The sequence below is a fragment of the Corvus moneduloides genome, chromosome 2 (assembly GCF_009650955.1).
Source record: "Corvus moneduloides isolate bCorMon1 chromosome 2, bCorMon1.pri, whole genome shotgun sequence".
In the NCBI taxonomy this organism is placed as follows: domain Eukaryota; kingdom Metazoa; phylum Chordata; class Aves; order Passeriformes; family Corvidae; genus Corvus; species Corvus moneduloides.
This window is the reverse complement of record NC_045477.1, coordinates 35,443,267-35,586,923: the sequence shown is the minus strand read 5'-3', so window position 1 is coordinate 35,586,923 and position 143,657 is coordinate 35,443,267. Positions and strand designations below refer to the sequence as shown.

General features: G+C 43.2%; 4 protein-coding genes across 10 annotated transcripts in view; 2 read left to right on the top strand and 2 right to left on the bottom strand.

Moving 5' to 3' along the window:
- RAB30 (RAB30, member RAS oncogene family) overlaps positions 1-36,098 on the bottom strand; it is a 48,702-nt gene extending 12,604 nt beyond the window's left edge. Inside the window, exons 1-3 of the mRNA XM_032099108.1 lie at positions 36,014-36,098; positions 4,353-4,453; positions 2,883-2,966 (exon numbers count right to left, since the gene is read on the bottom strand). Of these exons, the coding sequence (XP_031954999.1) occupies positions 2,883-2,966; positions 4,353-4,445 (177 nt within the window). The 5' untranslated portion in view covers positions 4,446-4,453; positions 36,014-36,098. The remainder of the gene's footprint in view (positions 1-2,882; positions 2,967-4,352; positions 4,454-36,013) is intronic.
- Positions 36,099-64,937: 28,839 nt separating this feature from the next.
- PCF11 (PCF11 cleavage and polyadenylation factor subunit) lies at positions 64,938-86,648 on the top strand. The gene is made up of 16 exons (XM_032099107.1): positions 64,938-65,403; positions 70,137-70,262; positions 72,536-72,724; positions 73,109-73,300; positions 74,099-75,207; positions 75,468-75,657; positions 75,750-76,383; positions 76,465-77,942; positions 79,267-79,354; positions 80,083-80,202; positions 80,729-80,837; positions 81,987-82,170; positions 82,572-82,727; positions 84,259-84,351; positions 84,901-84,936; positions 85,534-86,648. Exons 1-16 carry the CDS (start codon positions 65,215-65,217, stop codon positions 85,741-85,743), a joined length of 5,103 nt encoding a protein of 1,700 aa, XP_031954998.1. The 5' UTR covers positions 64,938-65,214; the 3' UTR covers positions 85,744-86,648.
- A 1,283-nt stretch (positions 86,649-87,931) lies between these two features.
- Positions 87,932-109,316, top strand: ANKRD42 (ankyrin repeat domain 42). Of its 6 annotated transcripts, XM_032099099.1 has the most exons (15): positions 87,932-88,067; positions 88,501-88,609; positions 89,415-89,568; positions 89,969-90,132; positions 91,672-91,779; positions 92,088-92,207; positions 93,225-93,360; positions 96,603-96,803; positions 97,135-97,260; positions 98,956-99,061; positions 99,665-99,840; positions 100,249-100,375; positions 102,977-103,121; positions 104,291-104,423; positions 106,694-109,316. In XM_032099099.1, exons 3-14 carry the CDS (start codon positions 89,550-89,552, stop codon positions 104,384-104,386), a joined length of 1,524 nt encoding a protein of 507 aa, XP_031954990.1. In that variant the 5' UTR covers positions 87,932-88,067; positions 88,501-88,609; positions 89,415-89,549; the 3' UTR covers positions 104,387-104,423; positions 106,694-109,316. The 6 variants fall into 6 exon arrangements, with proteins under 6 accessions (XP_031954990.1, XP_031954991.1, XP_031954993.1 ...); XM_032099100.1 differs by lacking the exons at positions 88,501-88,609; positions 106,694-109,316 and having other exon boundaries at positions 104,291-106,617; XM_032099101.1 differs by lacking the exons at positions 92,088-92,207; positions 106,694-109,316 and having other exon boundaries at positions 87,933-88,067; positions 104,291-106,617.
- On the bottom strand, positions 105,955-116,023 carry CCDC90B (coiled-coil domain containing 90B). Of its 2 annotated transcripts, none has more exons than XM_032099104.1 (9): positions 115,890-116,023; positions 113,909-114,028; positions 111,166-111,269; positions 109,729-109,830; positions 109,041-109,082; positions 108,890-108,961; positions 108,754-108,807; positions 107,707-107,821; positions 105,955-106,630 (listed from the first exon to the last, which is right to left on the bottom strand). In XM_032099104.1, exons 1-9 carry the CDS (start codon positions 115,981-115,983, stop codon positions 106,575-106,577), a joined length of 759 nt encoding a protein of 252 aa, XP_031954995.1. In that variant the 5' UTR covers positions 115,984-116,023; the 3' UTR covers positions 105,955-106,574. The 2 variants fall into 2 exon arrangements, with proteins under 2 accessions (XP_031954995.1, XP_031954996.1); XM_032099105.1 differs by lacking the exon at positions 115,890-116,023 and adding an exon at positions 115,644-115,829.
- Between the last annotated feature and the right edge of the window lie 27,634 nt (positions 116,024-143,657).

The window sequence follows — 143,657 nt, the reverse complement described above, 5'->3', positions numbered from 1 at the left end:
TGTACAGTATTTTTTCCCTAGAATAAGCAAAGACAGTGTCTGACTCAGACTGAAGAAAATCTAGATGTTTATTTTTCTTGGTGTCAGCCGATGCTTCCTGCCCTCCCAACACTTGCACACACATTTAACTTTCCACTAATGAGATCACTGGTCCATATAGCACAGCCCTCTGCTTGCCACACTGATGGTGCTTAGCTTTGACCAGCACAGTAACTGCTATCTGCTTTGCTTCAATTTGTGGGCCCTCTTGGTACAAGTGCTGTGCACATTCTTGGAGTTTATTAGAAGAAGCCAGGCAGATCAAAATCCCCCACAACTGCACAGTGCTCTCTCAGCTCATTGGGCAGTCAGCTTTGGTAGCTGCTCATATCTGGAGGAGCTGGCACACAGCTTTCATACTAGGAAGTTCCTCTCCACTGACTGTATAATGCTGTTTTGAAAGCTGGAAAGTACTTTTCCCCAGAAATCCATAATTTATTTTCAAGTCTGAAAACTTTTTTGGTAAACAGCTCTGCTCCCTCATTCTGGATCTCAGCAGACATGCAGGGGAGGCTGCCCAGAACAGAGGCAAGAGTCATGGCTTGGGCAGTGCTAAATGAGCTGACAGCCAGAGCAGCTCTGCTCTCTGACTTCTTTCTGCTTTTCCCTCTCATTAAATGTTTATTCTCACAAGCACTGCTTACTCAAAAAGTTTCAGCTACAAGACCACTGAAAGAAATCTGTTTGCCTTCCAGACGCCAGAAGGCTCATTCCAGTGCCCAGATGTATCATACTAAGCTCCTATTAAGTCTTGGTCACTGAAACTGAGCTCCAGCAACTCCAATTTACAGCACTGGCAGAGGCAGGACAGGGACTTTAGGAACCCAGTATTTGCCATGCGAACTATAGCTGATACACCAGCTAGCACTTGCTGAGGCTCTGTGACACACAATCCTGCCCCAAGGTGATTCAGAGAGGACACTTGTGCATTCATCAGACATCTGCAGGGCAGCAGGGACTTTTCATGTAGCTTTTCATCCATGCCCCTGGGACAGCCCACACTGGCACAACTACTGCCAATACTCTCTGAGGAACTCTGCACCCTCAGTCCAAATTAGTCTTAAAACAGGATTATATCACAGGAGCAACACTTCAAACACAGACAAATCCTTAGGGCAAGTTCACCAGTACAAACCCCAGACCTCATGTACAAGTGATGTTCTTAAGGCTCCAGCCAGATGCTTGAAAAGGAGAGATACCTGAAGTAGATGGGATTCATGTCCTCCAGGACTTCTTTTCTGCCTCTAATGATCAAGACAGTCTTGAGACTGCTGGTTTAAACTATGTATATAAGGGAAAAGAATGAATTCCACCTCCAGTGCAGTGATTAAGCCATTTACCAGCTCAGATCCTCTGAGTTGCTTCACTGGAACTGGGTTTGGCTGAGAGAAACATCTCTGCTATCTATGAGCTTGGGACAAGCAGCATTCATGTCCTGGCCAGCCCTGCTAATCACAACCACCAAGCTGAGCACCAGCACTGCAGGGGCTACACGTGATCCTCACTGCTTCCCTGCCTGCTGCTCTGACCCACCTGCACAGCCATGTGCTGAGTATCAACTTGGTCTTTACCCAGTGAGGGATTTCTACATCTTGTCCTTCACCTCCTCAGGTGGGAAGGTCTCCTGGTGACACACCACCACTTCCCATAGGTTTGTAAGCTCCTCATTCAGCAGAGTGGCAGCCTGCTGATGTGACCATGGCTCTTAAAATATGTCCTAAACTTAGCAACACAACACCCCATTTTCTTCTTAAAAACCCTCTGTGGTGCTGTGTTACAGGTTAAAAAAAAACCAAGGCTGAAAAACTGCCCAAGGGCACTGTTTCCATCCCATTACTTACACAAGCCTAAAAAACAGGTCTCAATGGCACACCCAGCCACTGTCACACTGGTGCCACTCTCACATTGGGTTTGATATAGGCAGCAAGGGGAAAACTGCTGGTTTTCACTTTGATACCCCTGAATTTCATGCAGGCAGAGTAAATCCAGGAGCAGCTCAGGGACCGTGGACACCTTGATATTAGAGGCTCAAACAACCATACTCTTCTCTCATCTCAGACACCACAGTAGTTCAAGTGAAACCTCTTCTAATGAGCAAAGTGGTAGCAGCCAACACTTCTGAGCTCTGGAACCCAACCATGGATCCCATTAAAGCATGAGATTGGTCCCCAGTGTGTTTTGGCCCAGGCAAAGTAGTCCTCTGCCAAGTGATGCTCAGGCTCAGTTTGGGAATTAGCTCCAGACAAGGACAGTTTCCCAGCAGTGGTTTGATTGCAACCACCCTATTTTAGAGGGTGAAAGAGTTAAAAATATGGAGAACTTTGCCCTTTGCAGCTCAACCTGTTGGCTGAAATACAAGTACTGTAATCATCTCTGCTTCTCCCAAATCCATAACTTGGCAGAAGTGGAAGATGAGCCTTTGTTGTGCAGAACCATACAAGAAGCCTGTCCTCCCCAATGGCCATCTTGGAGCTCACAGGAGAAGACTTTCCTCAAGCACAGCCCAGTTTCTGCCTACCAGAAACACAGTGAGCAGATGCTGCACTGAAACACTTCGGGCTTCCTCACCTCCAGCCAGGCATGACCTTACCGTGTCCTAAGCAAGGACAAGAGCTTTGCAAGATCTCCCTGTTCCATTTTCTCCCCTCCAGTAGGTTCACTGTTACAATCCTGATGGTAATGGTGGAGAGGGGCATACAGATTGTTAGACCCTGCATTGCCTAAGCCACGGCAGACAGTTCTGCACTTCCTTGAGTGTCTTCCAGCAGTGGAAAGGCTGCAGCAAGAAACCTCACCTCTAGTACTGCCACATGAATTTACACTTAAAGTCATCAGGCTCCTACCTTTACTTTTTCACCGTTTATCTCCACAGTTTTAATCATAAAGTCAACCCCAATCGTGGCTCCTTGCCCTGGTGGGAAAAGCCCCTGGAAGAAAACAAGAGTTTGATTAAACTTACGTCTACAGCAAGACAAAACTCTCACTGGGTATCAATCCTCACCCTTTTCCATCTTCAAAACTATTCATCCGTTGTCCCCTTCCCATGACACTTATTTCCATCACATTTAGAGTGTGACATTTCCCCAGCATGAAGGTTACCATAAATTCAACCCTGTTGTGTTTTCCCTGCCTAATACACCCCTAGTTATGCAGCAAGTCATTGACTTCAGAGGTAAGAACACAGGAAAAGAAGGAAAAAAGAGAGAGGAAAAGCCCTTCTACTTCTGTGCAGTTGGAAGAGGCAGGGGAAGGGTGAGGACCTTCCATCCTACTTCCCAATGCACTGAAAGACGTGTGAACATCTGTGTGGGATGAGATGCATTTGCAACCTTTTGCAACCTCCACAGCACCCCATGGCACCGACAGGCATTTCTGGCAGCTCTCAACAACAGGGTCAATCTCTGCACAGCATCTCAGGAGTGAAGCACAGAGCAAGCCATCACCAATGCCACAGTCATGGCAAGGGACAGCACAATGCTGGTGGTATTTGATTGCAGCACCATCAGAAAGGAGCAGCAGCAAACGAAATGAGAGTTGGAGTTTTTGATTTCTGGTCTACCAAGGCATGCTGATTTTGGGGCACATCTACCCCCTACAGCAGCTGTGCTACCAAATAAGCAGCAGAAGTGGCCAAAGATTTTTGCTGTTAACCTTTTGGGTTTGACTAGCTTTAGTGCCACTGACTGCCACATGTTTTTGGAGAGCATCTAAAATCACTATAGCTTTAAAACTAAAATTAACAGTGAAGGAGAAAATTGCTGACAAATCCTAGTGGAGAGTGCAACCAAAACCCTGCAACTTGTGCTTTATGATGCATCACGTAAAGCCTTCCCTTCCCCTAGATCACAGAAGCATGGTCTTTTCCCTGCTATTCTGCCACAAAAAAAAGACATTGGACTGACAGCTCAGGACCCAGATTATCTATTTACTAATGGCAAGTAAAGGGAGAACTCTGTGCAGCAAAGGCTGGGGAGACCAGGCAATTTGTTGGTCCATTGTACTGGTCCAGAACACCACCAAAATAGGAAGAGTTGTCCCAGTGGCTTTCAGAGGGGACTTTCCACCTTCAGAGACGAATGAGCTTTCTCCAACACAAAAATCCAGAACAGGGCCAGGTGCAGCATTAGACACAGAAGTGCTGCTTGTGCCAGTATGTCGCTGTATGTGATGAATGCACCAAGGGTGTGAACAACAAAATGCTTCGGACCTGCGATGCTGGCAGAGCTCTCAGTGCAGAGCCACAGGCTCCATGCTCCCATCCCTGTGCTGTCCCCATCCCAACATTCCACAACCCAAGAGGTGGCCAACCTTACCTGAGTGAAGCGACGGACTAAGCAGGTCTTCCCCACACCGGCGTTGCCGATTAAAACAATTTTGAAGAGGAAATCATAATCTTCCATACTCATTTACGCAGCTGCAAGAGAGACAGAGAGCATACCACTGTGTGAACCAAGTCAGTGGGGACATGCCCTTTTATCCCTGCTGAACTTTATTACTCCAAATATTCAGAACAAAGGTCTCTTGGCACACACATGGCTCCTCAGATAAGGGAGAAGAGCACTTTTCACTCTGAGCTGGGGCATCCACATAGTCAAAGTCAGCTGCAGTGAAACCTTGGCCCCATTTTGGTTCTCACCTGGCTGCCAACAAATTAGAGATGCTGGTTGTCAGCTTTCCAAGCAGTGCTCCACAAACCTGAGACAGTGATTCCCAGATGTTCCCAAATGTTTGTTTTGCTTTTAACTACACCAGCTCCAAAGGACAGCACGGACTTTGTCACACTTTCTGAGGATCATGTAATTTACTCCTGTTAGGGAAATATCCCAAACCTCACCATGAGCTCCTCCAGGAGCACACTGGGTGCACACAGAGCAGGGATTGGGCACACATGAGGGCAGAACAGGTAAGGGACTTCATTTTTAAGCAAAAGCAGCAGTGTTTGCCTTAAAAACAGAAAGAGTTCATGTGCTAAAAGTGTATGAAAAGTGGGGCAACAGTTTAGCTGAAGTACAAGAGGTTTTTAGAAGAGAAGAAATAATGGACACTAATAGAAATATTACACTATGATAATTTTCTTTAGTTTTGTGAGGAATATTTAGATTTCTCAAATGGGAAGTGAACAGAGAGGCGCTTAGGAACTATCCAGCATACTCCATGCCCAAATCCAAGCTCCTTGGCAGGATGCAGAGACTGATATTTCAGCAATGTCACAGGAGATGGGCAGGGTTGCCTGCATGGGGGAAGACCCACACAGCTTCCTACACCACTCACAGCACAGGGAGGACCAAAAAGACAAATGCAGAGTTTGCTGCAGCTGAGCAAGTCATGAGGGATGAGCATCCACGCTTCCATCTCCAGTGCTCCCAAGGGTGCTGCCAACACTGTGCCAGAGAAGGGGTCTGTAACCTTCCAGGAAAGCAACAACAGCCAGAAGAGATTCAGCTGGAGACTTTAGGCAGAAAGAAAACCTCAGAGACAAGGGAGCAGAAGGGCAGTGTCCAAACCCAGCTACATCCAGGAGGATCCAGCTATTACGCATGGCACCAAAGACCTGTCCTCAAGAGATCAGAAAAGAGACAGATTTACATGCCATCAGTTTGGATACCATGTAAGGCAAAACCAAAACATCAGTACCTAACCCACCAGTACCTATAGACTAGGTAAAGAGTGAGGTGATAGAGTCAAAGATGGTAAGTGCAGCAGAAGTATGGGGCAGATAGGTGGGGAATGGGGGGAAAAAATGTATTATGAAAGTCCTATCCTCAGTAAATCCCCAGATAACTTAGAGGATTTTTACAGAGCTGATGAAGGGAGCAAATGCAGCCTGGGTAAAACCAGCTTCTCACGCTCAGTCTAAAGCCAGGGTGCTGTCTCCCAGTGCCTTCAGAGGTCCTTCCTTTGGAGGGTTCACTACAACACACACCAGAAGGCTCCAGCTACAGTCCCACCAAACAGCTGTGATAGGCTTATAGTCAAGCAACCAGAGAACACAAGATAAAGCTGAGACAGTCTGTTTCTGCCTGGCAGGGCACATTGAAACAGCTCTCCAAGCACCACCAAGAGTCTGGTGGATCTGAGGGCAAAAGAGGTAGAAGACTGACTCAGCTGCTTCATATCTATGTGGCCCTTGGCCTTTCCAACAGCCTGAAAAAAGGGTAACCACACCAGTTAGTGACTAATGAGCTGCATCACATCAGCAGGTGATTAGTAGAAATACGGCTGAGTCACTGCATAGACGTGTCACTTCACCAGGTCAGGGACACAGTGCAGCAAAGTGCCACCAAGCAGTAGCAGCTGGAGGTGTCCTGAGGATGCTCTGACTTCACCTTGCTCCAACACACATGTCCTTGCAGATCCTTCCTCTCAGCAGAGTGAAAGAGTGGGACCTTAAAGGATAGCCAAAAAAAAAAGCACAGTGTTTTATTTTCTGGGGTTCTTATTTTGTGTAATAATTTCTTATCTCTGTGTCTGGCTTTCCCAGAGTGGGAATGGATAACAACAGCATATTAAACACATGTTGACAGTGCTCTTAAATGAAGACTAAATGTTAATACAAGGTTTCACACTAGCTTCTTCCATGAAGAAAAATGTGATCATCCACTAAAAACTATTTCAAGGCTAATGATACTCACGCAGCACCGCATAATTATTCCTAGGATTCTTCATATGCCAGAGGGTATGCTCCCCCTGGAGAGATATCAGTTCCATTACTTGAACCCTAAACAATCCAAAATTCAAATTTATCTTCTTAGGAAGCTTAAAAATAAACTTTCTCTGCAGATCTTAGAGGTCAGAAATGCTAAATGGCTCAGACATACCCTAGAGTTATGTCTGATCCCGTTCATTAGGCTCTAGGACTAATCACATGTGATAATGACCCCAAATGGGAACTGAAAGATGAGCCAAGACCATAAAACAAACCATGCAATGATGAGATACAAGCAGTCAGGGCATGGGAAGGGAGCAAGCAAAGGAAGCAGCACAGAAGAGTGCTAAGTGCTTTGTGGGGCAGAGTGGGCAGGTGAAGCTGACCATCGCTGCCCTGCCACCCCAGCTGGTGTTTCTCCCTCTGAGTGCACACACACCACCCCAGCACTGATGCTGGACACACAGGCACAGCCTCGGCCACACGCCCAGCCTTGCAGCCAAGTGACCTTTGCTGCTGACTCAGGCTCACATTCCCCTCCCCTCTCCCCAGAGAAGATGTGTCTCAACCTCTACCCCACTGGCCACAGCTGGGGAATGTGCATCTCAGCAATACAGCACACTGATTATATGCTTAAAAAGAAAAACCCAAAACAAATGCAGAGCACAACTTTTCTATTTGTTTTTGTTTTCTTGGGTTTTTTTGGTGTGGGTTTGTGTTTTTTCTTCCCCTCTCTTTTCTTGTGTTTGCAGGTGCAGGGCTCTGCCTCACATCCCTGCAGTGATTTAAACTGTTCAGGATGCAGCTGCCTGTCCCACCCTCTGGAGGAGACAAGACCCTGCAGTGAGGGCAGGGGATGGGATGCCAGTCCACGCCTCAGCCACCCCTCACCACATTAACTTCAATCACAAACACTGCAGCACAGAGACATGCCCTGTCATGAGATGAAGCAGGAGTAGAGCCCAAGGCTGGCAGCAGGGCAGAAAATTTGGTTTCACAGCTGTTTTTCCCCAAGGCAGTTTATGCAGCTGGCATCCCAACCAGCCTCCATGGGCTGTTCCTGCCAGCCTCACAAGGGATCCGTTTTGCGGGGTTTTATTTCATTTGTGTCACTGCTCTGCTTCACTCCATCATGCAACCCCACACATGGTGACTCTGGACAGAACAAGAGGGATAAATTGAAGCAGGGTGACCACCTGGAGAGGTGGTCTGTCAGTGGGAATGCAACTGAAGGACAGCTGGACATGTTTTAGACTTAGCTAGTTTTCACAGATTCAAAGAATCATTAAGGTTGGAAAAGATCTCTAAGATCATCAAGTTCAGCACTGCCAAGTCCACCACTACAGCATTTCCCTGACACATCTACATGTTTTCCAAACACTTCCAGGAACAGTGCCTCCACTACTTCCCTGGGCAGCCCGTTCCAGTGCTTCAGCACCCTTCTATGAGGAAATTTTTTCTAATACCCAATCTAATTCTCCCCGATGCAACTTCATGCTTCCTCTCATCCTACTGCTTTTCACATGTGAGAAGAGACTGACCCCTACTTCACTACAGCCTCCTTTCAGGCAGTTGTTGAGTGAGAAGGTCCCCCTGAGCCTCCTTTTCTCCAGGCTAAACACCCCCAGCTCCCTCAGCCACTTCTCATCAGACTTGTGCTCCCTCATCAGTTCTGTTGCCCTTCTCAGGATATGCTCCAGAACCTCAGTGTTTCTCCATTTGGGCAAGACAGTGCAATAAATGCTCTTGGTGTTCTTCAGTTATTAATTCCAATTCAACCAAAAGACTGGTGAGATCCACCCAAACCAAAAGCACGGGGACCAGAGGCTTTCACCTCTCCTTCTCTCACCCAAGCTTGTACAAACAAGCTCCTGCTCCCACAGAGACACCTGAAAAAGGAATGCAGAAGCTGTGGGCTGCTTTTCCCATGCTCATGTTCAGCTGCTGTTGACCAGCACCCCCCGGTCCTTTTCCACCGGGCAGCTTTGCAACCACTCTGCCCCCACTTTGTGGTGCTGCCTGGGTTGCTGCAATCCAAGTGCAGGACCCAGCACTTTGCCTTGTTGAACCTCACACAGAGGTTCAGATCCAGCTTTGCCTCAGATCCAGCCTGTCCAGATCCCTCTGCAGAGCCTTCCTGCCATCCAGTAGATCAACACTCCCACTCCACTTGGTGTGATCTGCCACCTGACTGAGGGTGCCCTTGATCCTCTCTCCAGACCATTGATAAAGATATTAAACAGAAGTGTCCCCAAAACTGAGCACTTGGGAACACCACTTGGGACCAGCTTCCAGCTGGATGCAACTCCATTCACCACCTCTCACTGGGCTCAGACATCCAGCCAGTTTTTTCCCAGTAAAGAGCTGGATGAAAAACAGAACTAAAACCAAACTATCCACAGTTGCAAAGGTTTCTCCACATTTAAGGATTAATACCAATACCATATCAAGCCAGGAATACTGATAACTTGCACCTCAGCTCTATCCCACCTCAAAATCCCATTACAACCTACTGCTGCAATTAGAGACAGAAGGATCTGCAGCCTCTTCACCTGTTGGATCTAACCAGTAGGCCAGGGCAGGTTTTGATGTATTTATACAGTTCTCAAGAAACAAGTCTTTTCTGTCTTTCATCATCCAACAGCTATAAACAAAAACAAATTTACCCAAACATCTCAAGTTCAAAGAGCAGCAGTTATGTATATAGATATTACATTGACTGCATACGCCATATGAGCCACAAAATTCAAAGCTAAGGGTAATATTTCAAGCAGAAAATTATTCCTTGCAGGCCAGAAAATCGCAGGGAATTCAGGTCTGGACATGCTGCTGCATTACGTAACTCAGGATAAAATATTTTAGTTTCCAAAGCACCTGCCAACCCAAGCAGGCTCCTGCACTCAGCAAGCATGAGCCCAGCTCATGCCCCTCGAGCAGCCTGGATTTCCCTCTGCTTCCCTGCCCATATTCCTCACTCCTCATCTCCACGGGGTTAAATTTCACTTCCATTCACACTAGAAAAATTAAGAGGGATTTAATTCCCAAGAAAGTCTGGATCATGCACGCCTCTGTGCTGATGGTGACAAAGCCACAAGTGCATGGGATCCACACTCTCAGTGTGGTGCAACATTAAAACTCCGGGAGTGTCTTCTCCAAAATCAAAGGAGAAAGATGTATTGTAGGCACTTGGGGTTGCAGAGCTTGACATCTCTCAACTCCTCCCATCACACTTGCCATTGCAGGTGAGCTAAATCCAGTTGCCTGTGCTCTGGCAATCCTAAACATACCTCTTCAAGGAACGGAGAAGGTCCCAACAGTGCTCAGTAAAGCCATCCAACACTTCCAGGAGGCATCAAGTAACTATGCACATAGTGTAGGAAGGCATGGGGCTTCCCCGTGCACAGCAGGCCCAGCAACACTGGCTGATGAGCTCCTGATCACTGAAAAGTCTGGACACATTTTAAAAAGTGCATCTGGAAAAAAAACCAGCTTATTACAAAAACCTCAGCCCTACCCTATATGGAGAGATTCCTGCTCCTCAACGCTTTGCTCAGGATGTTTCTCTTACAGCAACCAAGCAGGTTGAGTAGGTACAACTTGTCATGTATCAGATGTATGTTCTATCCCACAGATACATTTTTATAAATGAAAGAAAAGCTGAAGCTTTAGATCAATGACCATACAGATCACACAGCCCTTACCTCTTTTGCCACCATGGAAAATTTGCAGCTCACTGGACTACTTTGCTCAGGTCATGGTTCACACATGAGTTGGCCTCCAGGAGCTTGTGCAAGTTCTACAGAGGAACCCACTGACCAGCAACTACAGCTGCTTCACCATGGAACAAGCAGGTAAATCCAGCACCAATATCATCCCCAAGAAGAGCCTGGAGCCAGAGCTCCAGAGAACAGGATGCTCTGCTGTGGTGCTCACACTTACCATGAGACGCGCCAGCCTTACCTCTGGCTGGACACCAGACGTAACTGCCTGCAGACTGCCCTCTCCATCTGCCTGCTTTGCTTAACACTAGAGGTTACAGATCTCACATTCAGGAGCAATCTTTGGATTTTCACATATTACTGACATCCCCTGATAGGGAAAAGGCTTCGTGTCCAGTCTGTCCACGTCTGGGCAAAGTCCTCTGGGGGGCTTTGGTACTGCTGGTGTCAAGAGCGGCATTAGCACACAGGATTAATCCTTTTTGGTTGGATGGTGGAAAGATGTGTTTGGGTTGGACACATCCTTGAGGATCAGCACCACCAAAGATCCTTCAGGAGAGATCAGGCAACTCAGAGCTTGCCTGGTGCAGTGTCCTCATCTAACTTTCTCACCTCCTGGAGGGAAAGGGGAGTCATTGACATTTGTGCACGTCAGCATTGGGAGCGGCCATGGAAGTGCTAAATATCACATGCAGACAGCAAGTTATATTCCATCAAACACATCTGAGGACTGAACTGTTAATCAATGATAATTCTCCTCGCACAGATAAACTATTCAGATTTCTGTGTTGCATAGGAATAATGAGGTACATGCCGTAGTTACAAAATGATAAATAGAAAATTAATTTCTTTAGGATTAAAAAAAAATCCTGCTGATATGCACAGCCACAATGCCTCAACAGTGTCTGACCAAACCACACACCAGCACCCCCAGGACACACACCAGCTTCAGAAGCATGAGAACAGCCTGACACTCCATTTACTGTCAGAATCTGAGTTTTCACTGCAAAAAAAGTTGGTGCAATATTAACACATGCTTTTATAAACACCTTTTAAGACATGCTTGGAGATGGAGACAACACTGCATGCTCAAAACAACACTCCCTTGGTCTTGGCCACATTTTAGCACATCATCCGACCACCAAGCTGTACGCTCTGAAGCAACATGTTTTTGTGTGTTGAAGCAGTCACACTCAGCCAGCACAGCAGACAGGCTGACTTCCAAGTGTGGAAAAAACTGCATTGCCAGAAATCCAGCCAAAAAATGCTGTTTCATCCACTCAAAAACAACAGCCTCTTCCCAAAGGGAAAAAAAACCAAAAAAAACCCCCAACAGAATTATTTTTTTAAGCTACAGCCAAGAGGTAACTGAAACATATCTTGCATGGGAAAGCCAGGAAAGCTTACTAAATCCAGCTCTCTATGTGAAATGAAGCTCCCACACCAAGACATGACCCACCAAAATGGGGAACCCATCAGCAACTTACATGAGATTTTGTGTCCTTAGAAACCAGGTGCAGGATCAGGCTGAACCCCAGGTGTCTCCCACGAGGTTCCTGGGGACAGTGCACCTACAAGCAGCGAAGCACCCAACTCGCAAGGAGGCAAAGCCAGTGGAGAAACCAATCCTCAGTTTAGAAGAAAGGCTTGTGCATGTCAAATATATAAAAAGCAAAGAAGTCTCCTGATGCATTAGTTTGCTGGGCTGGCATGGGTTTGAGTGGCATCATGATCATACATGGAGAAGTTTTGAAACTAGGTGACAAGACCCTGCTAAAAAACTGGCAAGATTCGACAGACTGACACCATCATTTTTGAAAATAGATGAGAAAAGCTATCATAACCAAGGAATTTCAATAAAGTATTTACAGGAACATCGTGACTCAAATGAGGTTGCAAGTGCAGAATTAGCACAAGTGTAACTATGCCATTTAGCAGTGACATAAGAATCATAAACGTATTGTGAAATATGAATATGAGCCTTAGACACACTTTCATAAGCCAGCCTACCCAAGAAAATTTTCTTGAGTTTTAACTGCAGTGACATATCTTACTGCTGTTGACCTTCTTGTTTTCATTGTGTCAGAGACTGGGGTATGAACAAAATAAAAAAAAGTTCAATAAGGTTTTATTTAGCAAGAATGCTTTTTAACTGAAAAAATAAGCCATTATTTCCATCTCTTCACTTCTGCTTAAGTAAGCTTGTGATTTACTGGGATTTACATCACTTCTCCATCAAACCTATTAGAAGTAACAAGTAATTAAACCTCAGCTAATTGCACTTTCAGGTGTCTGAGGTCTGGGCTGCGCTTGGTGCCTCACAGCTTGGGGCTGTGGGCTCCATGCAGCCCTGTGCATGATGCTCCTCTGCCATGCCATGCCAATGCCATACCACTGGTGAAAGCCAGGTTGTGCCTACTCAACAGCATCCTGGAATAGCAATCAAAAAGCTAAAAAAACCGCTTTTGGCTCAGGACAGATATATCATACCTAAAGTCTGAATATAAAATATATAAATATATTCCAAAATACATTATATATATATATTTAAATATATAGTACATATTTTATATATATCATAAATATGTAATTGAAATATTAATAAATTAGCAATACCAGCAGCAGAGGAAGAGGCAAAAAGAAAGATAAAAATCATAGATCCATACAATAGTTTGGGTTGGAAGGGACCTGTGAAAATCATCCCTGGAAATGTTCATGGCCAGGTTGCATGAGACTTTGAGTAATCCGATCTAGTGGAAGATTCCCTGCCCATAACATGGGAGCTGGAACCAGCTAATCTTTAAGGTCCCTTCCAACCCAAACCATTCTAGGATTCTACAATAACACTTCATTGAGAGGAGGTCAACCCCTAAACAGCTCCTCTCATACATTTTGTTACGGTGTGAAGTGCAGTGATGCAGCCCCCTCAAGACAATTGCTTAAAGGAACTTTACCCAGGAACAAGCACAAAAAATTATCAGGGCATTAATTTGCAAAGTTCAAGTAACCCACCTTCAGTCAGGCATCTGCATTTGGGTTACAGGGGCAGCTTCTTCCTGGTGACTCAAGAAGGTGGCTGTCACTCCCAGGCAAAACTTTCAGGCATGCCCCCTAATTCAAGTGCAAGCCTACTACTACAGAGTTGGATTGTTAAGAGAAAAGGGTTCTTTGTTGTGGTTGTTTTTCAACTTAAATGAGGAAATTAAAAAGTGACCCTGTGTTTCGGCTGGAGGCTCCTTTTTTACAAGCACACATGCAACATCGTGTGTGAGCCATATGTGAGCTGTGCATCACATCCATGCCACCACAATAGGAAAGGCAGCACTTTGCCACAGCACGTTTGCGCTTCAGAAGAACTTCTGCCTCTGTTACGCCTTTTAAAGGAAGGATTCCTATCTAGAAGTGGTAGCATTTTTGAACATGAAGTGATAGGATAGGAGGAATAAAACACAGTTGAGTGTTACAGGCTTTTGCCTCCAAAGATGAGCTTGGAATCCTCCTCTGCCACTAAAGTCAAGTTTGGGGTGATAAGTTCTCAGCTATTCCTAGGCTGATTATTGCCCCTCAATTTACCACCTCCTATTTCCAGGTGGGAAGCACATTTTACCTGTAACACTCATGCTCGTGGCACACAAGCACATATGCTTCAGCTTCCTAATGGAACTACACCACCAGCACAAGCCCTGTGTGTGCCCTCTAAGAAGTTTTCCCCTCTAAAAATGGCCTCATCTGATGGAAACCCCTCAGCCGGGATCAGCCATCCTGTCTGGCAAGTGACTGAGCTGGCAGGGAGTATTCTTTGCATTTCTGCAAAGAAACACTGCGGTACAGCTTTAACTGTGGGTATCTGCCAGAGCAGCAGATGTTTCAGGAAAACAAATTGTTCAGAGAGGGAAGAAAGAAGAAACAATAGAGACTTGGGTGTAGCTTCAGGACTGGCTTAAGATGATGTCTCCAAAGGGAAGGCTTCCAGCCGTGCCTGCTCCAGACATCTGCAGGAGGAACCCAAGCCAGATGGGAAAAAAACCCGAGGGTGGGGCAGCAGAATTAGATATTACAGCCTGGGCTACAGAATTTAACTTTGTAAAGAAGTATGTTTACTATCTCGAGTATCTCAGTAACAGTAACTTCATATCATGGCTCCCAAGTAAGATCTCTATGATGATATCACAGGTCTCTTAGAAGGTAAGGAACAGTTTTCATGTCTTGGTTACATTTTAGCTCACACATTAACACGTAGCCTGTTTTCAGTTCCCCTTATAGTTTCAGGTGGTTACAGTACTTTTTATTTGCCCTAAACCACTGCAAATGTGCAGTTAGTCTTCTAGGGCAGCTAACTGCTGTTAAAACCTCATCTCAGCTTTGGACCAGCTGCAATTCAAGAAACTGCACAGGGAAAATTTGGCACTAAAACAAAGCCTTAAACACAAAAAAAGCAGCTCTTTAGCAGAAGCTTTCTGCTCCAGGCCTCCTACCACTGCAGGGATATTACTCAAATAGCTTACCTAAAAGTACAAAATCTGAAAACATAATTTAAAAAATTGTGTTCCAGGGTCTTTGAGATTTACTGTTTAGAGCTGATGCAGCAAGCAGTACCTTAAGGACTAAGCAGACAGGGCCCCACAAAACCAAGCACCGCATGTGCATGCACACACATATTAAAAGATGGCATTGGTCACAGCAGCTCTCCAGCCCAGATAAATCACCTCTGCACACCTCCACACCCAGCTCAGCTACTCCCCATCTCCAGCCACATGGGTTAATAAATTATTGCAGAGATCTGCAGAGAGAGATTTGCATTTGGGGAGAAGGTGAAGGCACAACCGCAGCTTCTGCGGCACCGATATTCACCCTTTTGATGTCACCAATGACCAGCAACTCTGTGACACAGCCCAGGATCTCCCAAAGAATGGGGCTTTTGTTCAAAAATATGGTCCCATCTCCCAGGGCTCTTCCAGTATAGACATAGCTGTATTATAGATAATAGCACCCAAAAATATAATATATATATTTTCCTCTATAATTACTATCTCCTGGCAGCAGCCCTCTGAAGTTTTTACCTCTTTGGGACTAAGATTAGGAAACAAAGTTACTTCCTCTTGCTCACTTAAAGCAAGCAGCAGCCAGTCCTTCGTAGACACTGACGCCAACATGACGTGTGCAGCCTGGGCAGTGCTGCCACTGGGACAGGGACCTTTGCACTCACAGCTGCATGGTCATGGGGACACAACTTGGCACGTCAACACCGTGTTTGTGACCATCTATTTTTATTCCTTAGCAACAGAGCAGCTTTTGGGGTTGGGCTTTGAGTTTGTGGGACTTTCTTTTGTGTGTTGAATCTATATTTGGTACCCTGAGGAAATTCCTAAACAGAAGATAGCAATTTTTAAAAGGGAGGATAAATGCTGGCACTCAGCTCTGCTGACAGCAACACCAACACCAGGCTCTTGGCTCTTGGAGTGTGAAGTGCTCAGACCGGGAGCCAAGGGAAGCCCTCACGTGGACCAAGCATCAAGAGTCATATCCCTCACAATTTCTGCCTTTGCAATACCTTGCCCTGGCATAAGAACAGGAAAAGATTTATTGGCTCATAAAGTCTCTAAGCCATTTGTATCCTATGTAAACCAACATCTCCAAGGCTCTGAGCCTCATCACTGTTCAGCACCTCTGATGGGTCCCACGATAATTTTTGTCCTGTGGGAGACAGTGCTGTAGCTGAGTGGTCCTGTCTCAAAGGGGGAGAGGGGCAGAGGGGGGAAGACTTCAGTACAATACAGCAATTCTGAACTAAGATACCGCCCTTACCATAAATCATGGAAATATCAATATCCCCCAGCTCTCTACAGCTCTTAAATAAAAACATGCAAATTAAATCCTGACTAATCTACATAAGAAAAGCAAATAACACCTGATGTTTCCCAACTGTTAGCAACATGGCCTTAAAAATTAAAAAAAAAAAAAAAAAAAAAAAAAAAGGTTTAATCATAGGAAGGATAAAGATATCACATGGCTTGGCAGTTTCATTGGTTGTCATGGCAAATGAAAATCCCTGACTCTCCAACTTGCCTGTTTTAGAGGAAAGGAGACAACAAAAATGCCCTTTTTTATGACTAGAAAGGAATGTTTTCCTAATAATCACTCATGAACCCACTGCACACTATATATAAACAGCTGCTCCTTCTCAGGGAAAATGTTTGCTGTTTCTTACTGAGCAGCTCTCGGGGATCCAGGCAATTCAGCCCGAGCAGACATTCAGGCGTGGGTAATGAAAATCATGTGCTCTTGTATGTGGTGACTTCTTGCCTGCCAAAGGGAGCCTGAACTAGCTGCAAGGGGGGTCTCAGCTCCACGAGGGCTCAGCCACCAGCGCCCAGGGGAGGCTGCCAGCACAGCACGGCCAGGAGAAGCTGGCAGCAGCGTGAGCCCCCTCTTCTGCTCCCACACTCAGCATCACCCTGCCATTTCTTGCCACACGTCCAACAATGGGTGTCATTTCCTGCGTTCTCAAAGCAAGACAGAGCCATGGATATTTGTGCGAGTTTTAATCTGCCAGACAGGTAACAGCAGAAAAGACACCCCGGTGTTTGCTCCCACCCAGGCAATCCAAAGCACCTTGCACCCTGCCTGCATGACCAGCATCACACATCTTTCATTACAGTAGATTTTCTAAATATAGGGAGATAATTTGGCTGTAACTTCAAGAGCAGGTCCCCAGAGAGCCTGCACCTTCCAGTCACACTGCCTTTTGTTTTTGGCTGCATGCTAAAAATCTGGGAGGCTGAGAATAGCCCCACAGCAGATTTACATCACTCATTTCACTACCAGGTTTTAGTTCATTGGTCTGTCTCCAGCCCTTCCCCTCCTGCAAATTGCTCTTCCCTCCTGGTCTTCAGTGCAGTACTTTTGTCTAGAAGGAACAACAGGACCCCAAGGAATAACGTTTATTGTACAGTGCGGTAAGCAGTGCTCCCCTGTGGGTTAGGTTTTTTCCAACACCCCCATCCACTGTGGGGTGGGATCAGAAGTTGCACCACCATGGACAGGCAGCTGCCTGGAAAGCAGCCCCTTCTCTAAGGAAAGCTACAAGCTGTTTCCCTTATCTTCCCAACAAAGCAGCTCTGTGTCAACCTGCACCACGGCACTCCAACTCTGGCTGTGTACGTACACTGAGGGCCACATCCTCCCAAGGTCCCCAGCCTCAGTGACTTTGCACTGCAGAGCCTTCATTGCAACAGCTAAACCATGCTCCTGCACAAACCACATCCATGTTTGGATGTTTAGCAACAGCTAAACCATGCTCCTGCACAAATCACATCCATAATCAGGGATGCCCATACAAATAAGCTAAAGGTAATGAGATAACGCATGCATAACTAATTTGGATCCATTATCTTTTGGTTACAAGGCAGAAGGAAGGCAAGACATCATCGTCCTTCCTCCCCAGCCAGGCCGCTCCTGCAGGACTGCGGGTGAGACACCCCCCTTCATTTACAGCCTGCATGTACCAAAACGAGGTCACTTTGTATCAACTGTGAGATAAATAGATTACCACAATAACTTCAGCTGCAACACTGAATTGTATCACAAGCCTCGTACATTCACCCTTACCCACACCACGGAGATGAAACATTCAGGTTACTGAAGTTACTGGGAGTGCAATCACAAGCCAAGGGATGTAAGAACTCGGCTCTTTCACCCATCCAGTAAGTCAAATACACAGAAAACATGATTTTTCCATGGAAGACTCCAGCCAGACTACCCCTCATCACGCTGGTCCTGCATTATCCCCTCCCTGCAAGGGTTGTTGGCTTGCACACTCAGTCCCCTGGTGGTTCAGGGTCCAGGGTGTTTCTGGATTGCTGTGCACATGGGTGGATGCAGGAATGAATGGGCAAGGGAGAGAGCATGGGCCAAAAGGAAATTAGAAGGCAGGCTGCGAAAGAAAAAGGGAAACAGAAAACCAAAACCAAGCAAGAATAATTCTCTCTGGGTATTACAGCAGAGCAGGCTGGCACTATTGGACACCACACAGTTTTACTGCTTTAAGTTGAAAGGATGTGACAAAGCAAATATTTTCCATCCTGACTAGGAGACTTAGGCTACAGTTAGTTACACTCAGGTGTTCAAGATCTTGACACACAGTCCTGGAAGAAAAGTGCTTCAGTCACAAAAAAGACTGCATTTTCAGCTTCTAAAATACTTATATACTTACACATTCTCCTTTAGAACAGAGCTTGACAATTGAGATGGTATGAGCCAGACAGACTGTGCTTATGGGGGTAAGGCACATTTCACATTTGTTCATCCCTTGCATTTTCCCAAATTTGCACAAAACTATTTGGACTAGCACCATTTGTTCTTTAACAAAATGGGCAGTCTAGCCAAAAATACTACTTGTAATTCAAAACTCAACATAAGGCATTTTTATTTAGCAAAATAAAGAATTCCCTCACATCATGTTTCAGTTTGCCATTTATCCCCTCAAACACAAGCACAGTCTCGCTGCCCCCCAGCACAGCATGCTCCCACCAAGTGTAAAGCGATGCACGAAAAACAGCTCCTATTGCACAGCAAATTGCCACAAGTTAAAGAGATTTCATGTCTAACAGAGCCTGTGTAAACCAAAGACAAGACTTCTGTAGAAGCTCTATATTTATTTCCAGTTCCTTCTCTATGTATTTCTATACTACATGTGACTGAAATTGGATATGCAGAGAACAGAATAGTTTTGGGTTTGGTTTTTTGGGGTTTTTTTTGGTGCATATTTATCCTCTTAGCAGGTAAAAGAGGTGAAGGCCAAGGCCACAAGTCAGAATATAAGATGATTTTTGGCTCTGCTGATGACTGCTTGCAGGACAGGTCCTGTACGGCACTTTAGATTTTACTCTTTCCAAGGCAACAGTCATCAGCACTGTCCTGAAATGGCACTGCAAGCCCAAATCTACCCATCCTGCAAAGCTCTGTGCAAGGAACTTGTACAGAAGCATTATATTACATTTAAACTTTAAAAGCAGATTTATTAAAAATCACTGGTTTTCTCTCTGAAAACAGAGGGTTTACAAAGACTTGCACAATTTTATTCCAGTCATTTAACTCCAGCAAGAACATAAGAATTCGAGCTTTGAACCACCTTTTAAAACTACTCTGTCCTCCAACCTATTTAGCTTCTCTCCAAAGGAAAAAAAAAAAACCTTCCCTCTTAACGTGTGCTGCTGCTCCCTTGTAGCCAAAGCACCCCAGTGTCTCTGCAATAGTAACGTGAAAAACAACCTAAATGGAGGCAACTTCAACTACTGGATACATGTATGATAAAAAGCAACAGAGAAGCTGCTGTGGTGGTAAAGAATCCAGGCAGGGTAACAAGGCTTGTGAAACTGGCTTCATCTGGATTGGGATATTTGCTTAGCTGGCAGTACTCTCAATTGCTACATATGATGGTGAAAGGAAACATGCTACAGCTGTAAAAATCTAGGTTTAAATAGAAAAAAAAAAGGTGGTTTAAAAAACCCATGAGGCAATTTTAGGTTATGATTATAAAAGGAAGAAATAAAATTTATCGGTTTAAAAGACAGGGGAAACAGGAAGAACAGAATAATACGGGATGAATCTGGGCTAAGGATGTCTAGGCAGATGCTCCTGGAGGACCAAGACATGAGCCCAGCCAGCTGCACTGCAGAGAGGAGTATCCCTGCCCAGCACAGCAAAAAAGGGCAGGAAAAATACTGCCCAGAGGGGAAGATGGGAAGAACACATGGCAAAAACTATCCCTAACTCTGGAATGACACCTGCCAGCTACCTACAGAGATAAAAGCAATGGGGTTACCTCTGCCAAAAGTTAGAACACCCTCTGCTTTTAAGATTGCAAAGGAGGTGCATATCCTAGCAAGACTGTGTGTTGGATCTGGGAATCCAAATTCAAACCCTGAGCACAAATCAGGTTCCAATGCAAATCTCAGTGCCAGCCTGAACAACAGTCATTACAGCCCCAGCTAACACATCCATCTGTAACAGAACATGCATTTGTAAGTCACAAATAGGCTTTTGGTTTGCTGTCAGCAGCACCAAACAATCCAAGACAATCGGGGAATATTAGGCATTAAAGGTCAAGTATCCCATTTGTGGTGCAATGCAAGGGGACAGATTTGAGTATCATTTTGGCATAGACACGTAGGTGGGCTCATGGCAAAGACAAGTGTTCCACATCCAAAAAAGTCTATGTAGCATTTGGAGTGAAGAACTTCCCCTCCAGTGGGGAGATAGAAGTTTTCACTGTGGGCTTGCTAACCCCATGCTTTGGTTCACAGCTCGTTCAATGCTGCTCTGCAGGAGCCTCACATACTGCCCAAAGTTACAGCCAGAGGCTCCAAGTGCTCCCTGAAATTGATTTGGGTCTCTTTTCTTGGCAACTATTAACCTCTTCTCTCCCTTCCCACAAAATTGCACAAGCACCAAGGGAGACTTCCCAGGTACAGCACAAGAGTTGCAGATAATGGGAGTCACATGGAAAGCACCATGTTTGCTTTTTTTTTTACATTAATTACACTTACAAAGTCAGTGAAGACAGTGTGTGCTTTTTAGAGCAGGTCTGCGTCCACTCATGTCTGCCCCAAAGCCAGCAAAATAAAGCCTCAGCATGGTTACAAACATGATCCCCTTCAACCTCAACACAAATACACTCCTGGACAGATCCAGAGCCTGGCTGTGATAAGCACATAAGAATTAGGAAGCCACAATTAAATAAGTAATATAGAATAAAGGTAAGGTATTCCTTCATTCATTACAACAAACAACACTTTGAACCTGAAACTAAGTTGAACATTAGCTGAGTTATGTAAGAGCACCAGAGGAGTGTTACAGACCCTATTTGTGTGGTGTGTCTGCTTCACACACTTCCTTAGACTGTTCTCCCTTTTGTTATTTGCTCCTTTTTGTTAATGACACGAGTTTTCTTTACACTAGGTTGCACAGAAGGTTGTATTGACTCCAACAACATATATGTGAGTTGTGCTTTGAGGGAATATATTACTTTTGTTTGGTCTATCACACTGAAAGAAGCTTGTGGCATTTTTAAAAGGTTGAGGTCAAAAGCTTCACTCAACATTTAACTACTGAGAGCACACTTTCCACCTCACACTACCCCCTCGTACATCCTTTAAATTTTAAAGGGAGAGCAAGTTGCACATAGACAGTACATACATATTTCCCCTTTCCTCATCATTAACAGTAACTTCAAGCCTGTACCATGATAAAACTTTTATTAGAGGCTGGTTGCCTGGCTATACTCTGTGCTATAGAAAAATGCCTTACTAAGAATTACTGTCAATCTCTGAGCACTCTGTACACACAGGCAAAATGGGGAAAAAGTAGCAGATCAGGTGACTTGTCCAAAGAGAGGAACTCAGGAATAACCCCATGTAAACCAGACCTGTGCCTCATATTATCTTTGTTGAACTATTTTACCTCTCCAGCCTCTTTCCCCGCTGACGTCCCCAACTCTGCTTTGCTTTTCTTTACTATCATTGATGATCATCTTTTCACTCTGCAGTCTCAATACCGACTTTCCTCTGCCCTGGTATCATGCTGTCTATGCGCATTTTTGTCTGTCTGCCAAGGAAGTTGTAAGAGGGCTGGTATTTTACTATGGGAACTATTTTTGTGCCATATTCAGGAAATTTCCCCTTTTAACAAAGTTTTGTATAAAAACTAGAGCTACCAAAATAGAGAAGACAATACTTTCTTCTACCTTCTCTTCCCACTCACTCCTAGGTGCTGGAGGACAGGCCACCCATGACGGCCCAGCCTTTCTTGGGGTCATCACCATTTCTCCATGCAGACAGGCCACATCCCATTGCTCTGCAATTGTCCAAATCCTCTCCTAGCCACTAGTGCCTTAGTGCCACCTCTGTCCCCAGACTCCAACAGAAATGCTCCCTACCCTAATTTAACGTTCTACATGCATCAACTGAACTGGTTGATGCAGTTCTCAAGTAGCTGATACTTACCTAAGAAGATTTCAGATTTCCAGCTTAAAACAGACACCACCCACCTTCTCTTAAACCCTCTCCTCCCTCTGCTCACAGAACAGCCCTTCCCTTGCCAACCAAAGCCTCACCAACCTGCAACTTCACTGTTCACACAGGTCATTCATGCGAAGAACTGGTTTAATCTCAGCCGGCAAGAGAGTTATTTCCTGCAGAAGTACAGCAGTGAAGCCTTCCAAAAAGAAAAAAAAAAGTTCCTTCAGGATTAATCCTACCCAGCATCCTCTCACATCTCAGTTATTGCAATTGTACTTTTCTAGCCTTGATAGATCTCATCTTGCATCACTGGCATCCCCACTCAAAAAAAACCCCCAAAAAATGAGATCCTGTTAAAGCACAATTTGCCTAATTTGTATCTTCAGGGTTTCCAGTTTTTCTTCTATGGCTCCAACTCCTTGTTATTACTTTTCACATTCATTTTACTGCCTAGCCTACATCCCACTAATTATTCTTAAAGCAAAAGCAGCCCTGTCAACCATGCTCTCCCTCACAGCCGGTCAGGTCTCTTTGAAAACACTCACTGAGCTTTCCCCTGCTCAAAAATACTGCTGTTATCTGGCCTTTCCCTACCTGTTACTGATCATAACCTGTAGTCACCCATCAGAAAGCACTGAGCTCTGCCAGGTGGAAAGCGCATTTTGCCATTGACAGTTACTCAGGATGCAGCGATGGACCACGGGATGCTGCAGCAACACACAGTGGCAGGAGGCAGAAGAAATCTTGCTTGAGTGGTCACTCTTAATGTAAAGCAGCAGGTTTCCCCTCTTGAGGCTTATCCAACTGTTCCTAAATGGAAATGTTAAGCTGTTACACCCATGTTACCCATTTTCCTCCAGGTCTGACCTACAGAGAATAGCAATTCCTACTGGATCCATCAGGCTGAGAGGTGATGGTGAGATGAAAGCATGTGGCTCAGGTTTCTTGCAAACAGCAGGAGAGTAGGGAATTATGAAGGATTTGAAATGTGACACAAGATGCATTTTTGATATTTACAGGGATTTCTGTGACTATTCAGAGGGAGCCCTTCCCACGCAAAAGCAGACGTGTGATGGAGAGTCTACTTTCCCAGGAACACCAAAATAGCCATTATGAGCCTGTTCTTTGCAAGAGGACAAGCAACCTCAATCACACACTGAGGCACACTGGAACCCACTTCAGGCTTAGGATAAAGTCACATATGTTCCTTTTTAAAACTAGAAGTTGGAGAACAAAATGTCAGAGCCTCGGACAAAGCCCTGAAATGCCAAACAAGGTTCACATCTCTTGCACATGAGAAAGCCAATGAGTTTCAGCACACAGCTCGTCCCAATGTATCTCTGTGTATCACAACACATATTAAGACTCAATTAATACACTCTCCCTTTCAAAAGGGTACACAAGTAATGAGCACTTTCTTCTTTCCTAAGAAGAGACAGATGCCGATTACAGGAAGGAGTTCTCCGTAACAATTCTCTTCCTAAACCATACCAATTGCCTTGCCCATTTGAAAGATGCATTTGCTACATCAGAAGAAAAAAAGACCCTTATTTATTAGCAATGTCTGAACCACTAACCGTCAAAATTATTTGCTTACTGGACACGTTATTTTTTCCGCATAGCACTGCTGGAATCCCTGTAGCACCTTCCCAGACAAAGTGCCATTAACATGCAAATGAAAAGTTCACACTCCTCCTTGAGATGGTACACAATTATAGTCATAAGCTAAGATAATGAAAGGCTCTAAACAAGACAGGTTGGTTACACATGTCACAGTACTGCTTGCAAATCATTCTCTCCTCTAATTACCACAGCATTTCCAGGAGGAATCGATTACAGCAATATGGATGAATGGGATCCTAAAACTGAAAAATGTACTGAATTAAACATTAATGCTCTCATTGACTGTTATCTATATATATATATATATAAAGGTATGGCCTAGGAAAATACAGAACTAAATATCTAGAAAGACCAGAATCTTGGACACTGAGGCATTAAAATAGTCCCAGAAACAGAATATACCAAAAATATAAATTCATCCATCAGGCTATAATTACACTTCACATTTTGTTCTTGTTGTGAAGATTGGTGTAAGCCTATAGCCAGGCAGAAAGCCAAGCCACAAACTGTGCTCTGTTGACTGCTGAGGTCTCCATTAGGTGTTCCAACAGAAATACTCATTTGCCCAGACCAAGCCTAAACATGATACAGTGCAACCTCTTCTCCATGCCAGGCAAGCTTTGGACAAGCACTGCCAAACAAGCATCCGAATTCAACAAGCTTCCTGCTCCTCAAAGCATTACACACACTTTCGCCCTGTTTTCTAAAGAAAACAAGCTTTTGCTATCATCTAACCTGGCCAACAGACCTAAAAGTTATTGAAGGAAAGAGTGTTTTGGCAAAATTACAAAGAACAATATAATTTATGCAATTCTTTTGATCCCCAGGTGGCTGGGATGAGGCCAGAATCAGCATCCACCCTGTCACTATTGGGCTGACTTCTGGTCTTGCCATTTTTTGTTTGGCTACAGCTGCCTGGTGGTTTAGGACACTGATGCCTGTCAACCAAGAGCACACTTAGCAGCCACACTGCACACTTATGCATTTCTTCTCCAACAGTTCCAATCATAGCTTCCAAGACTAGCAACTCATTTGTGCTATCCAGTTTCTGGGCCTCTGTCTACTGCTTCTGAGCCCTTGAAGCTGCAGCACTCAGCTACCAGAGTGGAAAGTGCTCAAAACCTTTCTAAAAGAGATGCTCCCGCATGGGACACAAAAGCTGAACCACCCCTTTACTAATGAGTGATCTGACACCTTGAGCCCTGTGCCTAGTTTCACTAAAACCCTAACTGGTCTGGCAGATCACATTGTACAGGGTGGCACTGTTTTGTCTCACCCACCTTTGAGGAATTAGCAGAGTCAGAAGTGGGTCATTTTGGTTATCTCTCTCCAGTGATGGTGTCTGGGACCTAAAACAACAACAATGTTATTTAGACAACACAACTTGGGCACCTATGATTCAGGGGAGAAGCCAAGGCTCCACCATTCAGTGAACAAACCCAACTGAACGCAGCAAATTCTAACCCAACATCTTTGCAAAATTATTTACGCTTTCTAAAAGGATTTAGGGTTAATGGGACGTCAGCTTAAGAGTAAGAGGGTATGCCTTCAAGTCTTTTGGATCATATACACGGCAAACTCCAAGCAACTGTGCTTTTTGCCTCTGCAAGAGAGGACATCACAGAGCCAACCACACCAGCCTGAAGAACCACTGAAATCACATTGTTGCACCCCAGTATCTTAATTAAGACATCCAGAAACACACATGGTTTTTTTCACGGCATGGAAAGAAAACCCTGGTTGCTAGCAAGGCTCTTTCTGCTCGACTTGAACTGAACCAGTATCACAGCACCATGAGGCTGTGACAAAAATGCCGTGTTCCACATGAGAGTCCCTTGATCTCTACGAATTGGTCACATCAAAGATAAAAATCAGAATTCAGGTAGTGCCTGCTTCTTTTCTTAATCCTCTCCCTATGTCATCTCCAACACTTGCAGAATTCCTTTTCCTCCTTGCTATCCCCTCACATCCAGCTGCCAGCTGCACTGCAATATCCATCACACAGCACCCTCTGATAGCTGGTGGCTGCTAAGGCAATATTTACACTATGGCTTGCATTGCAGTTTATAAAATTCTTTGGAGCTCTTCCAAAGGGAAAGCCCCACATAAATCAAAGTTATTAGTGTCATCTACAGGCTAAGTCCAGTCAAGAATTTGCTCGAGCTCACTGTGGAGACTGCAGATCTTTGAAATACCAATCAATGTGCAGCAGAGGGGCTGAGTAATAAAGTTCATTAGCATTGCTGGCAACACTTTTCTTCAGTGGCATACAATAAATAATTGGTGAATATTCAAGGCATCCCTCTGAGGTTATCTTGATTTTTATGCATCAAGGCAACCAAGAAACAGAAAGTTTAGAAGGAACTTGCCAATAAACACAAGAGAGATGCAGAATTCAATTGTCTTGCCTTCAAAGTACAAAATATGTAATTACTAGAGGAAACTGTGAATTATATAAATTGATTTGCAATGAAATTAAGGAGACTGTCTTTCCCCAAAACCACTAATGGCTATTCCCACCCAAGTTACAGCACTGGTTACTCACATTACAGTAACACCTACAGACTGCACAGAACTGCAGATTTTTCACTGTAGAAAGTGGGGACTAACAGAGAGAAGTTCTATCCCAAAGACCTTATCATGGATAATAAAACCCAATCTATACACACAATACAGGAGCAGTCATAAAGAGATTAATGACTCAAAAAGTGCATCAGAGGAAGAACGAGAAATGGACCAACCCTCCGGAGTATCAGACAGACATCAATAAATTCATTAGCTAAGCATCACCCAGCATTGCCCAGGAGATATTTTTAAAACCTTCCTCTGTATCTCCAAGAACTGATGTCATCAAGCAAAATGAGAAATATTGTGAGAGATGTGCTAAGATGATGGAAAGAATTTTTATGTAGCTTCACACATTTTCCAGCAAGAAGCCTGACATTTAAGCAGAATGACCTGGTTACTAGTGGCTACTCCACAAATTGATGCAACACACTCACCCCCGCAATGACTGACAGCTGCAGTAAACAAACAATCATTCACGCCAGGTTCTTCCTCCCTGTGGCAACAGCTTTTGCAAAACTGCGGAACTTAATGAGATACTTTATTTAATATTTATTTCACAATCAGCCTCCTTTACTCTAACAGAATTAGCTTCAGCCCACAATGAACGTTTTCCTTGGTTATTTCATTGTGCAAATCAATACTCAATTTATTTTGAATTTCTTCAGTTGCGAATTCTAAACTAGGGGGGATTTGTTTTAAACGTGCCTTTATTTATTATTATTAAATACCAGCTAACCACCCACATGGCTGGAAAATGAATCAGCCCGAGGACACTATCCCGAAAAGTTAACCTAACAAAGAAGATTAATTTTAAGACTGACTTATTCAAGCAGTTTCCCAATCCAGAGGCACAATAGATTAGAGACAACACTGATATATATGTGACAGTCCTTGACAAAAGACTGAACATTCACAATGAGCAAGGTGAAGTTACTCATGATGGAAGCACGCACAAAGGCCAGACAGCAGCTTGAGAAAGAGCTTTACAAGTTCCCCATACTACATTCACATCTGCAGTAGAAAATTCAGGAGTGGTCCATAACAACCATGTATTATGGCACAGGACAGGGCAATCTCAAGCATCTCCAGCACAGGGATGTCCAATGTGACCCAGCAGACACTTCTCGCAAGCCATGCTTTTCAAGACCATTTTGCTGGTGCTTCCTAGTGACACGTAGGGACCAGTGACCTGCATAGCTAAGTGCAAGTGCACCAAGACACAGCTTTCCTGCAGAATTGCGACAACAGAACTGCTACTTAAAATAAAAGGAAAAAATATTTCCTAGAAGAGGGAAACACTCTACATTAGCAAAAGTCATTTACAAACATAATGGAAATACTGAGAATCATACTCAGGATCACGATATGGATATATTTAAGTTTATTTTCCAATTTTGGGTAGTAGGCAAAAGACAGAATTTGGAGCTAACAACTGCTAAAAGACACTGATTGTTTCTGCACTGAACATGCACTACATCCCTGCACAAGGTGCTATGGGCATGCTGACAGCAGGTCACAACACAAGATGAGACTTCATTCCTACAGATCCCACACAGCAATTTCCATCTGAGTCCTATGTTCATGCCTCCTTCTCCCAAATAAGTCGAGCAGAAATCCATTATCCTGGAGTTAAAGAGTTCAACTTTAGACTCCTGTTTGCCTGCTGAAATTAAAGAGTTAACAGAAACCTGTGTTTATCTGGGGGGTTTCTATGTGTCCACAAACACATCAATCCAAGCAAAACGCTACTACCACATTTTAGAAATGTGAATACTGCTGACTTGAAGGGAATGGGCACAGTTCCCTTTTTAGAAGGAACAAATTGTTCAGAACAAGGACAAATGCAATAGAGAAATCAGGCACCGACTCTGCTTCTACAGTTTCAAGCTGCTGGTACATGCAGCTCTGACGCAGTCTTTACATGTTTGGTTTTTTCAATAGACCCAACATTGTTAAAAAATCCCCCCATAACCACCTAACACAAAGAGCAAATATTTACAGTGAGGATTTTTATATGTGAGAAATCAGAGGGTGCCACAATCTTCTGTTGGCTACAGGCAGGAGACAGCTATTGCCAACAAGGCTGGAGTAATTGCAATGGTGCAGATACTCACTGCACTTGAGTATATTTTAGACAGAAAAAAATGGAATTAGCTGCAAACTGTGTTAAAACACCCCCTTCAGAGTAACAGCACTTTCTGTAATTATGCCACAGAAAAAGGGATTACAGAGAAGAACAGCAGAGCCCAAAGCCATTATCACACAGGTTAAACTTGCTGCTGTATCTCCAGTGAACCAGATACTTAACTATTCTGAGGTCCTCAGCAGTCCATAGATACAGGGACACCCCAAACCTGCCCTTACCTTTTTGTGAAAGCTAGAGATTTCTCCAGTCTTTGCTGGGGTTTAATTAAACTCATTACCACAGGTTTATATGAATTTATACCTTTTCTCCACAGGACATGCTGTACCATGAACTTCAGGGGGGGGATGCAAGAATAAAAAGGCTAATGTTACTTCTCTCAACCTTCTTCTCAATATGCCAAAATAAGCTGACACCCCCACCACAATTTCAGGCTATCTGATTCTCGCGTCTAGAGATTACTCGTCACAGGGTGGAATAGTCTGATGTCTCCAGAGGACTAGCAGGGATACCAAATGAGCCAGGAAAGATTTTTCAAGCCTACATTTACTTTTCAGGTATTTGCATTAATAGATGTAATGCAAGAACAATAGAAAAATAATTATTTTTTTAAGTGGCAGTTGTCCCCTCTCTCAGTTAATCAAGTTCAGTAGGTATTATAATAAAGTTTCAATCTCCAGTGTTGGAGAAGATGGAATTTACAACTCCCTTCTACCATCAGAAAGCAACAGGAAAATAAGAGCACACAGTATGGAGATGCCATAGTGGATTTCTTGATGTCAAATCAGGTTATACAAGGCTGTCTCACTACATTTTCAAGTAAGGGTGTTATCTTCAGTAAATATTCCCATGCAGCCACAGCTGTCATGAAAACACCATGCTTTAGGTCCTAGAAGCACCATGAAGAAATTCTCACTAATTAGACACAAATCAGGCTTTCTTTAAAAACTTGTTAGATGAAAAGCCTTGACTGATCTATTTTCCATTTCTCTGAGTTCAGGCAATGAAATTTAAATCACAGAAAAGTGCTAATGATTATTTTTCAAGTCTGCTTTTCATTATTGAAAGCATTCTTTGCAACATAGCAAACCCAAAATCTCTTTTCTAATCCTGGCAATCCCTTTAAGTTGTTCTTTGATTGGTTGTAAATCTGAATGCTGGTGTTCATGTCTCAACTAATGGTCTACATCCCGAGCATGGATCTGGGATTTTTCTGGAGCACAGATTTTTCTGGATCTCTCATCACACTCATATTTATGGATAAATGACTATTTGGAGCAAAAGAATGACCACTGAAAAGACAGGAAGGTTTGACAAGCTCCTGTGCTTAAACAGGTAAGAGCAGAGGTAGGGTGATCTTCTAACCAGACACAAATTCTTCTACTCAGCACCTTTAATAATCTGTTTCCTACAGGCATCACATCTTCTTCAGCTAAGAGTCTGCATTTATACCTAGTCCTCAGAATTATCTGTAGCCTGAGAGTATCCAAGCTCCTAAAAGTGCAGCTGGGGTGGCTGCACTAGAGCAAGAGGTTCAGGCAGATGGAAAACAAGCAGGGAGAAAGCAGGTGGGAACAAGAACATTAGCAGTCCCATGGAGCTGGTGCTGTCTCTTTAGCAACATCCCACTGAGTAGTGAAACATCCTGTACAACCCCACACAGCTTCATCAGGGCTGCAAGAGCACTATGAAGTGCAGCAAAGGCTTTGGGCTTGTCTGGTGTGGAGAAAAGGGGTGACCTCGTTGCTCCCTGCAGCTCCCTGAGGAATGAACGTGGAGAGAGAGGTGCTGATCTCTTTCCCCTGGTATCCAGTGATAGGATGCATAGGAATGGTTCAAAACTGCACCAGAGGAGGTTCAGACTGGACATGAGGAAGTATTTCTATACCAAGAGCATGGCAAAATACTACAACAGGCTTCCTAGAGAGAGGGTTGATACCCCAGCCTGTCAGTGTTCAAGAGACATTTGGACAATGCCCTTAACAACATGTTTATGGTCAGCCCTGAATTGTTCAGGCAGCTGGACTAGATGATCCTGGTAGGTCCCTTTCAACTTCCAATATTCCAACAATATTTAGAATAGAAAATATTCTATTCTTAACTGCTTGATTACTCTGGACAGGGGTCCCATCCTTCCAGAGCCAGGTAACAGGGTAATCCTTCCTGCCAAAGCAATAGAAGCTCTTTTTGGTTTTTTTTGGCTGCAAGGATTTTGGTCCAAAACACTCAGGAAAGCACATGCAAATGATTGTTACTGTGGGGGATGCGAGACTCTCATATGCAGTCGGATTCATTTTCTGCACTGTTCCAAAAAAATTGGCATCAAGGATCAGCACCAGCCTACAGGATGGTAGTTCCATGACAATTCTCTTTTGCAAACAACAGCCTGGATTTATATCAAGAAATACTCCCACTTTAAATGCACACATGCTGCCCTTTGAGTAACTGAGATTTTGCTTAATTGAAAAAGCAGAGTTTAGTTTTTGGAACCTTCATTGCAGAGGAGAAGAAGCACAGTGCAGCAGTGGGTTGGGCTGCTGAGGCCCTGCATGAAGTCCCTCTCTCTGTGGAGGACATCTTTAGCAGGACACAGTAACCCAAGCACTGCTCAACTTCTGTACTTTGGCAACTCTAACACCTTTTTTTTTTTTTTTTTTCTCTTTTAAATTCAGCCTGCAGGATACAGTCTTTTAAGAAACCATGCACAAGCTCATCTTTTTTCATGCCGGTACAGCCTTTCCTCCCCTTCCTCTTCTCTCTTCCTTTTTCTCATTACTCTTTTCAAGGTCTAAAAGAAAACACTATTCAGATACTTAAAGGTTACAGTTAACTTTTAGTTCAGCAGTGCTTAAAAGACAGTATTTCTGCTAAAAGGAAAGAAAATAAACAGGGTATCCTGTGATGTTTAAAAGGGCAGCAGATTTGTGAGACCTTACTGAAGGTTTTCTCCTCTGTTTGTACAGGTATTCCCTAATTTTCTCAGGAAACTAATAGCTAGGTTAAATAGGTTTTAAATAGGTTTAAATTTTGCCTTAAGTATATTAGGGAAGAGTGTACCTCTGCAGTGTAGTGAGAGCAGTAACTCCAGGAGAGGCAAGATGATAAATAGTGTGTGAGTCTCAAGCTGTTCACAGCCTAAATATCTCTCCTCAGCTCAAAGCAACAAAGCTCTCTAATTATTTTTATCTATGCAAGGTGAAATCAAATGACATTACAACACAAATCTCACCAATACCTTATGCAGGGCCAATGTTTAATAGCATAGATTAGTCACGAAACTACTGCAACAGCAGCAGACTTCAATGTGGTCTTGACTCTGTTTAAAAGCTGACAGTGATTTTAAGGGACAAGTTGATCCTTGTTCTGCCCTAATTATTTCAACATATTAGCACCTGAGGAATATTTGACTCAACCCCTTCCCTCCCCTCACTTTAAATTCATGATTTATGCACAGGCCAACCAGGATTATATGACAAACATGACAGATTACTTCTTTCCCACTGTAAGAGCCATTAAAAATAAAATGAGAATTTAGTTAGTTATTGACAGAAGCACTGGGAGGGAGCAGGAAGCTAAATGACTTGCTGCAAAATGAAATTGTGGAAACTAGAAAGTCAATCAAAACACTGCCTCAGGTCATCTCATCTGTCCTCCAGCCAAAGCAGAGCTGTTGCTGAGCGTCTCTGCGCCAAGACCTCTCCAACTGGGCCGATGTTTTTGGTGTCAGAAACCCATCTGTAATATAGAAAATTATTTTACTGACTCCTAAGTCTCCTGTTCCAAAGTTTTGCAAACATCCATACAAGCATCAGTACCTAAACAGCTTCATTACTGCAAGGTATGCCCATCTTGTGCTACTTCCCACACTCCTGCCATGCCAGCCACACAGCTGAAATGAATCTCTCTTACTTTCTCACTGCCTGGGTGGTTATTTGACAACATGCATGAACTAGCACCTAGCACATTCCCCATTCCTCCTTCTGTACTCACACAGAGCAAGGCTTGCACTCAAACTGCTGGTCCTGTCCTTAGAAAAAAAGGCAATAAGCCTTAAAATGAGAAATGGAATCAATCTAGTTCCCGGCTATTGTAACTCCTTGTTTGGCTATTTTATGTAAAAATAAGAAAAGGCCAATAAACCTATACCACCCACAAAAAACCCAGCTGCGAATACACCTCTCTGGGACACACCACAAAACTTAGAGCAAGTGTCTCAGTTTGCCAGTTGATGGATGCCAGCTTGGCTGTCCCAGCAAGGACCAAACAGAGACAGCTCCAGAGCTGAAGCCAGGAGCTCTCCACAGCTCACATTAGAGAGCCACCACACTCCAGCTCAGGCTGTGAGCAACATCTACCACCTGCAGCTGGGTCTGGGAAGATGGGAAGTACAGCACAGATCAGTCAACAGAGAAAAGCTCTTTCACAGCAGGGTGACAAATGGGGGTTGTTTGCTTGCAGATGCCTTTCTCCCCTTGCCGGTTTGGAAAGTGACTGCTCAGTTCCTCCCTGGAGAGCCACCTTCAGCCATCCATCTCTTGCTTCAGGAACTTCAGCTCTTTCACCAGATCTCAACTCCAGGCTACAGAAATCCCTGTCCTCTCCTAGCTCATCTCTGGAGCAAAGAGGAAAGTTAAGCTTAAAAGTCAGCAAGGCTGGCTCAGCTCTGGCTCTTCCCAGTTCCTCTCATCTCACCAGTCTTTGGGTTCCCCTGTACCTGAGGTTGGGTGACACCCAAACATCCCAGGGCAGCAACAGTTCTGGGATGGGCAATTTAACACAGTTCAGGGCACACGGGTGATACTCATAAAACCAATTTGCAAGGGTGTGATTTCTGGCTTGACTAAGAAGCCAGTAATTGGCATCATACTCAATTTCATGAGGAACAGGACTAAAATGCAAGAAAACTCTGCAGAATATGACCATGAGACCACCGAACCCTGAATTTCCCTTCAAACACTGGACACTAGTAAGAAATGGGGAAAAAAAGTAAAAGACCTGAGGAAATATTTAGTGCTGCCTTCCTGGGATATTCTCTTTGCTTCCAGCAGCTGGCATTTCAGAGAATTCTTGAATCAGAGTAAACACATACACTGCATTTAGGTCTTTGCAGGACAAGAGGAAGGATCCCCTAGCTCATCTGAGTTTTTTCACAGCAAAGATTGAGTGATTTTCAGCTTTTGGTCCCTTCTTATGTGTCTGTATTTCAGTTGCTGAAAGGCAAAATTTAATCTGATTAATACAGTGTAGATTTCTGTGGTACATTTTTAATCTACCTCCTGATACAGTATAATACAGCTTGAAAATGCTAGCATGCATTGTCACAAGTATTTCTAAATCCAACAAATGTAATAAATATTGAAATATATATAAATATGTATTGCTATTTATGCTTGTTTTGTTCAAGATATATACATACAGAAAGATGAAAACAGGATAAAGAAAGAGGGGCATCACAAAAATTGTCTTACTTAAATGCGACATCACCAGCCATGGATTCCTTGCTTGTTCTCACCAACTTCTATAGCAGTATTTCCCAGAACAATTCCCAGGCTACAGTTTCAAATTATCACTTCATATCCAGTGCCTTCTATACCAGGCTAACAAAATCAGTGCTATAAAACTTCTCCTTTTACAGCCAATATGGGAAACCCTCTATTAGATTATCTGTTCCCTCACTTGTAAAATAAAGAGGAAAACGCCATTCCAGGAAACAAAAATGTTAAAAAAAGACCAACCAAAGGCAACGCCTGTGTGCACTGTTGTTCTTCCCCTTTGAGTCAGTAGTAAAGGGGAAGGAAGGAAAAAACACAGATAAAACAAATGCAAGGAGGTGTGGATGCAGCATATTTATTCCACTCGAAGAGGGGAAGCTGTAAAACACCATCCATTGCACACGGACACCCCAACACCGCGCGGGTGTTTACAAACACTTCGAGCAAACCAAACAGGGAGTTTCATTGTCCCCACTGCACTCATGTTACCCACGCCCCAGCACTGCAATTCCAGGGAGAGCCCTGCCAGAGGACACACAGCGCCAGTTACACAAGAGAAGCGCAGAAGCAAATATGAAGCACAGGGGAGGAAAAAAAATTAAAAATATCAACTCAGTTGCACACTCTTGCTGCTCTCAGAACAGCCTCCAAGTCGGGCTTTGGTGAGGATTAACTTTAAAGGGCACTGAAAGATACTGACAGACTTGAAGCAAGCAGGACCCCTCTGTGTGCACACATTTCATTGCCACCAGCACAAAATGAGAAGTCTAGAGTCCACTAGCAACTGCAGAAGTAATTCAGTTATAAAAGGGGATAAAACCTTCTGATGTTATATACTAAGGAAAAATTATCTGTATGTTGCACTAATATCTTAGCACTGTTCAAGTAAAAATCCAAATTTCACCTCACAAACAGAAAGGAACAGTGAAACGAATAAAAAGCCACACGACAATGAAGCTCTGCTGGACCACAAAGTTTCTACAAAGTTTAAAATATAGGCATTTCTTATATTTACGATAAAACTGAAAAAGATCAGAGCAGTAGTTTGGAAGCTGAAATAAAACATCAGGCTGTCAACCAAGAATTTTTAAGATACTAACTCAAGATGTGACTTGGAGAAGAAACCTGGACCAACTGCACACAGCCAGGACTGAGAGTCAGTTGGATTCAAATGTCCCCCGTTTCCCTGAAAGGGGGGAGGAATAGCGGTGTCAAAACAACGAAGCCGCACGACAGCACACCAACGCCCCAAAAACCATCCTAAAACACACCTCGTATTTATTTTGTCCGCAGGAGCCCGGCTCTCGCAGGCTCTGCAGCGCTTAACGACAGCAATTCAAAATCCATCTTATTTTCCACTCTTATCCAGCGAGGGAGCCAAACCAGACAGGGCTCCCCGCCGGCTCGGGACCGCGCAGCTTCGGGGCGCCCGGAGCATCCCGGAGTTGCGGGAGTTTCCCAGGGGCTCCGCGACGCGCAGCGCGGCCGCGGAGCTGCCGCCGGGCCCGAAGGGCGGCGAGGGGGACTCATCTCCGCGGGATGAGACCATTTAGCGGGTTAGGGCTTTTTTCCCCGCTTCCTCCGTCCCTGCGCCCCTCCTTTTTCAGCAGGACCAGGGAACGACAGCGCAGTCCCTCTCGGCAGCGCTGCTCCTCGCTGAGGAGCACACAGTGCGGGGAAGGGCATCGGGAGATGGGGGCCTGGGAGGGAGGGGGTAACAGGACAAGGAAAAGCACACAGAAAGAGAAGATGCGCGCAGAACTCACCTGGTTTGGGATTTTTCCTCCCTCTCCACGACCATAAAACGAGGCGGGAGCCAGGAGCCGGTCAGCGGCGATGGGAAGAAGCGGCAGCCCCGGGCCGCCGCACGCGGGGGATAGCGGGGCTGGGCGCTGCAGCCCCCGCACGCCCCGGGTAGGTGCTGACCCCCGAGATGAGCGCACGGCAGCCCACTTCCACTGGGATGGGTGCTGACCACCCTCCCGGCGCAGGGCAGCTCCCCGGGATGGGTGCAGCAGGGTTGGGCGCAAGGCAGTCCCAGTCGGGAATGGGTGTTCAGTCCCCACTGCCCGTGCCGTGCCGTGCAGCGCAGCCCTCCGGAACGGTGTCGAGCTACCCTGGAGCCAGGACGCCCAGGACAGGAGCAGCAGGGCTCGGCGCAAGGCAGCAGTCTGCGGGGATGTGCGCAGGGCCGCCCGCCCCAGGCAGCGCAGGAGCGGGAGCGCGGCCCCCCCGCCGTGTCCGGCAGCGGAGGCGGCACCGGCCGAGCACAATGAGCGGCGGCGCGCGGCGCGCCCCCGCGGCCCCGCTGGGCAATGACATCACCCCTCTCGCCCGCCGGGGCGGGGCCACTGCCCGCGCTGCCGTCTCGCCATTGGCTGGCGCCCTTTGGCAGCGGGGGTTTCTGGGGCTTGTAGTTTTCTTCGGATAGCAATAGCGCGGCAGCGTTCAGGACGTGGACTCGATTTCCCGGCAGATCCCGTGCGGTGCGGCCGCGTTGGGTAGCGGGGTGGGGAAGGAGGCGGCCGCGGCCGCCATGTTGGTGGCGTGGGACGCTTAGCTCGGGAGGAGCGGTCGGGAAGCCGGGTTAAGATGTCGGAGAAGGGGGAAGGGCGGTAGTCCTGTCTTGGTTTAAGGGACAAGAAAGAGCTTGTGCGAGCGGTTGAGGAAGAAGGGGGAGGCTGAGGAGGAGTAGCCGGAGGGCCGCGGCGGGTAGGGAGGGGGGCTCTGAAGGACACGGCCGATTGTCACTCGGTGATTGCCGGTTCTGGGTGGGGCAGCGCTTCTCTGTGGTGGGAGCGGGGCCGTGGGGTGCGAGTCTGTCCCGGGACTTGGAGGGGCCCGTCCGGCTGCGGTGGGAGTGTGGCAGGAGCGGGCGGCGTGGCCTTGCAGCGACGGCCGGTCATGGCTGCCGGGGCGTGTAGGCGCTGGGGCGGTGCTGGGTGCGAACGGGGAGGCCGCTCTGTGGCGCAGGAGCCGGGGCGGGTCCGGTGGCTCTCGGGGCTGTGGCCCCCCGCTCTCCTCCTCCGGGGAGAGGGGCCCGGCGGGGCTGTACCAGCTCCGGTGTCTGGGCCTTGGACGAAGTACGGACTGCGGGTTAAAGAGCAGGGCTGGCCTTGGTGGGGTGGCCGTCAGCAGGGAGCAGACTGGGACATGCCCTTGTCGTACGCCAGGTGACAGCCTGCGCTTCGCTGGTTTAAGTGGTTTTTTTAAGGGCTGTGGGTGGCTCTGTCTGAGGTCTGATAATTGCACTAATGGTGTCTGGGTGTCAGAGACATGCTTCTTGGTGTGACCAGCAGGAGGAGCTTTGCTTCCTTCTAAAGGCCTTAGTCTGGAAGACGGTAGGTTTCGATTAGATACAAGGCAGAAATTCTTTACTGTGAGGATTGCCCAGAGAAGCTGTGGACACCCTATCCCTGGAAGTGTTCAAGGCCGGGCTGAATGGGGCACGGGGCAACTTGGTTTACTGGAAGGTGTCCCTGCCCATGGCAGGGGAGGGTTAGAACCAGATGATCTTTGAGGTTACTTCTAGCCCAAATGTATAATTCTATGTCCATAGACACATAAAACAAGTTTGAAAAAGTTGAGAAGGCAGACGAGATGGTATAAGACATCTCAGCGTGGTATGGGAGCAGCCAAGCCAACTTGCTGCCCCCGTATTTTACTTGCGCTTGCTGTCTCAGGTTGGCATGGCTTAGCCACCTGACTAGGTGCTGTCTTAGTTTCAGCCCTCTGGCTGGCATGGAGGAAATAGGATGCAATTTTGAGCAATGGTTTTAGGCTTTCTTGTACTGAACGTTATCCCTGCTTATTCTAGTGTTTTGTGTTGGGGAATGGGAAATACATGTTCACCAGATGAGAGTAATCTAAGCTCTGTGAGGCTTAAGGCGACTGGAGTTCCCTGAAACCATGTGTGGAAGGCCTGTGCTCAAAACCCGAAGGGAAGATGGTCAAAGTATTGCGTGGCTTGTGAAATAATACCGTTTCTAGTTACAGCTGATTCCTGTGAAATAAAGCACTTTATTATGCCAGGAAGACACTTAATTGAAAAGAGTCGTGAAGAGTTTTGCAGGCTTGCTTGAAGTCTTGGCTACTACCACTGGTGTTACTGCTCAGGTAAAACGGAGATACAAGGGTTTATTTGATACTTTGGCTCCTCCTGGAGGTAAGTACAAGGCATTTGCTCAGGGTATTGCTGCAGAATAACTATTGCTACACAATAACTGAGATGGCGTGTTTGCCCCAGGATACAAAAGTGTTGGAGAAAGGATGATGTGAGATATTCTCTGGTGCAGTTACTTCCCCTGAACATTGCAGCCTTTCAAGACTTGCTGGTACTACAGCAATGTGTGCTGTTCCTTTATCACTTTAGATGCAACTCCCTTTAGTTAAAGGAGCTGAACTGGTTGCATGCAGTCCTGCAAATAGTCCAGTGTCCTGAGGGTGCTTCTCCTCACAGCCAGGTTCTCCTGTTTTATCATATTCCTCTCTGAAGAAAATGAATGGTGAGGGTGTAAGGCTCTGTTAATAAAATTCATAGCATCAATAGTTCCATATATATGGAGAATTCTGAATTATAAGTACAGCCCTTCTTATTGCTTTTCTAATTCTGTTTCTTTTCTACGCAGATACCTTTAGATTAGGTGAACTGGGGGTGAAATAAAGGGCACTGGAATGATGACTTGTCACAACACTTGTTCACTGTAGACTTTAGGCCTATGCTTTTTATCTCTGCAGCTGATACCTGGTAAGGCTGATAAGTGTTGCAGTGGAATAGTTGGGTCAAGCTTGGTTATCTTTTCTATAACTGTCAGAAAAAGTACATGTGAAATCTTCATCCAAGATGGTCTGCTGGTCTAATGGCAGTATGTTTCCTTAAACTGGTTTAGAAACAATTGGTTTTACATGCAGTGGTTCCCTTCACTCCCTCCCCATTCCCCTGCAGTCAGTGCTGCTGCTCTGGGGGGGATGCTGTGCGTCCCGCTTTACAGATAATTGTATTTCATTATTTATATCTTCTTTATCTGTAGATGTAGATGCCACTGATGTCTCAGCTGAGGTAGGAAAAAGGAAACAACTTCAGAAACTACTCAAATGAACACCTGATGCAAGAGAGAAGTAAAAGAGTTTTCTTTGTGTGTGTTGTTCACTTTGGTCAGTTTTGGGGGATTTTATACTTGCCAGTGTGTGGATCGGCGGGTTGATCACAACGTGTCAGAGATGTTAATGATGAAATCTGTGTTAAGTGTCTCAGACTTGGATAATCTGTTCACCTGAAAGTGCTACTGTCCAGATCTATCCTGACCCAACAGGCCTTAGTTGCAATGTCTGTAAGAAGCTTCCAGTCCTATTGAAGAAATAAGTGGCGTGTCTGCAGTTCATATGAAGAGGTACAACCTGACAGTAGCATTGAAAACCCGCTTTGGCATTTCTTAAAGATTGGTGTGCTCTGCTTTAATGCTGTTAATGAAAACTTACTCCAGTGTGTGTCTGGTCCTCAGCCTGTGATGCTGATGGGTTTGTGTGTACTTTACTATGCTGACATCCTACACTGCAAAACCTATGGCTTCTCGTTGCTACTGAAGTGATTCTGGTCACTGAACTCTGGTAAGCAACCACCCTTTTTGCTGACCTGAAGAATCAATTGAAAGATCCCAAAGGAGGGATGAGGAAGATAAGTAGGAATGTGTGATGACTTTGCCTAAAGAAGAAAATGCTCAGTCTAAGAAATCTAAGTTCATACATAGAAACCTGTCTTTGTGTCTCAGCGCTCGTCCTGACAAGTTTCCTCTTAAAGAAACTTCAAGCATTTGGATGCTCTAAATTGAGTACTCACTGGGTAGTATAGAAAGCCAGGCTGCATGAGAAACACAGATTTTGAGATGAAGTGTACAGATATATCATGTCATAAATTTTAAGATGTGTGGTGATATAGGTCTGCTGTCACTGTCAATGTCTGTGTCAGTGCAGCACAGAGAACTGTTGGGGTTGTTTCAGTTCTTGGAAATTTCCTACCAGGCCTAATGTCAGCCCTGGTAGGAAAATTAACTGGATGAAAAGATTTGCATGTGCTTTCAAACAGAAAGTAGAATATGGTTTCTACGGGTAATACCATCTATGTTAGTCTTGGCACATAAATTCTGTTTTAATATTGTGTTTTCTTAATTACCCCAGCTCTAAAACTTAGTTGTCTGCAGTCCCCTTGGAGGAAGGAGTGGAAGTGTCACTGACCAACTGCTTATTTCAAAGCCTATGGGGGAAGGGGTGTAAATTCTTTCACATTAAAGTTACTGCTCAGATGATAGTGGATGAAGAAGCTGTGATGAAGGTTGGTTGATTTTAGTTGTTTCCCATTGAGCTGTTTGCCAAAAAGTTTCCGGAGCTGCAAGAGGAAAGGTGAGAGGATGAGTTCAGCTGGGTGGAACAGGTAAGTACTTGTATATCATGTTACTGTTTCCAAGTATCTTAATGATAACGCTAAAAATACGTTGTGTACTCTACTTTGTTCTTTGATAGGGGAGCCTGGAAAAACAGGAGGGAGTGGAAGGCTTCTGTGCCTTTTTAAAGTGTTCTCAATGAAATTGTGGGGAGGCAGCTGTTAAACCAATATTTGGAAGAGCCTAGTATTTGTGCATAGCCAAAAGAGCGTAAAGCGACTGGAAATAATTCTAATGACTAATTATAAAGTGTTACCCTTTTTTTTTTTGTCTTTCAGCAAAAAGAAGAGTGCTGTAAGAGCAGTCAAGAGTCAACTTAGCACGGACATGTTCTTCAACTGAGAGATGGCAGCAGTTCAATAGCAGTTACACAACGGGAAAGGGTGTGCAGGCTGCTGCAAGTCCCTGTGTTCCTAATATCTGGTATCTGAAAGAACTCAGTAGAGAGAAAAAGGTTGTTGCTTCCACAACTTCAAACCCTTTTGAGTTGAAAAGAGAGCTCATCTAATACTGAAACAGGAAATTGATTTTATTTTAGATACTGGGGAAGATAATCACTATGCAGAACTTAAAAGTGCTAGTCAGGACACTGAAAAACTGCAAGTAGCTCAAGTACAGGAGACTCAGAGACTCCAGTTGTGGGAAGCTGCCTTTTGGGAAGGTGCACTAGCAGTGGGGAGAACTTTCTAAACACAAGGAGAATCAAAAGTTCTGCAGTTGTTAGCTACACATGGATGTATCTCTTAAGGTGGGATGCCCTGACATGACCACTGAAGACCATAAGGCTGTAGGCAGACCACATTTCTTTTAAAAGGATGTATGCCACTGCCCAGCTCAGAACCACCCAAACAGCTTCAGTTTTTGTCAAATACTCTTAGTTCCTGGAACAACAGCTTTTCTCAGTCCACCTAACTGCTGCAGAGCCAGCTGGCTGACTGCAGCTCTGCACTGAAGATAAGCATTCCCACCCCTGGATTGCTGGATAATGGCACACAAACATGGCTCAGGTGGGCTCCAGGGCTGAGCATAAATCTTCTGGCTGCCACTGTTCTGGCTTTAATATACACGATGGGTGCCCCAAGCACTTCCATGTAGAACAAGAAACACTTGGAGTGCATATTTACATGTACTTTTGAGTGTGCACTGCCCTCTTCAGCACAAAGCTCGATCAAACCCTGTATTGCATAAAGCAGTGGAGGTATCACACTGAGGTTATGCTTGGTGTGTACCTGACTCAGTTGCCATTAATCCTGGGAAGGGCTATTTTTGTTGTGATGTGGTAAACCTGAGTTGGTAATAGATACTGCTCAGCTGATGGGCTTATCTGTGCCAGGAGAGCAGCCCATGAGCTGACAAATATTCAAGCATGGTACTAGCTTTTACTTCTTTCAACATAAAAAAAATTTAAAAGGTGGGAGGGAGAAGAGCAGAGGATTTTTAAGAGTCACATAAATTCTACTGAAATTAAAAGCTCACTAAGTATCTTTGTTGAAGGAATACGTTTTGGGAAATTACCTCCTTTGACAAAGGCAATATGAGCCTGTGGTTATGGCAAGCTTCCAACACCATTCCTTGACCCTTTTTTTTTGTGAGGTTGTAGGGGAAAAGTGTTGGATGTAGCGAGAGTGAAAGCCATAACCAGAGGTTACAATTTAATTTTGGCAACTATGTTTTTATGTGAAGTGATGCACCATTATTAATTTTCAAAGGCAGTCCTGCACCTAAACTGATACACTGGAATCCCTGGTCATGTGTGCAGGTGTCTTTGGGTTCTTCAGCTGTTTGAGTGTAGTGGTGCAAAATTGCACGTTGCTTCCTATATGATTCAGCTTAAAATACAAGCTTGGGCAGTGTGAGTACCTAAACAACAGTATTGCAGTCAGAGCATTCCTCAGTGCACACAAACCATTTCCTTCTGGGAAGTACTGCTGCACTGTGAAAAAGCATGCAACTCCTAGGACCGCAGCATTTGATCATGTTGCCTGTGCCACAGTTCCCTTGGTTTGCTCTCTTCCTTGCCTTGGACTCTTCACCGAAGCTTTTAGTTTTTCTGTACATTACCACTGGTTGACTCTCTCATTTTTTGAGTGGGGCTTTTTTTGCTGTTTCTTTGCAAATGCCTCTTCCTGGAAAACTGGCAGCAACAGTAAGTATCTCAGGTTCCTAGCCAAGTTTCCAGTCACATGATTTCACTTGCTCCATTCTGTCAAGTTATTTACTTGCAGTGTCCTAAGGATGTAATTTAGTGGACTGCTAGTGAGGAGCTAACCTTCATGTCTTGGCTGCAGTCCCATAGGTCAGGTTTACACAAATCTGCTTCCTCATGAATTCAGTGGCTACTCTTGCAGCACTTGGTTTCCTGATGCACAACTTTATGAAAAAGATAATGTTACACTGCTCTTGCAGAGATTTAAAGATGGTCACGCTAGCGTTGGTCACTTTACCTGCTGAGTTGCATGACCCAGAATCATTTCTGAACCTTGTTCTGCATGCACAACACCTAGGGCTCACGAGGTGAGAAGGCTATGTTCTTCATGTCTTAATAGGGCTGACATGCCACAACACAGGAAAGGTTTTTCAAAACCAGCATAGAGATGGTTGCTGATCACTTAAGCGACCTTGCTCAAGGTATCTTACCCTCGTGTTCTGGTGTCATGCATATCAGTTACTTTGTTTCTAGTAGGGTCTCTTTGGGCATGCATTCCTAGGTGGTGTATTGAGCTTCCTGCTTTGAGCTTTCAAAAAACGCAGTTGCACGAAGCAGAGGCAGCAGTGGCATTGCCAGTTTAAGGAGTTTGGTGTTACCTTCTGCCCTTGCCTTCCCATGCTGTAGTACACCATTCCCTTTCACGCCAGTGCAACTACCTGGAGCGGCATACAGAGCTATCGGTGTCTTAATCAGGGTGTTAACACACACTCCCTGCCCTGGGTATGCTTTTCTGTGGGTCATGGTAGAAGCGGAGGAGGTTTGTAGTTCTGTGGCTTTATGAAACCTGAGTTGGGTTTGTGACCTGGTTGAGAGCATTTGCACCATAGCACAAAAAACAGGTACCTGGGTGCATGCCAGGAGTCAGAAGTCCGAAGTCCTTGGGCTTGTTGCTGAAGTGTCTGGCTCATTAAATCATGCATCTAAGGATGTAGTTAATTTTGTGGAAGAGGACCAGCAGTGTCCCTTGTGTACGTGGGTGCTTTTGTTAACTATGTTTTTCTGTGTTAGGTCTCATGACAGAGCCTTTTTGTGGTTTTGCTGTGTGTAGCCTTGTGACCAGGCAGCAGTAGCTCAAGAGTTGCTGCTGTCTGTAAGCAGCATGAGAGATTGTTCAGTGTAGTCCAGACAAATCCTTGTGCAAACAGCGCTGGAGTAAGATGTGGAACAGTTTTCTTCTAAGTTTGGGGTTGTTTTTTGTTTTGTTACTGAGACTACCAATATATTTTCCTTTGATGGAACTAATTCTTACATATAGGGAGTTGCATGTTACCCCTACACACATAGCCAAATGTAATTTTATAAATAATGGCAGAGTAGATCGGCAAAAGAGAGAACGAGGTACTAAAATGTTTCACATATGATAGGTGAAAAGCTAATCTCAGTTTTCCCTATCAACATCTTTGCAGTGCTCCTGCTACCAGTGAAGGCTGCACTGCTGTGAACTCTTCTGTTCTGATGATGGTGAGTGTTACCCTCTGACAAGGACAATGAGGTGGCAGCTGTTCAAGAGAGATGTGGTGGCTTCACCGTACATGTGCTGCCTCAGTGGATGCCAGCTAAGAGAGTAATTGCGTCCCCCAAGAATTAGATTGTTGCTGCTGTTAACTTTTCTGGAGAAACAAACATGAAGTAGAGGCAGGTGCAATCCTCACATGAGTTGGCAGCCAGGTGGGTGCGGTGCATCACCAGGGATGAAGGGCAGTCACACTTCACTAAGTCATAGCATTGAGGTCCATTTGGCCTCTTGAAAATTCCTGCCCACAGAAAGCTCCTCTCATCTCCAGGGCAGATTGTGACTGGAGCAACTGCTGTCCCAGTGCTACCTCCTGGAAACACGGGGGTGATGAAATGGAGTTTATTTTACTAGGTCAAATGAGAATAAATGAATATTCTTCATTATAAATATTTATACAATAGTAATTAATACATATTTTTTTAGTGTGAATTGTTTACATATCTGGAAATCTAGGCATGTATGTATATAAAATGTATATTTTAAATACATTTGTATACATTGTTTTATGTATTATTAATAATTCAGCAGTTTTTAAAATATAGATTAGTAAATTGGGAGAATCATGGAAGAGGAGAGGAGCTTTGTGTTGTTGGCAGACTCATGGGATGGAGAAGCTATTCCCTCTTGATAACAAATCAAACGCAAATGTCTGGTCCCCAACAGATACAGTTGGCGTGAACTGTTTTGTTAAAGTGTCTGCTCACATCTGTCTTTTAAACTCTCATCCTTGAGAGGGTGGATTAACCTTGTCATGAGTACTGAGGCATGTGACAGACTTGGCCATGAAAGCAAGGATGTGAGGGGTCTCTCACAAGTTTCTGTCAACACTTGAGTGATGTGGCTCTCCGGGATGGGTGGCATTGCCACTGTTCATTCTGAGTGGCATTGCAGCCTCATTCGCATGGGTTTGATGGTACCTCAGATATCCCAGCCTTTTGCTATAGTCAGTTTTCTGCTACCTGAAGGTAAGTTTAGGTACAAATCACATCAGCCAAGATCCTAGGTTTGGAATATGCCTGCCTCAGTCATTCTCTCTGGTATGAGTGGCTCTGCCTTTTGGGTACTGTCAGTTTATCATCTTATTTCTCCCAAAGGAAACATGCACCCTGAATGCTCCCTGTGCTCTGGCAGTGCTTTATGTGTGCAACCTCCAGGTAATATTCACCTCTGTGGATGTAAGGGGATAGCTATCCCAGTCTTTCCTGAATTTACTGCTCAGCAGTCAGTGACATAGCAAGAAAAGCAAGGCATTATTTTGCTCACATCCACCATCCACAGATGGCATTTGGTTTTCATCACCATTTTGTTTCTAGCTAATACGTAGGTGTGTGCCAACACACAGGTTTTCCCAACTCCCTTTTTTTTTTTTTCTTTTCTACTTTTTCCTTGTCACCTATACATAGTACATTGCACTCAGTGTTTAGTGTGTGAGAAACCCTAGGATAATTCCCTATAGTAATAATTTGTTAGCTGTGGGGAGATGGGGATTTTGGTGGCTGCAGAATTCCGCCTATAGCATCCCATCATTATAAAGAAAAAAGTACGCTTGGAGGAAAGAGCCCTCCTTCTTGAATCTGGGTGGGGAAAGAGATGTAATAACACTTCAAAAGTAGGCCAAAAGTGCTCTTCATGTGCTGAGTTTCATATTTTTAACCTTTTCATTTTAAAATTTTAAAGTAGTACCTTCTATTTCGTAAACTGATTACACCTGAATAAAAACAGATCTCTGTAGCCAATTGCCTCAAATACCTCCAGTACAGAAGTGGTGTTTTGCAGATGCCCAGGGAAGATGCAGACCCACTGTATTGCTGGGAACCAGCCTGTCACAGCTGAAATACAATAGTGCAAAAAGCCATCAGCAGGCTGAGCAAACCCAGCCCTTTGTACTCGTTATGTCTACGGTGTTCTGTCTGAAAGCTATTATCCCTTGGAAAGCTTGCTGACACATTTTAACAAGGAGAATCAAAGACTTAGCAGTACTTCTGTAGGGTTCCTCTAATTCTATGATTCATAATCATAGTCAACTACTGCTCCTTCTTTAATAAGGATTATATTGGAAGCCATCCATAGATAAATGCAACTTCTTGATACAGTTTTAACTATTCACCCATTTTCATATGGCCTGATTTTGACATCAGCAGATGTGTTCACACTTCTGAGTCCAAGATACGTGGCTTTGTGTTATTTCTTTAGAAAACAGTAAAGGACATAAAAGAAGTGCTAATTTTCAAAACAGAAACATTAGATTTGTATTTTATTTTAAATAAAATGAATGCATGCAGGTGGTTGTGCAAGTCAGTACAGGGCTTGTTTGGGCAGGGTTTGTGGTTTCCTAGCCCACCTGTTTTGCTTGCAGACTAGCAAAGAGAGCACGGTTTGTGTTAGCAGTCATAAATCCTGCTCATGTCTTCTTCCATGGCAGACTCCTAGGGACATGGCTGTAAGGTGAAACCCGGTCTGGATGTAGCTGTAAAGGGAGGGAGGGAACGGCAGAGCTCCCCGCTGCAGAACCCGAGGCACCCTGTAACGCGAACGGGCACAGAGAGGCCCTCCCTCGGTCCCTCCCCCTCCCAGCTCCCCTCAGCTCCCCTGAGACACTGCTCAGGTCTTCAGGGTACCGAACACTACGGAGTGCTGCAAAATGCTCGTCGGGGGCGTTGATCTCTGCTGGCTCTGAAACTGGAGAGGCTGCTGTTCGTGCTGGCCCACTGTAGCGGTGGGTGTCCACCAGCAGAGGGTGGCTCTAAGACCGTTTATGTATTGCTTTAATGTTTAAACACTGTACAGTGTGAATATTGAGCGTGACGGCTGTAGTGCTTCCTTTATTTCCTAATACTTCATCTTTAGTTAGTAATTACAAGAAAAAAGTGTCTAGCAAAGATTTTAGTTTCAGCTTTTCCTCACTGTTTTGTTTTTGGTTTTTTTTTTTCCTCCGGCATTATTCTTCCAGGTGAGACTAACCAAATATAGTCAAATTTAGAAAGATGGGTTTGAAATAATGTTGGTCTTGATTGGGAACTACTTCTGCCTAGGAACAAAGTATTTGAAATAAATAACTGCATAAGTTGTCAATGCTCTAGCATTTATTAGGGATTGAAACGTAAGACACTAGTAGTGAACAAAGTAGTTTCCCTGAACTTCAGACACCTAACAGATACCCAGTCTGTGCCTGGGCTTTCCTTGCAGTCTGTGGAGAGGACTGCACACATCCCAAGGTTGATTTCAGCACCTCTTACCCTAATTCAAGAATCTCAGTTTAGAGAACACAAGCTAGCAGGAGCCTGAGCCCAAAGAGCATTTGTGTGTGCATAATTATTCTCACGTGGAGTCCCACTATGTGCTACAGTTAATGACTAGATAGTTAATTATGTGAGTAGCTTATGTAGGAATGGGCTCAATTCTTGTGCCTGTATTGCAGGGAGACTAATTTGTCTCTTGAGATGTCTGTTCCTTTCCGTTGACCACAGAGGAAGCAGAGGTTAGACTAGCTCAAAGTTAGATATCTGACCTCCACATCTAGCTGAGATACAGCTCAGCTGCTGTGCCTGCAGGCTGCTGCTGCTAACATTGGGTAATACTCTGCCTCATCTTTGAAGGTCTGCAACACTTAATAGATTTTATGGATCTGATTTCACATATAAGGGAATAAAGTGTGACAGTTAAAGTCACGTAATTAGTAGACAGCCATTAACTTTTCTGAAATCAGTGGAATTCCACATGGGACCATGTGTGAGTGAATAAGTAGTTCAGGCTGTTGTTGACTGGAGACCTGTTGAGAAGCTATTCAAAAAAGTAGTAGTAAATGATGATGGAAAATGTTTCATGTTCTAATATATCGTGATTTATATTCTGAATTAGATGTTGTGTTCAGAATTTTCCTATATACCTTTAAGTAGTTTTGAAAGATTTGACCAAAAAATCAAACATTTCTGTCCTTTATTTCAGTTTATTTGCCACTCAGAAATTATTTTCAAAATGGAATTCCTATCTAAAGTTCTTTAATTAAAAAACCCAAACACCTGGGTACCAGCAGTATTGAACTATTGCAGAAGAACAGCACAGATCCAGCCTTAGTATTTACTAGAGTAGGTAAAACTCCTCTCTGTTTACAGAAATAGAGCAACCTAGGGACCAACTCAAGCAAAAAATTGAAGAGGCATCTTCACAAAGGCTGCAAACAGCAGATGACATCTGGCTTTCTCTTCCACAAAAGACAGGCAATACCAAACATGCAGAGGATTCACCTCCTCCTCATCTGCAGGTATCAAGCCTTTTGAACCTGTTTCCAAAACTGTGTCCATGGTGCAAGAAGTGTGTTTGATGTATTTAAACACAGAGAAATGCCACAACAATGATTAAGGGATTAGAGGAAAAGGGTCAGGAGGATAAGAGAAGGTTATTGCAGACACAAGGGTGTATTCATGACACCAGCATACACTGTGGTTCTTCTGGAAGTTTCCAGTCTACACCAGACTATACAAAGCTTTCTGCAGGATTTAAGCGTGCCCAGCACTTGTGCTCTGCTTGAGGTTAATAACATGGAAAATCCTGTGTGTGATTCCTTGCTGTAATGACCTGTTTGTATACAGATGGGCTTTCAAGTTATGGAAATGACCCATGACTTACAAAATAGCCTCTTCCTGTTTGCAATGATGCAGTGAAATATTGAGTCATCTCTAACCCTCGAGCCTTCCCTGTACAAGTTCTTTGTTGTTTGCGACCTGTCCCCTGGGATTTGGATTGATGATACTGGACAACTGTTTTCCCTTGAACTGGTCCCAGTTTTACCAGTTTTGGATGAATTACTGCTCTTTCCTAGGGAAAAGGTTTGATCCACATCAGTGCTGATTTGATTATAATAACTTACTGAAAAATCATCTGTATGTAGTTAGGTTTGAATGAATGAAATCTTGATTTGGGGGATTAATTACTTGAATTTTCTGTGTGTACCTAACTGTCCTCCCGTAGAGTAATGAGTCCAGCAGTCCACAAAGTTCTGGATTCAGATGGAAAGTACATACTGAAATGCTCCACCAGGTTATATTTCACTGCCTTTTGGAGAGAAGCCCTAATGCTAGTGAAATCTCAGCAATATGACATCTGTCCCTTCAAAGGATGAAATGGAGTAGGTGCCTGAAAACATAACACAAAATCTTACGTGAGGTATTTCCTTGGGTATTTGATCCTTTCTCTACAGAATACAGCAGAGGCTTAGGTAGAGCAGGTTGGATGGTGTGGTGGCCGGTGAACATACATTACAAGGGACAGAGAGTTCTCAGTAAGACGGGTCCTTAGCACCACGGGAACCGCGTTATGTTGGGGTGACCAGAAAGGGCTTCTCCCGGGATGCTTGTTCTGTTTTGTTAATCTGTCCCAGTTTGGATTCCCCGGTTGGCTGGCAGCCTCTACGCATCGTCACTCCCCCAGAGTTCCCCATTGGCCCCCGTTCCGTAGTCCTGCCTTTTCCCCGCCCCCGGACAAAACTGTGAACCTCGGGATCATATTTCGTATTTGCTTCTGCTACTTTCGACAGTGTAGCAGCAATAAATGCTCCTGCTGGAACGCACGCAAATGCCCTGCTCGACTCTTTGCTACCGACTGTAATACTGAACCCACCCATGCATCTGTGGGGGCACGCGGGACCCCACAGAGCCGGGCAGGGGCGGTATTAGGATGGCCCTAACTTACAGTGGCTAAGTTTAGTTTAACTTTGACATAAGGTCTTTGCTAAAGAGCTGGATTTCTGGTAGCTGTGCAGACTGCTGGGTGTGCTGCCAAATAGCTGGAGATTGCAGGGCTATGTTGTTGTTAATTCCTTTCTGCCAGAGAGACATTCCTGTTCATCTCTGGGACAGTGTCATAAGTCACTTATTGGTCCTGCCCATGGCTGGACCCGGTGTGAACTCATGCATAATGTATATGCCAGTTTACAGCCATCGTGCCTTCCTAGAAGCAGCTCATTTTAGCTATTATCCTATAAAGAAGGAGGAAAGAAGGTGGAACAAGCCAAATTACATCGGTAGAGTAAAAGAGCCAACAGTTTTCCAGATTTGAAATGCAATGTCTTTAGATATTGACAACTGACAGTTGCTTCATCAAGGCACAGAATTTTGCAAAGTCTTTGACAAGTTAAATACAGATGCAACATGATACATTTTCTTGTGGAACATTTTAATGGCTATACTTGGCTTTCTCAGTGGGATCTTACTTTCTTAGTGCAGAGATTTGTCACCAGTTAATTGATTTGTCTGAACTTTCTGCCAAAATCAACAAGGAAGGAATTGACAGGATGGACTTTAGAAACAGGGAAGTTGTGATATGTTTGAAGAGAACGCATGCTCAGAGGAGGGTCTGCTCTTTCAAAAAGCAGTTTCCTATCATCAAAACAAGCTTTATTCTTTCCTGCATGTGTCTTGTTTCTGCCTTGCAGCAATGCTATGGAGATGCTTCATCTTGTGAAAAGCCAAGGGAAAGAGATTTATTAAACAACAACCTTGTACATGCTATTGCAGTGCCAGTCATTCTATTGAGTTAAGCTAAGGCAAGCATTAAAACAAGCTGAGACTGTAAGGATTAGAAGTCTTCACAGTTATTACAGGGTCTGTTTTTCTACTCAACACATGCTGCAGCTTCTATGGCAAAGGAAACAAGGACATATTGGTACAACAATCATGTGTGGGGCAGACATGTCACTCTCCTGAGAGAAATCAACAGTGCAAAACTTGAGTGGTTAAAAAATGCCATTTTTTAATACTGAAAGATCAAACTTCAAGCAGCAGAAAATGTGAGGTAGTGCCCAGAGCAGTTCTATCTTTCAGAAATCTAACTAAGCACAAGTAACCAGGAGTTCAAGAACTAACTTAAAACAGTGATGATGCCACTTCTCTCTCCTCACCTTTCCCTGAAATACTACAACCAAAACCAACAGCACACCATGTCTTCTCAAGCCTCAATATTCATTCACACATGGAGGAGAACATGGGAAGCTTTTTAAAATCCCCTTGACAACTGGTACAAGAAAACTGTTTAGCTATGAGTGGAATGTCCTCTTACAAAATGCCAAACGGCCTAGGTTTTTTTAGGCCGAAAGCTAACAAGTTGAACTGTGAGCTCTTATTACTTCTTCTGTTCCTCCACAGTAAGAATTTGGAGTGCTTTAAAAATGCTGAGAGCATGACAGTGATTGACAAGAAAAGAAGGAATGTAAGGACATACTGTGCTGAAGGAATTTTGATTATTTCTGTAAAACAAAATTGATACTGATGGAGGTCCTGCATTTGCAGTTTGAGCCAGGAGCCACAGCTGTTTTCGCAACCATGACCCTTACACACCGTGCCTTGCACCCTTATGTAGGAGCACCTAATTTGGTAAAATCCCAAAATGACTTTAAAGAGAGAGATCCTAAGAAATAAACAGCTGCTTGAACCATTCATGTTTTTTAACTTTTTCTCAGCGAAAGGATGTCTTAATTGTAGTGTGAGCAGTGCGTGTATGAGACTCTTTCCATCATTTTTATTACTGGATGTGTGCAGTGATGGATCTCCAAGCATATGGGTTTGGTTCCAGTTCAGTGTGGGCACACGACCACATTGCCATTGAATTAAGTATCTCTGGTATGGAGTTCATATGAGTTTTGTAACAGCTGGTAGCTGGTATCTAATCTGACATAAAGTGACAATGGCACAGAGAGAGCAGTAGTTGTAATCACATTAAGTGTGTCAGTAAGAAATCAGCAAAATTTTAAAGAAATTTTAACTGACAGTGTGAGTGAAAGCTGGATCTACACCTTGGGTAGCAGGTTATGGTATAGCTGGTCCAATGCCGAGGGCCCTGACGTTGGATTTATTGTGTCATTAAGCCATGGCCAGAGAGGAGGAGGGTGAACTGTGTCTCTTACAGTTGCTAAAAAAGGAAAACACTGCCACTGGTATGTTCTTCTCAGTGAAGAAGCCAGTGCTATGTGAAAACTGCTGTTGGAGATGATTCAACCATCATCTGTCTACATGTTAAATCTTCAAAATACTCTGTAACTGCATAGAGATGGCAAAAACAATGTAAAACTGCTAACATGTAAAAGCAGAGAGATTTAAGGATGTGTCACAAGCATTTGTATAACTGCACTTGTTGAACTGAGCTCAGGTATAGCTCTTGTCTGCTTGGATCATTTCACTGGCCAAAGACCAAAATATACACTTAATATTCCACAGGCTCCTATGCCCAGTAATGACAGGGTCTTCCAGTGACATGTTAACTGTGTCAAAGAAATATTAGCTAAAGAGTAGCTGGGCTTTTCTGGTTAAAAGAAAACTAGACCTTCATTATATTCCAAGATAAGCTTAAGTTTTTTTTACTTTTTTCATTATGGGACCTGGTTATCTGCTGTGGTAACTTGGTGACTGGATAATTTGGATCTGCTAATTTATTGATTTAACTGGAAACACGGTCTAAATCATCTAAAATATAGATCATTGCTTTGTTTTTCATCAGTCTGTTGAAATTTTAAGTAAATTGGGTTAACGTGCTTTGTGAGATTCATGCATACATGGGACATGAGATGTGTTTACTTCATCAGCCCACAACCTGGGTCACAGTCTGTGAGGGCATACAGCTCTGGGGTGAAATCACCAGCCTCTTGCACCCATCTCCAAAGTGACTACCTACATCCCTGACATTACACAGGCTCTACATCCCCAATAAAAGTGACCACAAGAGATACCTATCTTGCAATACAGACAATGTAGTTGTTTATATAGAGTATAAACATGCTTGTGCACTCTGGATTTGCTAACGTGCCTTCATTTACATGCTTAAGTCAACACAAGACACAAAATTGCCAAATATCTTCACCTCTAATGAACACCTACCTGGACACACAGCTGGTTTGGAACAGGACAAAACAGGCAATTACAGAGCATCTAAACCAGCCGCCGCAGGGCAAAGCAGCCACCGCCTTCAGGCCTCCTTCTGCAGCTTGCAAGGGGAGTACCTGCTCTCTTTGTATTCACCATCTATTGTGTTCCCTGGAACATGGTGTGTAATAAAACATACATATTACAGCTGGTGATGAGGTCTGCTGAGATAAGAGATTTCTCCAGGGCAGGGGCTGGGCATACCCCACACATACAGGCTGTTTTGGCATCGGGAAAGATGCTGCCTCTGTCTTGGATGCTGCAGCTGTGGTTGCAACCCTGGAGAGGGGACAAGATGCTTTTCTTTGGTGCAGTTAAGCATGATGAGTTGGGTGAACCACTTTAGGGATAAGATGAACAGAGAAGTGTTTGAAAGAAAGAACCTAAATTAACAAGGAGTTAATTTAGAAAGTTTCTGTTTCTGTTCTGCCTAACTTGAAGAGTTCTCTATTGTTGTTGGGGTTTTTTTTAAGTATTCCTTCATGTTGAACAAAATCTGATTTCTGAAGTTAAGAGCTTTGTGTTTTGGGATGTTTGTTTCAAGGGAAAACTGGAGGTAGGTCCACCTCAAAGATCTGCTGAGTCCACCAGAGTGCTAGTATAATTATATATGTTTATTACCTCCAAAATGAGGAGGTGCCTGCCTTAAGGTGTCTTGCAGGATTATAATGTGAATTCCTTAGTTAATTGCCGGAGATGCTGTTCCTCTGCCCCATGCTTAGTGGATTTGCACTTAGTAGATTTGCACACTTACATGACAAGAGCAAATTGCAGAACATAAAGATTTGAATGTAAACCCATTGCTAAACTTTGGCCTGGAAGCATCAAGTTGTTCTTCTGATCACTCACATTTACAGAAGGTGAGTTCAGAGGTAAAGAGCAATAAAAGGGCAAGGCAAAAGAGAAGGACTCATAAAGCACCTCAGCAGATGTACCCTGTTGGACTGTATTAATCAGTCTGAGTTTTGCCCTTATAAATGCTTGTGCCTTTGCACACTTTGCACCATGGGGCCCTTTATAACAGATGCAGAGCTTGAACAAAGCATATTTACCTGTTTATGAGCCTGTGTGTACACTTTGCAGTGTTTCACATAGTGTGAGTGAAACAAATACGTACCTTTACACTTTCTTATTCCTGATGGAAGCAGCAAGGGGGAAAGGACAAAAGGGGAAGCCAGAATTTCTGCTATCAGGAAGAAAATGCAGATAGAGAAAATCTAAAAAGATTTTATTTGAGCTACCTACTAATGTGTCTGCTTGCTAATGAGTTCTGCTGTAAATAACCAGCTCATCAGTATGTATATATGCTGCTTATTTGCTGTACTTACTTGGTGACTGGATAATTCAAATCTGCAAATTTATTGACTTAAGTGAAATTGCAGCCTAAATAATTTTAAATGTAGGGTATATACATATATGGATTATTGTGGGTTGGTTTTATTATGGGGCTAGATTGTGTCTCCTTTCACAGCACTGAAGTGGTTAATTAGACACATAAACACATAACTTTTACCTTCGTCTTCATATGTTTAAAAATGCGCTAAGATCCCCAAACACAGTGTTGTCATATATAAACCCAGCTCAAAGCAACAACTGGCTGTGATGAGGCCAGTGACCTGTCTCAATTCTATCTCAGCTGGCACATCTGCAAATGCTGATTCTCATGGTATATCCCAATATACCAGCTGCTCCCAGTGTAAAGACAACAGTTTGTTAGTTCATTATGGATTGTTTATGATTGACAATATTTACTGTATGTACATATCAAACAAACACAGTGCTTAAATAAATAGGGATATTAGGCAGCTGTATGTTCCTACACCATGCAAATAAACTATAGCTGGAGTTTTTTTCCTGCTAGCAACTCAGGCAAACAGATTGTAAAACCAGTTGGGAATTAGCCCGGGACTTTTATGATGGTTGTGAAGAAGTACATTGTGAGTACTTCTGTAATCATTCCATTTAGGTTGGCCAGTGAATTGTTTTACTGTAGAGCCTATGGAGTCCTCAAAATGACTGCACTTAGTCTGGCATTTACTGAGGGACAGGCAAGGGCTTTAGGCATGGCCAGTACCAGAAGAAGTCATCGTGCTTGTATCACTTTGTCTTTCAGTCTTGGGGAATGGGCTGGCAGGCACAGATCTGCTGCAGGGCCTCTGCTTCAAGGCCATATTATCTGTCCCCACCATGTCCCCCACACTAATGTGCTACCATTGCACTGATGCAATTGATGAGCAGGGTCTACTCACACCTTTGATGAAAGTGCTGATTCATGTGGACCTTGTGTGGGACCCTTTGGGCAGGGTCTGCAGGGGTGCCATGACTTTAGCCCCATCCTACCCACCGCCAGCCACTTTCCAACTCCACAAAGCCTTTGCAACACAGCCAAGGGAGCTTTCCTTTTCTGTATACTGAAGTGATTACTCTGCTATAACCAAAATAGGGTGGTTTTTCCAAGAACTGTGGCTGGTGGCATCTGTATGCACTTACAAGGCTTTGGGGATCCTCTGGAGATGGATGCAGGCAGGGTACTCCAGCTTAGAGGTCCTCAAGAGCAGCATAAAATGTGCACAGTCATTAAGTCCTTCTGTTTATTCTGACCCTGTACAAGATGAAGCTATGTGTCATACGCTTAATATTAAATGGACTGAACAGGTCACTTGGTTTCTCTTTAATTCTTTTAATCTTCTTACAAGATACAAAATAGGCTTAAGTCAAAAACTGTTCCTTAATGTAAAGGGTTGAGGGGGGTGGTTGCTCACTTGGCTGTATTGTGATGATGACAGCTGTCCCCTAGAAGGATTGGGTTTGTCGAGTACTGATACTACTCTCCCGAGCAGGTTTACGCCTCGCCTCCTTGCATAAAGGTTTCCCTGAAGATTTCTGGGAGACAATTGCACACATAGCATAGGAAGTGTCAGAATGTAGTTAAACCTCCCAGCCCACACACAGTAACAGGAAAATCCTGTTTGAAGAATCAGGGAAAAGCCTATTCTGGATAACAAGAGATAATGTCCTGGTAATGCTGCAGTCTCCCCACCCTCTATGTGGTTACCGTGGCAGCGGTGTCCAGCCCACTGTGGTTTGATATTTTTCAGGGGCTGTCCAGGATGGGAAAAGGAGAGAAGGGCTTCTGGGAAGTGTTTCTTCAATTGAACTAGCGACAGTTGTATTTTAATGAGTACATGAGCTTGGGGGCACTGAAAGAATAATTTGTTTTCTGATCCATGGGTTTTCTTGTCCAGGCTGAAAATTAGAGAGGGAAGAGCTGTGTTAGTGGGGAGATGCATAACATTTCAAGCCATCCATCATGGGAGTGGGAAAAGAGAGGGAGGGTGCCTGTCTTGCCTCCTACTCAAGGTTCCGTGGGTGTTAATGTTGGAACCATTAAAGCTGGAACCACAGCTGTGTTAAGTAAGACTTAAAACATTATCCTGAGACCAGATTTGCTCTGCTTTCAAGAGGAATGCTGGAAACCTTCTGCAATACGATACACACAAAAAGATTTTTCACCACTATAAAAAGCTATCGTTGGGCTAGTAGTGTAAGCTGAACTCCAAAAATGGACACTTTCAGGCAAATGAAAGGAGATTTTTAGCCTAGAATCAAATTTCTTCCCAGAAAAATAGCCCAAGGAGCAGTATAAAATTCAATTCAGTTAGAAGGTGTTCCTTCTAATCTAAATGAAGCGCTAAAAAGAAAGACACCACCTACCTTATCTATTGATTTTGGGAAAACTACTTTGCACCTCACTGCCAAATGAAGCATTTTCTGATGGACAGGGTTCTTTTGTTAAAAGAGAAATTGGAGCTTTACTTTTAATTAGAAAACACCAACCAAACAAAAACCCCACAAATATACATTTTAAAGAATGTCTTGCAAATCTTTGCCAATATTTCAATTTCTTTTTTTTTCACAGTAGATAACCAAGACATTAATAATTGGCAACATTGATTTATCTGAAAAAAATCTTATCAAACCAATAGCAAACCCTGCATGGATAAACAGATTCTTGGAGAGGAAAAAAGCACTGAAAATGTCCACTTGAGTACGGCTTTTGCCTCACATAACAGTCCCATAAGCAAAGCAGCTACAACTTCTAAAGGGGTGCAGAACTGGTTGTGTAACTGTACTCAGAAAATATTTATCAGTGATTCACTGTCAGAGCAGAGTGATGTGCACCTGCAGGCATCCATCTCAGATCCGCTTCCATAAAGCCATAAGGGAGTAGCTCTGCCTCTTCAGAGCTTGCTGTTTACACTGTCTTTTTCATTCCCAATTGATTTTTACAGTGTTAGTGAAAAGATCAGATGCTCCTCTGTTAGTCAAGTCCTCAGTCACTGTGAGCACACAGTGGTGCAGGCTGTAAATTCATTATATAAATCAATTCCATCATTTCTAGTGGGTTACTGTAAGGTGTGTAACTTCAATACCATCAATAAGAAGTAGGATATGATGGGTTTGGTCTTTGGAACTAACAAATTAAAGACCAGCCACCTTCAGTTCCTTCAATTTGGAGTAGATAAAGAGTTATTTGTAAGCATTTGGAAAATAACAAAGAGAGGAGTAGCAGCTACCATGGATTCATCAGGTATAAATTACATCTAGCAACGACTGCAATCAAATTTCTTTCTATGATAGACTAACAAGATTAATAAATAAGCAAAAAGCTGTAGATATCATCAGATATGTGGACTTCAGTGAGATTTTTGTCATGGTGAATGTTCATAACAAGCTAGCCAAAAGCCCTACAGGGCCAGTACAAATCTGGTTTCATACAGTTTCAGCACAGAAAGGTGGCTACAGGGGTCTATCCAAGTTTTTGCAATATTTTACTAACAATGTAGGTGATGGAATAGAAAATACATGCCTGAAGTTTACTGAGAGTTTACTGGGAAGTTATAATGAAGGATGGGATTTAAATTCAAAGCAAACTTAGTGACCAGAGCAACCTTTTCAGGACTGCAACTCAGTAGGGACCAGCACAAAGTCAGACACTAAGGCATGAACAATTGGACACATAGGCTGAGTAGGAGCTGGTGAGCAGTTGGTTTTCCCAATTTCACAGATCTTCAAGGAACTGTGAAGTAAAACGAATCACAACACACCTTCCATCACCTGTCATACTTTGCAACTGTTGTCTTTGGCAGAAATATCAGTTGCATGAATATGACTGCATTAGGTCTTTACTCTCATGTGGATCTGTGTGCTGTCGCTGTTTGGAGTAGAAACCACAACCAGAAGTCTACAGCTTTCCAGTCTCTTTATTCCACAGAGTTGGCAGACTAGGAATATTTCTAAAAAGGGGCCTAGGAAAATCAGATGCATTCTACCATACCAACTTCAAACATTTAGTAAGCTGGTGCAATGCACAGAAGCCTCAAACCCTCCCCCAGAATATCCCACAGCCAGAAAAGGCTGTGATGAGAACAGGGGAGGCAGGAGGGGCTGTGATTCAGGTGGCAGCTCCCAGCACAGTGATCTGGCACCTACAACCGTCAGCAGATGCAGGTGACAATTAAAGACACGTGATGTTGTTGTGGTTTAACCCCAGATGGCAACTAAACCCCATGCAGCCCCTCACTCACACTCCTGCCCCAGTGGGATGGGGGAGAGAATCACAAGGGTAAAAGTGAGAAATCTTGTGGGTCGGGATGCAGTCAGTTTAACAGGTGAAATAAAAGCTGCACACACAAGCGGAGCAAAACAAGGAATTCATTTCCCCCTTCCCATGGGCAGGTAGTCATTCAGCCATCCCCAAGACAGCAGGGCTCCATCACAGGTAACAGTGACTTGGGAAGGCAAATGTCATCACTCCAAAAATCCCCACTTCCTTCATTCTTCTCCCAGCTCCATATGCTGAGCATGACACCTTATGGCCTGGTATATCCCTTGCATCAGTTGGGGTCAGCTATCCTGACTGTGTCCTGTTCCTGTGCACCCCCAGCTCCCTTGCTGGGGTGGGGTGAGGAGGAGAAAAGGCCTTAATTCTGTGTAAGCGCTGCTCAGGGATAACGAAACCAACCCTGGGTTATTAGCAGTGTTTCCAGCACAAATACAAAACACAGCCCCACACCAGCCACTGTGAAAAAAATTAACTCTACCTCTGCCAAAACCAGCACACACTGAAATGTTAAAGGACTTCTTATCAGACCACACTGTATAATAAAAAAAAGGTCAGTCCATGACTTGAGCAGAGGCTGGGCTAGCTGCAGCCACATTAAACACTAAAACAACCCAAATACTATTTAACTGCATGGAATTTACTCAGAAAATTCTTGGGCGAATTCTTCTTGCTGAAGACGGACGAGACCTTGGCTCACTCAAACACTGCTGCAGACTCCATCTATCCAATATTCATTGACATTTATCCCCTACTCCTTGACATCCATCCCATATTTGTTGACATTCATCCCACATTCATAGAAAATAGTTGTAAAGGGTGATGTTGATGTAGCAGAAGGAAGAGTTGAACTCTCAGAACTGAACAGCAGAAGCGTGGTTGAGAAGGGGATGGATTAAATACTGGACACATAGTTTGCATAGATGGAAGAAGCCAGAGTGACAAGGGTTTACAATTTTTACAGAGGGAATCCTCTTGAATTTGTGTGTAGAAGCAGCATTTCAGTTATCCAGCTTAACGCCAAGTTTTAACGAGCACTTGTGGTGCCCTGCGTAAACAGAGCCCCAATGTTGTGAGTCCCTCACTGCTGTGGGTACCCAGTGCTATCTGTGCTGATGGCTGCTCGTAGGCAGGGACAGCCAGGCAGAGCTGAAACAGCAGGGAATCCTTTCCAGGTTAATTCCATGGTGTTATGTGACAAAGCCAGTTGCCTCCTTGGCAGCTGTACTGCACGAGGAATAGCTGGGGGAGTGTGATGGGGAGTGGTAGGAGCAGATTTAGTTAAATGAGGAGTCTTCCCCATTATCTTTCTGGAAAACAGCTGGCAGAGAGGCTTGCTGGGGATGCCCTTCTCAAAAAAAAAGAAAAAAAAAAAAAGGAAAAAAAAAAAGAAAAAAGAGAAAGAAATTAGGCCCTGAAGCAAAATGTTTCCAAAATATAGTATACTTTAGTAAACATGCCTTTAACTCTCTAGATATTAGTTCCAGCTAATCGCAGCTGCTTTCCTTGGAGCTGCCAGCCTGTTTGTAGGGAAGGCACAGAGAGCTGGCCAGCAAAAATGTGAATTATTTATGTATCTGCTGAAAGCATGAGTCTTGTCACTAGAGCCTTGCTTGATTGAATGGATCTGCAGAGACAGTTTCTGTAGCAACCCAGAACCTTGCCCAGCAAAATGTCACCCAGCTAAAAGAAGATGGTAATAAATATCTGTCTGGGTAGCTGAAAATGACACAGATGTGCCAGAGTAAAATATATCTGGGTTTTGAGTCCTCCAGTCTCCCAATATCCACCAAGATGTCATTTCAGAAGGTGAGCTGGTGGCATGTCAAGTTGGGTACTAGTAACAATCTAGCTGTGACAACATGGGGTTTCCGAAGATTACACAAACCTTCCTGGGAACACAGCAAGTCTTTAGCACCAGGAACACAAGGCACTGGGGCCAGGCTTTTAGTGGCAGCCCACATAGTTGAAGTCAGCATAAAGATGTGCTTCACAAAACTTACTGTCACATCTTTGGGTGTTATATCCACATACCAAATACTAGGTTTGATAATACTGTCCAAAATATCTCAGACATCTACTTTTTTTTTTTGTTTGTTTTTAATTGCCATGGTATTTAGTGCAGATTGGCAAAGACAGTAATATTTAGATCCTACAGTTTCTTTCCTATCTATCCTTAGTCTTTGATCTGGGCTCATTGCTGTTTGAGGTCTGTCTGCTCTCCTGTAAAGATGAACCCATAGCAATGAAAATGTTACAGAGATTACATGCTGCCAGGACTGTCTTGCAAAGCTGTGAAAGGCAATACAGATTAGTATATTTGTCTAGACATACTAAACATATTTTTCAGTATGTATTTGAATTTTTCCTAATAATCAACCCAGCAAATGATCTTTTACTAAATATATTTATCATGTCTTAAGAATTTTTGAGGCTATGAAACCCAAACCATATAAGAAAAGTTACAATACCTAGAATTTTGTAAGTAAAGAAATGTTAGAGGGTTCCTTCATCATGCATCTCCAATTCACCTCTATTCACTGGAAAAGTAAACCGCAATTTTTTGTGCTTCCGCAAATCCACAATTCCAGTGTTTCCTGTATTTTGACCTTGTGAACAAAACTAGGCTCTCCGCATTCGGAGCAGCCCAGGTGCTTAGCTGTAAACAGGAGATAATCCAGTTAGAAAAAGCTTGTGGTTATTTGGATAGAGGTCACCAAGGTACAACTCTAAAGGTGAATAAAAGTGAGAGAAGCTGCCTGACACCTGTGTAGCCCACAGAAGGAGTAATCTGGCTGGCAGACAACAGGGGCTTGGTTTACATTTAAAAGTTTTGCTGATTTAGCAGTAGCAGGATGTAACAACTCTTGCCAATCAATACAGCTTTGCCAGCAAAAATCCACAGGTGTGGTTTTAACAGCAAAACACCCTTTGCAGTTCTGGTATAAACAAGAGATAGTTACTAAAGCAATTTAAATTGGATCCTGTCTCTAGGAGGGTTTACCAGGTCTTCTACTGCAGCTACATTGGCAAACCTCTCTAGTCAAGGCTGTTCCAGAAATCAGCTGCTGGAGAGTGCAAGGCTGGTGACAGCAGAGGCTTGAAGAAAGTGTAAAGCTTCGCACCGTCTGGGAGGCCCACCGAGAAACACGGCCTGCTTCCTTAAAAGAATCTCAGCTGGAGAACAAAGGACTTCAGCTCATACATGGAGGGGTAATTTACATCTCATTAAAACAATATTTAAAAATCGACACTGTGTTTGTTTCTCTAGTGTCTGTGTTTTCCTCTTCCAGACATGTCAAAAAGGATGCATTTTCAATTAGGTTTTTTTTTTTCACTTTTCCAGAATGAAAAGCAGCAAGAACATTTCTGGATGCCTAGAGATCCTTCCCCCCCCCCCCCCCCCCCCCCCATCCTCATATAGATTGAAAACAGTTTAAAGGAATTTTATTAAACTTCCTAAGAAAATTCATCTCATAACAAACACATAAACACAAGCATGACTATTCTCAACTCTAGATGTTTCGGAATGTAATAAATTCCTGGAAGGTGTCTTACCTTGATATGTTTTCTTATGTAGTACTATAATTTCATAACTATCCAGCAAAACTTCCTTAATTATCAGTTGCTGGTGATTCTCAAGTCATGTGTGCTATATGTGGGTCTAGTTTAGAAGCTTTTTAGCAGGTTTTATGCCAGAAGAACCTATATCTGCATCTATAAAAAAACCCCAAATGACCCAAATACCCAAACTTTATCTGACAGCCATGTCAACTGTGATAAGAAGCAGTGGAGTACAGCTGCACCAGAGGCATTTCTAGGTGATGCTTTCAGCAAAGCTATGCTTTAGATAGGAGGTTCAAGAACACATGTATGAAGTGTGCTTTTGTAGGTGTAGAGAAACCCACACTCTGCACACACTGCTGGTACCACACGATTCCTGTAACAACAAATGTAAATAACATAAATAATAAACAATTTCATACCAATGAACAACTTTTCATTAAAGAGCCCCAGGATATACTCAATGGGTATTCTTGTGCCATTCTTAATGAGCTGTTTCAAAAATTGCTTAGAGCACAGAGTATTCCCACGACTCACTGGCACATGGGGGCCTCACGATCAACTTCTCACTACCAACCTGGTGACATTGCTGAGGTACCACTGGCTTCACATGAAGACTGGTGAAGGAAAACTAATTTTACACTAAAACACGAGATCTGCTCGGGCATGTTGGGTGTACTTGGTCTCAGGAAGACTGTGTTCTGGAGGCAGCAAACTGCTTTGCTGCACATCAGGCTCGGTCCTTTCCTGATTAGTAAACAGCAAATCTGGTTTTGAGGGTGGCCTTGGACCACATGGCATTCTCATCACGGCTGTTTTGCTTCTATTGTTGGTTTTACTCCTGTAATTAATAGGAACGAGCATTCTAACTTACAGACACGGACGTTGGAGGAGGAGTTAGATTTCCCCACCCCCACATTTTTCCCCTAGCAGCAGAACAGAGTGTTCTGTTTTTGCCAAATAAACTGGGTATACATTATGGCTTGATTCCTGGTACATAATTAATATTCTTCATAGACAGTGTGTCTTCAAACAGCTGGCTGATAGTTACTCTGAGAAAAGGCCTTGTGATCCCAGCTTTGGTCAGCCAGAGACAGAAACTTCAGTTTTATTTTCTTATCTTGTGGTGACACACTGTAAAGGCGAAGTGGTGTGTTCAAAGTACAGCCTTTTGAGGCTTACAGGAACAAACATGAACATGCAATTCAATAGGCAAATAGAAGATGCTGTTGTATTTCCTGTTCCCTCCTTCCCTGTTTTTCATAAAGGGGATACAAACATGAACACAGAAACTAAAATAAATTTTTAGCCAGATAAAACAATAAGCAGCAGTTCTTGTCAGAAATGTGCCAGGTTTACGTTCTTATTTATCTTTCTGCTATATTTGCAGAATATATGTATATGTGTGTATATATATATATATATATATATATATATATATAATTTGCACTTTAAACACGATCCCACGTGTTTTTTGCAGTGTATTTTAACGAAGCATTCACCCCTTGCCTGGTTTCAAACGCTGACAGTTCTCCAGTTACCAAGGGATATGAAGTGCGGGGGGAAGAAAGGAACGGCTACACCTGAAAATGCTTTGCAAGCAAATTCACTTCCAAGAGGTACCTTTGGGCAAATCTCATGACCAAGGAAGGGCAGGTTTTATTACTTTTCTCTCTCGCTCTCCCTTACTCCTGGCTCTGTGTAGACCTGGAAACACTGGTGTGAGGGGTGACTGGCTAAAAGGATGGCATCAGAGAAACAGGGACGGCAAGGGTGCTTGCTGAGGCGAACGAGTCACAGAATCACGGCATTGTTAGGGTTGGAAGGGACCTCTGGAGGCCATCTATTCCAACCCCCGCACCAAGTCAGGGTCACCTGGAGCAGGTGACACAGGAACACCTCCAGGTGGGTTTGGAATGTCTCCAGAGAGGGAGAATCCACAAACCACCCAGAACAGCCTGGCACCCTCAACGTAGAAGTTCTTCCTCATGTTGAGGTGGAACTTCTTGTGGTTTTGTTTCTAGCCACTGCTCCCCGCCCAATCGCTTCCCTCTCAGCACAGAGCACCCAAGACCCCGGCGAGCAGCCGCTCCCGCCGCCGCTGTGCGGGGGCCGTGTGGGCCGAGCCAATGGCGGCCGGGGCGGGCCCGGAGCGAGGCGGGGCTGCGCCGGCACCAATCAGCGCGCGGGGCAGCGCGGGAAGGCGGGAGGGAGCGGCGGGCGGGACGGGAGATGTGGCCAATGGCGAGTCGGGACGCGCGTGCGAGAGCGGGTCTTGGGCGCAGGAGCCCGTCAGCGAGGAGGAAGGGCGGTGCCAGCCAATCGCAGGCCGCTGTGGTGACGGGCGAGCCAATGGCGAGCCGCGCAGGCGGAGAGCCAGCCAATCAGGGCGCGCCCGGCGGACAAAAGGGGCTCTCCAAAGCGCCGGCCCCTCTCCCGAGCACAATTTCACATGACGCAACGGCTGCGGGAAGCGGTTCGCGAGCCGTGCCCGCCGCCGCCATTTTGTGAGCGCGGAGACTGAGCCGGCGGCGGCCCGAGGAGCGGCGGCACCGGCAGCGCCGCCAGCGGGAGCCGCAGCGTGGAGGATGCGGTAGACGAGCCCAGCGGCAGCGGCGGGGGGGCGGCATCGGCATTGCTCGGCGGCGGCGGCGGGGGATCGCGGGGAGGGGGCTGTCGGTCGGTGGGTCGGGTCCTGGTCGGAGCAGCATGTCGGCCCCGGAGAGCAGCGCTGGCAGCAGCGAGGCCCGGGAGGACGCGTGCCGCGACTACCAGTCTTCGCTGGAGGACCTGACGTTCAACAGCAAGCCGCACATCAACATGCTGACCATCCTGGCCGAGGAGAACGTGCCCTTCGCCAAGGACATCGTCTCCCTGATCGAGGCGCAAATCGCCAAGGTTTTTATATTCCACCGACTACTACTCCTACCTATACTGCTGGGGGGACCGGCCGGGGCAGCGGGGTAGGGCGGCCTGGGGGCCCGCAGGAGAGGCGCGGGGGGAGCCGAGCGGTGGAGGCGGGTCAGGGGGACACAGCGGAGCCGGGGGACGAGAGGGCCTGAGGCCCGGGAAATGGGCGAGAGAGAGAGAGAGAGAGGCGCGGGTGGGGTGGGGCGGCGAGGGGGTTTAGGTGGTAGTGCTGGCGGGGGGATGTTGGTAGCGAGGGGCGAAAAGAAAGAGCAGGATTTGGACGGAGTTGGGGGAGGACGGGGGTCTAGGAGGCTGGGGGTCGCCGTGGGGGAAACAGGCGGAGGAGGGAAACGTGTCTCAGCTGGGATCAGGGAGCAACGGGGCGAGGCGGCGGGCGGGGGCTCCTACTTGCATCGCGAAGCTTCAGGCTGCTGCTGCTGCTGCTGCTACTTCTACCCTCCCACCACATAGGGAGCAGGGGACTCGAGGGAGGGGAGCAACCCCCAGACCACCCTGTTGGGAGTAGGGAAGGGTTTGGGACTCGCCCCAGGAGGAGCTGAGGGAGGAGGGCAGCGTGGCTCGCGCTGTGAGCCCCGCGTAAATAGCAGGCACAACATGGCGGCCCGGCAGTGACTGGGCAGCTGCACTTCCTCGCCCTTGGAACGGGGTTTTCCCCCGACACGGAGCCAGGATTCGGTGTCCGAATCTGGTGTGTAAACCCTTGGATTTAGGCGATTTCGACAGTAGGTGGGCAGTGCAGTCATTAGAGAGGACCTGAGTGGGGAGATCTCGTGGAGAGTTGGGGTTTTCTTGGGGGGATAGTCTAAAAGGAAAATAAGGTTAAGTTTCTAGAACGCAAATTGTCCGCCTCTGAAAGGCTAATTATAGTGACTTTTAAGTATTAGTTAAAGCTATTTCCCCAGTGCGGACCCTGTGAGAGATTAATTGAGGGGTGGGGGCTCCCTTATATCGTAAAAAAGTTTGTGGGTGAAAGGTGATCATCTCCTTCGGTTAGAGAAGTGTGTGTGGTGGTGATGGGGGTTGTTTTGCTCTGCCTCATTAGAGAAAATTCTGTGGGTTTGGGATAATCTGTTTGGATTTCAGGAGATCTGTGCCCCGAGTAGCACTAGCGTTGTGTGCGTATTTATTTTGGCTAGAGAAGTTTATTGGTTGAGGATGTGGAAGAAGAAATTCTCCCTGACTGTAGAAACTGCAGCAGCCTGTAGGATCTAACATGGCGTCTGAAAGGCACATGATATAAAAAGGGAAAGAGGAGGCTCCCTCTGAGCCCAGCCCAGGCAGTTGCTGACATCAGTCAGCCACTGCACATGCATGGGGGTTTGCAGCACCTTTTTAGCGAGCATTTTAGAAGAAAAGGGTTCTTCTTTCAGTCCCCCATCCCGCCCCGTATTCGTGCCAGCCACCCCTCCCCCGTTGTTTCCCTTGCTCCCTCTGATCTCAGGTGTTAAAAGGCTTTTTTCCTTTGGCTTTAATCGTGGTTTATAATGGTGAGAATTGTACTATCTAATGATGGGGGTGGGAACGATCTTTTAAGATGCTTAATCTATCTTTCTATCAATGCAGGGATGTCTTTTTAGTGTGCCACAGACCTCTTCCAGTCTAGTTTTAAATGCTGCCAGTGGCTGAGTTTTGCCATTCCTTGGGGAGGTGACCTCATAATCTAATAGCTCTCACCATTATATCTCCTAAAGGGCAGTGGATGTATAAAAAATGATTTGTGATGAATAACAATGCTGTCAATTTTTTTTTTTTTCATTTCTGGGTGATTTAGAACCTGCCCTGAAGTGTGGGGTTTTTTTCAAAAGATGTCTTAAAACCTGTATCAATGGTTAGTTTTGCCTAGTTACTGTTTATGACTGTAGTTTATTCAAGGCAAGTTTTTAGTTGTTTCTGGGAAAGTGATCTCCTTTACTAAGCCACTTTTAAAAAGTGTTGCCTGGAGACAGTTTGTTTAGTGTAAAACTTGAGTGGTCTGCTTTACAATTGAATAAATGGTTCTGAAATGTGTGACTGGTATTATAAAATTTGTAAATAAAAAGTGTGAAATATGTATTTGTCTTTTTATTTACCATTGTATAGTGCAGAATTTGTTTCCAAGACCCATTTTGTATACAAAGTTGCTTTTTTTTTTTTTAAACAATTTTTTTCACAAGTTTGTGACTTGGGGTTCAATTGCCAGATACTATTTTAAACTTGAATCTTCTAGGAAACTAATAAAAAAGAGCCACACATTTCCAACAATAGCTTTCCTACGTTATTTGAAGGAACAGTGGGAGTTTTGTAAAGAAGTCTTTAATATTATGCTGATGAGCTCAGAGTTAGTGTTCTGCGTTCTGGTGATTATGCGGCGCCTCCCTGCCTTTTGATTAGTGTCGTGCGGGCATCTTTCTTGCTTGGGGGTATTGCAGAGACCTCCTGAAAACAAAATGCATTCCGGTCTGGGATTCCCTTTTGTGGTTATTGAAATACGTGCTAGATACCTTGACATAATAAACACTTTCAGAACAGAAGACTTAAATATTCCAACCATATTTAAGTCACATTTCTTAAAATGCAACACCTGAATAGCTTATATTTGAAGCAGGGTATGCTGCTCAGCTGCTAATTGTGCTCCATAGTTGGAAGTAGGCTTCCTTACCTAGGTTATGGTGTTTCCATGTATGATTGCTGTAACAGTCTGATGCATGATGAAAATGAAGTTAAACTTTTTTACAGTGCTTCTGCTACTAATGGTTCCCCTGCATCTCAAACTTCGGCTTAGCTGAGTATAGTGAGCTACTTTCCTATGTTGGTGAAATGGAAGAATATAACTTGGGGAATAGCTCTTGGGCATAGGTACTTCTGGGACAGCTCTTTGTGTCCCTAACAGCTGACTAAAAGTCAGAAATGGTGCGCTGTCATTTTTCTATAAAGGAAGGCACCCAGAACTGGAGTGTTTTTAATGTGCCATTGTGCAGGCTGCTTCAAAGAAGAAGCCAGTATTCCACAGACATTTTAAATAGCTGCAGGTCCACAGTCTTTTATGTCTTGGGACTTAAACGATGCTTTTTTCTAACACTTGCACATTGGGTTGTTTACAGTTCAGTATTCCGTCACGGTGTAAGATTGGCTTCTAGTGTGCTGCAATTAGTTTTAGCTAACTTAGCTGGTTTTTTTGTCTTTTTGTGTACAAAATGCATCACCTGCCTGTTTCTACCTTTTTCCCCATATCTTTGAAGGCAGTGACACCCCTCCCTCTACCTTTCTGCCCCCAACTAACAAGGAGTTCTGCCCTCTTCAATAATAAGTTTCAGGTCATGGTAAATTAATACACATTTAAGGGTGAGGAAACATTCTGATTGCCCATGTAAAAATACTGTTGAGTGGGTGCCCTTCTGTGAACCACCATAAAGGGGAAGGAATTTAATTTAAAATGGTGAAGCAATAGCACTTCACACACTTGTCTGGATAATGGGCCTGCAAAGTAAGGTGTCATTAATTAACCTAGTAGCCTATTCTCTTTAAAATGAGCAGTGAGTGAAGTTATTCTGCTTTTATCCCCAGTTTACCAGATGGTGAATGGAGCTTAAAGTATTACAAGTGGATGCTCTTCCAAGGGGATCATGGTCAACACACAGTGCTTGTGTTGTCTTTCATGTCCTCTTCAACAAGTCTGTGTACTTGCTGATGTTTTTTGGAACTTTGCTGTGCCTTCTGCTTTGTGAAAGCCACTGGCAGGCATTAAAATTACTTTTATTGGTCCAGTACTGCTTTTTTCTAAATTGGAAGTTGTTGTAGCAGTCCAGGGTCACTACACTTTTATAGCACAAACTTGCTATGAGTTTTGAAAAAAGGATTTAAAAAAACCCCATCCAAAACCAAACAACAAAAAACAAGCCTCCTGTAGCAAAGCTGTATCCAGAGTTTGAAGACAACCTTCTATGAAAATGGCGGTTGCAGTTCCTGAGCTTGTCTGTGCATTTACCCAGTCTACCAGATGATTGAGTTTTGATTGGATTTTGAACTCTGTTCTGACTGCGTTTTTGCATGCACTCTGGAAATCAGAACCATCGCCATCTACAAGTGCCAAGAGAGTGGGACTCCTTGCTCTATCCATTTGGATTACAGTGAAATAATTACAACCTAATCTCTGTGTAATTTACAAAAGACTGTGATAATCAACATATAATTTATAGCTACAGAAGTTCACTGACTTGGGCTATTTGCCAGAAGTCTAATTTGTGTTCTGTGAAATCCAGAAAAATGCATCCAGGAAGTTTGAATTATAAACGATTTTTAGAAGTTCCTTGAAGTGCTGACGATGGTTTCCTGCTAGATTACTTTCTCAAGGGAAAGGTTACACTCGGTACACTAGTGGCAATACTGTCTCGTGGGCTTCTTTTTTCCTCTTTTTTTCCCCCCCTTTTTCCAAAGCTTTGATACACAAACAAATTAACCTAAGGTGTTCCTTTTTTTTTTTTTTCTTTTTTTCTTTTTTTTTTTTTTTTTTTGATAGACCCACTGCATTATACTTTGAACTGAGTGTCCATTTTTCAGATTAAGTTTTTGTATAAACAAAATCCCAAGCCAAATCCCTCGGTATTTATAGTGGCAACCAAAAAGAGAGGTCTGTATTTCTGGGATTGGTAATCCCTTTATTTGAAAAGGTTAAAGTATGTTTTTGTTGTACTAAACTTCTCAGTTTCTTCTTATTACTCCAGGCTCCTGCATCAGAGAAGCTACCCGTTATGTACCTAATGGATTCCATTGTCAAGAATGTGGGAAGAGAGTATCTCACTGCATTTACTAAAAACCTAGTTGCAACATTTATTTGTGTATTTGAAAAGGTATATACACTTTCGGAAAAGTACTGTATTCTAAGCAAAATTTGTTCCTGGTAAAATAAGTACGTGCTTTCAGGTTTGGGTTTTCTTGGGTGGTGAACTACACAAATTGATTGGTTTTTATAAATCTTGGTATCCATACTATGGAAGATTATTCCTTCTGCTATCAAGCATGTGAGTGAGCTGAAAGATGCAAAGTATTACTTAATTTGGTGTGTAAATGTCAGTAGCTTTCCTGTCCAGGCAAGATTTTACTAACAGTATTTTGATTATTGATGGCTTAGCTGGATGGACTTCTTGTAATGTATAGACCAATTAATTATGAATCCTTGGTTTGTTTTTAAGATAGTTAATAGTCCTTATGCCACGAGTAGACTGAGAGTTGGTTTCTTGTGGATTTCTCAAAGCCTCTCTCTCCTGTAGTCAGATTTGTTTGATTTACATAATTCACATTGTGCAGAATGAGTGCTTAAACTCCAAGAGTGAGTAGCACTGGCACCTGGTTCTCTCTTGGTGGTCTGTCAGCTGAAAAAAATGCTGTGACTGTGTGGGGGAAGGACTCTAAAATGAGTGACTATATTATAAATAGGTGTTTTAATTTTGTTCAGCATTGAAAGCTGCTGCTGTATCTTTTAATTCTGGCTTTTAATCTTGAAGCCCAGTGAAGTAATTGGGCATATTCCTCAGTGAGAAAAGCTTATCAAAGTCCAGGTTTTGAAAGGGTGGACTTAAATGGGTTTAAGTTGGATCAGAAAAGAAGGGTTAACTTCTGTTGTTTTCTGTATAAGAAAGTGGCATTTCATAAGAATGAGACGAATAAAGCTTTTGCATATTTATCATTACATATCAGTGAGGATCTGAAATCCCAGTACACTTTGTATATGGTTTTCAGATGTGCATGATGAAATAAGGAATAGATTGTTCTCATGACTGTAGAAGACTTAACTCTTGTGTATAGAGCAGATAGAGAGAAATAGATTTACTTGGTTTTTTGGTGTTAAATTGTGAGTGCTCTTCTACTGAGTTGCATTTAAGGTTGCAGCTGAATGAAGCTCTGGGTAATAACTAATCTTCAGAGTTTTATATGTTAACTTGCTACAAAGCTAACTAGAACTATTAGTGTACTAACTAAATGTGTAAAGTGGCAGTCATTTCTAATAGCTTAGTTGGTCATGTTAAAAGATGTGAGTAGAATTCCAGCACAGGCATTGTTACAAATTTGGTTTTATCAGTAAATGGTCACTAAGGTATCTTTAGACACTTGAAGTCAGAACTGTTTGCTCAGTCATTTCTGTACATTTTTGCAGTGAACTTCAGTGAACCCTCTCATAGAAAATTGTACAGAGGCATCCCTTAATTACTAAGTATGAATTACTTGTATTGAAGCTCCTGCTCTTAAAAAACCAGAACCTCCAAACCTTCCGGAATATTCTGTGTCTAGCTGTAACATTTTAAAATGGCAGCAGAAATCATCTATGTGGGCAATATTTAATGATTGAATTGGGATTTTGTCATTAGGACAGCTGCATGGATTTTGTACTCTAATGGTTTTTTTTTTTATTGTTTAATTGAGCCACTCATCTTACGAGATGAACTAAATTTTACTTTATTGTAAATTTCTAATTTAGCTGCCATGAGATAATCCAAACCAATTGTTTGTAAAGGGGTAAAATGGGCCTCTGGTCTTGCAAGTACGCTTGATCTGTGACTCATACATAGATGGGTCTCATTCTGCAGCTGAACTGAAATAATAATTGACTTCATTTTAGCTAGTACTCCTTTTATTGCATCTGTTGGGAAAAAATCCTTCAGTGACTAAATAGCTGAGCAAAACACGTTTTTTTCTGTTCAGAGTTTGTTTTTTCTTGATTTGTTTGTCATTGTTACACTCCAGCACAAACACTTGAATAAAGTATTGTCTCAGAGGCTGTTGCCTTTCAATACTTTTGTTACTGTATTTTTTTCCACAGAAGTTGGGCCAGTAAAATGAGAATTTTACTAATGGAAAAGTTGAAAGAAAATTCTCAGAGCATGGTAATACACAATAAAATCTTCAAATGGCCTTGAAACAACAATTCCACATTTGAATTTCTGTTACTGATCCTGTTGCGAGAGATGTGTGGTCTGCACTGCTTATAAATTTTGCGTAGCAAGTTCAGTATGTTAAAATGGCAAGATAGAAATAGGAAATAAATGAAATCTTAAGTTCTACAGAAAAGTTTAAGAAATTGTTCTATATTAACTTAACAAGCCATAGAATTGTTTTATTGTTTTAGGTGGATGAAAATACTAGGAAAAGTTTATTTAAATTACGCTCCACATGGGATGATATTTTTCCTTTGAAGAAACTATATGCACTTGATGTCAGAGTCAACTCATTAGATCCTGCCTGGCCAATTAAACCTCTGCCCCCAAATGTGAATACTTCTAGCATCCATGTGAATCCTAAGTTTTTAAATAAATCGGTAAGTTTTTCTGCCTTCTGTAAGAACAGATGGTAATACGTGTAGTTTTCATTGTTTGTATGCTGCTTTTTGACAATTTAGAATATTAAGAATGAAGTATCTGACCTTTGTAAACAGGTAAGAGAAATTTATAAATTCAGAATATTTTGAGAGTTTGGTTTTTTTATTTAAAAATTGCATTCTAGGTTTTGGAACATTGAGGAATTTATATTAAATGACCTACACCTGTCAAAGCAGGCAACACGTAGTGGGGCAAAAAAATTGCAGTTTATAACTCCTGTACAAACTAAGTCCCCATACTGGATCATGATAACATTGAAAGGAGATGGATTTAATTGATTTCATTAGGTTTTTAAGTGTAACTTTTCTTTATTTTGTTTTTAGCCAGAGGAATCCAATGCACCTACCTCTGCTGTTACTTCTGGTGCCTCTACTCCTCCAGCTGTTCCTGAAATACAAAAGAATTTGACACAGGAGCAACTGATAAGGCAGCAATTGCTTGCAAAGCAAAAGCAGTTGTTAGAACTTCAGCAAAAAAAACTAGAGCTGGAGCTGGAACAGACTAAAGCACAGTTGGTGAGTAGGATAGTTGATAAAACTTTCATAGTTGGGTGTCTCTTTTGGAGAGTACTTGGCTGTACTGGTAAGTACAGTACATTGGTTTTTCCTCATGTTAGGCAAGTGTAGCTATTTTAGGACTACTAGAGCAATGCAGGGTGATCTGGGGTTCCTGAACAGTTTTTGTTACCATAAAACCCTAAATATTACACTTAAAGGTAAAAAACCCAAACAAACATCTTGTGGTTTGGTTTTAATTTCCCTTCAGAATGATACCTGACTGTGATCTTCATCTTTCGCCTCTTGCAGCTGACAGCGAGCTGGGCTATTTCAAATATGTTTGTTCCTAAGGAGCAAGGGAGCCTGATTGATTGTAAACAAATTCGGTTTCTTGTTTGGATGCTGCTGTTGGGCTTTACGGCAGTAGTTGGAAGTCTTGCTGTGTTGGCAGTTGACAATACAAAATAAAGCATCTTTGAACTGTGAAAATAGGATACTTGGCAGCTGAGTTGCCTAGACCATGTGGAATATATAGGAAAGCTAGCCCTGTAATTGGAACGTGTGCCAAAGTTACGTATTTTACAATATTGACTTCATGTACTGATCTTGCATAGTATTTGAATTTGATCTTTTGTAATGGTACTGCATTATTTTAGTGCTTGTAATTTGCAATGAATGGGTCAATTTCACTTAAATGGCTGAAGCTCGTAACTTTCAAGACATGGCTATTACAATTTTGTTTTTGAGACAGAATATTAGCACCTCTGGGCAGGAGTTGTGGCATACAGATTAATGCTGTATTTTTTCCAATTTCAGGCTGTATCTCTTAGTGTTCAGCACGGATCATCTAGTATAGCTTCAGTTCCAGCACCTTCCAAGCAACACATTTCTCCCACACCTCATATGACAGTAAAGCCACCTCATCAGACTGCTGTGCAATCTGAAAAAAACAAACCATCCCCAAGTCCTCCACTTCATGATATCAAAATAGTAAACAGGGATCCTCGGCTTAATAGGATGGGCCAACATTCTTCTCATGCTAAGGATCAATCTCATAGGAAAGAATTTTCAGCAAGTGTAACCAGTCAGTCTGAGACCAAGGCAAACAAAACAGCACAGGTTGAAAAACAGAACTCAACAAGGTCAGAAAAATCAAAAGCAAGTGAAAAAACCCAGAAGAAAGAACTTGAACAGTCCAAAGCAAAATCTAAATCGCCATCCCCTTTGAAAAATAAGCTGCCTGATACTAAAGATAGTAAAAGCCAGGAATGTGAAAGCACTAAGGTTTCTGACATCAGTAAGCGGGATCCAAGACTGAAAAGACATCTTCAAGATAAGTCAGAGGGGAAGGAAGAGGAGGTCAAAGAAAAGAGGAGAAGTACAGAGAAGAAGGAAAAGGAGGAGCATAAGACATGTGAACATAGACCAGTGGGGAGCAGAAATAAAGTGATTAACGGTGCTGTTCAGAAACAAGACACGACTACAGAGGAGTCAGAAAAACAGGGTGGAAAACAAGGAAGATCAAGTAGTAGAAAACGGTCACGATCACGCTCTCCTAAGGCAAGATCACCATCTACACATTCTCCAAAAAGACGAGAGAGGAGATCACCTAAAAGAAGACTTCGGAGTTTATCTCCTACTTCATCAACTCCTAAAATTGGAAAGATACGTCAGATAGGCCCTAAGCAGTCTCATGTTGAAGAAGGCACGCAAGCAGCTAGAGATGAAAGAAATTCTAATAAGAGAAATGTTAAACAAGAGGTGCGTGATCCAAGGAGATTGAAAAAAGCCCAAGAAGAAAGACCCCAAGAGACAGCCACCCAGCATTCTGCAAAAGCTTCTCCAGATCCAAAGGAGAACGCAGAAAACTGGCAAGGATCCAAATCAGGCAAGAGGTGGAAATCTGGTTGGGAAGAAAGTAAAAAGTAAGTTACTATCTTTTAAACAACTTCTGTGTCAAGTCAGTGGAAATTCTCCTCTTGGCTTCAGTATAGTTCACTTACGGAGGCAGTGTTCAGATTGTTAAAATTGATAGGTTTAACTTGTTTCTACCAGTGAAATACAGAGATGATGCATACTTAGATTCTAAGGTGATAGTGATGTTTTGCCATGATCAGTTCTAGTAGGAACCATTATGTCCTGAGTAACGAAATAATCTGTGTTGCACATATATTCTTGTTTTCAGCTCACAGCAGAATGATGAACACCAAGCACTTGTTAAATCCCCTCACCAAAGACACCGGGAAAACTGGCCTGCTAGTAAAGGAATTTTATCACCCCGAGCACCAAAGCAGCAGCACCGGTTAAGTGTGGATGCCAATTTACAGATTCCCAAAGAATTGACATCTGCAAGTAAAAGAGAATTACTTAAGAAGGTAATACTAATAAATCTGCCTTCGTAGAAATGTCCCAGGTATGGGTTTTTTTCTTCTCTTTTTGGAAGTCTAACTTTAACTTTATGTTACAGGCTAATGACCGCTTAACATCTGGTGAAATAACACAGGATGAGTTCCTCATGGTAGCTCATCAGATCCGACAGCTGTTCCAGTATCAGGAAGGAAAGCACAGATGTAATGTCTGGGATAGCCCTACAGAGGAAAAATGTGGTTTAAAAAAGAAACCTCTTCTGTCAGATGCAGAATTAACATATTATGAACATAAAGCTAAACTAAAAAGGACACAAGTTCAGCATTCATTGTCAAGGCTTGATCTGTTGGATCCCGAGGATATTTTGGATTATCATATACCTGATGCATTGCTTTCTGGAATAGAATGTGAGCAGGCAAAAGCCAAGCGTGGGGTACAGTTTGACAGAAAAGAAGCATTTGCAGAAAGATCAAGGAGACATTCTCCTGTAAGTGGCACTACAAGACCTTTTGCCGAAAACCTGTCACCACTTGAGAGTCGACGAAGACTTGAAGACCAGCGTGCTACTAAAGGAGCAAGAGGTTCTGATCCTTACGACAGCTGGGGAGAATCGGATGAATTTAGGGATGCTCTCAGACAACAGGGGAAAAGTACAGCAGAGTTCCAGAAAATAGATGGAGATGCACTCTGTAGGTTTGATAATCGTGAAGAAAGACAGCTTCTTGGGCAAGCTGGTATGTGATTTTACTTTATATCGCTTAAGCAATCGACAGTGTATTAGTGAGTGGTTATGTGATTTGTTCTGGTTTTTTTAGGTGTTCGAGAGGAACCAAGGTCACCATTCAGTGAACGTTTCAAAAGAGCTAGGTATGAAGATCCAGAGAAAGCACCATTTCCAGAAAGTCCAGGATCAAGATTTGGAGGTATTGAAGCAAAGCAGAGGATAAGCGCACTGATGGAAGACAGACCTCTGTTTGATGGCTCACCTAGACCGACTGCTGCAAGGGTTGGAGTAGATGGACAAGGAAGTCCTTTTGTTGATGGTCCTGCTGCTGGTTCAAGTTCCAGAATTGATGGGCCAGCTGGACAGGCTGCTATGAGATTTGAGGGGCCTTTGGTGGGGGCAGGTGCATCTCAGTTTGATGGACCAATGGCAGGAGCAGGGGGAGCTGGAGCCCTAAGATTTGATGGGCCACCAGGGCAGCTGGCAGGGGCCCTGAGGTTTGAAGGACCTCCAGGCCAGGTTGGTGGAGGAGGTCCACTACGGTTTGAGGGACCTCTTGGGCCTTTGCGGTTTGAGGGGCCTGCAGGGCAGCCTGTAGGTGGTCCTAGATTTGAAGGACCTGGAGTTGGTCTCAGGTTTGAGGGTCCTCATGGTCAGCCTTCAGGTGGTCTCAGGTTTGAGGGACCTCATGGTCAACCTATGGGGCCTCGGGGTCAACCAGGGGGTGGTCTCAGGTTTGAGGGACCCCATGGTCAGCCCTTGGGGCCTCATGGTCAACCAGGGGGTGGCCTCAGGTTTGAGGGGCCACATTTACAGCCATTGGGGCCCCATGGACAACCTGGAGGTGGCCTCAGATTTGAGGGGCCACATGGTCAGCCCATGGGGCCACATGGACCGTCAAGTGGTGGGCTCAGGTTTGAGGGGCCACACGGACCATCAGGTGGTGGGCTGAGATTGGAAGGACCACGTGGTCAGCCAGGTCTAGGTCCTAGGCTGATTGATGGACCAGTACACCAGGGAGCTGGTGGACTTAGATTTGATGGTCCTCTCGGTCGGGCTGGTCCGAGATTTGATGGCTGTCATGGAGCTGGATTTGATGGTCAGCCTGGACAGCTGTCTCTCCTGCAAAGATTTGATGGAATTCATGGACAGCCTGGTCCAAGGTTGGCACCTGGCCAACAGGCACAAGCAAGATTTGAAACAGCCATACCTCAAAGATTTGATGGACCTCACCAGCCAGCTTCTAGGTTTGACTTGCCCCTTGGCCTTCAGGGTGCACGTTTTGAAAATGTAGCTAACCATCCTGCCTCAAGACTAGAAATGTCACCATATGGACAAGGTGGTCCTTTTGTTGAACATCCTGGCCAGGGCTACAATGGACCAGCTCATGGAATGCAGTTCCAGAGACCTGATATATTTGATGGTTCACCTGGACCAAATTTCAATGGGCCAGCTGGCCCAGGAGGACAGAACTTCCCACTGAGAGCAGCTGGACATTACTTTGAAGAAAAAGGTCTTCAGGGTCCTCAGTATGGAAATTTCAGTAATATGCCAATGGGAAGTAATCAGGTAAGAGATGATTGCATCAAATAGTTTGCTTTCAATAGTGTTTTTGTACAGAGAATTAGCAGTTTTTCTTCCTGTAAAAATGGAATGTTTTTCTGAAGAGTTGGCAGGCTGAGAGTTGGTTTCAAGCTAAAAAAGTCAGTAGATAATTTAAGAATATGCAGTGCTATTTTTTGTTAAGAACTAGACAAAATGGTGGATCTTAGCAATCACTTCATAGTTCAGAATACATCTGTGAAATCATTATTTTTAACATGAGCACAAAACCAGGTAATTGGAAGCCTTTGGTATTTTCATTAAATTTCAACAAAAGTGAATTCTATATAAAGCGTGAAAGATAATGTAAATAAGTGAAGTATACATGATTAATTTTTCTAAGAGGTGTGAAGTGAGACTTGACCAAAATAATTGTTATCTTTTTGCATCTGTTAGTAGTGGTGACAAGCCAATTTTAAAGAGATACCCATGACCTGGGAGAATTGAGAAAGATGGGGCTATTGTTGAACTTTCTTGCTCAAAGGTGGTGTTGTCTTTTAAAATTCTCTCAGCACCATCTTGCTTTGTCAGTTCAGTTGTCTTTGCTGTTGCCTCTTGGAAATGCTCTGTTGAAATGGGGGGGAAAATGATTAGTGATTTTAAAATGTATTTTTCATTTGGGGGATAAAAATTGAATGTGAAGAGTTATTAGATTGTACAAAAGCAGGTAATGTGTTTTGCAGACCTCTAATGGGATAAAGCTTTAAACAGTGTCTAAATCCAGAAAGCAGCCAGTTAGAAAAAAAACCCCAAACATTTTTATTACAAGTGTGTTAAAATGACTGTTTTTCTACCTACAGCTTACTGTAGCTGATGTGCTGAAAAGTCTTGCTTTCAAGATGTGTGTCTGTAGTGAATGCTGGTTCAGTTCTTAGATAAGAGTTAATTGTGGCATTTGTTAGTAGACATTTATGGGTTCCTTGAATTTCTTGAGGAGCTCTCTTTTGGTGAACAGGAGCAATTTAAAAGGAAGTACTGTGTTTGGAAAACGTGATTGCTAAGTAGAAGGAAAGGTGTTGAAGGTGGTGTGGTGGGGTTGGTTTGTTTGTTTTTTAATATTAGGCAAAATAAGGATGTATTCTGAATTTTCCTAGTGGAAAATGAAAATGGGGGAAAGATCGTATAGTAATTTGTGGTCCTTCTCAATATCAAACTGACATGGTTCACTCCTGGAAGGAGTTTAATATATGTGAAATTACTGATAAACAACTAGAAGTTAATAATAAAATGTGAAAAGTAAGTTTATAATCATGTTGTTATACAAAGAATACTTACATGTTTACTTTCACAGGTTTCTCTCATGTCTGCTCAACCAGGACCTTATGGCCAAGGTCAGCAGTATTTGCCAAATCCTGGAAGTTTTGTCCAGAACCCTGCAGGTTTGTAACAATAGAATTCCTTTTATTTCTTTTGGATTGTTCGTTTGGTGGTGGCCACAAAAATGATCTTTTTTTAATGTCCTGATTTACTAGGTCTGTGTGGATTACAGGAAGCTTCCTCAGTGAGGTGGCTGTAGATGTGGTTTCTGTAGCACCTTCATCTCTTTAGGAGCTTCTCTCAAACATTGAAGGCTTTTGTTAGTTTTCATTAACCACGAGTTTTGGTATAAAGTTGTGCTAAAAAGCCAAAAGATAATTTTGATCTGTTTTTCTGGAAGGTGCCAGTCTGTAGGTCTAGTTTGCTTTGCTGGGGTGTGCAAACATTTCCAGTGTATGAGTGGTTAATAATGAAAAACTTCAAAAACATAAAAGGTTAAACTAGGTGATGAAGTAGATTGATTGTGGTGAAATATGTAAGTGTGAATCCAGGACAATACTGCTTTTCAGTAACCACCATCCAACAGAGAGCTGTGTGTGGGCAGCCAGCTTAGATAGCACATCAGAATATATTATGAAGGAAGGGAAAGTCTTGTTACGAAGATTCCCTGTTGCAAGGGAAAAAATTAGCCAAACAATAGATAAAGCAGAGAGTTGGTAAATAATTAGAAACAAAAAATGAAAGAAATGGGAGGCAACAGGAAAACTGTGTTGTGAAATATACTGATAAAAGTGAAGTAGATTTCTAATGCTAACCTTTTGTCACCTTGAATGTCTGTGTTCTTCCCCAGGAGCCCTTCCCCATTCATATCCTGATAACCACCTTGGACAGGTTGATGTGAATGAATTGTTTGCTAAACTGCTGAAAACAGGGATCCTCAAATTGTCTAAAACTGATTCCACTTCAGCACGTATGTAGATTCATTATGTTCTAACTATCCAATTTATCCACAGCTCAAGTGTAAATCTGAGTGTACAAATTTTTGTGAACTCCTGTATGTTTTTTTTTTAAACAGAACTTCATTTTTGGGAAGGAATTTAATGCATGTGGTTGAGTAAATTCTTAGTATCTTGTTTAATTTACAGTTCAGCTATCCAGAGAAGTCTTTGTCTTTGGTGCTGTGCTTTCATAACTTGTTCTTAATTATAATCAGGGTCTTTTCATCTTCTGAAATATTTCTGTATCTATGAAGACTGAATTTTGATGCCAAACACTGAGGTGAAATACTGTTTTCCTCAATTGAAATTCTGGCTTAGTTTCTTTTATGCTTCTTTTTAATGGTGTTAGAGGATGACTGACTTAGCTGTTGTGCACTTGTGTTTTACCGTAGTCAGATTGTATTACTGATATTTGAAAAAAATAACTTTCAGGAGCACATAATTTCTTTCTGATGATGTACTGAAATTTTGGTAAAATAATATCTTTATGGTTTCTAGAAGCAAATGAAACATCAGCCCAGCCGACTGCTGAAGAAGAAGATGATGATCAGAATGAAGATCAGAATGTTCCAGACCTCACTAACTTCATAGTTGAAGAACTTAGACAGTATGTATAGTAGAATGGGTTTACAGTAGGAATAACAACAAGGCAGTAGCTAGATAGTTCATCCAAGACAGTTAGAAGCTTTTGAAAGATTACCTGTCACTTTGTGATTCAGAGGAGGTTAAACCAGTGAGTGCATTGTTTGATGTCAGCCTTGTTGAACTTGAGAAAGGAAAAAGAAAATTAACATGGGAAAACTTAGCTTTATGCAAAGGTGCGCGTTGTTACTTAAGCACTGGGGTTGTGACAGGGAGTGAAGCCCAGGCCTGGGCTGCATCAAAAGCCAAGTGACAAGGAGGTCAAGGAAGGTGATTATCCCCCTCTGCTCTGGTGAGACCCCCACCTGTAGTGCTGCTCTGGGGCCCCAACAGAAGAAGGACATGAACCTGTTGGGAGTGAGTCCAGAGGGGGGGCCACAAAGATGATGAGAGGGCTGGAGCACCTCTGCTGTGGAGACAGCCTGAGAGAGTTGGGGTGGTTCAGCCTGGAGAGGGGAGGGCTCCAGGGAGGCTTTAGTGTAGCCTTCCAGTACCCAGAGGCCTACAAGAGAGGCTGGAGAGGGACTTTGCACAAGGCCATGTAGTGATAGGACAGGGATAAAGGCAAATGACCTTACGCTAAAGAACAAATTTATTGTAGATAGTAGGAAGAAATTTACTGAGAGGTTGATGAGGCACCAGCACAGGTTGCCCAGAGAAGCTATGGATGCCCCATCCCTGGAAGTGTTCAGTGCCAGACTGGATGGGGCCCTGAGCAACCATGGCAGGGGGGTTGGAACTAGATGGTCTTTACAGTCCATTGCAACCCAAACCGTTCTATGATTTAATTTTATGACTTCGGTGGTAGCTTGTAAAGCTGGGCCAAATGAAGGCATTGCAATTTGTGCATTATTAGGTGAGAAAAGTTAATAGGAATGAGACACAACACTAACATATTTCTCATGAATCATTAATAAGAGCCCATTGATTTTTGAATGTTTAAGTTGATTGTGCTATGAAAATCAGGATGAATGTAGTCATATAGTGTACTTTTAACTTGGAGCAATGCATGCTTTTCCCCTGCTATTGTAGGCAAATGGAGCAACTTGCTGAGAAACTTCTTACTGTTGCTTTTTAAAGAAGTGTTAAGATATTTTTTTATCTCTTTTTGTAGGCGTTATGATAGTGTTATAAATCGACTGTACACTGGAATTCAGTGTTACTCCTGTGGAATGAGGTTCACTACTTCACAGACAGATGTCTATGCAGATCATTTAGATTGGCATTACCGCCAGAACCGGACAGAAAAAGATGTTAGCAGAAAAATTACACACAGGAGATGGTACTACAGTTTAACAGTAAGTAATGCAGTATTTGTGTTGATAAATTACAGGCTGGATTCTGTGTTTTACTCTTGCATGTGCTGTAGGATTGCAGCTGAAATTTGCATCATCACAGGAGTTGGTTGTGATAAACAATGACGTCTTAGATACTTCAAGTAGTCTGCAAATGTGTGTTAGGATACAAAAGGCAGTTGTATGATGAACAATAAACAGTTTAAAGCTGCTTATTGCACTGTTTTCATTCCACTGAAAATGGAATTTGAAGGATAGCGATCTTTTTGGAAAAAGAGTTTCTGAAGTGAGAGTACACTGTTGTGTAATGCTGCATGTGAGGAGTATTTCAGTTTTAACAAAGTAAGATTTATTAAATACGATACTTGGGGATGTCTGAGTGAGAATGAAAACTTCTTCCTCAGGACTGGATTGAATTTGAAGAAATAGCAGATCTAGAGGAGCGTGCTAAAAGCCAGTTCTTTGAAAAAGCTCACGAAGAGGTTGTGTTGAAGACACAGGAAGCTGCGAAAGAGAAGGAGTTTCAGAGTGTCCCAGCTGGACCAGCTGGAGCGGTTGAGGTAAGTTTCAGCTTGCCAGATAACAAGAATCTAGTTTAATCAGCCCAGATAGCAAGAATCTAGTCACTCAAAGGCCTTTTCTTGGTCTTAAAATCAAGAGTCAAACATGGTTAGAAGGGGAAAAGGGATTTTACTTTGGTATTTATTTGGTATATATTAGTGCACCTTAGGTGCACTACGTCCAGGTCGAATGCACCTCCATGCACACCACGGTGCACACCCCCAAAAGATCTGGTATAACATTATAGGTCTTACTAATTAGCATATCTATCAAAGATTCCCCAATGAGAGGCTCAAATGAGCCCCCCCTCTCCAAGGAGCCTTCCCCTGGATGGTTCTATCTTAGCTTACAGAATGTGTTCTGGAGAGGACCTTGAAGTCTGGGCACACTGATCCCTAACTACGAAGCTTCTAAAATGTTTAGTCTCTCAGCTTGACAAACAAGTCCAAGAATGTAGGCGAAAAGCACTAAGAATACAGAAGTTATAAAAAGGTATAACAGGGGTATAAAAGAAAAGGCAAAAAATCATCATGGCATCAGTACTGTATTCTTGTTATTATATGTAGACTGGAATCTTGTACTTGGGCCTTTGTGCAGCCCCTCCATAGGTGATTTGTGTATGTAGTGGTTGCTTCTCGGGGCAGAGAATAGTACAAACCACCTGTAGTTAAAAGTCTACGCCCATTGGCATTCTGTGGTTTTAGCAAAACTGAAATAGGCAAAGTGTCTTAATTTGCTGAATGTTTACATAGAGTAAGTAGAGTAAGCGATCTGTCCTTTGATGGTTATTTGTCATTCAAACAACTACAGGGTTTACTGGGTTTTTGGTACTTTCAAACACAAAAATTTCTTTTTTGGTAGCAGATAGGCATTAGAAGAAAGAAATAGCACAATCTGAAAGTAACCAGTAGAACTGTATTTTGGTAGATGAATTGGTGTACAACAAATGTTGTTAGAATTACACTTTAGTTTACGTGCTAAGTCTCTAAGAAACTAGCTATGAAACCACAAAGGCCTTTTTTACATTTTAAAAAGTACCTTTTGTGCTTTGGTCTCTGAGTTGATAATTTTTCACAGAATTACTAAAAATTTTAGTACTCCATCTGAAAGTTCTGCCTTTTTTGACTGGAAATTGCAGGTTAAGGGGGAAGAATGAAGGTAATTCCATAAATAAAATCAGTTAAATCGCTGTAATGGATTGTCTTACATGAGAGTAAGACAGCATTACGTTGTTACAAGGTGCTTTGCAGACTTAACTACCTAAAAGGACAAAGCTTAGCTTTCTCAAGTGACTAAGAGTATTCAGGGCCAAAGGGTGATCCTTTCTCTGTCTGCAAACCATACTCAATTTTTAATTAAGGTTTACTAATTATTAAAGTGATTTTTAAAGTGTGGAGAAAAGATCATGTTCTAGGCTTAACATACTTAATTTAAAAGAGCCTTATTTGACTCTTACTAGGTTCTTGAGTTTCATGTGTTCAGTAAGTTGCAATAACAACATTTATCTCTGTTACTACAATAACATTTCAGAGCTGCGAAATTTGCCAAGAACAATTTGAACAGTATTGGGATGAGGAAGAGGAAGAGTGGCACCTGAAGAATGCTATCAGGGTAGATGAAAAGGTAATCTGATCTTATTTATGTGTGATACTGATTCGTAGTAAAACTCCTGAAGAATTACAGAAAAAAAAAACCACCAGGGGGAGCTGGCAAGTGCTCTTTTTCTCTTGAAGGATTTCTATTGCAGTTTTCCTGGCTTCCAAATATATAAATATCTCTGCCTTTGGAAGTGCCTGAAATCCTGGTCTCATTGTTATGGGCTCACTAGCTCTCCCTTACACTGCAGTGCTCAAAGAAAAATGGATCACTCTGTGTATGGGTGTAGGTATCAGTTGAATTATTTCTGTATGCAGCTGTGCACAGGTAATTCCCAGCACTCACCAGGCTTCTCTAACTCACAGCACTTACCAGCCCTCTGTATGATCATGTTTCCTAAATAAACATCACAACATCTTGTCTCAGGTGTATTTGACACCCTACTTATCCTGCTCAGGTCATAGTTTTTCTAGATGAATTGTGTGATCATGTGTAATTGACACTGTTCAGTTCATTATCAGTGATCCTGCTGTAGTTTATTTTTACATACTTAAATGTATAACAACTTTTTTTCAGATTTACCATCCATCTTGTTATGAAGATTACCAAAATGTAAGTGGATCCTTCATATTTTTTGAAGTATTTTGCTTTCAGTTTGTTTGCTTGGTCTCTTGACTTTGCAGGGAGCAGATGCGTTCAGAATGTGCTGCCCATTTTTCTCTTGCCTAAGACTTGGAGGCCTTGGGCATGGCAAGTTTATAATACAGAATTAGCTGAGATGCAGTTCTGGTTATGATGTACCGTGACAGCTTGTGTGCCATAAAGCAAAGCCATGGTTTGATGGATTTATTGTGGAGTAATGTGTAATCTTAGGAATTTGTAACAATAGAGTAGATGGGTGTTGGTGTGTGTGACATTTTTAATGGTTTGGGAGTTACAACTGCTCCGAGGGCAGGGAGCAGGGAACAGTTCATGGTAATGTATTAAGCATTTCATCACTGCTTGGTGATACCTTTTCAAAGGAAATGGGAAAAAGTAATGCTATTTAAAAAATTAAATTTGTTTTCTTAGAAGTTTGGCAAAGTAGAAAGTTTGGATTTTGAGTGCCTGACCATCAACATGTTTGCATTTTGAAAAAGGGCAAAAGGAATAAAAAGCTAAAAATGGTTATTTTAGTGTGCTAATGCTACCTTGACTTCGACTTTGCAGACATCATCATTCGATTGCACACCGTCTCCCAGCAAGACTCCTTCAGAAAATCCACTAAATATAATGTTGGACATTGTTAAACAAGAAACAGAAGAGTCCTGTGACTCACCTAAAATCAAAGAAGAACCTGAGGACACGCCTCCAGCCTGTGCAGAAGAGAGCACACCTGCATCTACAGAAATCAAAACAGAACCTGAGGAGTCTGTTTAAATAAACTGCGGTATGATTTTTTTTTTTTTTTTTACAGAAGAGCTGCTGTGCTAATTCTGGAAGGCAAATACTTTTTATATGAATAAAAATGTCCAACTGAGGCAGGGCCTCAACTGCTGTTTGGTTAATAAATACATTTTTGTATTTGAAATTTCTTACTGCCTGCACAGTTTCAGGTGTCATTGTGTGAAAGTTCTGTAGATGCGTGAAAATTTAATGGTATATGTAAAAATGTAAAATTTTCACTTGTTGAAATGTAAATTATAAATAAAAGATATTTTTGCTATATATGGAGTGTAATGTTTATGCACACCATCAAATAAAGACAGTGTTTCTGTACCTTTTTCAGTTTAAAATTAATTAAAATGAATATTTGCTTAATAAGATTCAGAAAAATGAAAGCAAGTCTCTTCCTTCAGTTATCCCATAGGTGGGTTATCAAGGGAAGGAGCTTCTCAGACAGGCCTAGATTCCTTGTCTTTTTAAAGTTGTTTGAACAGACTTACATATCCAGATGTTAAAAAAACCAATTACAACAACAAAATAATAAAAAATCCTCAAAAAAACTCACAAAAAGACAGTTCTGGGTAGAAGGGGAACATTTAACAAACCAACCGGAGTGCTTGATTGTGGTGAACACAAGTGCCAACAAAAAAAAATTAACAAACCAGGATGCCTGGTAGTTAAGACATTTTTAATGACTTTTTTTTCCATTAGTCAAACACAAATTTAATAAAGCTGCATTTTCTTTACGTTACAGGGGGGAGTGAATGTAAGAATGCTCATTTGAAACGTGGTTAACATTTTCTTTTTTGTTGCTTATGACTGGACTTAGATGGTAAACCAGATATCCTGAGATGTTAATATTTCTTAAATGTTATAAATAAAACTAAGCATATATTTGAGTGTGAGTCTCTTCCTTTCAGTAATGGGTCTGTGTGGCTGGTATGTTTGTGGGATTGGAAATAAAGTTGTGTGTTTCAGTATGCATTTGATGTTTTATTCTAACTCTGCTAGTTATTGTGTCTATTTTTAACTTGCTGGGAGCAAGACAGAAGCTCTAATAGTCAGAAAGCAATGTCACAATCCTAGCATGTTATTCTTGCAGTGGGGATACTTGGGAGTCAGAATTCACCCTTAGTGTAAGTAGAAATAATTAGCAGTGCAGGAGCTGTTGGCTGCAAACACTTCTTCCCATGTTAACACTCAGGCTTCATGCACTTTTTCAGATGTGAATAATACTTTTGATTCTTTTATTAAGGTTGGAACTGTAGTTGTGAGCTTGCCCTGTTCTAGATATCAGCCTTAAAAATGCTGTTTAATTAGAGACGACAGTCCAGAGGAACCAAAATACAAAATGGATCAGGGTGGTAGGTGTCAGTCCATAGGGTTGGTGTGTGTGGCTGCTGGCTGTGCTGAGGAGAGATGCTCCTGTGGTAGTTATTGCAACCTCTTCCTGGAGCAGGGATGTAGCCTGGTCCCTTGGTCCAAATATGATGCTTTGTGTCCTGGAATACTGTAAACTTCTAAATCACACCAACTGAACTTCAGAGGAGAGTGAGCAGAGACGTGATGTCTTTAAATGTGTAGAACGCTGTTAAGAAAAGGGAACAAATAACTGTCTGCTGGAGATAGGACAAAAAGAGACCTCTAAGTTGCAGAAACAGGCTTTATGACAGCTCTAATGACAATTAAGCTCTAAATGGTCCATTAAGCTCACTTGGTCCTTGTGATTATCACTGCACACCTGTAAATCTGACTGGGAAGGGTTCATCCTGCCTGGAAGCAGGATTCTGGAAATGCAGGGTCCTTTTTTCCCCTCATCAAAAGAAGCCGGCTTACCCCCGGGGCACCAGCTGGTTTTGACTAAGTGAACTGAGGAGCAGGATCACACGTCACTGCAGGAAAGAAGAGGGTTAAAGATTCCCACAACGTGAGGAGTCCGATCGTCCAGAGCGCGAGCTGGTTCAATACCTCTTGGTCAGTGCATCACTGAGGGTTCAGAGATGAGAACTGGTATTTGTTACATTTTTCCTGGGGAACGCCACGAAGGCTGTAGCCCAGGGCTGCCGAAAGGTGCGGAAAGCCCCGGGCAGCTGCAGCGCAGCCCGTGCGGCCGGACCCCTCCCGCTCCCTCCCCGCGGCAGGCCCGGCCCAGCCCGGCGCCCACGCCCCTCCCGCCCCGCCCGCCATTTTCCTCCCGCGGGAAGGGCGAGCCCGGGGCCCATGGCAACGCCGGGGCGGGCAGCAGGAGCGGGAGGGAGCTGCTCGCGGCGACAGCGGCCGCCTGTGCTGCGAGGGGCGGCTGTGCTCCGCTCCCGCCGGTGAGACTGCTCCGCCCGCCCCTCCTCCGCCTGCTCCCTGCCCCGTCCCCGGGCTCTCCCCGGGCGTTCCCTGGGGCTGTGGCACGGCGCTCCGCCGGGATGCACACATAGCACCGAGGAAGCTCCATCTCCGCCAGACGCGCGTGGAAACGCGGTGTTTGGCGCTGGCCGGCCCTCCCCCTGCCCCGGGCCTGGCAGCTCCGCCTCCGCCCCGGGCGCGATGGGCTGGGATGGACGGGGCCGGGCCGGCGGCTGCCGCGGTCCTGGGGCTGCTGCCAAAGCCGAGCTGCGCGGGGTTGGGCTTGTGCGTGACGGGAACATCGCAACATCTAAATTGTGTCTTTCCCTTTGATAACAGTTTTTGGTAAAAATAATTGCACTAGAATTAATGGAGCCTGCCCTTCGCTTTGAACATCAGTGCATTTTTTTTCAGAATTGATGTTAACAGCTTTTTTCTGAGCTTCAGTCCCAGGCTGCTGCCATTGTCTTGTGCCAAGAAGCCAATGCAGCCACCCACCCTTGGCATTCATCTCTGTGCAGCAGTAGGTATCCGGAGGGAGAGGGGAGACAAAATTCTTCCTGCTGTTGGGCCTTGCTGTTTGCTTTTCCTCTGGGTTAAAGAAAAAAAAACAACCAACCAACCAGAAAGGGTTACCTTGAATTTGCTGTACCGAAACACTGTACTTTGCCAAGAAGTGTAATCAGCCAGGCCTGCCTGTGATGTTGTGTAACTGGGCTGAAGTCTGTAACCCTCACTTGCTATAATGAGCAGTTACTTCCTTGGGGGAAAATTATGTCCTGGTGAAACTGTTCTTTAAAATAACCAAAAAAACTGAGACCTCATACTTAGATATTTTGGAAATATTGTTCGTAAAATGAACAATATAACCTCTTGAGGTGCCTTCCACCCGGAATTATTCTGTGTTTCTGTGCCGCTGCTGTTTGTTTGTACAGTGTTTCGCAGGATGGACTCCCGGTTTTTCAGTTTTCTAGGCTCTGTGCAGGGCAGTGATGCAGCCTGCCGAGCTGGGGAGGTGGAGATGGGGCGAGACACACGTACAGGCATGTTACAGCACACACAGGGTGTGTTACTGTCAGCCTGGAGGACTGAGACAGCTGCTCCTCTCTGTGGCAACCGTAAATCTGCCTGAGCTCTACTATCACACTATGGATTACATGAAAATAGGCACTGGTAAAATGCAGAGGCTGTTTTTAATTATATCTAGTGCTTTTTTACAAGTATCACAAACATGTTCATACAATATCTCTTTTATATACCTCAGTATTTTTTTACCTCAAACTGTGTAACAGTGTTAACTGCTACTTACTACCATTTCTTCTCCACAGGCCGAGGAGCTGAGGCACTAATACCTTGAGACCTTCAGCTTTATGCTTTCTTGACTAGCTAAACAGTAGCCCAACTCTACAGGACTTTCAGCGGTGTGAAATGTAATCAGAGTGTTAGTGTGTCTTGGTACCAGAATGATGACTACTGTAGAAGGTGAGTGCTAATTGGTTTAGGTTCCTTTCATGCTTGGCTATCTGAAGTTAGCCCCCTCAGCCATTAGATCTACTTACAGCTCATGTCTCTGTTTACAAGTTTTATCAAGGTAATGAGATGTTGCAAGGGGTTTGGATATGTAATTCTCATTGTTTCCAGTCATGTAGGTAATCAGTGGGAAGGCCTGAAGGGAAGATGCAGGTTATTTGATCCCATGGTCTGGTGATAGAAGAGTTTTTTTGGTTTTTTTTTCTTTTAACCTACTGCTTCTACATTTAGAGTTTGATTCTGTGCCACGAATGTCAACTCTGATATTTCTTTGATTCATCACACATTTTCTATCTCTTAAATGTCGCTGATTTAAGCAATGGACTAACACCCTTTTATTGCTCCTCACTAGTTGTCAAGAAGAAGCAGAATTATACTAGTGTGCATGAAGCAGTGAAAGCTGGGGACGTAGAACAGCTTGCATCTATGATAAAACATGGAGCCAGTATTAATGATGTGGATGTAGTCCACCAGTTCACACCCTTGCAGTGTGCTGCCCACTCTGGAAGTCTGGAGGTAAAACATTACCTTAGTGTATAGGTACATAGCTGGGCTTTTGTAAGTCCATATTTCCTTCTTTGTGAGAGGCTGAACACAACATTGTTTTGATCAGACTGAATCAGTAATCTCTGCCTGTTTTTCTCATTAAATACATTCACCAAGAGCGGGAGTAGAGGATTTTAGATTTTAATTTTTTCTCTCTGAAGCCCCAGGCAATTTACCTAATGAACTTTGCCATATTTTACAAAATCATTGATTTTCTTACTCTGAGCAAAATGTACCTTATGGCCTCCCTTTCAGACTCATGATCTTCTTTTGTCTCTATTGTGTTTTCTCTTGAGACACCTAGAAAATCCCATAGGATATGTAAAATATTCTGAAGGTGACTGAAACAGGTGATATGAAAATATGTTCATTCTGCTTACCAATGTCCCATGCCTCATTCGCCATAGAAGTAGTCCTAATACATTTTATTTTAATAAATGAAAAGGTTGAATAATTGTAGAGAAATCAGCAGGTGCTTGCATCAATGTTTTGAACTTTCAGAAGGACTGAACTGCTGTATTCAGCACAACATTCACCTTCTTCTTGCAGCCTCCTTGTTCATTGTTCATGGCAATCCAACCTCGAAGCAGCGAGGCCATTCATATCCCAAAAGAAAAAACGTGAATGTCGTGCTAAACTCAAGAATTGCTAAGAGCAGTGCTGCTTCTGAAATGCAGAGACACTGTCAAGAAAATGCTAATCATCATGTCAGCCCCAAAAACAGATTGCTTACCCATCCTTTCTGCCTCTATAAGTTCTGCCATTTTTCATTTGACTCTCTTACTTTGCAATCAGTGTGTTAGACTTTATTGAATTATCTGTCATCTCTTTGTCACTAAGCTCCTTGCTAGAAATAGTGGAAGAACCAGAGCTGTAAGATGGCCTGAAAGAAGATAATAAATCATAATAATATGTAATAAGAAGTTCTAACTGTTCCTCTAGCTGTCTTTGGGTAGTCCATAAAGCTTTCCATTGCAAGCAATGATATGTGCTGGAAATAGGTGAATAAAACAGAACTAGGCCATGGAAGGATGAGAAGAGAGATGGGATTACATACACCTAAGAAGCCTAATAAATTAAATGAGGCTTTAAATTTAGTACATTATATTTTTCCTGCCAGTAATTTTAGCTGGAATTCATGTGAGCATGTTTGCATTGTTTTTTCCAATGTTTTTACCTCATGCCATGTGAATACTCTCACAGATTACATTTTAAATCTGGAAAAGTAAAATGGAAAAAGTCATGTTGTAACATCAATGCTAGGGTCTGAATTAGTAGGTTATTTGCACATTTTGTAGTCTTGGGTGAAACCTGGAAAGTATAACTTACCCATAACTTCCTAATGTACAAATACCTGTTTAAGGCATGCTCTGGGGTCTCGTATTTCCATAAGGAAGTATTCCAGCGCTGTTTTGAAATGTAACTTTGGGGGATAAATTCTAGTTGAAATGTGCCTCAGACACACGATGCGAACAGTTAAATGAGAAGCACTTTGGTTTTGTTGAGCAGTGCCTTCACTGGTTGCTCTGGCACGGGGCTGACACCACACGCGTGACAGTCGGAGGCTGGACAGCGGCTCACCTGGCGGCCATCCGAGGGCAGGATGCCTGCATGCAGGTACTGTAAATACTCACTCTTGAGCAAAGGTTAGTAGGGCAGACCTTAATTGTGGACAAATTCGTTATGAAGATCAGCTGAGGGAGCTATGAGTAGCTCATCTTGATGTCTTGAGATGTCAAATTAAGTCAGTCATATTCAAACCAGAGCACTCATTTGTACTGTCTGTGCAAACAGATCCATTTTGTGCAATACCAGGCCCTTGAGGTCAGCCCGGAGTTATCCTGTTGGTCATCAGAAACCGTCCTGCTAGGAAATGTTTGCTTTCTCAGCTTGTGAGATGACCTTGTGCTTTGCATTTCTTCCAGGCTTTGTTACTGAACGGAGCGGACGCAGCGGCTCAGGACGAGCGCGGGTGCACGGCCTCGCACCTGGCTGCAGCCCACGGGCACTCCTGCAGCCTGCGGGCCCTGCTGCGCGCCGGCGCGGTGAGAGCCCTGCCCGAGCCCGGCAGCTGGGCCCGAGCAAAACTCTCCCTAGCGTAAACTGAGATTTAGGGCTGTAGGTTTGATGCCTTGAGAGGCCTCCTAGAAACAGACTAGGCAGGAGTAAGGATTAAAAGAGGTATTTATTTGAAAGGCCTTCAGAGGTATCCCCTGGGGAGCCTGAAGCTATTCTCAAAATGGACCCCAAGGTGGATGACAGGTCACGAGTTCTTCACACTTTTATAGGTTTGGTTCATTTGCATAACAGGGTTAATTCTCTAATTAAAGCTTCAGTTTTCCCCACAGCTTACCCTCCCTTTAGAGGCTCTTTGGTTTATACTTTTGAGCTAGGACAGCCTTGGTGTCCTTGGAAAGCAGGGCCAGAGAGGCTTTGTTATGTCTACCTAGCATGAGAAAGCAGAAATTAACAGGCTACAAGAAACTTCAGAGTCACACACCAAGCAGTACAGAATTTGAAAAATACAAAAGTTAAAACCTAAGGCATCAGATTAATTACTGTGGGGGAATTTATTTCTTGGGTAAATTTGAATTTTTTTTAGATTGTAATATGCATTTAGGGAAATGATCTGAAAAATCTAGAGAGAGAGAATCAATAATGTGAATAAATCACTTTCTACTGAGGATGTCATTAAATGAACATCAGGTACTGGGGTGGTGGTAATTTTTGCAGTTCTAAAAATCTTCTATAGTAAAGGAGATATAAACTTAAAAAAAAATTAACCCAGATGCATATTTAAGGAATAATGACCAATCTAGGTCATTATGATGATAAAAACATGTCTAAAAATGCACCTTTTATAAGTGTATTAAGTAAAAGCAAGAACCTGTGAAAAGTACCTGTTTTGAAACCAGAACTGCATATAATGCATGAACTTTGAAAAATGTTACTTGGTTTGATTTAAATAATTTAACACAATGAACAGCTGATTCCCATATATAAAATTTGTCTTGTGTCTAAGATTCAGAAGTGAATGAATTAACCTGCTGCTTTCATTTTAGGATGTAAATGTTTCAGACAGGAATGACTGGAAACCTGTTCATTATGCTGCTTTTCATGGTCGCTTGGGGTGTTTGCAGCTTCTTGTTCGATGGGGAGCATGTGTAGATGATGTGGATAACAATGGAAACCTTCCAGGTATATCAGGATAAATAATATATTTTTAAATCTTTGGTTTACAGTTGTTGTGAAATGTGATAATTGAGCAAATTATGAGTAATGCACAGCAGCAGCATTTGCTATTTGATTCCATGCGATCCACATAGATTGTCCATTTTTCTAACGATGAGAGGATTTATAAAATCCAAAGTGTTGCTCTGTTGGTGACACTATCCCACTTGCCTCCTGCTGCTGCTAGCAAGGATGAGAGCTCACAAGTGCTGGGATGGGGAGCAGGCTGAGCCTGGCTGGGAGCAGGTGAGCAGCATCTCCTGTGTGTGTGTTGGAGCTTGTGTGTCAGTGGAGGTCACAGAAGAAGGGTAGGTGGAGCAGGAGGCAATTTCAGCTGCTATGTGCTACTTTCTGAATTGGTGCCAGCGTGATGAGGTTCTGGTGTGGTTGCAAGCAAGTTTTTGTATCCCAGTGTTTCTCAACTGATTTTGTAGAACACTTTTTCTCATTTTCCTGTGATTTCTTCATCTTGATTTCTGGAATACTGTTTTTTCTGGATTACCTGTAATCTGTTCTCTTTTCATAATTATCAGTGTATTCACTTTAGCACAAAAATTTGGTAGTGATTGTTCCTTGCTTTCCGTATTTTCTCCAGCATCCCTCTCCCTACCATGCCACTGCCCAATATCCTCTGTAAACTCAGTGCTGTTGTTTGTGTTGTGGGTTCTCCTTGCATCCTTTCCTTTTTAGCATTTGCCTTCTTATGGTTTGTCACATTATTTGTTCCAAAGAGCATATTTTTTTTCTCTATGACTTGTATAGAGTTATCTTTTTAAAATCCCTTCTTGAAATCTTTTACCCTCTATTAAGGACTGCTTACCTAGGAAACGAATAGCTGTGCAATGTTTTGCAAACCTGGGTCTTGTTAAAGGATGTGAGGCTCCTGCATCCCAGCAGGAGGTGCATTAGCAATAAGGATGATGTTAGGCACCCTGAGGGCAGCATGGAAGGCAGCTTTATTTGCATTTAGGAACACTTCCCTGATAACAGACTTCTGTGGAGAGAAAGCAGATGCTAGCACAGTTCTACTTAAATGCTGTGTACAAATGGTTAGTAGAAAACTGGTTTTGTTTTATTTTGACATCTACAGAAGCTTGATTTTCCAGCCTTTGTGTTCTGTTTCATTTGATCATATTATCTTCCAAAGGAAAGAGAAGGATTAGTAGAAGTACTGTGCAAACCAGCTTGTCTACTTGTGTAACAGAAGTGAACTGAAATTATCTTTACATACTTCAGCTTCAACATTAGCTGAACAGTGCTATAATTTTTCCTAAGAAAATACTGGAAAAAACTTTTTGAGGTTGCTGTGCCAGGCACTTAAAAACTGGCTGCATCTTTTGCATATGTGTATTACAGTAAAGGGTCGAACTACCTTTGGTAATTTGCATGCTAGTATTTTGGAAGAAAAAAATGTTGTGGCTCATTCAATGTACAGAATGGGCTGGCTGTGCTTATTAAGTGAACGTTTCAATTTGCTTTCTCTCTGTATTCATTTTTCGACCACATCCATGCTTCTTTTATTCCTCACCAGTCAAACCTATTATAAATATTTTTCACAGAAACAATTTTTTGACTTGTGGCTTTGAGAAGAGTGAATATTGTTAGTCTGATTTTATAAAAGACAAGATGAAACACAGAGAAGTTGGGATACCAGCACCAACTACCCACCCCCTATTTATGATGCTTGAGACAGGGTTTTTCAGTTCTTGGCACTCAGCTGCATATTTTGATGTTACTGTGTTAACATCACAGTACCCTCTGACTTTAGTCCCATCTGCAGGTGCTCAGTGTGCCCAAGGGATGGCATGGCACAGTTACGTGTTGGGCCCTGGCTATGGAGACACACACAGGTTAAAAGCCACCTACGAAAAGCTCCTTTATGTGTCTTCCACAGCATCCCACTGAAACTGCAAAAAGATTTGAACAGAGCACAACTCTTTATTTTCCTTTGCTGTCTTTGGACAAAATGTGGAGCTTTTCTGATTGCTTTCTGCACAGGCCAGACTGATAAAATAGTTGCATCCCCTTTGGATGAAGTTTTCTCCTGAAGATTTTAGGTATCTGAAAATGGATTCATAAGGGTTGAGTCAGTGTTTCACTAGCTGACTTACCTTTAGCATGGTACCCTTCTTTCTCCTTCTCCCTGAGTAACTACCTCACTGACTAACATTCAGATAATGGGAAAAACTGCCCTTATTTCAGTGGAGCTCAGATTTTGAGCAGTCATCTCTACTGAGGTGTTGACATCTTGCTGTAAAACCAGTATCCATAACCTTTTAGAGCAATTATGCTCTGGAGAGCTATGGATGGTTTGGTTTGCTATAGAGAACTTGTATGTGCCAAAAATGGAGTGAGATGGGTTTTTTGGGTCCTGGGTACATTGTTTGTTGATTATGAAGATAGTGAGGTTCTTACCTGGAGACAAGCTAATCCTTTTGCCTCTAGAACATCAGCCAGCTGTTACAGAGCATTTTCATGGAGCGATAGCACATAATAAGTGTTTATTTGGCAAGTTCTTCTCATTAATGGGATTAGAGGATATTACTCATGTCAGACCAATCAGCACGTGTTTGGTACCTCTTACTTTGTTATAGGCCCAGCACTGTAGTAGTATTAAATAAGTAAACCTCTGCATAGCCTAAAGGTCAGGTGAGGAATGTACCTTCAGATAGTTTTTCCAGTAAAGTGCCTATCACTGTCCTCATTTTATAGGTGGGGTAACTGAGGGTGTGACACAACTTGTTTGTGGTGGCACAGTAGAGCCTAAAGCAGAAATGGCCTTAGCTCCTGATCAAGGACACTGCTTGCTGTCCCCCTATAAGGAGTATCCCTGGGACAGCAGGGTCAGGCAGCTGCTGAAGGCAGAGATCCGTGTTCCTGGGGGAGGTGAGACCCCAGCAGTGCACGCTCCGAGCTAGGGCTCAGTGCTCTGTTGGGAGTCTGGATTGTCTCCTGCAGTCAGCTCTGCCAGGCAATCACCTTTGCAGATCCTATCCCTGGTAGCTTTACCTCCTTTGCCCAGAGCTGAACTCTGTCCTGGGTGGGAGCTGAACATCCCCAGTTCAGCTGAGGCCGCTGTTCCCCATGTGCAGTGTTGGATGGCTCACATGGTGGTAGATGAGCCAGCTCTAAGCAGTGGTGAGAGCATTGCTCTCCCAGTGGGTGGCAGGGTTCTGGTCTAACACCCTTTGTTTCACCTTGTGCTGTAGCACATCTGGCAGCAGTGGAAGGACACTTGCATTGCTTTAAGTTCTTGGTCGGGAAAACGGCCGGTGTTACGCACACACTGAAAGCCAGGAATGACCATGGAGAGACTCCAAGGGACTTGGCTGAACGGTTCTACAAAGATAATATTCTGCAATATATTGATGCTGTGGAAAAAGAGGGAGAGCATCCAGAGACACAGGAAGGTGAGTATGGGTCAAGATACAGTTAAAAAAGGCATTATGTATAATTCTGTAGAAGTACACAAAGGTGTACTTGTTATTTCGGGTTTGTGAAATTAATGTCTTAACTGCATGAGATGCCTGTAGCCATAACCAAGACATGTTTAGTCAAGTGTGTGTTGAGCACTGCTGGTTACACAGCTGCATTTTAGCTGATTAAGGTGCATTATCCTTGCTACCTCTGAAGTGCTCATACATAAGTTGCTATGAGAGAGGCGAGCCATGAGATACAAATACCAGCACACTCAGTAGAATTACTGGCATCTGCTTGGAAACATGTGCATTTCATTTTCAGTTTTAGCTTTCCCAGCTCATGGTGCTGCTTTCAAAGGAGACTTGTTAGTGCTTAGAAGACTAGTGAGAAGTGGAGTAATCAATATTAACGAGCGGGATGATAAGGGATCCACTCTCCTGCACAAAGGTTGGTCAATATGATCTGTGTTTCAGCTGTTACTGTTTGTTGCTGGTTTATTTACTTTGTTTTTCAAGTGGCTGCTTATCATATAAACTTCATGAAAAGCAGCATCTCATTTCTTGAGGGCTTGGCAAGGCAACCCCAAACCGCGTATTTTGTAATGTGTGTGTTCGTGGGTCACTTTAAAAACAATATAACCAAGCTCAAGTCAAGAAAAAAGAGCTTACAATAAAGAGAAATCAGCATCTAAACTGAAAACTAAGTAGCTCTGACATGTATTTACTTACTATTTGTGTATCGATATCATGTCAGCTTTGTTGGAATTAATCCTGATTTTCAGTGATGGAGAAAGCACAGATCAAGCACATGAATTCCAGCTTGGAGTGATAACCAGAGCTTTATTGTAGCTATAAAAGGTTTTAATTTTCACTTAATTTAATGTAACTAAATAGTTTTGGGGTTTTGTTTTTTATTAGGCAAGATGTGGCTTTTAGAAACATTTGGCTGGCTAGGTATAAGAATGATCTGTATTGTGGCCTGGGCCTTTCTTTACTGAACACATCAGTACTGTGGAGATATGTTGTAAAAACCACAACAAAATCATTTGGTAGGATGCTGTGAAGAAAGGTAAACTTCTGGCTGACACTCTGACATGTAGTGGACCGCTTGCATTACAGAAGAAATGGTCCTTTTGTGTTTGGGGGTTTCACAGTATTGTCTGAAATAAGAAGTGGAAGAGGAAAGAAAGAGGGAAGCATTTTTTAATATGCTTTTAACACATTTCCTACATTTGTTTTTGACTAGATATGTGGTAGAATTTTTAAAAACATAATTAAAGTTCTCATTAAAATAACTGATATGTAGTGATTTTAAAATCCCACTTTCTTTTCTTGGAATGATGCTGACCTACAGTTGTTTCATCCCCAGTGTTTACATGCTGATGTTGTAATTTCATTTCCTTATCTCAGTAGGAAAACAAATATAACAAATTTGTTATATAGCACTCTAAAAGGGAGTGCTGTCAAGAAATGGACTTATTCTTCCTTGAGAAAATCAGTGTACAGTGTCATCTAGACTTGCCAAATACCATCTTCCATAAGTGAGACATTGTTCCTGGCACCACGTGGTGGGAGCAGTGGCCATGCCAGATCACATGAGTAGGGTTGTGTTAGGGTGCTGCCTCGAGGTGCTGCCTCGAGTGTCTGCCCCAAGAAATGCTGTACATTTAGCTCCAGCACAAAGCCCTGCTTCTCCCTTCTGAGACAGCAGCACACACCACAGACTGGGACAAGCATCTGTGTCTGTCCCCTGGGAGCCCAAAGCCAGGGAGAGGTGACAGCACATTGCTGCCAAACTGTGACATACAGGCCTTTCTTACTAGGGCAGCAGTTACTTGTGTGTCTTGTGTTTCGTACATGAGACTGGGCAAGTTTAGTTTAACTCATGTCCAGGAAGAGGTGCCAGTACGTTTCTAAAACTAGAAAGAGCCACCAAACCACACTGCATACTCTTCCTCAAAACTCAGTGTAGCCAAGTGATGTGAGCATCTTGATGCACAGACTTCTCTTGAAATAGTATTTCCCTTGTGGCGTCTTAGTGAGCCCAATCTTTGCATGTCAAATAATGGCAAGAGGAGGACATTTTAGGTTTGAAACACTTCAGTTGTATATAACTGACTTGTGTGCACCTTCCTTCCCTTAGCTGCTGAACAGGGGCATATCCATTGCTTACAGTGGTTGGTTGAAATGGGAGCTGGCTGTGACATTACAAATGATGCTGGAGAGACTCCAAAGGATGTAGCCAAGAGGTAGCAGTACATATCCGGTAGCTCTGACACTTTACTTATTACTTGTATATCAATATCCTGTCAGCGTGTCGGAATTAATCCTGATTTTCAGTGATGAAGAAAGAACAGATCAGGCCCATGAATTCAGCTCTGAGTGATAAGCAAGGCTGTATTGTAGCTGTAATATTGTAGCTATAAAATGTTTTAATTTCCACTTAATTTAATTTTCTTTTTAGTGAGGTCAGACACAAAAGAGGAAAACTAGCTCATTTGCAAAAGGACAGTTGTGAGCCAGTATGCTCACAGTTCGCTGTACAAAGTAAATGAGAAGTAGCAGAAGCCAGCTGATTTTTGCATTAACAAAAATAATGCAGATTCTGATGAGATTCAAGTAAGAAATCCTACAAAGGAAAAAGATGCCTCTGATGCAGGAGCCATTGCCATAAGGTTCCATCGAGGCAGAGCTCATGCCATAAGAATACTACAAAAAGTAGATAGATAGTTGTAGTGTGTGTACCAGTGCTTCCTTTAGTCCCAAAACTCCTCTGATAAATGGGAACATAGACAGTTCCAGAGAGTTTCTACCACACATGTTTTTCCAGATTTTAACTGTTCTCTGTGCAGATTTGGCCATTTGGCAGCTGTGGAACTTTTGACACCAAGAACTGGAGACAGTAACTCTAGTGATGAAGAACTTGATGCAAACAACATAAAGTTTTTTGAAACACATGGTGTGGAAGGGAGTACAGATAGCAAAGAAGATTTAACCCTGGATAAAGCAGAGAAAAGGAATGCACGCAGTAAGCACTGTATTTCCATCATTCCTTGTTTGAAAAAGTTGGTATCAAGGCATTATCGTCCTAAGTAGGACAATTCCTGCCAACTGCTCTGATCTTTTTGTTGTAAGATGAGATATTTGATGGGATATCTGTAATACTGAGCATTGAAACAAATAGTGGAAAATTAGAAAGCAAGCAGAGGGCAATCAGATCGTAGTTGTTACACCATTTTAGTCCATGTTGGTGCAACAGTGTTGGATTGCTATTTGTTTTTGATCTGCTTGCTGTGTGGGTGTCAGGAGTAGCTCAGTGTTTGCTGAGCAGTGTGATTTCTGCTCTTGCGTGTGTGAGACTATTTTCCAGACTATTGGATTCCAGCATTACTGTCTTCTCCCTGAATTTACCTACCTGGAGAACTCTGTCTTACAGTAAGGGCCTATCACAAGATTAAAGAACTTCAGCGACTTCTAGAAATTGCCTACAGCAACTACAGACAGCTGGGAGGAGTAACTGAAGAGGAGAGGAAGATGAAAAAAGAAGAAAAGAAAGTTGAGAAGTAAGGTCATTTTGCCCTGCTAATGTTCACCTCTGTGGGGCCCATTTTAAATTCTCCTTTAAAGCTGGCTTACACTCAAATTTGCTTTGGCCATTTTGTCTTTTCCACTTACCAACTTCAACCAGGCCAAAAAGAAATGCAGCAATTTGTCTGGCCATCTCTAAATTTCTACCATCAGGATCAGCCCCACAACACAAGTGCTTGATAGGTCCATGATTCTTGTGCAAGATCATCTGTTTGGCCTTCAGGTTTTCCTGCAGATTTGTCCAGTAGGTCTGATAAATTCTGGCTGTTTTGTTTCCACTGAGGATGCCAAAGACATACATGTATGCCCTTCAGTAAACCTGAAAATAGGCAATAGTCTTAGCATGGCTTGGATGGAAGTGCATATAGAGCAGAGATTATTCAGTGACCTGCCAACATTTCTGTTCATTGGCAATGTATTTCTGTGCTCAGGAAAACATTAGCTTGTGTCCAGACCACAGAAACAAACCTATCAACAAACCTGCTGATACATTTGAAGTACTGTTCATAATATCTGTCTAATTCTCAGTGTCTCTGTTAAATCAAATGGTTCTGTTAGATTGGCCAGGTGATTTGATGGACAGACTGTCTACATTTCAAAGAAAACTCTGTCAAAGATTTAGAGATTTAACAATAATGCAGCCTCCAAAGACAGGCCTGTCTCCACCTCTGCCTGTCAAAGATTTGGCTACCCTCTGTTCTCAGTCTCTGTAGATAACCACCTCCATAATGTGTTCGGGCCAACCCAAACCACTGCCTTTATTTGGTCACTGAGAGGAGACTGTCCTGAGCCATCAAGATGTATGCTGTCAAGAAGACAACAGACTTACCAGTCTGTGTGGATCTGGAGCAGGTAGTAGGTGTCACAGATTGCAATTAAGTACTTTGTTTTACAGCCATATCTGAGCCAGGAAACCGAGGTCAGGATTTCTTTTGGTTCCAGGTCACTCTTTGACTCAGGTTATGCTGGAAGTCCATCTTCCTTAACTTGATATGTCTATTATAGGTAACAGGTACCTGCATCTGAGTTAGTTACCTTGAAGCTCCTTTTTAAACTTCTTGGAGTGGTGTAGGCACTTCCAGGGCATAATTAGACATGTACTTCAGGATGAGATTCATCACTTCTAGGAGTGTCTCTCCTGGTTTTAAAGGAAGAGGGTGACCAGCTCAGGTGTTGATGCCCTCACTGAAAGGTCAGAGCAGTCTGTTTTTAATGATGGAAAAGTCACTGTTGACTAATGACAGACATGAAAATTCATTATGGATAGAGCAGCTGCTCCAGAGCTAGCTAGCATTGTCTATTGGAAGGCTCTGGTGGGGCTCTTCAAGGGGTATTGCCTTCTATGGCATGTGTGGTTAAACTAGAAAAATTGTGAGGCTCTCTGAAGGGTCTCTCTCACCTGTGAAGGCTAGAAAGCATCCCTAGCCCTAAACTATTCTTTTGAAAAGGAAATAGGGCTTCTCAGCATACCTACCTACCCTTCTCAGGGTACCTATCTGTGGATAGACCCCAAGATGCTTGTATCATAGGCCAGAAAACCTCATTGTTGATAAAATACTTAATGGCAACACCATTTTGCTAGATGAAAAGCAGGAGTTGCCACTTGGGAAGGCCACTGTAGCAGATTTTGAAGATTCTGCTTTAGTCCAGGTTTTTTGGCTGTAAGAGGCCTGGTGTGAACCACTTCACCGTGCTTTCACCAGGGTTCATTGCAGGAAATTGCCACCGTGAGTGTGCCACACAGTTTGGGAGCTGTGCCTCTTTAATTGGAAGCATGGAAGAAGTCAGCTGTCTCCTGAACACTGAGCACAGGCCATTCTTGCAGGGTCGGTAAGGCTGATTGGTAGCTCAAACGGCCTGAGTCAGGAATTCTTCACTCGGGGAAAGAGGGAAACATGGTGAGTCTTGCTGAGAGCTTTCCTGCTGTGCTGTTGGGATGCACAGGGCAGATATCTTCTATTTCCTTTTACTGATCTTCCATCTTTGTAGCTGTGATATTCATGCTGATATAGGAGAGAGCCAGCTCAACTCGAGACTCATTTTATGTGTGAATTATGTGTCAGCTAAACAGTTCAGGAATCTCAAGTAATTTAGGAGCCGTTGAGGGTGTGACTAGTGAGATCTTGTGCAACTGTGTATAAGCCAGTCGATCAATAGGAAGGATGTAGAAGCACCAGATCTGAATGAGAAAGCTCCCCTGACCTTTCCAGAATGCCGCCGGCCTTGTGCTTTTTCTCTATTTCGTAATAACTTAGTTGCTGCTTGGGCACTTCTCCCTCCCCCGCAGCTGGAGCCTGGCCTGGTCGCAGGCACCGGAGCCCGGGCTCGGTGTGTGGGCAGACGGCTCCATCTCGCGGTCCCATTGCGCTGAGCACCGCTCCTCCGAGAGGGAAGGTTGCTGTTCAGCGCTGTCACCAAGGGTCCGGAGCCTGAGCACAGCTGGCGTGAGGCGTGCTGTGCTGCGCTGCTTTCTGCGTGCCTGTGCTGTTCCCTGGCAAAGGCCCAGCACCACGTGGAGTAGCCGGGGCAGGTTTGGATGTACTTCATGCTCTGCTTGTCTCGTTTGCTTTTGGCAGGGCTGTGAGGGAGCTGGAGGCCCAGCTGGAATACGAGCGGGTCAGGCGGGAGAAGCTGGAGAGCCAGCTGGATGAGTACCGGGCTGAGATAAGCCAGCTCCGAGAGAGTCGGGGCAAAACCCGCACGCCCTCTGCTTCCTCTGCGGTGAGTGCCACAGCAGCTCCCCTGGGCATGGCACAGAGGCTACTGCCTGTTGCTTGTGCGTGTTTCTTTCCTCTAAGATTCCTAGGCACAGTGCTCGGAAATACTGGAGAAAATGTGCTGCACCTTTCAGCTCGGGACACTGAAGTGAGCAGGAGCTTTTGTCTATCCTTGACAGAGTCTCTGCTGTGAAAGAATATCAGTTTCTTTCTGTACTCCGTCAGAGAAGGACTGATATTTCACATTAACAAAAGGAGTGGGCCAATCCCTGAGTACTTCCACACTGCATATCCAGTGACTGGCAGTTCTCCTTGGCTGGTACCTGGTGACTGAGACTGGAATAGTGCTTCGGGAGAGGTGTTGTCACCACCTAAAGGGTTACCCAGCCTGCAGGGGTGTAGAGATTGCAACCATGGGTCCCCAGAAGGGCACAAATCAAATAACAGGGTCTTGATCCATATCACAGCATCTGGAGTCAGTCAGGCATACTGAATGAGAGTTCAAGATCTCATAGAAAGTTCATGCAGAGAATTCAATCTGTTTGGGAAAGGAAACATGCAGCACTGTATGTTCTCAGAGGTTCTATTTTGAATTAAAAATTAAGCTCTTTTTATGTGATAGAGACATAAGAGGGTAGAGGACACCACCACTGCAAGATGATGATGTTTCTAATTTTTTACTTTTTACCTGTACAGGCAATAGATGGATGCTTCACTTCTTTCAGACCATTTTTTAATTCCTAGACTATTTTCCACCTTTTCAGCCAATTGCCTCTGCGGTCCCTTGTTTTTGTGTTTCTCAGTGGAATCTCAGGCTCTGAATGCTAGGTGCCACAGCTATACTTCAGAGAAGCCAGCTGCACTTTTCAAGGATGTTTCTGCTTCTCAGCCTTGTGATTCCCAGGCTGGCAAACATTTTCTTTGTCACTATTTTCCATTAGGCCATTTTTTTGGTAATTTTCCCCTTCTAACCAAGCTGCCTTTCTGGCTGAGTGACTGCTACAGCCAAGGGACCTTCAAGTCTCACACTGCTGTGTTGCCATCCCATGCCCTGGGACTGTGCTGTGCCCTCAGCTTCAGTCTGAACACAGTATTCTGTTGTTACTCCCAGATGTAGAATTTTAAATCCTTTCACTGGTTGCTGTTTAATGGCTGCAGTATTCTTTGTTTCAGGAAGCTGAGACAATGGCCGAGTCTTGCAAAGACAAAAAGAAAATAAAGAAGCAGCCTGCCTGCAGCCCAGGAGGAGGGTTTGTGAGACCACACTGAGGAACGAGTCTCAAAGGAGGGGCAGCAGATTGTAGAGGTATAAAAGCAATATTCCAGATAATGCGAAGTGTTTGCACAGCCCAGCTCCACAGATGAGGTGTGGGTCTCTGCCTTTCACTGAACTACGTTTTAGTTCTCTAGTTCTCTGGCCTAACATCAGGAATGTCACAGGCCCTCATGGCTCTGGGAAAAGTATCTCCATCCATTGGTCTATTTCGTACTACTACCCTAGGATGGCAAAAGTGCACCTTACCTCCTAGAATATTCAGTGTGGAAGATGAATAGTGGATGGGAGAATTACTTCTCAGCTGCACACAGGTGCCAGGCCCCTTGATTTTTATCTTTAGTCATTCCTAAAGTAGGCAGGAAGCAACTCCTTTGGGAGGTGCCAGATGACTTGCAGCAGTTGGGTCTCTAACTCAGGGCTGAAGGGTTTACTAAGTTATGGGGCAGCTTGTGGTTAGAAACTGCAACCCTGACCTCTCCTCCGCACCTAAAAATAATTTAGTGACTACACATATAAAAGTTTTTCTGTCAGCTGTGTGCTATTGTGAAATTATTTTCCCTCTGGAACCCTCATTTTGAGACTTAATTATTTTAGTGCGTAAGTCCTGAACTGTCCTCTCCTTAGTACCATAGAAAACTTAATCTCTGGGAATTTCAGAGGTCCTGAAAAATAAAAATCCATGGTTTTGTGTGCACAGTGAAGGAGAGGCACGCTGACTAACAGCATAAGCCTTGTACCGAGAGCCCAGTTCAGGGTGTGTGAAATGATGGTAGTGAGAAGCTGCAGCAGATGACCTATTTCCTGCATCACCATTGGTGCTAAACTTTCATGTAGAAACTCTCAGATAGCCAGACAGCAAATATAAGAAATTATTTTATGTTTTTGAATGAAGATGATAAATAATTTAATGCCGTGAATATAAGAATTGGCAGAATACCAGCAAGTTCAACTGTAAACAGAATAAAACAGCAATAAAAAAATTGCCACTAGTCAGTACTACGTAGTCCTTAGCCCATAAAAGGCCTATTCTTACTTCAAAGTTAATCCAGAAAGACTTTTTAAGAATTATCATTTTACTAAAAGAATCAAACCAAGCATACACATTTGCACTCAACAAGACAGAACTACTTCAGTTTTGGAAGGCATCCACCCTTCAGCTGTGTTGCAACTCTGCAACAAGAGTTGTCAAGTCCTTGCAGAAGGCAGAGTGGTCAGGAAGGTCAGTGTGTCCCACAGGATTACAGAACAGTCTGGAGGAGTGGAGAGGATGAGCATGATCACCACCACCACCACCCTGGCACCACTGAGATGCTGAGTATTTCCATGTTAAAAGCCAGGTACGGTGCCCAGAAAATATGAGCTGGTTTCTTGGAAATACTTTGTGCTACTTGAGGGGGGGAAGTTAAGAGCACTCGTCGGCCCCAGGGCTGTACACAGTTGCTGAGAGTGGAGGCATTTTCCCTTGAAAAGGTGAAGACAGAGAAGTTTTCCCATTCTTTTGACCTCTGCACTTACAGAAATTGCAGGAGATACTAAATAAAATAAATCTATGGAGACAGGGTAGTTGTACATGAGATTTTAAATTAATGTAAACCAGTTTTCAAGGAAAAAAAAAAAGGGTTCTTTAGTAAAGGCCTTGGAGTGTGTTTTTATGTATGTAGATAAAAAAACCCAAAGGGCCAAGCTTCAATTCATCAAAGAAGTGAGGAACAGATTAAAGGCAAAATCCAGAACCTATGTTTAAGACTAATTTACTTGGATCAGATTAGATATGTTGAAGTCTGGTATTAGCATCCCCTAATTTGGGAACTGTATTCCCATTTCAAGGGCATATAAAATGTTTAATATTTCCATCTTGAAAAGAGATGACAGTGAGAATTTTCCAAAAAGAAAACAAATTTAATTCTAAAAAATATTAGGAAACTTTCTGGTATAGCATAAGAAATACTTTGAAATAAATACAGTATTGAATAGGAGGCAATGAAATATTACTATCTGGCTACTTTCCCCCCAGATATTTTGATCTTTAGTGTTACATATTCAGAAAACATTTTTATTATACAGGAAGAATACCAAAACAAAAAGGTACCAAGGTTATCTACAGCACAAACATGGTCATCAAAGTGGTGTTGCCTGGGTGGTCTTTTCTGTCTGTATTTAGTGCAGTCATTCCACGTAGATCTATTTCCAGAACCTGTAAAATCCCAGTGCTATCGCTAGGCAAGTGAACACTGAAGCTGTTAAAAAAAACAAAGAAAGGAGGGAATTAGCTGAGTGCTGTTGTACTGCTTTATCCAGAGAGGAAGTTAGCTACAAACAGATGGAGGAACAGTAACAACTCTAGGGCAGAACTTCCTAAACCTCACAGATTGCTGCAGGTGCGACAGAACAATTCCAGAATCCAACGGCTGGTCCTGGATGCTGCACCCTGCACAGCAGCACAGCTGCAGCACTGAGGTGGAAGGCCCAATGCAGCAGCCTGAGGAGCCAGGTTTTCAGGGACACATCCCAACAGCTACACTGGATACCTGAGAGCACCACAGGCTATGGGGGCTTTTACTACTGTCACCCAGCTACTGGAAACTGCATTACAGGAGAGCTGGCTGCACCAGGGCTCACGTTAGACATTGCAGATTTCCCGCAGAATGAAAATGACAATGAATTTTACAATGAACTGTCAAACACAGCAGCATTCCTGAAGCCTGACGAGTTGTGCTTTGAATTTGTTACACTGCTGTTTCAATTAGTGTTAAAGCTAATTACATTTCCCTTTGAACTTATTCTCACTTCCAAATATAAAGCATTACTTTCTTTCTATCCAGCTCCTACACAATAAAAACTTCAGTGGTTATGTATATATTGAGAAGACTAATCCCAAATCAGACTGAAATTTGTTCTGCTTGGCAGGAGAAAGTACAAGTGCTGCCACACTGAAATTGTGTCTGTGGAGACTCAATGGGAGGCAGAACTGGTCACTCAGACCAGTCCTGAATTACCCCTTCAGGGTAATATAAGTGACCTCAGCAAAACCTCTCTAGCAACTCCATCACATCAATGACTGCTGCAGCAAGCAGGAGTACTGTCAAGCTGGATAAGGTATTTAGGCTTTCAATTTTTTTTAAACCATGTCCATATTCATCCTAATCCCAGTTCTGGGCACACTCCTAGTCCTACTGTGGCATGCTCCCACCTCTTCTCCACCCAATACCAGTTGTCTGCTGCTACAGCTGACCTCTTTTAGCATTTACTCCTGAACAGAATTTTATACACCCATGATCCAGTACCAGTACTCACCTCCTTGCCTATCACATACCTGCCAAATAACGAATAGTATCAAGTTTATTCGATTCCATGAGCGTTTTTAAGGAGGCTATTTCAGTGTCAATTTTATTACTGATTTCTGAGATAACGCTGTTGGTATTTGCATCCTGAAATATTGAAAGACAGCATAAATTTCACAATGGTCTCTAGCCCCTTCAACTTTCCAAAGCTGAACAAAAATACCATGCTACTAGAAACAAGAAATAATTTCCAACCTATCACTGCTAAGAGACATTAGAAGACAGAGAATGTTGCTTCACACAGTCTGGGAAGATTACTGAAGGGACGGAGACACAAAACGAGAAAACTCCAATGATCATAGAATCACAGACTGGCTTGGGTTGGAAGGGACCTTAAAGACAATCTAGTTCTAGCCCCACCGCCATGGGGGGGACACCTTCCACTAGACCAGGTTACTCAGAGCTCCTTCCAGTCTGGCCTTGAGCACTGCCAGGAGTCCACAGCTTCTCTGGGCAACCTGTGCCAGTGTCTCACCACCCTCATGACACAGACTTTTGTCTCTGATGTGCCAGTGCCTCCTAAAGGAGATATTCTACAGCACACAGAACAGTATTCCTACATTTCTGAGAAACAGTGGTTTGAGGAGTCACAAAGCATATCCCAAAAAGGGAGGATATAGTCAAGATGGACATGGTCCCTTTTCAGCCTCTTAGACTTTGCTGTCCTCTAGCAGCTTTGAGGACTTACTTCCAGTCCTCGAATGGCTTGGCTGTAGGCACCTGAACCATCCCTGTGGTACAGCTCATCAGTTAACACTGGGAAAAGGGCAGCATGATAGCTCACATCCCCCATGTGCCAGCCTGCGACAAGGTACTTGGAAGCAAGGGACAAGGCCCGCATGCCTCCCTGTGCTGACTGGAGTTCAGCGAGAAACAGGCAAGAAACAACTACAACAGCTCCAAGTGATAGAGCCTGGCCTTTTGCTTTACCATAGCCAAAAACATACTAGCTTTCACCAAAGTTTGGGGTTTACCGAACATGCAATGTGTGACTGTACCCGGCTGTGTTCAATACTTACTTTTTTATGAAACTCTGTAGTTGCTTCCATCAGTTTCCTCTCCTGATCTGTAAACTGTGGATAGAAGATAAATCACAACTGCAGCAACAGAAACACAACACAGAGCTAATAAGGGCATCTTCACAGACCAACTTACCATATCTGTCACCCTGCTCCTCTCCAGGTTTATGTCTAGCTTGCTGTCAGCTCGGATTTTACCAGTTTCAGTCTTTAAAACAAATGAAGATTTTGAAAATAGTTGTTTATTCTCCGTAATGGGAGTGTGTAGGTACTTGCTGTTTACGTACCATTAGCTGCTGTTTAACTTGATCTAATTCAATTTTCATTTTCTAAGGGCAGAGGAAAAAAAAAAAGATTCTTACAAATTCAGGAAACTGTTAACCAAATGAATCAGTCATGTAAGTGTTACCACTGCATCCATGCAATTATTCTTCCCCCATTTTTCCTCCCAATGGGGCAATTTGTTCTTAATTAAATATCCTAATTAATGTGTTTGAATGTACAGGTATATATAATCTGCTGGGAATATTGTTCAAAATAAAGTAATTATTTTGTAACAATGATGATCTTGTTATTCTGATTCTAAAGACAGCAGAGAAATATCAAAATGCCATGAAGTAAAAGCAAAACGTGTCTCAATCACCAAATCAATTAAATTGTTGCAAAGGAATGGCTGACTCCTCTCCCTGCACTGTATGGTTAATGGCCAGAAACTAGCAGTTACCCTTAAATAAAATTACAGAAGATGAAAAAAATGTACACATCTTAGAATCCTTTACAGAAGATCTGAGCAGGTCTTAGCATGTGAAATATATTTTTATGTGATCTCTAAAGTTGTAACATACAGACTCTTCAATTCTGATAGAAGTATCCAGAATTACTTTTACATTCATATTTTGTTCCACAAAAATGTACAACAGGTAAAATGGAACAAATACTGCGATTAAACTGCTTAATGAAAATATGTATTAGTACCTCATTCTCTGCTCTCAAGTTTGCAAATTCACTTTTCTCCAGGATGACCATATCTTTTCGAATGGAGTCCAAATGTGCCATTATCTGCTGTAAAGTTATTTCCTTTGAAAAATGAAACATGCCATTGATTAAGGTGCACTCTTTCTGGCAAGTAAAGGAAAAATGTTTAGGTCTGAAATTATGAAATTAGCTACTGCAAAGCACAGAAGTGGGGAGTCTCTCTACCAAGAATGTGACAGAAACAGACAATTTCATACAGCAATTTGTTTGAAAGACTCAAGAGGTTTGTGCTTTTTCTGTTGCTTTAATACACCAACTCTGAATTTAAGCCAAAAGTTCAGAGGTATTAATCCAAGTAGCGATGAAATGAAGTAGACTGTAGCTACAGGTCAGTCCTGCAGTCTCTTCCACTTTCAGTGAACATTCAGCAGCCTCAGAAGCATTAACTGTGGGTCTGAATGCAACTCTTAATCAGCACTTCCACTTCTTGCCTACAAACCCATTGAAAGCGAAAGACTTAATGACAGGAGTATCACACTGTCAGCTTCAAAGTCTGATGGACACAAGTAAAGCACTGCTAATAAGCACTGAAAAAAGCCTTCCTGGGGTTTGAACTAACAAGTTCAGAATTCAACCACTATGTATAAACACAGGAAACAAACCAAACCAGAAAATAAAGGAAGAAACTCAGTATTTTAAAATGCTGAAAGCAATACTCCTTCACCCAGCATAAAGAAGTTACCCTACTATTTAGCATGGAAAATGACACACTGCTGTGGGATTCTCTGATGCACAGTGATGGTTTTGATCATTGCTCCAGAAGGCTGTGCAAGCTGAAATGATGTGCCATCCTTCTTCAATTACTTAAGGTAATTAAGCATTCATTGCTATTTTATTTGAACTGCTGAACCTTTCTTCTAAGAGATTTTTATCTTACTAGAATTTACTTGTAATATAAGTTGTCTACCTTTTTTTTTTTTTTCCCTCTAAATCTCAGAAGAAGACAAGAATTTCTGTCTCTGTGGTTCTTTTTTCTTCATTGAAATGAAAAGCTTTCTCTTTGGAAATCCTACTAGATGCAAAGAAAGTCAGCATCCCGAATAGAATTTGCATGGAATTGTATTAGGCAGAAACACTGTTTTTTATAGTGTAGTCAGTACTGATAATGAGTATTTTAAGATGATATGAGGCGTATTAGCTCCTTAGTGTAAATAACTGAAGTTTTCCCAGGCATTGTAAAAACTTCATTGTGTTCAATGAAGTAGTCAGACTTCAGTGGAAGCTGGTCAGGGCCTATAACTATCTGTTAAAATCCCACGTAAACTTAGGAAAACCTGGCACAGTGAGGTGTTTATAGTACTAGAGAGAGGTGCTCACTTGTGTTTTAAAGATGCCACCACGAGCCTTTATAGCTACATAGCAGAAACGAGTTTTTACCTGCTGGGCCTGTGTAACCATGTCCTTATAGACGGTGTCTAAGCTGACATTGGACAGGGTTATCAACGCCGACACGATGGTCTGTGCTTGCTCCTTCCCAAAGCCTGGGCGACAATTGAAGGATGACAAGTTAAGGTGATGTTCAAAATACGCATGAGGAGCAAGAGATGTGTAGTCACCTGGGGTGCTCAAGTGCCACGCCTAATCACAGTGGCACACACACGTGACTGGAAACTGACAGCCAGGAGCCAGTCACTGCGACTTCAACTAGAAAAAACACAGACTTAATGCTGCAAAAATCTGAAGCACAGTACCTTTTAATATACTGAAAGCCTATACATGCAGCTGGCAGAAAGACCAAATTCCTTCATACAGGATCCAGCCGTTCATGCATTATAAAAATAATTTAGCAAAACTTTACTTCATAGTGAACTTCCACAAATTCTTTTAAAACCAAACTTACCTTGAGCTACAAAGCATGCATTCTGTAGAATAATAAGAAGTAATTCTGCATATATTGAAACTGTCCTGCACAGATAGGAACATATGCAAAACTGATTTTTAAACTGCTGCATCCATTGCCTGCAGAATGAATTCAAACTGGGATTTTTGCTTTCTGATGATAAAAAGTAACACTTTGTCCATAGCTTGGTGTGATTTTGAAGCATTAAAGATGATGTGTGGTGAATAATGGGGAAAAAAAATTGCTCTCATTTTAGCTGTATCTGGTCAAGTGCTGAGAGCTTTTGCCCTAGAAATTTCTTTCCAGCAATCTGATTGATGTATTGTGTTTCAACTACCCCATTTTATGAAGTGAGCTAAATTAACATTGAAAAATGCTTTCAAGGCACATTATTTAGAGAACTGTGCTACTGCTCCCTTTCAGTATACTGGTACCATCCAGGTGCACCACTGGTTTACATGTCTAAAAAAGCTACAGATGCTTTATGACAGCTTCCTTCCACTACAAGGTGTGATAGTATTGCTTCAGTTTCTCTGAATTTTCAGGGTTACTTAAGCTCTTGCCAATTCCTTATTTTGCTCTTCCTCCACAGCAAGAAACGACTGTGTTTTGTGAAAATTTAGAAAATGTGGGAAAATTTATATAAGCAAGAGATTGGAGCCTGAAAACTGCCTAAAACTTGGGAAAAACTAAAATGGCTCTCTCACTTTCTTGGTTTTGCCTATAAAGACCTGTACTGTGGTACTGAAGTATTTGTAGAAGTTATGGAACAAATTAAACTGAGTAACAACTGGCACCAGACAGACTCCACCCCACAAGTTTTAAAGGAACTCAGAGAAGAAATAGCTGAATCAGTCCCTGGGACAAGTAACGTTTCACAGCCTACTGTGGTTAGCCATGGACTGGAAAATAACAATGCCAGGTTTAAAACACAGTTCTAGAGAGATGTAGGTGTGGGAACCTAGAATGCAGAGAATATATCTCTGCATTCTAGGTTCCCACATGTAGGGAAGTACAGGCTGTCAAGTCTGACAGGCATGAAAAAAATAAACATTGTTAGCAGACTATTGTAAGTCTTTTAACTACCAACACATATTAATATTATGAGACCCAAATAGTGGAAACAATCCTAACCTCCGACTGTACAAAGTTCCTATTGTCACTTGGGATTTTAAAAGATAGTTGCTAGTCTAATGAAGACATCAGCTCAATGCTTAGTAGGGATCAATAAGCCAAACCAAACCCTTTGGAACTACTAGGAAAAGGAACAGGGAACACAACAGACACAACATTACTTTACTATTCAAATCCATAGGACATTCAGTTGTCAAGTAATTCCAGCACTGTTCCCTGAAAACGTGAAATGGACTGGAATGTGACAGAAGCAGAAAATACTAACAGAAGGGAATAATGAATAATCAAAAACATGGAAAATCTACTGCTTCAGGAAAAATGCAACAAGCTAGGATTCTTCTGTTTGGAAAACAATGATGGGGCAAAATGACAGAAGTTTGCATAATCGTGAGTGACATGAGAGATTAAATGTTCACTCCTTCTTCCCACAAAAGAGCTGACTGGGCATCAAATTCACCTCACAGATACCAGATTCTGCATAAACAAAAGATGTGGATGTCTGAAGTTCCATGAGAAAGGATGTTTTGGATAGTAATCAGTTTATAGTGGCTCAGGGACAGAATAAACTTGTGAAAAGATTTCCACTCACACCTGATTTAAAATACCTCCAGGGTGACAGAAACTGGAAACCTGGCAAGTACAAGGGATGTATGACATACATCTGCCCTGTTATAATACTCCTCTGCAGGCTCTGACTCACAGCTGCTGCAGGGGGCAGAACCCTCAGCCAGTCTCACTCACAACAAAAGTGCAGGCATTAAGAATGTATCACAGCACCATGCTGCTGAAAATATTTCTAATTAGGAAAAAACCCCTTCGTTATTATTAGCAGGCTAGTAGAAGGAATTTCCTTAGGAACTTCATTTTTGCTATAAAAGTCTTTAACTGTTACTTACTTTACATTTGTTACCTGTGTTATGTTTCTCAGCTGGAAGACAATACATAAACCTGCCTACCAGTGAGGTCAATCTAATGTAGTAGTTATTTGTATGGCACAGCATCAGATGCCTCTCCTTCACCAGCCTCCTCAAGAGGCTGCCAAAACATTTTATACCACCAGGGACTGGTACTGTGGGGAAACTGATAGTACTCAAAGTTACACTACTTAATATTAAAAGTTTTCCTTTATTATCTGATATCACTTACCATGGGTTTCCAGCTCCTGCACTAAAGCATGGGTATCAAAAGTCACCTTCCTCTGCTCCAGGGGAGTGATATCAACCCTTCTGACATCATATGACTTCCTAATGAACGTGGCAGCAAAACCTGGAAATAACAAAACATGCCTTAACCTTAACTTGACTAGCTTATTATGCAATATACTAATTTTAATTTCTTTCATCACAGAAAAGCTGCATGGATGTTGCAACAAAAAGCTGGGTTACAGCACACACCAGAAACCATCCATCCCTTTTCCACAGGAAATTTACACCAACTAGGACCCACAGATCTATCTTAAGTACATTCATGTACCTGTGCAACAGACCAGCATCCTGATACAACACAAATAAACTCCCACAGCCAATTGTCTTATAGTATTTGGGAAACATCACTTAAATAATTTTCTTACTTGTAAAATATTGAACGACTTCATGCAATTAAACATGCACTGCTATTTTATTTAAACTGCTGAACCTTAATTCCAACAGCTTTTTATTTTGTCACAGAATCACGGAATGGTTTGGGTTGGAAGGGACCTTAAAGATCATCTTGTTCCAACCCCCCCTGCCATGGGCAGGGACACCTCCCACTAAACCAGGTTGCTCAGAACCTCATCCAAACTGGCCCTGAACACTTCCAGGGATGGGGCATCCAAAACTTTTCTGTACAATCTGTTCCAGTGCCTCACCGTTAGGAATTTCTTCCTTATATCTAATGCAAGCCTCTCACTTTCAGGGCTTGTGTGAACATAAAGCTACAACTTTTTTTTTTTTTAGAAATATATGCAAGTCTAATTTTCATGCTGAATTAATTTATTGGTTCACCAAGAAAGTAACTAGGCAGTAAAGGGATACGATGTTTGCATCTAATACCTCAGAGATTAGGGATATCTAATCTCTAAATAGGTATTAGTTAACCTCAGGTATTAGTTAAAGATCCACTCTATTTATGACATCCCTTCCCACAAGCAGGTTTCACTGCTTCTCCTACTTTTATTTGAAGCATGTTTCTCTTTACCTTATGTTTGTGTGGCTTTGCATATTACAGATTCTGTTCTGATTAATTCTTTGTTATCTAAGCAGTCCTGTTACTTCTTAATCCATGCTTATTCGAAACTTTATGCACTGCTGGCTCTCTGCCTTAACCAAATTGTTCTGTGTCTTATCCTATACGTTTACTCAAAAGCTTTGTATAATTTAAACAACAGGGAATTTATATTGTGCCACTACTAGATAAATCAAGTTACATGCTACAAGTACTATAAAGATCTTGCTATAACTAAACAACCCACAGCACCCAAATTAATGACTGCATTAGAGTGAAGATGCATCAAATACCACACACAAATAATGAAAACCAACTCAAAACATCGTTTTCATGAAGCTGTACCAGCTTTTAAACGCACAACTCTTGTCTTCTAAGAATTTTTCCTTGATTTGAAAGCTACACTGCAGAGACACTGTCTCAGGAAAGCTGGTATTACAGTTCTGGTTGTCTCGCCATGCTGCTCTTGTCCCCTCGCTCCACTCCTGCAGTCTCGACTGGATGCTCCTCTCGCAGCCCGGGGCTGAGAAAATCACTCCACAAAACCCTCCCTGAGACACCTTTCGGAGACGCCCTTCTGCAGCCCCACGGTAATTCCCACCGCTCCTCCCGTCCCGAACCGCCCCTGACAGCCCCATACGCCGCTCACCCGGCTGCTCCCGCCCGTGGAACTCACCCCTTGTTACAGCCCCGGGGGAAGGCGCTCAGCGCTCCCTCACACGGCGCCTCAGGGACGGCCCCGGCGGCCGCTCCCACACACCGAGTCCGACCAGCGCCCTGCGCAGCCCCGGCGCCGCTCACAGACCCCGCCCCGGGTCAATCGACCCCGGCAGCCGCCCACCCCGAGCGGCCGCCTGCCCGCCCGGGCGCGGGAGCTGCCAGCGGGCCTGGGGATCGAGCACGGCGCTGCGGCGCCTCTCACCTCTGCGAGGAGCCGGGGGCAGCCGGGCCGGGAGCGGGAGAAGGAGGGGGCCGGCCAAAGCGCGGATGGCTGCGCTGCTCCCGGCGCCCCTCATGGCGCCCCAGCCCAGCGCTTCCGCCCGCTCACTGCCGCTTCCGGCCGGCCCCGCGGGCCATGCTGGGTACTGTAGTCCGCGGCCGCAGCGCAGGGCTCGGCCGGAGACGGCGGCGCAGCGTCCCCGTGTGGATGGGAGGAGCGCAGTGCTCCGGCCGCCATGTTCGCCCTCGGGCGGCGCCGCACCGCTCTGTGATGCGCAGGGAAACGACCTTAAAGATCAGCTAGTTCCAAACCCCTGACATGGGCAGGGGCACCTTCCACTAGAGCAGGTTGCTCAGGGCCCCATCCAAACTGGCCTTGAACACGTCTAGCGATGGGGCATCCACAGCTTCTCCGGGCAACCTGCGCCAGTGCCTCACCACCCTCACAGTAAAGAATTTCTTCCTTATATGTAATCCAAATCTCTCACTTCCAGTGGCTTGTGTGAATATAAAGCTGCAATTTTATTTATTTATTTATTTTTTTTTTTTTTTTAGAAATTTATGTAAGTCTAATTTTCAAGACGAATTAATTTATTGGTTCACCAGGAATGTAACTGGACAGTAAAGGGATACGATGATTGCATCTAATACCACAGAGATTAGGTATACCTTCTCTGAGCAACCTGTGCCCATGTCTCACCCCCCTCACGGTAAAGAATTTCTTCCTACTATCTAATCTAAACACGTCCTCTTTCAGTTTAAAACCATTGCCCCATGTCCTGTCACTATTGCCTCGTTCAAAAAGTCTCTCACTTTCATAAGCCCCGCAAGGTGCTGGAAGGCCACAGCGGGGGTTCCCTTGAAGCCTCCTCCAGGCTGAACGCGCCCAGCTCTCTCAGCCTGTCTTTGTAGGAGAGGTGCTCCAGCCCTTTGAGCATCTTTGTGGCCTCCCCTGGACTTGCTCCAACAGGTCCACATCCCTCTTCTGTTGAGGTCCCCACAGCTGGACACAGCACTCCAGGTGGAGTCTCACAAGGGCAGAGCAGAGGGGCAGAATCCCTTCCCTCGCCCTGCTGCCCACACTGCTTTTGCTGTAGCTTAGGACAAAGCTGGGGCTCTGGGCTGTGAGCACACACTGCCAGGTTGCGTTCAGCTTTTCATACATGAGAGCCCCCAAGTCCTTCTCCTCACAGCTGCTCTCAGTAAGTTCCTCTCCCAGTCTGTGCTCATATATGGGATTGCCCCCACCAGATGCAGCCCCTTCCACTTGTTGAACTTCATGAGGTTCTCGTGGGCCCACGAGTCAACAATTCCTGTGTTGCCGAGATACAGACATTAGAAACAAACCCCAACAATAGCAACAAAGAGCTGTCACTAAGGGAGAAGAACAGCAGATCCGCGCCCTCTCTGCAGGGATGTTTTTGTTCAACGCTAACAGTGCCGCACGCAGGCTCAGGACGGCAAATGGTCCTTGAGCAGCACACAGCCTTTTTCATCCACAAAGGCTTCCCTGGCGGGGCAGAGAGGCTGCGTGCCCCAGGGTGCTGATTTTCTACTTCAGACAAATAGCGCGATGGCAAAATGGGTGTTTGGAAGCTGTGATTTCCGTCAGCCGGAACCAGCAGCTGAACTCGATAAGTTTCAGCAACACAGAGGGCTGCTCTGGGGACCAGGACTGCTGTCCCAGTTTGCCAGAGGAGGGCAGCAGCCTACAGCCGGATGGGCTGGCGACGGGACTGTCTATTCTGATCATCTCACCCTTCCGCTCTGTTGTGTTCTCATTTGTACACATTCAGTGGGCGACGGCTATCCCTGTGCTCTCAGCTGGCTATTCCACAGCTTTTGCACGCACACAAGTCACACATCTCTATATTGTCAGTCCATGTGCCTGGGTGAGGGTCTGCAGCAGGGATTACTTCATGGTGCCATACTCTGCAAGGTGCTGTAGGGTAGAAGGCTCTCCTCTGAAACAGATGAAAATAGGAAGGGCAAGTGGATGTGGACCCCCAAGAGAAAAGTGTTGAAACCAATGAGATGGCTGGAAAGAGGGAAAATAACAGGACACATTCTCTGCCTGGTGTTGGGACCATCCATCTATCATCCCTGCCCCAGCATCCACCAGTGCACCTCCCTCCCAGCTCTGTTCTTCTTCACCTCACGGGGTAAGAGGGGAGTAGTGCTGGGAAGCAGAACTGGCTCTGATCCCTCTCTTACCACACTGGTGACACAGAGCCAAAGTGCAAGATACAGCTTGGGAGGCAAAGGTAGTGAGGTCCAACAGCCTGGAGAGGGACAGAAGACAGCTCGTGTCCAGAAGATAGTTGCAATTAATCATAGTTTTGTCATCTAATTGTTTCAGCACTGGCTGGGATTGTATATATTTAGGAACATCAGACCTCCACAGTGTCTCTTTTACCATTGCTACTCAGGTCAATGTATTGTGCTCTGACTCTTCTGCATTACAAAGCCGGGCTATGGCACTGCTGGCTACTCAGTGGGCTCTTGTGCTTCAGCACCATGCTAGCAAACATCTCTCAGGATTTCACTCTTGTTTGCCAGAGGTTCCTTGCAGGCAGGAGGTTGTTACCCAGCAGCTCTCCAGAGTTGCTTAAGCTCTTTATGGGAAACCCAGAGAAAAGGGCTGGTGCATTCTACCCAGTTTTGAACTGACTAAAGCTTAGGAGCTTAACTGTGCTTCACAGATATATGGAGACAAAGAGAGGGAGCAAGTGAATAATTCCAGTGCAGATCAACAACAACAGTACAATAGATTCTGTATTTCTCATACAAAAGAATTCACTGAGCCATGTATTCTGGAAAGCTTTCTTCCTCCTGAGGTACCTGTCACAGTTTGCTTTCCAGCTAGATAAGCACATTTGCAGCAAATTAGATTACCTTCCAAATAAACATGCAGGGTGGGGCACAGGAGCCTGGGGTAGGATAGGTCAGTGCTCTGCATGATTAATTTACTTACATCAAACTCAGATAAATCTTACCAAATTAAATTTAGATGGAGTATGGGCTGTGGACAGACAGACTTTGAAGCTGTGGTTGACATGATGTTGATTTTCATCCTTGTCGGTGTCTTGAATAACACTGAGACCCCAGTGGGAAGGAATAATAGGAGAGTGATCACAGATGTATTTGATTAAGTCTTGTCTAAGTTAGTGAGGAGGCTGCAGTAGATTGAACCCTGCTGATTTGTATCATCAGAAGCTACTGCTTGTTCTTTTTAATCTTGTAATATGGAGAAGCCCAAACCTTGCATCAGCATGTCACCCTTGTGAAGTCTCAGTATATAGATTCTTTATGCAAACAAAGGCAATACAATTCCAGTGTGGAAAATAGTTACGGAAAAAAGACTTTGTTGCTGTGGTGCCCGATGCTCCTCTTGCCCATCTTTCTGAATTACCGTCTCTCTGCCCTTCACAGAACTGTCATCTACGACCTGTGTGATGCTTCAGTGGTCGGGTGCATGCCTCAGTCATGAGCCCACCTGCATATTGCATCTTTCCCTAGATGTCCTGATCTTTCATGGGCTCACTAAGCTACAGATAACTGACCCTGCCATTCCCAGTCTAGGTCACTCCAGAAATCCAGATGGATTCTGCTCCCTTGTAATCTGATGATGTTAGGGTACGCTGTGCAGCAGTGTCCAACAAAACCTTCTACATCTGTATGTTGGGGTCCCTCCCCTGCCATGGAGCCCTGGGAGATGAGCCCTGGGGGGAAGACACGGGGTCTCCCTGCCCCTGGTCAGTCTCATTTCCCAGGGCTCCATGGCAGGGGAGGGACCCCAACATCTGTGGATCACATGCCAGGCCATCAAATCAGCCTTCTTGGATAGGTGTTTTGTAACAGTGGTCTTCCTTGCAGTCCATGTATGTGGGCTTCTAGATTTGGCGTGAGAGCATTGTTCCACTTCTTCATCTTCCTGATTGTGCAGGAGGAACCACAGGCTGGCATGGCATGCCCTGGATCCCCCTTTCCCTCTGGCAGGAAAGAGATGACTCTGTGGGGCATCTCTGGCAGCCAAGACCTAGATGTTTGTTCAGGGGGAGGAGGGGAAGTTCTCTTTGAACCCTGGGAGCCATTGGAACAGTCACTCTGCAGTTAGTGGTTCAGGGTCTGTCCGGTGCATCAGCCCCACAGTGTTGGCATACAACACTGGTGAGTTACGTACACCTTCTGCACATGGACTGGGTGCAGCCCCCACCACCTCTACTTCCCTCAAGCATTGGATGCCTTTTACAGTGGTGGTTCACTTGCCCAGGCATCGTACCAAGGCATCCTTGAGGGGGTAACTGGCTTTCATTTTCACCGGGAACCGTGTCCAAAGCTTGCCTTTGTCAGTCCTGGTGTCGCTACTTAGGGATCCCAGCTGCCTGGCTTGCTAGCTAACTCCTGGCAGCAGACCCTAATATCCTGACATTGGAGCCACCAGGTAGCAGTCCACTCATCTGGCTTGTGGCTGTAATTTTTCCACAGATCTTGCAGCTCCTTTAAAACTTGGGGTTGATGGCCTGAGCTATCACCCCCTCCTGAGTGACTTCGTCACTCCCTCATCCTGCCTCCTCTGATGGTGGTGGGCTGAGGCTCAGTAGGCACAGGCCAAGCCCAAAAACATTGCCAGAACTCATTGGGTCTCACTGGGTTAGGAAGGGCAGCTTCCTTCAAGGGTGTGCCAGTTCAACAGGTTTATGTGCCTGTTCGAGTGTAAAATCTTGGGCTATCGAAGATGATAACTGCTCTAGGCACTTTCTCAAATCCTCCCACAAACCCTACCAGCAGTGACTGGCCACCTTGGTGCACATTTCTTTGTCACCTCACAGACAAGTTTACTCCTGTGCCAGGACCAAGCCAGGTTCTGCACACCCAACATCAATGCTAGAGAACATGACCAAACAGCATGCATGATGATGTATGGCGAACTTGGAAGCCCATGCGGAAGAGCTGGACACATCCATCCCAGAGGAGCAGAGGGAGGTGTAATCCCTAACACTTCCCACAAGGGAGCTCACACCGTGCAAGAAGAGCATCAATGCCAGGGCCATATGCCAGCCCTGGCACAGGGCCATTGCCTTTATCAAAAGGTGTCCAGGCACAGTGAAGTAAAGCAATAAGCACCACAGCAAACAGCAGAAGCAGCCTCGGACTGTAATATACAGTAAAGAACACAAGCTGCATGACCAGCACGGCACCTGCCAGTTAACAACTCTGACTGCTGATAGAAGCTCAAATCGAACCCGTTATCTCGGGCCCCATGCTGCGCTTGGAACAGGTTGACCCTGACTAACAGACACCTACCCAGTTGCTTGCTCACTCCCCTCCCTTGTGGGATGGGGAGAAAACAGAAAGAGGGTGAGGAGATCTGTGGTTTGACCTAGTGATAGTTTAATGGGGAGAGCAAAAGCTGCATGCACGGGCAAAGCAGGGAAAAAGAAATGGAATTTATTAGTACTTCCCACTGGCAGGAAAATGTTTTGCTACTGCTTGGCAAGGAGGACCTCATCTTTAGTTGAGAAGACAAATGCCATAACCACAAACATAGCATCACAGAATCACAGAACCAGAGGCTGGCTTGGGTTGGCAGGGACCTTAAAGACCATTAAATTCCAACCCCCTGCCATGGGCAGGGACGCCTTCCACTAGAGCAGGTTGCTCAGAGCCCCATCCAGCCTGTCCTTAAACACTTCCAGGGATGAGGCAACCTGTTCCAGTGCCTTTACCACCCTCACAGTGAAGAATTTCTTCTTAACATGCCCCGTTCTTCTTCCTTCCTCTGAGGTTTTACTGCTAAGCACGATGTCATATGGTATGGAATATCTCTATAGTCAGCTAGAATCAACTGTCCTGGGTGGGGCCCCTTTCAACCTTTTGCCAACCCCCAGCCAACTTGCTGGGTGAGGTGGGCAGAGGAGGAAAGAGAGAAAACTGCAGATGCTATGTAAGCTCTGTGCACCAATAGCCAAAATGTTGTGTTACCAACACCATTTCAGCCACAGCTTCTAAGCATAGTTCCACACAGGCTGTTAGGAGAAAAGGTAACTCCATCCCAGCCAGGCCCAGTACGCTTGTCTAGCAAAGATCCTGAAGGACACAGATATACTGGAGAAGCTGGCACAACTTCATAAACAAGTTCATAAAAGTCACTGTGATCTTACTTACAAGTTATTATGGAAATGGCTGACAGCTCCCAGGGAGACAGTTTTTCATGTCTACTGAAGTTGCTCAGAAATTCTGGTGGAGTCCAAAATACTTTGCCTTAGATTACACAATGTCTGTGTTTTGAGACTGCACAGACACTGATGCATTGCCACGTAGGCATGAACAGCACCCGCTCAACCCCAGTGCTCTGTGTCATGGGAACAGCTCGCAGACCACTGTTTTCACAAATCTTCTTGCTTGAATAGGTTATACAAGAATTAAGGGCTTTTCGCAAAGCGGTCAAGTGTTTATGAGCCAGCAAACAGAGCAAATATATTTCTTTGCAAGTTAATGTAAATCCAGCTGGGATCTTAAAAAATTTAACAGATGAGTTTCAGAAAGCACTGCTTGCTTCAAGACAAGTGGAGACATGGCAACATCTCCACTTAGAGCTCCCTCACACGCAGAGGGTACAGTCATCCTGGCTTGGCAAGGTTGTGTCAAGGGAGACATGTCACTGTAGCAGCTGCTCATTTCTAGATGTTCATTTCATCCATCTGCCCTGCAACCCATCATGCTGTTAACTACATTTTCCTGTAAGGACATTTGTCTTCTCAGCAATTCTGTAGTGGTTAGACACGTCACAGCCAACTGCTAAATGCCACAGACCATCAGAAATGACTGCAGAGAGTCATATGGGCCGTTGCATAATGGAGTTAGATGAGGTCACTTTTCTCCCCGGTTCCAGGTACCACAGTTTACACTGAGGAGTTCTGTCATCTTACACAAAACTTAATTAAACAGGAAGTGTGTAAACCACCAGAGTAAGAGAACCCACACCTGACCTTCAGTCCCCCAGGGGCCACTTTTGCCCCGATAGCTGAGTGACGGGGTTTCTGAGTTCATGATACAAACACGCACACATTTAGATAAATTCAGTTCCCATTAGCATGGCTATAAATTAGGAGAGGGTTTACTGCAAAAATCAGATTCATTTGGCAGCAACCTTCAAAGTGCTTTATGCTAGTTGAAATTCAGCTGAAACCAAATCTCTGGCGATGTCATTGAAGTTCTGATTGTTTTCCCCAACAAGAAATTTGTCCCCTCTGTTGGTACTATGCATGATGTCTTGGGGTGACTTTATGATGTGTATCCCCTATCACCGCTCTATGCCCAGAAATTAATTTGTGCCTTTCTGTGCCTTTAATCTGAGCTTGAGAGAGGGAAGAAAAAAACTGAGCAAAACTTTTCAAAGCAGGTTTGTTTCAAGGACACAGAGATATACAGACTCCTCTGCTTCTGCAGCAGCAAGCAGCAAGAGTGGAGAAGCACCTTTTTTTTTTCCCAGCCAGTTTTTTCCAGCTCCTTTTTCTCTGGAGGGAGATGGAGAGTTGAACTTTGTTTTCCTGGAACTTTGGTTTTTTCTCTTCTTTTTCTGGACTGTTTCAACATCAGAACACATCAGGAAGATTTTTTTTCCATCAAGACCCCGGAGGAGGGCCCACCCTGTCCCAGCTCCGAGGAGGAGGGGAGAGGAGACCTACGGAAGGCCTCTAACATTTTCCCAGGTTTTCTCTCCACAGCAAGAGGTTTTATTATTTAGCATTATTAGCCTTTTCCTGTGTGTTTGTTAAATAAATAGTTTTTATCTCTTTCACTTTCCTCCAAGGAAAAATTTCTTTTTTTCCCAAACCTGGTGGGGGGAGGGGTGGTTGTAACCTGCCTTCTCTCAGAGGATATATTTCCCAGTTTGTCCAAACCAGCACACATGAATAAAAGTTCTTTTGTTCCTGGCCACAAGCTCAGAAACCAGGTGAACAAAGGCTTTCTGCATTGGTGACCTCCAGCTTGGTTTGCTACAGGGATTGTAAATGGGGATGAATAAACCAATGCTACAGATTTAGGTTTTATTCTACTAAAGAAGCAGAAATTCCTTACTCCAATGTTATGCTGATTCCTCAGTAATCAATCCAATTTAAGGCTATAATGCTCCTTCTCGGTAGTTTTACTGACTTTAGGTAACAGATATGCAGAATATGGAATTAATTTCCCTGGTGAGGTTGTTACGCTGTTTCTCACACTAAGGGCAAAAGGGTTGTCCCAAAAAGGATGAGATTTATAGGAGCAAGTTATAAGTCTTTGGACAAGTTTTGGATATTTCACCTTCCCTATCCAAATAGAAGTCCTTTCAGCTTCCAGGCCAAATAGAAGTTTGGGTACTAGAAATTCAAATGTACAGTCATCTGCCCTTTCTGGTTTGCAATCTCAACTCTCTCTAAAATGAGAAAAAATACAGGTTTTGGAGTTGTGGAAGAGCTTGAAGCTAGGAAGCACCTAGTAACTGCTGTCTCAATTTACAGGATACATGAAGAAGTTAATCTGAGAGAGGTGCACAACAAAGTCCTATCAACACCACCTATGTATGGCCAAGGACACGAGGAACACATCCAGCCATGAGGAAACGGCCTCTCAGCCACCAGTTCAAGGTCAGAGCTGCATCAGAGTTTCAGACTCTCTTAAGATACCTCTTTTCCCTTTCTCAAAGTGAAATGATTCTCAGTATCTACAGGTAATACACAAAACTGAACTCTCTCCTACCCCAATAGACAATGCTAATTAAGACTTACGTAAGATGTTGAAGGTGTTCATCATTGGAAATAATGGAGTTGAGGCTGGATGGGGCTTTGAGCAACCTGGTCTAATGAAAGGTGTCCCTGCCCATGGCAGGGGAGTTGGATTAGGTGATCCTTAAAGGTCTCTTTCTACTGATCATTTTATGATTCAATGGTAAACCTCCCAGGTTTCATGTGGCAAGAGAATTACTTCTGAATAAATGTTTGGTAGATCATCAGTTCTAGTCTATGAGAGGGAATGTGATGCTCAAGATCAAAAGTGAGAAAAATCATAAAAGGGGGTGCTAAGAGAAAACTGACTTGGGGCAGGCTTGAGGTGGAATTCAGACTCCCTTGCATAAAATCAGAACTTTGGGCATGGCTCTATAAAACAGATGAGGTCTTTTGTCAGGAGTAGAATGGAAATGCTGCCTGCTTGTACCATTCACAGAGAGAACAACTGAGGAAACAAGGGCACAACACTGCTCAGAGGTCTGTATTTGCTCTGCAAAGGCGAGAGTACGCAGAGGCCTTCTGGGTCCCATGCCAGAGTCTAGTCACTTCATGGTATAATATCTTTTTCTTTACTACAGTTTAATCATCTGGGCTGAAATATTCCAAGTTGGAAAATCTGTTCACAGCTGAATTTGAAAACTTAAGGCAGAATAGTTCATATCTCTCTGAGCAGGCAGCTCTGGTACTCCCACATCTTGAAACAACATAGAAATTTTGGCAGGGCTTTTACTTGGGTCAAAGCCTTTGCTTTCTCCTTTATCTCTATATTTTATGATGAGGAATTTAGAAGAATCTACAAGTTCATTACAGTTCTGCAAGTGGAGGGGTTAACCCACACTTCTGTGAAGCACAGAGATACAGACTTAAGCACTGAATCATCACAGGTCTTTAGGAAAATACCATGTGATCTTGTTGTTTGGAGCTGACTCATAACACATGCACAGCATGAGCAGAGTAACCTTAAATCTGGCATTATTGTACTTGCACATGCTTGGATTTGCAGGTTTAATAGCCTATGTGTAATATATATTTATCTGCATCTGTGTGTATATACACAATATATGTGTTTAAGCTTTGCTATGGAAAAGCAGCCAGCCTCTGTTTCAGTAGCAACTGGGAATTACACAGAACAGTGAAATAAAGCTGCAGAAAGGATTGTTTTGATCTGAGATATTATTTCTCTTCTAATTTCTCTTTCCTTTTCCTCCTTTGCCTTAATCAAAACTATTAACCCAAGATCATACCTCAGAGCTGAAGCAAGCCCATGGGGAATTTCTGAAATGTTCAAAAGAAGTGCAAAGAAGCAATTTTGCTTTATTTTGCTATGATTGTAGATGTTCTGTGCCAGGTCTGGTCCCTCCCGTAGGCTCAGAAAAATTACTTAAACAATCCTAATTGATGAACACCAATTAACAGGCGTAGGTAAACTAGCATTACTGTGCCAACCTCTCCATGCATGAGATGAATCACCCCCTGAAACAGACCCAACCTAGAAATTGTGCTGCTCTGAGAGTTGTAATAAAATTATTTGAGTTTCCGCATTCTAAAGTAGCTCTTAGTCTCAGTGCTGATATGTGGGCATGGCTAGCAGCAACAATCCTGATTGTAATAGGATTAAATTAAGGAGTAATAGGATTAAGTTAAGGAATGGAAAATGAAGCTTCCATAATAAATTTCCTGATGATGAGACTCAATCTGACAAGTAAAGCTTATCACCTGACACTGAATCATTTAGGAAATATACCGTACAGAAGTTTGATAAGAGAAGGGATTAAATCTAATGCCTCTTCTCCATCTCAGAGTTTTAATGATTTCTATCTTCTTCGCAGGCTCATGTAATTTAGCATGAAGAAAACAATTAAAAACAACAAAAACTTTTGCAAGTTTACTTTTATAAATCATCCCCCTGGAGGAAAGGTGGACCTCTCCTGTTGTTGACTCTGAACAAAATGATCATGAGTTGAAAGAGAGGTTGGCACAAAGCCTAGTCAGAATGTTCATACAATTCACTCACATTTGCAAAGGAAGAGATCCTAGACTCTTAAATATTTCAGGCTATTCTAGAAACCTTCTTTCAACTTAGGCAAATCCTTTTATTTTAAATGCCTTTAGTTATTTGTGTGTTGCTTCCTTGAAAACCAGAAAAGGATGATGTGTGTGAATGATTCAGCTGAAAAAAAAGTCTTTTAAAGACTTTAAAACTGGCTGTTCTCATATTTCTGAGAGATAGTGCTTTGTTACTACTTGCGTTACAGAAGCTCCTATAGCTGACAAAATACTTACTCAGGAAAAGGTTAATCTGGGTCTAGGATTGTGAGTCCTAAATCAGAATTGTACCTGGCTGGCAGTACATGGGATATTTCCCTCCTGTCTGCCAACTTTATCCATAGGGGAGGTAAAGAGTAGGCTTGCAGCCTTCCTTTTGTCCTCAGAAACGCCTGGAGAGCAAGATAAAATACAGAACACATCCTCATTTACTCACCATACTTGCTGCTTTGCCTGTGGATAGGTCAGCAGCCTGCATCCCACATAAAGCCTGGGGCACTTACGGGCACCTAAATGATGAGAAAGGGTGACCATGGGCCTTCACGCATAAGTAGACCAGGCTAAACCTTTTATTTATTTTCAGAATGTGCTCAAAACTGCTACCTGAGAGTGAGTTTCATATTGAAGCAGTTTGGATTTGAGGAGAGCATGGGCTGAGGAGGTCAGTAAGGCGCAGATGGGATGGTTATGTGGCTTGAACTGAAATCTCTTAAAACCTGTACCAGTATCTTAACCAGGGATTCTGTTTCCCTTTTGAATTCGTGGGATTTTATTCAACAGGGCCAAGAATCACTTTAATCAATGGCAAGTGTGTGAGTTGAACCTACTACAGTTTTTATTAGCTTAAAGCCATGATCTGTTTCCTTGAAATTGGGTTGGTGATGTGAAGAAGCATAGAATAAAAACAGCTATATCTTCCTTCTTCTCTACTTTCTCTCTCTTATTGTGAGGAAATGAAGGGCCTCTCCTTCTGTAAGCTGAAATTATCATCTACCTTCTTCAGGAAGCCTTTTCACACTGGGGACACTAGGACAGGCATGTGGACACTGTTGTTTCTAGGAATGCGTTTGTGAGGCTGGACATGATGGCCACTGCCTTGTCCTTGGGCAGATCGGCCACACAGACAGGTCAGTTCTGATTGGGATCAGCAGCAGCAAGGAGGCAGCTTTGGGAGACAGTGAGCAATTCAAAGGATGTGATGAACTTCCTGCTGCTGTTGTAGAGTCAAACATTTTTTCATCTGCTCCTGTGTTAAGCATCAATGGTAAGTTTGAATAGTAGATGCAACATGGGCAAAACTGGTTACAGACTTCCATTTTAGCATGAATCTGTCAGAAAAAAAATTTCTGAAGTGTTTCTTAGTCAAGGAAACCTTCTGGTCTCTGAGAGCAGTAGAGCAGTAGATCAGCCTGTACAGAGCTCTGTCTGCTTGATAAACAGACCTAATGTTATTTGAATTTTTATCAACCAAAGAGCAATTATGAGTGTTCTGGCTTGGCAGATAAGAAGTCCAGGTAGGTAACTGGCTTGAATTGGAGAACTGTAAGTGTTGCATCACAAAACAATTTCCTAAGTCACCGATAGCAACTAAATTTGAACAGCTTCTTTACGCTGCCAAGCAAATACAGGAGGGTAACATGGCAAGGCAGTGGAGTGAAAGAAAAATCAATTTTCATTTAACTCTGGTGGGAATTAACTGGAGTGTGAAAATTTGGTGGTCAATTCTTGCTATAGAAGGAAACTGTTCTTGTCCTGAGGGGCAGAATTGTGGAAACAGCTGACTATTTGTATTCACGGCCTAAGTGAAAAATCACTAAAATTAATTTATTTGGGTTTGATCAAGAACAAAAAGACAAAAAACAACCTAATAGTAAAACCAAACAACTTTCATATCAATTGGAACAATTAAATATTTTTTTAACAGTTTAGAAAATACATTTAGGGATGGTCTCAGAAACTTTGTTTCTGTAAAAAATTTCCAAGGGTTCCATTAAAAAAAAAAAAGGTGGAAATGGGACTTGACACTTTTAGTTGCTGAGAGCATCTGAATTTTTAATTTGTGACAAACTATCTGATCAAAACATTTCATGCCACTCTACTCAAGAAAGTCTGTAGTGGAGCTACAAGCTGCACAGGGACAGGTTTCTGTATATCAGAGCAGGGACTGCTAAACAATCCTTCCACATCACATGACCAAGAAGAAAATGTCCATGAAACTGGAAGCAGCGATACAAAGGAGACAGGCCTATAAAAGATTAAAGAGGACTGGCAACGTGGTGCTTTCCTTGCGACATGCATAGTCATGAAGAGCAAGTCTGTTGCAGGGTTGACAGGATTTGCCTGTGTGTTTGGAGTGAGCTGATGTGAATGAAGGGGCTCTCCTGGCTGGGCTGTAGCTTGTGCTGTGCTACACGTTCAGCATGTGTGGTGCTGCATGAATCCCTACCATGAGCCAGGTGACTGCAGTGGAGCAGTCTGCCAGCCTGCCAGTTCTCTGCCTGTATGGTTGGCTCTTCCTTCCAACAGGCAGGATTTTGTGTTTGTCCTTGTTGAATTTCAGGAGGTTCCTGTTGTTTCCTTTCTTCAGCCCCTCAGGACAGCAGTCCTGCTTTGTTTCGATTTTGTACCCAGTGTGGTGAAAAGAGAAGGCAGATGAAGAAATAGAGATATTGTTTCTGCTTCTCCCTTTTGTTCCTTGAGCTGCAAAGAGGTTTCTTTTGGGGACAAAATCAAGAAGCATTTACTAAAATAGTGTAATTCGGGTGCAAACTGATCAGTACGCTCCACTTGAGTAAGTAAGCAACAATAAATCTGTGGACAGGAAAAAAAGGATGCAGAATTTGAAAAAGCTTTCATTGAATGTAAAGCAATGTTAGCCTTCTCTAAAAAATACTTAACTTGGGAACTTTTTTGAAAAAACATAATCTAAGTGTCATGGACATTTGGACCTAAGCCTGTTTCCTCTGGTCAGAATGAGAGCAAAGCTGTGGAGCGCCCAGGAGTGATGAGATCCATGTTCTTGGCACACTTTGGTACAGAATTACACTGAGCTCGTCACCCAAATAAAGGCAGAGAGTTCTGACTTCAAAAGCCATAAGTTTGGCTAATTTTAACAGCCTAACACAAGCATGCAATTGCTCTTCTGTGAAGATATGCTGGTGCCTACTAATCATCTCATTCTTGGGATGTCTGAACTTGGGCAGCTGCTGCTCCAAACTGGCTGTGAAATGGGTGGTGTCTGGAACGAATGAAACTCAGTCACACTTGATGAGATAAATTATGGCATAACAGTTTTCAGCTCCTAAAATGGGAAAGACTGGCATTTTGCAGTAGGGAACGTGTTGCGTCTTTTTTCCAATGCCATCACTCTGTGACAAATGAGTGCCAAGAAATTGGGAAGAATCGGTAATATCCATTCACAAAGAGTTCCAATCCAGGTGTTACTGTGTACGAGAGGAGAAAATGGCACATTCCTTGAACAGAAGATCTGCTTCTTTCTATTGGAAGACAGTGCTACCAAACAAGAGCTCTTCCCTATTCCCTTGAGCTTGGTTTTCTCAGACCTACTTTTATCAAGATAAATAACCAAATGAAAATTCTTAGAATTCAAACAGGACAGGCAGGCTCAAGTACTTGGAATATTTGGCTACTTATGACACTTGGATTTTATTTCTGAATAGATCTGGTTAACCATACCTTTTGATGTAGAATAATCTGCTCAGAAGACCTGAGCACAGGACCAGTGTGTCTGGCTGTGCATTGCCAGCATTGGATACGCATCAGAAAGGATAGTCAGGCTATCCTCATATCCCAGCACAACAGCCTGGCTTCTGCTGCACGGTTGTGCTCCCTGCATCCCAGCACTCCCTCCTGGATTAGCTTCTTTGGAGCTACTGTATGCTGTGATTTATAGGCATTTTCAGCCTTCAGTAAATTAACTGGGTGCTCATCTGATCCATAATTGTAGGATTACAAATAAGAAATTTATACCATTTGCATGGTGTGCTCTCAGAACAAAGGTGAAGATTGAGTCTGGAGGCTCCCTCTGTCTTCTTTGAGCCTGTGGAGACAATGTGACAACACACACATACTTTCTGCTTATTGAATAGAGGTGCAGCTTGTGGCCATCAGCACGGCTGGCTAATGCAGAGTGAAGCACAGCTTAGGCCTATGTACTGATTGCATCAAGGGCTTTCAAGGAGCAACTCTTTAGATCAGCTGATTTCCTCATTAGCTCACCCAGTAGTTTTCAGCAGGAGTAGCTCAGCAGCCTTTGTAACCATTGACAGGAATGTTTCTTCCTCCTTGCAGGGAAGAATGTAAGATAATGTGTTATCATCCAATTTAAAAGCTAGATTTCTTCCCCTCCACATTATGAAGCTGTAAGTGTGACATGATTTAAGTCAGCCTTAGGAAGGCTGATTAAATGCAAATAAAGAAGAGAAGGATATATTCTGTGCAACCCCTACTTGCAGATGTTGCTAATACAGTTTGTGTGGGGAATTTCAATGCAAGAGTAACTATGGTTCATCTACCATCCATAACTTTTAATTGTGGTTGTAACTATTCCCTTGCAAATGTGTATATTGCTTATAAACTGGAAGCATCTGTGCTAAAGACCACTAAATTGATGAGTTGATATATACACACAGGAGGTTCAAATTACAGTTGCTGCATAATTGAAATACCTATACATATACAGAGCTAGACATAACGGCAGATAGTGCATTTATTTATGAATAACCATTGTATTACTATTCAGCTTATTCCTTAACTCTTGGTAAAGTTTATAGATGTGAAACAAATTTGCTTCACTAGATGGTTGATATTGCCTAGTTCAGTTTGAAATTGGGGTGGGGGAAAAAAATAAGGATTAACAAAAGTCCAGCAACAACAACAGTCAGAATCACTATGGTTGGAAAAGACCTCTAAGATAATCGAGTCCAACCATTAACGCAGCACTTCTGTGTTCACCACTAAACCGTGTCCCCAAGCACCACATCCACATGCCTCTTGACTCAGGGATGATGCCACCACTTTCCCTGAGCAGCCTGTTCCAATATCTGACCACTCTTTCAATAAAGAAATTTTTCCTAATATCCAATCCAAACCTTCTTCCCTGGTGCAGCTTTTTTTATTTTGGAGAGAGCAGCACATCCCTCTAGCCAGACCTGTGGGGCCGAAGCCTACCCAGGGCACAAGAAAGCTGAAGTGCTTGAAGCAGACACGTTGTGGTCATGCTACATCGACAGAAAGAAGCCAGCATTCCTCCCCTTCCACAGAATTTACCCCCACTGCCTTCTAGTCCTTGTCTAGGTAGCTATGCCCTGCCTGGCCTCTAGCAACTCCCCCTCCTCCATGCTCCCTCCTTCCCTCCCCAGTGCATGAATAGCCCACTTGGCAGGGCTCCAAGCTCATCCTTCAAGGGGCAGGATTTTGGGTTTGTGATCTTTCTAAAAAAATGTTTAAAGTTGTTATGTTCTCTCTTTCTCAGCTTTTAAGAATAATGTTTTTATCACAGAACCATACATTTTCCACGTAAGTTTGTAGATTACAGGCAATAGTTGCATATTGTATTGTATAGTGTAGTCTGTTCTGTAACTATTGTATTGCAATAGCTATTAGCTCACTTACTTTCATCCTTTTTTACAATCCATAGCACCAGTCACAAGAGCAAGTAGTTGTAAGATTTACTGTCTGTGAGCACATCTTAATCTAAAATACCCTTGTGATTTGTTACAGAGACATTTTAAACCCTAATGTATTATTGTCTACAGTAATGCTGTTTTAATGCTAATGGCCCTATTACTCAATTAAGAAAAAGATATGTTTTCTCATTCTGCCCTTATGTTCAAGGTCTTACATTTATTTCTGTTCTGCTGAAGTTTTGTGCATGTGATGTATCCCCCCATAATCAGCAGTGGGAAAAGAACAAGTCTTGTTGTAGAAGAGATAGTGATGATTGTTTCTAGCATAGGTGAAGCGTTAATGAGGATGTAGGAGGTCTGTGTTCAGGTCAGCCAAAGGGACTCCAAAAACACACCTCACAAGAGAATGGTTCTCACAGCCTAATCAAGGCAGATATTTTAGAATCTCTCAATTCAGTAACACAAGGCTGCTATATAAAATGTAAGTGATACACTGATAGGTCTCTCTTTCCTCCTGTGTTTTAAGCACTTACACTTGTACTTTGTGAGTAGGCTTTTGGCCTGTTAGGCACTCTGTGAGAGCATGTGCCGATCTGATCAAGCCTCTCAAGGGTCTGTGTGCTCCTTTGCTTAATTTTTGTGTCTGGCTTGAGTAGAAACAGGTGCCAATGTACTGAGAGGGGGAATATGCAGAATTCTGTGCAGCTGGGGAACTTTGCAATCCAAACAAACCAGGTGAGCTGCATCTCTCCAATACAGCCATAACAAGAGCTGCCATGTTGAGACTGGTAAGATGATTTTGGGGAAGTCAGCACTGAGGCTGGTTGTCAACTGTTTCTCACTTTACCTGTGCAGTGCGGATAGTCATTGTGCAATACTGCTCACTACAGGAACATTGGCATTTGCATTTTTGAAATTCAACTGGAATGTCTCTTCGCTTGGAAAACATCTAAATGCCTCTAGTCAGTACTCAGAAACATAGCTCAGAAGGATGAACCAGGGAGCAAGAGCAGGTTTACTGTCCGATAGTTGATGGAAAAAGGTATGTCATGGTCTGCTCTGAACGTTTTGAGAGTTGTCGAGAGCAATCCTGGGAAAGGAAAACATCCCTACTGTTGCACTGTGCTCCAGATGCCTGTTAAAGACTATGTGTTACACAAAGGGTATTCCTTAGGGTGGCTCTGGTGACAGCGAGCTCCCAAATCCAGCTCCTGGGGGTTGCCTGGTAGCACAGCATGCAGTCAGAGGATATGAGGGTTGTTTTGACATATGCTTGCATGGACTGGAGTCAGTCAGATGTCCAGGATCCCACAGCATTATGGTCTTTAGAGTCACTTATAAATTAAGGGAGTCTGGTATAATGGATGGGAATGGATACTCCAAAACTATTCTTCAAACTAAAATATCATCTCAGTGCTGTGCACAGCCCATAAATCATCACGGCTTTCTCCAGCTATTCATTTCTTGAAGAGTTCCACTAACGTTTTAGGGGAAATGCTGCTAAAGAGATTTTTCTACACCAGTGGCCAGACCTTAGCTGGGTACCTTCTAAATCAGATGATTGTGTTGTCTCCTATGTGCTCCCTTTCTAAGATAAAATCTGAAGTGATTTCTCTTCTGTGGAATGATCAAGAAACTGCATGAGAACATCTCTTTGAACATGGTTAGCTGGCCACAGACAAAAGCCCAGAGCTGTGCCAACATGTGCAGGTGGTGTCACTGTATTGCCCACAGCCTACGTGGTCTTTCCCTATGCAGAACACCTGAAGATGAGCAGACTTGTCCTGACTCTGGGACCACACCAGATCCCACACAGCATGAATAACCCTGCCAGAGTACCCAGGTTGTCTGCACATCACAGAGGTGCTTACATCACTGTTTGCCTGAGGTGAAAGCTAAAATAACTCCCAGTTTTGGAGTAAGGACACCTCTTCCATTTTGCAGTATGTGCAATGGAAGAAAGATCTTGTTGCTCCCATTAAAGGTTTTTGCTGACTCAAGCAGTCCTTTGCACCTACAAAGGTTAAAAGAGTAGTACTGGCTGCCAGATCTAATTGCAAGGGCAAAATGAAATGTTTTACAGAATTACAGGATAAATCAGTGCAGATATCTAATTTTCATTGAGGATCAGAGCTGTAGGAGTTTACAACTTCACCCGTGAAAATTGTCTCCTTAAACGTTAGCTGAATGTATTTTTCAGGCATCCACAATGTTTTAACTAAAATGCAAAATCATTATTTGGACAACAGTTTATACAATTATTAAATTTGCTATTATTCATTTTAGTGCAGATATGGATAGAGAAACCCTAACCCACACCCTTGCTGACTCAACTGATCTGGCTACCTATATTGACATATTTTAAATTGGTAAAGCAGCTCCTGAAGTTTAATTCTGTTCATTTCCATGGAAAATTCATATGCTTTAGAGAATGCATTGCAGTCTACTTTAGCTTTTGTATCACAAAATTGGTTTTACTAGTGAATGCTTTGCAAGTCAATAAAACCCAACCAACTTGACTTCCCAATCCTCTGCTGAATATGCTGTCAGTTAGGAATAAGACCAAATCGATTTTACTTGCAAATTGGACAGATTGATGTGGAGTCATTGATCAAGTACAGAGACTCCAAGATTTGGGCTTTTCTAAGAGAGGAATTATATTTCAAACTTAATAATGCCTTTTAAACATGCAGTCATCACTGCACTGTAAATAAACAAGCAACTGTAACTACTGGAATATTTCTCCCCTGAATTCTTGGTAAATAAAAGAGGGAAGAAGTGATTTTAAGAAATGCCCAGCACATATTCTGTGTTACACTCTAGGCAGCATGGAACACAGCTTCTTATTTTCTGCTTCTTAATTTCTAAAGAATTTTTGCTCAAAAAGGACCATGTCTTTGCTGCAAGCACATTATCTAGAAATCTGGCTTCCAGGTTACTGCTGGATGCAAGCTTCTGTTTTATTCTGTGAGATGGTAGCTTAAGAGGCTGAGCTTAGTGAAAAACAACAGCACTTATCTGAACTGTGGACTCCAGGGGACACTTAACATCAAGGCTTTTGTTGCTGGCAGCACAAAAGGAGCTGCTTTAATGAGCTTTAAAGTCACATTAGAATGCCATAAAAATCAAAGTTCTCACAGAGTGTACTTAGCAAGATCTGCTCCCTGGATAGACCCATGGTTAAGAAATTGCAAAATGGGTTTCAGGTAAAAAATATTTTATCATAAAGTTCCTCTACTAATTATTTCCATTTTCCAACTACTTGTCCCTGGCACTATAATAATGATGAGCAAGAAGTTAATAGGGAATGATTTATCAGTGGAATTTACTGTTTTTAAGTGCTGGTTCTTAACCATTTTCTCAGAGTTCATTCAGTATTTAAAAACCACAGATGAGTAATTCCAGAGTGGTATTTGGTCTCTAATTAGTTGGCAAAGAGCTCATTGTGCCTCCTGGATGCAACTGATGCATGAGTTTAAACAGATGTGTGTGGCATGTGGTTGGCTTATCCTCTCACTGGATGCATTTAATAGGATAATTGTGTTCCGCTGTAAAAAACTGCATTTAATTTAAAGGTTATGGCAGAGTCCTCTGATCTTAGCTACAGTGGGAAACATCCGTGTCAGTGGTAATGTGTCATCTGTGATCAAAATTGACTATTGAAATGGTACAGATAAATAGCCCCTTGATTTCACATTTTCTGTTACTTTCTCTTCAGATGGGCTGAGACTCCATGGTCAGGCTTAAAATCAGCTTTTTGGCATGTGCATCTCTAGTCTGGTTGAAGGGAAGAGGCCAGAGTCCCCCAGAGAGGGTGTCAGGGCTCTGCTTTTCCTGCCTCTTGCGGAGAAGGAAGGAGTGGAAGTTGCTGGCAGTGGGAGCTGACCTTGCACACACTCCTTGTGGGCACTGAGGTGTGCTGGGGAAACTGCAGGAAAAGCTTTATCTTAGAAACTGTACTTTGAGAATCCTGAGCTGCCCTGTGTTACTGCAGTGAGCGGTGTGCAGGTGAATGGTGTGCTGGCAGAAATGCCTCCTGGGAGAATACACAGCTTGTGGCTGCTATTTTTGGAACAGTCAAAAACCATTGAGAAAGAAGCTCCTCCCTGCTGCTCTCTGAGCTTTTGTTTTGCATCCTTTTGTGCACTGAGAAACCAGCTGAGAGAAGGCTTGCTGATACCTCCAGGGTGGAAGAAATGAATATTTTTGGCTTTTTATATAATAAAGTAGGAAAGATAAGTCAACATTTCAATTCTTTTTAAGAGGCCAGAACATGCTTCCTGTCTAAGCAACTTTGCTGATGCCAGGTTAATATATTGCACGTGGAGTAGAGGCACTTGTTTTTCCTTGAACTCTTCATAGCCTCCCTGCCTCCATTTCTCCCTACTACTTGTCCATACATGGAGCAAATCAGTCAAAAATACCTGACTTGTAGGCTTGCCAATTTACTAAAAATAAGAGTCATCCCAGTGCCAAAGCCCAGGGATGGGCCAAAGGATTTTTTGCCAAAGTCAAACCTCAAATTTTATTTTGGGGGTCCTGGATCACATGTGGTTTACTTGAGCTTCCTCCTGTAGAGCAGACTCAGAATGACAGCACCAGAAACTTGTATCACATAGCACATGAACTGAATCAGTTGTCTCTTGTCCAGGTTCTATGGTTATCCATGCTTTCAGGTAGCTGCTGGGAGGGCAAAGCAGTGGCAAGTGAGAAAGAAGGTCCAGGTGCAAAGATTGGGGCTGCAGAGCCATGCCATGTACCATGTCTGCTTCCCCAGTTCTCTTGCAGATACCATCATGCAGCTGTCATTTCTTCTGCTCCTAATTCCCAGTAATCATTGTACCAGCCACAGCGTACCTGATGTCATGAATTCTGGTAGCCAGCCTGTGCTTCAGTGTACTTCACAGTCTGCTGATTTCAGCATAGCCCAGTGAGTGCCAGACCTTGCAGTTCGCCATGTTGAACCTCATGAGGGTCCCATGGGCCCATGTCTTGAGCTTGTCCATGTCCTTCTGGATGACATCTCATCCCTCAGGCATGTCAGCCTCACCACTCAGCTCTGTGTTGTCTGCAGACTTGCTAAGGGTGCACTTGGTCCCACTGCCTAGGTCAGTGATGAGGACATTGAAGACTGATCCTAGTACAGACCCTTGAGGGACACCACTCATCACTGATGTCCATTGGGACTCTGAGTCACTGACCATTACCCTCACCCACCAAACAGTCCTCCCATCAAATCCATGTTGCTCCAATTTAGAGAGAAAGAATGTTGTCAAAGGCCTTATGGAAGGCCAGAGACATGATTCTGCAGCTCTTCCACTGTCCATAGATGTAGTCTCTTTGTCAGTCTACATATGTAGACTCATGTCAAATAAGGGTCTCAAGAACCCAGCTCAGTGCTACTGCGTATAGTAGAAATTGTCTATCCATCTGTCATTATCTAAATACCTTAAAAACTCATTAACTAATTGAGTTGCCACTATGTTTGTCAGGGATGAATTCGACTCATTGCCCTGACATAAGTTTTCTTCCTGTTGTTTATGTGGCTGTAAACATTCAGCTCAACATGACATCAGCTCTCGTTCCTCAACAACTGCAGTAAGATTTATGACAGTGTTTCCAGCAGCATGTTTCTTATGCTTTTAAAAAAGACAGAGAAGATGAGCACATCAAAGACATGCCCTCATGTAGCACAAGGCAACAAACTTTACATAAAGCAGCACATCATTTTTGTCTTCCATTTGCTGCTGATGTGTTCTTCAATGTGGCAGAAACTGTGACAGGAGCAGTGAAGGTTCCTGACCCGTAACCTCCAGTCAGTGCTGGCAAATGCTGCAGAAATGGTGTGGGATGGTGGACATGCAGTCTCTTTAGGCAAAACATTATGCTCTAAAAAACCTTACAGGGTTTCATTTGACTGCACAGATGAGGGAATTCCACAGAGTTGGCCTACTGCCACATTTCCTTCCTCTCACTTCTGTGAGGGAGCTTCATTTACTTTGACAATGGTATCTGCTTTGCTAGCATATCGCCCTCATGCTTTTCCTTGTGCTGCCCCACAATGGCTGGTTGATGGTGTCCTTCATCTTACCCCTGCACCAGCTAGCTGCTAGTTAAGTGACTTCACTCATGGGTCTTTTCAGCTGTACATGAAATGTAAACCCCCTGTTCCAGATAGGAGATGAGATCACTAGTAGAGAACCAATTTATCCCAAGCTGTGACTGCAGATAAGGAGAAAGTATTTAAATTTGGCATTGCAGGAGTCAGAAAATAAGGATGGAGAGAGTTCAGTGCAAACTCAACTCTATCAGTGGAGTGGATAACAAAGTGAAGTCAAAGCAAATATTGAGACAGCCAACCTTATGGCTTGAAGACTATCAAGAATATGGCAAATGAGGGGCAGGAAGGATGTGTCTGAAGACAAGAAATAGAGATCAGAGGGGACGTTCAGAGACAGGCTTCACACCTTGCTGAAATGCAATCAGTGTAATTGCTCAAGGGTGAAGAGTGCTGATCATGATGACTTGGTGGGGTTAACACATGATCACAATTTGTTTCTCCTTGTCTTTAAGAAAGCACAAGACCTCCTCAGCACAAAACTGAGGCATGTGTAGGTGTGGGGGAAGAATGCCATCTTTTCAATCAAAACTACTGCTTCCACTAGCTAGGTCTTCTGTCCAGCTCCTGATATGGCTTCATATTCAAGAAATAATTTGAGGTACTCTCTTAATCAACACCTCACATGGCTTTGTGTATTGGAAATTGTGGAGTTTCCCATTGATTGCCGGGGATCCAAGGAATCCAAATATATTTATTTTGCATCTTTTTACTTCTTTTACTTATTAACAATGTTCTTTAAATCAAAGTCATCAGATATTTCCACACACATATTGAAAAGGATCCATATTTAAGTGCTTTGTCATCAAGCAACTTTCGGTTTACTGGTTTGGAAATGATGAAAAAGAGACACATCAGTTTTTGGTATTAGGCATGTTATGACAATTTTTCTTTCTTCTATGTTCCCTGTGACAGCTTTTCAGACAAGCATCAATCAACTGATGTTTTTCAATTTCAAAGGCAGTGTTTGGCCTATGACATCACAGACCTGTTTGTCAAACAAGATAGCCTCAAGAGACAAGGTAGCATTTAGATGCTGCGACATCCCTGGTAAATATACTTGTTCAATAAACAGTGCAAGTAAATAGCGTCATGCTTGGAGCTTCCTAAAAGCCAAAACTATAAATTACTAGTAATCTTTGGCAAAGCTTAATTTATGTGTTCCCATTCATGCAACAGTCATGTCTGACTGGATCTGTTTACAAGTGATCTCAGACTAATTTCTTCTTCAATTCCACTGATACATGCAGTAATAATCTCTGGTTTTGCTAGTGAGTGTAGAAGGTGAATCAGCTCCAGTTATTCTCAATCTTCCTTCTCAGCCTTGGGTTAATTATGCCCTAGAGGGAGATGAAGGTAGGGACTGGGACTGAACAGAAGCATTTTATTCCCAGCTTCAGGTAGGTATATACAGATATATTCCTTGATATGCAAATTTGTACCACTTTTTCCTCATGAAGTGTCTGCAAAAAAAAAACCAAAAAACACACCCCCCCTCCCGCAAAAAAAAAAAAAAAAACAAACAACCAAACAAAACAAACAAAAAACCCAACCAAAAAAAACAAACCAAAAACTTTAGGTGAGGTAAAGAACTAATCTCCCATAATACTTACTCCCATGTTGTATTTTCTGAGGAAAAACAATAGCTAGAACATTTTAGAAAGGAAAAATTATTGGAAGCTCCAGACCTCTGCCAAGACAAGCAGTTGGAAATCTTGGTCTCTACCTCCACAGTACCCCAGGATAAGGGACATCCAAGTGACAGCAAAAGAAAAACGTGTAAGAACCTTCCATGTAGGTCACACAGGACTTTTCCTGTATAACTCTTCCAATCAGCACCATTTAATTCCATTTTAATTTTTTGGCTAATAGAATAAGATGCATTCTTTTACCCTAAATCTTATCTGAATAAAACATAGGTACCTGGTTAAGGTAAGGGAGCACCATTCCCAGCCAGAGGTGAACACTGTTAGCAATAGTGGGACTGCTTTGGGTGTGTTGGGCTTACCATTCTTTGCATCTGCTGGATGCTCCTCAACAGCACTGTAAGGGCCAGGCTGTAGGTTTTTGGTCCTGTGCCAAACCTAGGGCAAGCTTTCCCATGTCCTTTCTCATCTATAGCTCTTATCTGGAGAGTAGGAAGAAGCGATGAAACTCTGAGATCACTCTGAACATGCCACACTGTGCCATATATTTGAACAGGGAAAGCCTACAGAAAATTTCTAGGAGTTGTAAGATTTTGTCCTCGATGATACAATTGCCTTTAACCACTCTCGGTCTAGCTGTGCAAGCCCTTCAGGGAGTGATAATTTATATCTAACACATTTTAGAAACTCTAAGACCTAAAATAGAAAATCCATCTACAATGCCCCTTTTTTAGTGTCAAAATTTTAGAAGGATTTGATCATTTCCTTTTTGGAGAGGTGAAATCTCATTTTTCTAGTCCAGTAGAAGCACAAGATATTAAACCTTATGTTGTCACTGATGCAGGACTTTTTCCTACATCCATTATTTCCAGATCAATGTAAGAGGTGGTTGGGCTGGCTGTTTGAGGCTACTCAGTAATTTTATATGGTGACCATCAAAATCCTGAGAGAGTGTTTTCATATGCATGAGAAGTACCTGAAGCTACATGTCCACCACTGACTCTTACCCACTTAATTACATTTCTCAACTGTTTTAGGATTTGTAATTCTTTGGTCTTGACTATTTTTGGACAATTCCTGGAATGGAATTGAGGAGGAGGCAGCAAACCTCCCTTGCATCTCCTATTAGCATCTTGCCAGCTGTATTTTAGAGGTGAGAATACGTGTGCCTGGAGAAATTGAATGGTGGGTTGCTGGAACAAACTGTTCAAAACCTCTTGTATTTGTATAGAGAAATGTTCTGATGGATACTCCCTGGTGAAGGACAACTTAGACTGATCCCCATGCTAATGAGTTACTCAGTGCTTAGATTCAAACCAGTTTGGTATCATTATTTCCGCTTTCCTTTCAAAAATACTTTTGAAAGGTGAGCCTGATCTGACCGAATGGAAACACCTACACATATGATCTCATCATCTCATCTACTTTAGTAATCAATGGGAAAGTAATGGACACTTCAGCTTATTCCAAAATAGATACTGAAAATATGCCAGATGTGTCATAACTTACAAGTGAATGTTTCTCCCTGTAGAGTAGAAAGAGAACCACTGGGGAATATTTCAGATACAGATATTGATACTGTGGATGTTTAAGGCTAGATTAAGATCCTTGGATCTGTTCTGGCAATGCTCAGCAAGACCTTTGGAACTGAGATTTACTTCTGGGTTTCTTTTTATTTTTTTGTTATGTGGACTGAAATTGTGGTCATGAACAATTCAAAAAGGGAGGCAAAAGAGTTTAAAACACTTTGAGTGCAAAAGTTGCATAATACTACTATACTAATGGCTATAATAGCTTATAATTAACCTCTCCACCATTCAGTCCTTATAATATCTACTCTATTCATTGTAGTTCTTGCAACTGAGGTTAAATGCTGTCTGTAGACATATTTTCCTCTCCTTCTTCTCTGTGATTCAGAAGTATTCACAAAACAACATGAGACATGGCAGATGACATTCTCTTCATAATTTGCTTGGTGCTGGTATACACTAGGTAAGGGGTAACAAGAATGGAATTGGAAGAATAATGTCAATACAAACCTGCATATTCAAGATCAGAATTTGGCTCTTTTTATTTTTTCTGAACAGATAGGCCCCTGATTAGGCAAGTTCTTTTGCAGTAATACTGGTGGGAATAGCACTGAGGATTAGTTAAATTTCTCAGTAGCTTTCTTACCAGTACCCTCATTCTTGGATCTATTGAAAGTAATGTTAATCGATATACTTTCCTGCACTTACTATAATAACCCTTTTTTACTAAAAAATTCTTCTTACTCAGAAATGCCAGCAGATAATAATGTCCGTGAGTGAGCTATATATTTAAAAACTGAAAAAACAGCCACACAACACAACAGAACAGACATGGGACTTTGAATGAAATCCAGTTTTTCCTTCCAAGCTAATGTTCTGTTTGTAATCTAGCACAGTGAGTGCTTAGAGATCTTTTGCAGACATCCAAACTGAAAAACAGCAGAGTGATTCAGACATCAGAGGATGCACAACACAACAGCAAATACTGATACACTAATTGCTGTGCTGCTCTTGAGTTAATTGAAAAAAATCTGTCACTATTTTTCCCCTACGACTAATATCTACCTTACAGGCAAGCTCTATTAGTGGCTGCTTTAAAAATTAATTGACCATATCACATTATTGAGAAAAATCTGCAGTCATAAGAGCTGCATGAAATTTCTCATTGTATTTCTCTGCAAAACCAACAAGGGTAAGTCACTAAAGGACTCTTAAGGCCTTTTCACACTTCAGTTGCATCCAGAATAGAAAAACATAGGAGTACAATAACATTTAATGGAGTGACATGTTCATACTAATTCCTACACTGCAAACAGACAACATTTTATGATCATAAAAATCCTAATCAGACCAGGAACCAAAATGTTGGATGATCTGAAGATCCGTAGAAAACTAGTGCCTCTGTTTGTAATCCTTAGCAGCCAGGCCTGACTTGGTCATGCCTTCCTTTGTAGAGGAAGAACTTCTGACTTGCTTGGATAGATATTGCTTCTTCCATCAGCTCCATTCTTAAATATCTGCTTCACTCATGGCTTGAAGGACCTCTTAAGTCCTGTGGTCCAAAGGCTGAGTTAGTGAAGCCCTTCTGTGTCTGCCAAGCTCTCTGTGATTCAGTGCAGAATCAGACTGCAAGGGCTTCAGAGGAAGAATTATGCAAACCAGTAAATTCTGTATTCTGGCAAAGATGTGAATGGAAGTGCTAACCTAGCACTGCCCCTGGCTCTAGTGCCTAAGCATTGTGCTTTTTCATAGAGGAATGTGGATTCTTCTGGAGCTCAGAGAGCAATGAAAATGGGAAAGCATGCAGAATCATAACAACCAAAGCTCAGAGGAACACAACAGGAAAGTTGTTAAAGCCATCTATGAAGGATAGTATTCTGCCTCTTGGTCATGCTGCTCTCTCAAATATGGAGCAAATAGAAGACACCCCATTAACTTTAGGTTTACACCAGTACATATAACAACTTCTGTGAAATTTTCAAAACCACTT

Bases quoted from the DNA above. Each gene is read 5' to 3' on its own strand.
- PCF11 (XM_032099107.1), top strand. From the start codon at position 65,215: ATGTCGGCCCCGGAGAGCAGCGCTGGCAGCAGCGAGGCCCGGGAGGAC. The intron at 76,384-76,464 runs GTATGTGATTTT...TGGTTTTTTTAG, and splicing joins ACAGCTTCTTGGGCAAGCTG to GTGTTCGAGAGGAACCAAGG. The intron at 82,728-84,258 runs GTAAGTTTCAGC...ATAACATTTCAG, and splicing joins GACCAGCTGGAGCGGTTGAG to AGCTGCGAAATTTGCCAAGA.
- ANKRD42 (XM_032099099.1), top strand. The intron at 90,133-91,671 runs GTAAAACATTAC...TTTGTTGAGCAG, and splicing joins CCCACTCTGGAAGTCTGGAG to TGCCTTCACTGGTTGCTCTG. The intron at 103,122-104,290 runs GTGAGTGCCACA...TCTTTGTTTCAG, and splicing joins CGCCCTCTGCTTCCTCTGCG to GAAGCTGAGACAATGGCCGA.
- CCDC90B (XM_032099104.1), bottom strand. From the start codon at position 115,983: ATGAGGGGCGCCGGGAGCAGCGCAGCCATCCGCGCTTTGGCCGGCCCC. The intron at 114,029-115,889 runs GTGAGAGGCGCC...TGTTATTTCCAG, and splicing joins GCCCCCGGCTCCTCGCAGAG to GTTTTGCTGCCACGTTCATT. The intron at 109,083-109,728 runs GTACTAATACAT...CTCTGCCCTTAG, and splicing joins ACTTGAGAGCAGAGAATGAG to AAAATGAAAATTGAATTAGA.